The sequence below is a fragment of the Syngnathus acus genome, chromosome 19 (assembly GCF_901709675.1).
Source record: "Syngnathus acus chromosome 19, fSynAcu1.2, whole genome shotgun sequence".
In the NCBI taxonomy this organism is placed as follows: Eukaryota; Metazoa; Chordata; class Actinopteri; order Syngnathiformes; family Syngnathidae; genus Syngnathus; species Syngnathus acus.
In genome coordinates, this window is record NC_051103.1 from 8118226 (window position 1) to 8240121 (window position 121896).

The 121896-nt window shown below is 43.4% G+C and overlaps 10 protein-coding genes and 8 long non-coding RNA genes across 31 annotated transcripts; 7 read left to right on the top strand and 11 right to left on the bottom strand.

Moving 5' to 3' along the window:
- Window positions 1-2053: 2053 nt before the first annotated feature.
- LOC119138684 (germ cell-specific gene 1-like protein) lies at window positions 2054-7015 on the top strand. The gene is made up of 5 exons (XM_037278993.1): window positions 2054-2523; window positions 2625-2672; window positions 4167-4319; window positions 6430-6541; window positions 6621-7015. The coding sequence occupies exons 1-5, from the start codon at window positions 2223-2225 to the stop codon at window positions 6919-6921; spliced, it is 915 nt and encodes a 304-aa protein (XP_037134888.1). The 5' UTR covers window positions 2054-2222; the 3' UTR covers window positions 6922-7015.
- A 2544-nt stretch (window positions 7016-9559) lies between these two features.
- Window positions 9560-17743, bottom strand: hs3st3l (heparan sulfate (glucosamine) 3-O-sulfotransferase 3-like). Of its 2 annotated transcripts, XM_037278962.1 has the most exons (4): window positions 17663-17743; window positions 16943-17479; window positions 10208-10437; window positions 9560-10003 (listed from the first exon to the last, which is right to left on the bottom strand). In XM_037278962.1, exons 2-4 carry the CDS (start codon window positions 17404-17406, stop codon window positions 9615-9617), a joined length of 1083 nt encoding a protein of 360 aa, XP_037134857.1. In that variant the 5' UTR covers window positions 17407-17479; window positions 17663-17743; the 3' UTR covers window positions 9560-9614. The 2 variants fall into 2 exon arrangements, with proteins under 2 accessions (XP_037134857.1, XP_037134856.1); XM_037278961.1 differs by having other exon boundaries at window positions 16943-17725.
- A 9096-nt stretch (window positions 17744-26839) lies between these two features.
- On the bottom strand, window positions 26840-29966 carry dhrs7cb (dehydrogenase/reductase (SDR family) member 7Cb). Its single transcript, XM_037278984.1, has 7 exons — window positions 29779-29966; window positions 28963-29137; window positions 28719-28831; window positions 28020-28230; window positions 27859-27951; window positions 27540-27701; window positions 26840-27356 (listed from the first exon to the last, which is right to left on the bottom strand). Exons 2-7 carry the CDS (start codon window positions 29114-29116, stop codon window positions 27148-27150), a joined length of 942 nt encoding a protein of 313 aa, XP_037134879.1. The 5' UTR covers window positions 29117-29137; window positions 29779-29966; the 3' UTR covers window positions 26840-27147.
- A 603-nt stretch (window positions 29967-30569) lies between these two features.
- LOC119138507 (myosin phosphatase Rho interacting protein) lies at window positions 30570-51329 on the top strand. 5 transcript variants are annotated; one of them, XM_037278585.1, is made up of 25 exons: window positions 30570-31567; window positions 34355-34432; window positions 34670-34735; window positions 37059-37210; window positions 37278-37362; window positions 37442-37616; window positions 37823-38258; window positions 39055-39181; window positions 39614-39700; window positions 41452-41508; window positions 41600-41668; window positions 41755-41844; window positions 41948-42057; window positions 42175-42736; window positions 42866-43003; window positions 44068-46653; window positions 48023-48170; window positions 48243-48360; window positions 48497-48656; window positions 48722-48832; window positions 48905-48991; window positions 49105-49270; window positions 49444-49529; window positions 49819-49873; window positions 50425-51329. In XM_037278585.1, the coding sequence occupies exons 1-24, from the start codon at window positions 31445-31447 to the stop codon at window positions 49849-49851; spliced, it is 5850 nt and encodes a 1949-aa protein (XP_037134480.1). In that variant the 5' UTR covers window positions 30570-31444; the 3' UTR covers window positions 49852-49873; window positions 50425-51329. The 5 variants fall into 5 exon arrangements, with proteins under 5 accessions (XP_037134480.1, XP_037134479.1, XP_037134478.1 ...); XM_037278584.1 differs by lacking the exon at window positions 49819-49873 and having other exon boundaries at window positions 39055-39182; window positions 39621-39700; XM_037278583.1 differs by lacking the exon at window positions 49819-49873.
- On the top strand, window positions 49026-56294 carry si:dkey-94l16.4 (transcription factor 20). 3 transcript variants are annotated; one of them, XM_037278731.1, is made up of 6 exons: window positions 49026-49032; window positions 53435-55066; window positions 55268-55361; window positions 55420-55469; window positions 55532-55593; window positions 56102-56294. In XM_037278731.1, coding segments are annotated over exons 2-6 (1800 nt in total). In that variant the 5' UTR covers window positions 49026-49032; window positions 53435-53473; the 3' UTR covers window positions 56103-56294. The 3 variants fall into 3 exon arrangements, with proteins under 3 accessions (XP_037134626.1, XP_037134624.1, XP_037134625.1); XM_037278729.1 differs by lacking the exon at window positions 49026-49032 and adding an exon at window positions 51564-51724 and having other exon boundaries at window positions 52686-55066; XM_037278730.1 differs by lacking the exon at window positions 49026-49032 and adding an exon at window positions 51818-52306 and having other exon boundaries at window positions 52686-55066.
- A 1180-nt stretch (window positions 56295-57474) lies between these two features.
- Window positions 57475-64648, bottom strand: bsk146 (brain specific kinase 146). Its single transcript, XM_037278916.1, has 5 exons — window positions 64177-64648; window positions 61124-61393; window positions 60777-60979; window positions 60508-60699; window positions 57475-60433 (listed from the first exon to the last, which is right to left on the bottom strand). The coding sequence occupies exons 2-5, from the start codon at window positions 61293-61295 to the stop codon at window positions 59759-59761; spliced, it is 1242 nt and encodes a 413-aa protein (XP_037134811.1). The 5' UTR covers window positions 61296-61393; window positions 64177-64648; the 3' UTR covers window positions 57475-59758.
- A 216-nt stretch (window positions 64649-64864) lies between these two features.
- LOC119138738 lies at window positions 64865-73970 on the top strand. The gene is made up of 6 exons (XR_005101182.1): window positions 64865-65008; window positions 65267-65316; window positions 66989-67128; window positions 67378-67457; window positions 67548-68162; window positions 73832-73970. It is a non-coding gene; the product is annotated as an uncharacterized LOC119138738 (long non-coding RNA).
- LOC119138754 lies at window positions 66955-67961 on the bottom strand. The gene is made up of 4 exons (XR_005101206.1): window positions 67871-67961; window positions 67545-67642; window positions 67371-67477; window positions 66955-67294 (listed from the first exon to the last, which is right to left on the bottom strand). It is a non-coding gene; the product is annotated as an uncharacterized LOC119138754 (long non-coding RNA).
- Window positions 68193-68644, top strand: LOC119138751. Its single transcript, XR_005101203.1, has 2 exons — window positions 68193-68260; window positions 68467-68644. It is a non-coding gene; the product is annotated as an uncharacterized LOC119138751 (long non-coding RNA).
- On the bottom strand, window positions 68511-69165 carry LOC119138739. The gene is made up of 3 exons (XR_005101183.1): window positions 68813-69165; window positions 68701-68733; window positions 68511-68603 (listed from the first exon to the last, which is right to left on the bottom strand). It is a non-coding gene; the product is annotated as an uncharacterized LOC119138739 (long non-coding RNA).
- Window positions 73201-73945, bottom strand: LOC119138744. 2 transcript variants are annotated; one of them, XR_005101193.1, is made up of 5 exons: window positions 73869-73944; window positions 73734-73749; window positions 73498-73612; window positions 73322-73428; window positions 73201-73244 (listed from the first exon to the last, which is right to left on the bottom strand). It is a non-coding gene; the product is annotated as an uncharacterized LOC119138744 (long non-coding RNA). The 2 variants fall into 2 exon arrangements; XR_005101194.1 differs by having other exon boundaries at window positions 73211-73240; window positions 73869-73945.
- A 189-nt stretch (window positions 73971-74159) lies between the features above and the next one.
- LOC119138762 lies at window positions 74160-74832 on the top strand. Its single transcript, XR_005101219.1, has 2 exons — window positions 74160-74230; window positions 74434-74832. It is a non-coding gene; the product is annotated as an uncharacterized LOC119138762 (long non-coding RNA).
- Window positions 74833-79384: 4552 nt separating this feature from the next.
- Window positions 79385-98885, bottom strand: wu:fj29h11 (protein NO VEIN). 3 transcript variants are annotated; one of them, XM_037278562.1, is made up of 45 exons: window positions 98623-98885; window positions 98312-98428; window positions 98026-98223; window positions 97792-97932; window positions 97454-97711; window positions 96748-96934; window positions 96504-96670; window positions 96293-96433; window positions 95930-96108; window positions 95673-95845; window positions 95374-95598; window positions 95199-95308; window positions 94776-94997; window positions 94571-94691; window positions 94261-94480; window positions 94031-94178; window positions 93565-93742; window positions 93035-93215; window positions 92648-92774; window positions 92419-92538; window positions 91373-91523; window positions 90350-90462; window positions 90086-90236; window positions 89432-89680; window positions 88918-89124; window positions 87572-87753; window positions 87237-87420; window positions 86877-87019; window positions 86349-86530; window positions 85666-85925; window positions 85356-85593; window positions 85098-85278; window positions 84632-84758; window positions 84468-84554; window positions 84190-84375; window positions 83684-83961; window positions 83448-83596; window positions 83282-83366; window positions 82419-82533; window positions 81511-81630; window positions 81151-81432; window positions 80571-80715; window positions 80342-80501; window positions 79645-80077; window positions 79385-79610 (listed from the first exon to the last, which is right to left on the bottom strand). In XM_037278562.1, the coding sequence occupies exons 1-44, from the start codon at window positions 98755-98757 to the stop codon at window positions 79649-79651; spliced, it is 7752 nt and encodes a 2583-aa protein (XP_037134457.1). In that variant the 5' UTR covers window positions 98758-98885; the 3' UTR covers window positions 79385-79610; window positions 79645-79648. The 3 variants fall into 3 exon arrangements, with proteins under 3 accessions (XP_037134457.1, XP_037134458.1, XP_037134456.1); XM_037278563.1 differs by having other exon boundaries at window positions 94571-94688; window positions 94773-94997; XM_037278561.1 differs by having other exon boundaries at window positions 79385-80077; window positions 94571-94689; window positions 94771-94997.
- Window positions 98886-99164: 279 nt separating this feature from the next.
- LOC119138746 lies at window positions 99165-103055 on the bottom strand. 2 transcript variants are annotated; one of them, XR_005101196.1, is made up of 5 exons: window positions 102957-103055; window positions 102416-102491; window positions 100295-100409; window positions 99744-99820; window positions 99165-99440 (listed from the first exon to the last, which is right to left on the bottom strand). It is a non-coding gene; the product is annotated as an uncharacterized LOC119138746 (long non-coding RNA). The 2 variants fall into 2 exon arrangements; XR_005101197.1 differs by having other exon boundaries at window positions 102416-102495; window positions 102957-103044.
- Window positions 103056-103597: 542 nt separating this feature from the next.
- Window positions 103598-105659, top strand: LOC119138735 (sulfotransferase 2B1-like). The gene is made up of 6 exons (XM_037279062.1): window positions 103598-103951; window positions 104335-104546; window positions 104633-104775; window positions 104835-104916; window positions 104999-105179; window positions 105244-105659. Exons 1-6 carry the CDS (start codon window positions 103690-103692, stop codon window positions 105351-105353), a joined length of 990 nt encoding a protein of 329 aa, XP_037134957.1. The 5' UTR covers window positions 103598-103689; the 3' UTR covers window positions 105354-105659.
- Window positions 105660-105921: 262 nt separating this feature from the next.
- Window positions 105922-107366, bottom strand: LOC119138742. 3 transcript variants are annotated; one of them, XR_005101189.1, is made up of 3 exons: window positions 107203-107366; window positions 106433-106608; window positions 105922-106348 (listed from the first exon to the last, which is right to left on the bottom strand). It is a non-coding gene; the product is annotated as an uncharacterized LOC119138742 (long non-coding RNA). The 3 variants fall into 3 exon arrangements; XR_005101191.1 differs by lacking the exon at window positions 107203-107366 and adding an exon at window positions 106866-106883; XR_005101190.1 differs by lacking the exon at window positions 107203-107366 and adding an exon at window positions 106703-106829.
- Window positions 107367-108908: 1542 nt separating this feature from the next.
- On the bottom strand, window positions 108909-111292 carry LOC119138625 (ectonucleotide pyrophosphatase/phosphodiesterase family member 7-like). Its single transcript, XM_037278889.1, has 5 exons — window positions 110968-111292; window positions 110495-110640; window positions 109528-110160; window positions 109181-109418; window positions 108909-109102 (listed from the first exon to the last, which is right to left on the bottom strand). Exons 1-5 carry the CDS (start codon window positions 111230-111232, stop codon window positions 108999-109001), a joined length of 1386 nt encoding a protein of 461 aa, XP_037134784.1. The 5' UTR covers window positions 111233-111292; the 3' UTR covers window positions 108909-108998.
- A 730-nt stretch (window positions 111293-112022) lies between these two features.
- Window positions 112023-114896, bottom strand: LOC119138734 (ectonucleotide pyrophosphatase/phosphodiesterase family member 7-like). Its single transcript, XM_037279061.1, has 6 exons — window positions 114532-114896; window positions 114262-114407; window positions 113430-114062; window positions 113025-113259; window positions 112312-112435; window positions 112023-112230 (listed from the first exon to the last, which is right to left on the bottom strand). Exons 1-6 carry the CDS (start codon window positions 114827-114829, stop codon window positions 112173-112175), a joined length of 1494 nt encoding a protein of 497 aa, XP_037134956.1. The 5' UTR covers window positions 114830-114896; the 3' UTR covers window positions 112023-112172.
- Window positions 114897-121896: the final 7000 nt, after the last annotated feature.

A 121896-nucleotide genomic window follows, 5' to 3' on the forward strand; every position in this document is an offset into this window, starting at 1 on the left:
AATGTTCCTCCAAGTGTGATAAAACTTTCAGACAGCTTTGTAACCAGGCCAAGTACAGACTCAGCTTGCAGGTATCACAATGACAGTTGGGAAGTAAACAAAGCAAGGGACAAATTATAAATGAGAAATATTGCTTTTCCTTATTTCCCATTGCAGTATAAGGTAAGAGACGATGTGTGCAATTGCATCAAGGGAAAGAGTAGAGCAGAGTAAATTGGTTGCTCACATGATATAAAAATTCAATTACATTTTCAAATTCTATTATATCAAAATGTCCTCAAGCATTCCGCACAGTAAGCATCCTATCATTTATGTGTACCTAGATGCTCATTTTGCTTTCCATTTTCAAAATGGGATGATCCCTCACCATATACAGCACATTCCAAAACATACTGTGGATGTTTTCATGCTTCACCAGTGTCAAGACGCTTATTTGCAACTGCTGGCATCTTTTCAATGCCACCTCATTACAAGGATAGCGAAACTGCCATAGCAACTGACAATGTTTTCCAGACTGAACAACAATATTTGGTTTAAAGTTATTTTTAAGACAACACCATGTGTGCGATACAGCGCAAATTGGACTGCGATTGATTTGATATCCATTTCCAATGTCAAGGACACCAAATAGACATCTAGTGTTTGTGTTTCTGATTATGATAACAGCCAGTCAAATCTGTTCATAATCACTCTTCACAGCAGAAATCTACTTTCCACTTTAGCTATGTGAGAACAATGAGACATTGCAGATCTATTATCAGACCCCTGGCCTTGCCTTGCCTTGCCTGGCCTTGCCTGGCCTTGCCTTGCCTTGCCTCAGGTTACAACGTGTGACACAAACTGATTTGGGCACTCATCTTGGAATGTTTCTAATCTGCCCGTGAGACAGAGAAGGAGTCAAAAGGAAAGCACCTGAAGCGAGATATTCCTCTGAAAGTGATTCCAACCTCCGCTCGTGTCACGGTAGAGCTCAATCATAAGGTGACGAGGGGAAGTGCCTGCAATCAGGAAAAGCCGCTTTGGAATAGCTAATCAAACTGTGAGAATGGCTTTTGGCTTCTTGTGGATGTGGACTCTACACGTGTCTATGTGTGGCTTTGAAATGGAGACGTGGAAGTGAAAAGGGAAGAGAAGGGCAAGAATGATGACTTTTAATCTCGTGCAGTTTGTGAAGAAAAAAAAACTTCATTGAAAGTACATATAAGCCCAGTTGCCCAACACATTGTTTTCCATTTGATGGTGTCATTAATAATGAAGATGATAGACAATATAGAGCAATTGTTTTTTTTCTTTCTGTCTCGGCCAGTCTAAAACATAAAGCTGTTGGCAGTTATGAGTGAACACCCTGATGATGCAAAGATGTGATGACATTCCAGTAAGGCAGCTTCCAGACAATGGCTTTTGTTCAATGTGGCTTTTAGGTCCAATGACCTTGAAGAAGTTGCTGGATTAGGGCCCAGATGGGACGGTGACATTTTTACAGGCGCTTTACCGTGCGGTGGTGCGAATCACATCATCTATATATATAAAAATATATATATTTAAATAAGTTTTGGAATCAAATGTTTGTGCAATTTTTCTAATAGGCAATAAAGGGCTTTGCAAAATGAGCTCTGCCAAGATCTGTCTGGCTGGAAGTGCATAGGTGGGTGTGTCAATCAATTTTGCCGCTCCGTCATTTGCCAGTAATGTAACAAGATGCTCACCTCTACTTATTTCTTTATACTATCTTGTAGAGAAAAGGAAAAAGATTGAAAGCCAAAACTTCTCATCAGTCTGTTATGCGACTTTTGGTTTTGACCATTTCATATTGATTTGAAGTTTTCATGCCTGCAGCTAGTGATGGGGAAATGAAGCCTTGAACAAATGTCTGTTTATATGCCATCATACTGACTGTGCTCGATCTGAGCTTGCGATGCAGGCTGAAAGTATTCACGCATATGATTATTGACTGCGTGGTGCGCACGTCATCATCGTCGCTCCTTGGGTGAGTGCGTATTTCAAAGGGTGGGGGCTGAGGAGCGCACCATACAAAATGATCCTGTGGGCTTCAGAGGAGAAGCAGATGCGAGAGGCGTGTGGAAGATCCACACAGCAATTAGCCGCGGATACGTATAGCAACAGGGATAGATCTTCGATTGGATTGTGTGTGTGAGCATTGGAGGAGGAGGAGAAGAAATCACTGGGATTAAATCAGTCCTGGGCTTTGTTTTGCTGGCGCTATGGGAATAGACCGGCGGCGGAGAGCGTCGCTGGCTCTTACCTTGAACTTTCTGGCCTTGTTCCTCGCTGTGTCAGCTCTGGGAACGAGCCACTGGTGCGCTGGCACGCGCAAGGTCGTCAAGCCGTTCTGCAGCGGTCCCGTGACCACCAAGCAGTCTTTCTGCATCAGGTTCAACAGCTCCAATTTGAACGACACGCGGCTGGTGCAGTACATCTGGGAGACCGGCGAGGACAAATATGTCATGAGGAAGTTTCACACCGGCATCTGGTTCTCCTGTGAACAGAACATCAACATGACTGGTAACTTTTGCTTCTCTTGCCATTTGAAACCTCTGCTACTGTGAAGAACACAGACTATCAATGTTAGCAGTAGAAAACAATTCACTCTTTTTCTTTTGCAGGTGAAAACTGCAGGAATTTCATCTATGTTGCACCTGCCAATGAAAGAGGTAAGTTGAGAAGGAATATTTCTTCTCATTAACATCAAAGTCCATCTTGACAATTATTTTAGGAAGAGACTTTTTTTTTTCCTTTTACTCAGAATGAGTTTTACCTCTCCTTGTTTCGTTCGACATCATCCGCCGCTTCTTGGAGAGCTTAAAAAGTCCTCTTCGTCTTCTAAATACTTGAATTCATGCGGTCACATTGTATGGTAGCAACAATGATGCAAGACTGAGATCCACTCAGTCCCAGGTGTTGATTGGAAATCACTCCCAAGCGTGTTCTTCCTTGCTCTCTGGAAACCGCAACATAACCGTGAGAAACAAAACACAAATCAGACACAACATAATAAATCAGAAACAGGACATTTATTTTGAACAATTTGGAACCTGGAGGTGGCATGTTGGACCACCTTTGGCCATTTAGCTCTCTGATCCAATAAGAGCAAACTTTCTTTTGTGAAGCTATGCTGTCTCAATGATATTTTTGATAGCGTTTATCACAAATCATTGAAACACAAGCAAGTCATTAAGTCACTGCTTATTTAACCCCAAAGCAAAGCAATGCAACACAGTTAGCACTTAGCGCTGATTTATCTGCGGCAAGGTAGGAGGTGCAAATCCATCTCCTCCATCGATTGGTTCTCTCTCGTCTTATCTGTTCCCTCAGCTGTGCCGCCTGGAATCAATCTTTTCTGTTAGTGTGAACACTCATAAACTGCTTTTTGGCATTCCCATATTCCCTTGAGTGGTGTGAGGACGGTAAGCGATACTGTACTTTTCTAAAATACAAACTCACTTCGATTTACTTGCATAAAAAAAAGGTTCGAATGTCCCAAAGAGGTAAATGCACAAGTTAAGCATATGTGGGCATGTTCAGGGTCCCTTCTTGCAGCAGTGAGGAAACAATCTGCAACATTTTAGGAGAGAGCGACACTAGAAAAACACCAGATGGCTGCACGTGGCTTTCCAGGGAACACTTAATGCTCTCCGTCTATTCTTTGGCCAGCAATCTGTTTTGACCAGACAACATTCATTGTCTGGCACACTAATGTCAGCTGGCTTTAGTTGATGAGGTAAATGAGGTACGCTACATCCACATTGGCCCTCTTTTTCCATTGCATCGCTCCCTGGTCCACCTTATGATAAATGACTTCATAAACGCTTCATGCTGTTCTATGATGTACATAAGTGCACCATACATGAATGATGAATGGGTGACATGGTTTTTATGCCGAGATGTGCAGGATGTCTCTCTGCGGGTCATACATCCTTTCGATGACTGTGAAGGTTAATCATATGGGGTTACTCAACCACCCCAGCCGCTTCTTTGCATGTCCTCTCCAATTGCCCTTGCTTAGCATATTTGTCTTGGCTTTCCCATTTCCCATTTGACTGCTTTCGCCATCTCCATGAGTCACTGGGCCATACCTTTCTACGCTCCAACAAGTTGAATTTGCCTTCCCCGCTGAAATGATTGGTTCTTCTGGTGCTGTCTTGAAGGGGTGCTGTGGCTGTGCATCGTCGCAGAGTGCCTGTATATCATGCTCTTGGCCACCGGAGGCATCCTCATGTGGATAGAAGTGTGCCAGTTTGGCAACGTCATCGACGGCCTGAAACTCAATGCCTTCGCTGCCATATTCACCGTGCTTTCAGGTAAGTCAAAGCGTGTATTCCTTTCTGTCGTTTTATTTTATGAACTCCAATTTGTATTTCTTGAAGCCTAAGAAAAAACTCCAAAGTAACTTTTCAAGACAACCATTTTTACATCCATGCTTAATACTGAAACCAGTTAAAGTCCTCTGGGATTTCGTCCCACTTTCCAAGCCTTCCTTTCTTCCTTGATGAAGGAATTCATGATGTGGGAAAATATAGCGACCACCGGCGCAGTGTTTAGCCAAAACAAAAGACTTTCTGCGTGTGATTGACTTGTCCGCTTCTTAAGAACTATTGGCGAAATAATCGAGTTCCTGCTCACCCTTCAGTCCACATTGAAGAACTGTAATTGGATGTACATACACTTTGCGTCTGTTTCATTACAGCCATCCTATAGTGCTTTCAAGGTTGAAAGTTCAACTTCATTCCAGTGGGGGTTGAGTCAATAAGTTGTTGGGAAGGAGAATCTTTCACGTATGAACGACCTTAGAATATAAAGCAAAGGGCACATGGACAGTACACACCTACCGACTGTTCTATTGATTGATTTCACCTTGTCGTCTTTTTTGAAGAAGCCTTTTTGTTTTCTGCATCTATTGCGTATTATTAAAGGCTATTATTCAATCCCCTCTGAGCTCAATTTTCATCAGCTAAAAGCCCGAATGTCGCAGTGGATGGCACATCCATTACCTTGAAGAAACATAAGGCCATTTATTTTGTACCTATTTCACACAAACGATCCCACTGCTGGAGCACACGCGCTCACATAACAGGCAATAATTGCGCCTAATAGACTTCGCTCCCTTACAAATTTGCTGTTTTGTCAACACCAGAGTGTTTACGACGCATTGGAATCGATTCCACTCAAAATTGCTTTTAATATTGACATCCAAAAAACAAAAACATCTTTTTTCATCCATTATGCAATACGTTCTGGGACTTCAGCTGCAACTACAGTACGTCCCCGATCAAAACAGAGGAGGTATCCCAATCGACTTATTTAATATTGTTATTGTCAGTTTGGTTCAGCTGGAATGACCTCCGGGGATGGTTGAACTTCAGCAAATTATTTTGTTTTGAATAATACATCTAATAAATGCACAAGTAAATAAATACATTCTTGGTGTCTGTGGTTTTTATAGCTAAGTGGAGAAAAATCAAAATGTAAGTTGAGCTCCCTTTTATGGCTTCTCCAAGCATAGCATCAAATCTGCTTATAAAATGTTTCAACATGGAAGTTAAGCTATTAAATGCTTTTTTAATGGAATGAATAGATTGGTGGCGGGAATGATAGTCAAGAGGAACTCCAGTACACATGATTACTTTTACACTGGCTGTTAATCATCCATGCGAGCGTGTGCAAGGACAATACAGAGACCTGTTTTTACTGCCTTGTGGTTCGGCTGACCAGCTTTACTGTCACTATAAAAACTTTCTTTGGGGTTTAACTGTCTGTGCTGCGAGTGTGGAGAAGAAACATAAAAGTTACACCATATGAACATAAAAAAACTAGAGAATGTTGAAGTGATGCCAGATTCTGGCTCACAGTCTCTGTTATTTGAGATCAGGTCTGTGTCAATTAGTTCCATGTGAGTGTGAATAATTGTCCCTACATGTGTCATTTGAACATGAAATAGTTGATTGATTTATCCCTGGAAGGGAGTTCATTTTGATTGGCTTAAGTAAGGATCAGCTGCCAACCAGTGCAGAAATCAGATGGAATAAGTAGCATGAAAGATTAATAGAGGGATACTCAAAAGAAATGTAATCATTTATTGAATTCATTTTCAGCTGTAGATATTCTTACAGAAGTAGAGAAATGCCTTAGAGATTCTTTTTAACTAGGACAACCTCAATCAAGACAAAAGCTGCTTTATTTTTATATATACGTATATATTTTTTTTTTTCTTTTTAAGTTGAACAAACTGACTGCTGCTGTAAAGGGAGATCCCCAAACCACATCCATCCTTAATTCTGACAACCTTTAGGTGCTGTGTTCTCGTCATGACTGAATGAGCGCGGCTCGCTGACTCCACTCTTTCATGTAATGTGATACTGACACGAAGTGGTGATGCCGGAGAAGTGCATCATTTCTTTGTGTGTGCATCAGGCCTGCTGGGGATGGTGGCCCACATGATGTTCACCACAGCCTTCCAGCTCACAGTCAGTCTGGGACCAGAAGACTGGAAACCCCAGACGTGGGATTACAGTTGGTCGTACATGTGAGTCGACAAATTGATGGATGGATGGATGGATTGAAATGCTCCATGTTAGTAACGTTGAAATCGTACCCCTCTTTAGATTAGCATGGAGTTCATTCACGGCGTGCATGGCATCTTCCGTCACCATTATCAATGGCTACACCAAAACCATCCTTGAATTCAAGCACAAGCGAAGGAACATTGAGAAGAACTTGAAAATCAAGCAGAAGCTGTTGGAGTTGGACCCTCCTGAGCAGGTGTGGGACATGTACATCAGCTCCATGCCAAGTACTGCAGAGGAACTGCTGGACCTTTCGTCCAATGACCGCAAACTCTCCAATACCTCCATCTTCTTGGACCTCAACGACCTGCCGGACCAGCATGGGGAAGAGTATTGCTAGAAAGGGCTAGGTAGAAATCAACTCATTCACTGTCAAACGTGACTTTGCAGTGAATGAGTTAAACGTCATCACGTTGTGTTTTTTTGAATTATACTTTGGATTATTTGGTCGCAAAAAAACAACAACCTGGGAAGCATAATGTAGCTGTGTGATAAAAAATCTGCACTTATCTGAAAAGCAAAACAAGACTTGGCCATTTATAACATCACTGACAACATGGCTAACTGGTCTAATACAGCAATTAGGAATAATCTGTTTGTTTATTGTTAAATGTGGATGTATTCTTGCAGATGAATCATACAAAAATATCCAAATCCATATATCTGACTACAAAAATAGGCATTTGTCTTGCAAAAATCTAGTTAGATGATTACTTTGCATCTGGCAGAAACTGTGAAATTTTACACAAAGCGGACAAAAATAGAATACTTCTCGAGCATCTGTTGCACAATTCCAAATTAAAAGTTAAATACATGTAAAAAACGTTACTTTTTTATCCAAGCAGTTTACTCTTTCCCGAGCATGCATTTGTGGATGTAGTGTATACTGAGTTGCTAACCATATTAACAGACTCAACATGCCTCAACATCAAATTTCACATGTTCAATAGGCCCGTTGATAAACAAATTCTGTAAAAAAATGTGTTAAGGATGAATTGGGCTTGGAATGTACAGCAATAGCTAATTATTTCTTGATATGGTCTTACATTGCTTTGCTTATTGGCTATCATGACTCGATTACTTAAAATAATTATAATAGTAATAGTTAAAATCATAATAAACTAAAATAATAATAATAATAATCACTGCCCTGTAAATTGTTATATATATACCCTTGCTCAGTTTAATCCAATTTATATACCGTATCAAAATGTCTTAGAATGATTACTTTTGATGTTCATTACCTCCACCAAGGAAACTTTCATCATAATTGATGTGCATTTCAATTCTTAATGTCTTTTTTTTTGCATTGGATCTTTTACAGTTATTGGTGTATCCGATGCCATCCGGCATAGGTGAGTATGCACTTATGTAGGCACACGAAAAAAAACTCGATTGCTTTTTATTGAATCAAAAAGTGCAGAACTGCTGTGAGTGCATCAAAATGTGCTTGTCTACTAATGGATTTAGTTACTGTACAGCCTTCGTAACCGTATAAATGTGTATAAAAGACGGAAGGAGGGAGTCTCTACAGGCTGTGTGTGCTGAGTGCCCAGCAGGATGCTTTCCATGATAAAAATAAAATAAAGTCTTAGAACTCATATGAATGAGGGCAACGCTGTTTGGTGAACTAGTATACAAGAAAACATGTAGCAAATGCACAAGCTGCCAAATGTGAAGGGTTACAATGTATCTGGCTGCTGTGTTACTATATCAATGTACAACACAACCAAGTCATTTCAAATCATATGTGAAAATAGCTTTCTGATGTTCAAGTCTGAATTATATTTTATTAGACTGAGTACTGAGCATGTTGTGTCCTTGGGAAATACGTATTTTGTGGATTATTTATTTGTAATTTATGTTCCATTACAGATTAAAATGGAGGTTTTTACAACGTTGGCCACTAGATGACAGTCCTGTCTTAGCAGTTGTGTTTCATTTTCAATCAAGTTCAAGTCCTGGAATACAGAGCTCATAAAAAAAACAATTCTTCTTATGCATGAAAATACAATTGAAAATAATGTTTTACGGATTTATTTTCATTTTGAAAGAAGTCAACATACAGTGCAACACAGCAACCTATTTCTGCAACTAACTGAAAATGATTCACATTGCTGCCGGGACCCCCAGAAAAAGTCACCTTGAAAAATATTTGCAAAGCAATCAAACGCTATAGGCTCAGCGAGACTTTGGGAACAATAGATTGCGAGATTTATTCTTTTCTTTTTTGCTTTAAAAATACTTTTATATTTCTTTTCAAACTAGTGCAAATACATGCAAAAATAAAACCCTGTAATTAGGTATCACAAAGCCTTCCAACCCCCCCAAAATAAATGGACTTGGCTTGAGCCTGCATGATTCTGAACTTGTCTGGTATGGGTTTGTCATCTTTTAAAGAGCATTTGGCCTTCTCACCCACCCAAATGTGTTGACCCAAGAAACTGCGCGCACACACACAGGGGCCAAGTGATCCACATCACTTCCACCACCTCCATCCATTTAGCCACATTCATTATTCAAGAATACAAAACCACTCAGTCAAACGTGAGCTCATTTAAAGATTCTCTCACTCAACCTTCTCCGTCGTTTGCCGCATCAAATATTCATTGCTTTTTCGGGAACAGGACTTGGATGATGTCACTTGATGAAGATTAAGAACTAATATGTAAAAAGGAACTATGTGCATCATTAGCCACATTTGAGCAGAACATCCACCATAGACATAGATGAACTGGGAAAATGGCTAGCTGAGAATTTCTTTATTTTTCTGTGTGGCTGAATGTGACAAAAAAATGAGCAGCAACAGGATAACCCAAGTGTGTATTTATTTTTGTCATTTCTACTGCTCCCTCTGCTTGGAACCACAGATAGGCATTACAAATACTGTACAGCCTTTTATTACTTAAAAGTGTCAATATTGTGGAGAGGTGAGTAAGTAGCATTCAGTGGAAAAGGAGCATTGGTATGGGTTTTCCTTTTGCATCTGAATGAATGAATGATTTGTGCGCGAACAATTTTCAATTGCCATTTTCACTGCCATCCAAAGTCCTGCCCCGCCATCTGATAAAAACGCTGGTTATGGGGCTTGTAAAAATCTCTCAGTTTCTGCATCACTTCCGTGTCGATGGAGGCATGCGTCCTCCCTTTGGTCTTCCCCAAGCAGTGGGGTTTACTGCTCCCCTCGGGCTTCTTCAGGCAAGGAAAGCCTTTTGTTTTGTTGAAGTAGAAGTGTTTGTCCGTGACGATCCTCTGGAGACCCAGAAAGTCCTGGACTTTCCCAACTTCCCCAGCTGGATCGGAGATGAGCCTTTCACCGCTGACCAGATGGACCTGACCCCGGGGGAACCAGGCAAGCCATCGCTCCAAGTGTTGGGCGTATAGACCGATCCATAGAGGGCTCCACTGAGCATCAATCTGACCTGGAACAAATACAGTCAAGCGCTGGAAAACCAATTCTAATCATATCACACATCCACTCCGATTGAATGGCATCATTAGACAAGTCTGATTCTTTTCTTTGCCTTTTGGTTTCTATTTTGGTGACTTTTGTTCATTTCATATTTTCTGCCATTACGTGAATGAAGATGTCAGTCGGCTGCATCGTACGAGAGCCAATCTAGTACCTGTGGTACGGTTCTTAAAGGCGAGGCTCTCAAAGGGAGGGATGTCGTGTGTCTTGGAGATGATCTGCGTGTAGTCAGATATAGCTCGGGTCACCGGGTCCCGCACGACCACGATCAGTTTCACCTCCTGTGACATGGCGTGGACTCTTGCTGGCGTTTCCACTGTCACAAAGTAGCGCGGCGTCTTCTCCATTACAATCTGGCCATCCAGTGCTTTAGGCATCATACTCCTGCAAAGAAAATTCAAATGTGTCACAAATGATTGAAGCAAAAGCCAAATAAGCTATTTCCCCCTCATCCTTGATGTATTTAGACAGGCATGTTTAACTGACAATGTTACTTAGCTAACATTTGGGCAGGCACAGGAACAATATAAACGCGGCTGGCAAATTTGAGCGGATGTTAAACTATGCGCTTGTCTGGACTCCAGCGAAAGCCTCTGCAGATGGGACTCATTTCGAGATAAATGACTCAAGAGGCCCCACAGGACCTGATGGTGACATCTGCTGCTACATCTGCCACACACCTGACCGACTGACCAAACAGCACTGAATCAGCATCTCATATTGTGTGATGTATCGCATAGATCTCAAAAGTCTATAATTATTCTGAGATTGACTCGACATGATGGAGTGTATTTGACTTTTTGCCCGTGGTGTTATTGGATTCCTTTTATTGAGCTAGAAGACACAAGTGAAAAATGCAAGGAAGTCATTTATGCAGGATTTGTCATCAATGGGGAGAGAGTGACCAAATATTCCTCCCTTCCACATAGTAAGTAAATATTAAATATGTGATGGAGAAAATCCCATTTTATTTTATTCAATAAACTATTACCAACATATATATTACATGTATCCCAAAAATGGGGAGATATGGATGCGCCACTCTTATCGGCAAAGGTTTCATATGTGCCGGTAACTAAAGAAGCCATCAATACAGTCACCTCCCAAAGCTGTTTATGAATCTGACACACACACACACACACACACACACATTTAATGGGATCAGTCCGAGACTTGCAGTCTGCAGCCTTCCTTTGTCCTTCCAATAGCGTGAGCAGCAGGAGCCTTACAGTCTGCATGCATGCATGCATGCACAGATATGGAGACAGATTTTCAAATCACTTAGTCAGCTATTTCTCAAGCATCCTTTTCAGTTCTTTTCTTGTCCATGGAGATATTCATGACTGGCTATAGACACTCGAGTGACGGATGAGCGAGTAATGATAGCAAATACACCCCCTTTAGCAATCTGTCTGTGAATAGCCAGGAGCCACCATGTCATTACCTTAACACAAAGAACTAATTAGTGCCCTCAACATAAAAGATGATGATGTGTTCATTTATGAGGTTTGGCCAGACAGACTAAACGACTGACAAAACCAAAAAAGAATCTATTCATTTATACGTTCATTCAATATTAGAGGTGTCAAAATGAATGAATCAATTGATTATCACATGAATCGCCTTGTGTTTCAAATATTGAGTAATCATTTCGAGACTTTTGAATGAAAGATTGTACGGATGATTTTAGGCTCTAAAAAGTTAGAATTCTTTGATTTCTATCGTGCTTAATGAGAGCAGACTGATTTATCTTTTGCGTTTAATCAAACAAGACATTTGCAAAGATCTGACCATCAAGCTATTCTTGTGTGATATTGCTGAACTGTTTTGTTGTCTTATTAATAAACAAAGAAAATGGTTTGAATCAACAGTAATCGGTGAAAAAAATTAGATTTTTCAATTAATCGATTCTAAAAATGTGACGGAATGTTGTGTGAAAAAATCCAACAGGTGGAACATTTACGATTGCCTACCCAAACTAGTTTGGGAAGGAGGAAAAAGATCATTTCAACACACCCCACACCACACCACAGTTGTTCAGTGTTTGGGAACATTCTATTCATGCTTTGGGTTCCCTGAGAAGGAAGCATGAACTATTGCCCCGCTCATTTATTTCAATGGGACCACTGTGGCGTTGTGATGCTCAGTGAGACATGCTGTTAGTTCCAGTCCTCTTCCAATCATAAGAATGAATGCAAGCCATGATTACCCAGTTTAATTATTGATTGTTGGGACCAAATACAAAGTGATGGCAGCCATTATATAAGAGTTCAGTGTGACTGGATTTTCATCCATTTGGCATCAGTGGAGACAGAGAGGTCTTGGGAGATAGATACATAGTTGCAGGTCCCTCGGCCCTCATTATGTGGAGAGAAAAGAGGCAAAAGTGAAGTCTGGGCCGGGAAGATTTATTTTGTAATTCATGAGAAAGTTTTTCAACAACATTTGGAGTTCTTTTTCTGCTTCTGAAACTTTGCCATCCATGTTTAAATCTGTCTGCTTCATGAAAAGCACGTCTATGGCTTCGATTTCAAACATCCTTTATGGAGGCGCAGGAAGGGACTTCAGCAATGCTCAATTCAGGTTTTCACAATATTAGTCATTTCTGTCGATTCGATTCTTTATAGCGTCTTTGGGTTTTTGAAAAGCGCTATACAATTATTATAGGGAGATAATAACACATCATGTCATGTGCAAAGTGAGGCAGTCACATTCAGGGAGCTGGTGGTACAAAGCCCTGGACAGGAATTTGATTTTGCAGTATGACCAAAAATATTCCCCTCAATTCACCAATTCTCTCAACTTTGAAAACCAGCTCGTAACATGAGCATGAAATCTGACTTTTGACTGAATGAATTGGCACTTTGAGTAAAAGATCAAACATCCAATAGGATAAACACAGGGATTAGCTAGCAGTTTATCATAAGCCTGTGTTTGCCTTTGAGGAAGCTCTCTTTAGTTTGCCATTCTCAATATTCCATCTCCACTCCCTTGTGACTCGCCAAAGCCGCTGGCAATTGATCTTCATGGGGGCTTAGGGTAACTATGCATAAGTCCACCCGAAAACACTGTCCACCAGTGTGATTGACACGTGGACAGAGAATTATACTGAAGGTTTTAATGCAGGACGACTGAAAACAAGAGCGGCAGGTGCAAAATGGGGAAGTCAGGACCCTCTAGAGCCCCATCAGTAGCATGCTGAGTGTTGGAAAATATCAAATCTTCATCCGCATTGGATTGTGGTATTATAGGCTTTCCTGGATCAAAAAGAACATTGTGTTATTGATGAGACAAGTCCAAAATGGAGTGCATAAATATGAGTCTGTATGCATGAGTGTGTTATTAGGAGGCCTCTCGTTGCCTCTGTATGGGGGACCGTGAAGGGGTGGCTCTATTGTGGCTGCGCCCTGTCCACTTCCAAGAGACATCTATCATAGGGTCTCCGGGGAAGGCCTTAATGAGAGCCGCCGCTCCACCCATCTGGGCCTCGTGACCGTCGCTTCCGAAACAGGATGTGGACCGACGACACCTGAACCCCATTTAATCACGCTATAAACAACATCACAATTTTCAAATTTGAAGAACGACAAGCGTGTCGAAGTTCTTGAAAACATGTTTTCTACTGCTGTTTAGAAAAAAAAAGCATTTTGTTTTGTAGCCGCCCACTGAATGGTGCAGAAGATCCAATGTTGTGGCAGGCATTCTTCTTTGATTTGTATGCCAATTATATGCCATTGTAAAGACACAAAAAACATACGCTGTGTCATGGTGGCACAAAGCCACAAACGGCCTCCCTTAATGAGTGCATTATGAATTGCAGATGGAGCCGAGTCAACGGAGCAGATGATTTTCAAAAGAATGACTCCGTTTTTGTGCCTTTCCTTTTGTCATTGGACGATCTCGACTTTTCAGAGTCTCAGAGATAGATAGGATATCATACAAAGGCTTGCCACCTGACTCAAGGCAGCTTTATGACTTGCATGCATGCAGCATAAGAGCCAAATGCTGCTTCACCGTGTTTGCTTTGAGCACTGGTCTGCAAACCACAAAGTCCACAAAGGTTTTTCAGAACCCTAGCTGAAGCATTCTGAATGAGTTGCAGCTGTTTGATGCTCTTTTGCGCGAGTCCAGTCGGTGGACAATCACAACAATCGGGTTTACTGGAGAATAGTTCTGAGGACTTGAGATGGTAAAGATGATTGTGGGCTTCAGGAAACATCCTTGGTCACACTTGCCCCTCATTTTGTCCAACTGGATAGCTTCTTTCCTCTTTCCATTAACTCTGAACAGTTGACTTAGGCTTGATGAAATATTATGTAACAGTAATCAGTATTAGTGTCCTCATCGTATTAGCAAAAATGAACAAAATAAAGCAAGCTCACAGTGTTCTAAACCCTTTTTTGCTCCTTTGTTCCGTTTCATTTGGCTTGACATTGAGACTACACGGAAATAACCTGGCAAGCTTTGCCATTAAGCCACGGTCAAGAACATTGATAAATCTGAGTGTACCTCAAGAACAAAATACAAGCAGACCCGCTGTCTGGAGGGCACAACGGCTCTGTGACAGAATGTGAAGGTTTCCACACGAAAGCACCTGATCCGAGCGAGCTCTTATCACATTCCCCGCCCGGGGTTGAAGCAGAGGTTAGCCCAGATGTGCAAAATTGCGTCACCCTTCAACCTTAAATCCAGCCTAGCTTGATTCTACCTCTCCTCCCTGCAATTTCACTTCTGCCCTCCATCCACTAAACATCAAATGTTTCAAGCCAGCACTTTTAATGGAACTCCGAGGGTTGGGAGAGCTGCGTGTAACACGAGCGCTTGTGTTTGAGATAATCCCGCCCGCTGCAGGATAAAGCTTCCTGCTAATTGTAAGAGAAGCTGAGCTGACCAATGTATAGCGCTCTAATGCTGGAGTCAAGCCAAGGTCAGCGAGAGGAGATAGAGCTATCGATCCCATACAGTACACAGTAGGCAGTAAACTTCCAGGCCATCTCAGGGTTTATCACAGGGATTCAATCTCCCTTTAAACACCATGAATGCATCTTTGTTTGGGGCTGTGATCTCAAACGCTGCTTCGGGGAGGCTCAGATGAAGATCCCACTCCATTTGCATTGGGATTGGAGTCTGGGGGACTAACTGCGAGCTCAACCTGTTTTATTTGAGCACTTCCATTCAAAATGTAAAACTGGTTTTGTAGACATTCATCATTTAGACAATTAGAATTTAGAGATAGCAAAGAAATCATTTCTTATTAGTGCTATTCTTTCCATTAGCCATTACTTTTGTCCATGTGAATGTTATTTCTGACACAAGGATGATTATCAATTTAGATTTTTGTAATTCTATCATGGCTATAATGCTATGGATTTTAATGCCACTGCAAGCTGCTGGACAAGTCAAATATTTTTAAATAGTAAACATTCACGTGACAGACATTCTGTTGCTGATATATGCACGGGGAAATCAGCTTTGGCTATTTGTCCAACATAAAAAGCTAAACCTGCAAAGCTGGAGCAGGAGCTCATCCCAACTGACTTCATGCCATCCTGGACGTAAATGGAATCTGACCACTGACACAAACAGCAACAAGATTGGACCAGCTCTCTTACAAACCATCTGAGTTTCAAAATACCATCAAATAACCTTTGTAGTACATGTCTGGCCCCTAAAAAAAAAATAGATTTGCCTTGTTCTGTGTGTACTTTTGGTGTGTAGTGTTTGTTAATGAAGTGGTATGAGCACATCATTAAGTCTCATTGTATGGTGACCTCAAATCAGAGGTCAATTGACAGAGCTGACAGCGATGTCAAGTGGCTCGACATGCCGTGAGCTCCATCTGGCCCGCAGGGATAGGTGACACTCACATCACCTGCTGTGACATGAACCCCGAAACGCAAACACACACTTTTCCAACGCAATCCAGCAAAACTCTCAATGTCTTTTGTACAAACGCATTTTCAGAAATATATATATTTGGAAGAATATTTTTAAAAAATATATACGTCTCAGTTAGATCATTTGGACAGTTGGTGGAAAAATTTGACTCGCCTCACATTGCGTGTGTGTGTGTGTGTGTGTAGCAGGTTAGGCTGGCACTGACATCATTGAGCCAGAGCCAATATTGGGCCTCAGCAATATACAGTAAGCTGGTTAGCATTTCATGACACAGTTCAGATTAGGGTACAATTTTAATCTGCCATATTGGGATCATATTTAGGGGGCTTTATATCATTGCAAAATATGCACCATTTTTAAGAAGCAGAATGCATCCATATAGGATTTGACTTGTGAGTAGAGGCAATATTGAGTTTCCTCCAGATATTGTAAGAAGTGACAGCTCGACTCCTCCCCTTGTTTTAGTGCGTGTTGGACGTTTGGATGAAGCAGGCTGAGAACAGAGCCACATGACAACAGTAACATCTGGCTGGAGCACCAGAGATGATTACTCTGCAGCTCTGCGAGGACTCATCTTGCAGGCCTTGCTCTCACCCCGGTTTACACAAACACGCACAGATTGCTGTAGCCAGATGGCACCGTCCGTCTCTTTGACTGGCACCTCAGCAGAATAGTTGTAGCGATATGTTTTGGTATGCAAACACAACATTGAAAAACTTGAAGGCTGTTAATTGCTCCCTAAAGCTACAGTCAAAGATGATGATAGAAACCACACACAAACTTTATGGGCAGTTTAGCATTTCACCATTGATAACTTCACTTAAATATATGAGATCCGCAGTCATAAATCAATAAGCAACGGCACAAACGGTGCATCAGAACATATAGACAGACAAAAGCACATATTCTTTGTCCTTTGAGAAAAGTGGCTGCTAACATTTACTGACTAAGTAGTTCTAAATGATTGAAGTTGAAGAGTTGCGACTCATACCTGTACCAGTCCAGTCCTCGTGCGTAATGCCTGTCAAAGAAGTGCGGTTCGGATCCAAGAGCGCGGATGTCAGGATGGAGCCGCAGAAACTCCAGCAGAGCTCTTGTTCCTCCCTTCTTAACCCCGATGATGAGGGCTTGGGGTAACCTCCGCGTGGCCGTCCATTCTTTCCCGGAGCTGTTCGCCTCCAGCCCTCCCTGAGCCTGAGCCTGAGCCTGAGCCTGATCCTGAGCCGCAAACGCACCGTCCCCCGCTGACGCGTTCCTCTCGTACGGCGTGAGCAACCCGTGCGTGGTTGGCTTGTTGTCTGAGTTTTCGACGATCCCAGACTGACAGCATCCGGTGAGGAGGTAAACCAGTGAGAAGCAAAGGATGCTCAGAGACGACGCGAGAGTGAGCCGGTGGAACAGTCTCCGCAGGTCCACGTTTGGAAGATGGTGATGATGAGTGTAAAAAGATGCCATCCCTCAGAGATCCATGGGAGATGAGAGGCCATTCTACCTCGCGTTCGGCTCGCATCCCGTCATATTAACCCTCCTATAAAAAAGAAAAAAAAAGAAAAGAAAACTTGCAGAGAGTTCCGTCTTGTGCGCCACGAGCGCCCGCGCGTCACCAAATCCGTCGCTTTCTCAAACTTGATTTACTTTTCTACGATTTGACCTCCCCGTCGTGCACAGTAAATGTCAATCTTGAATTGGAATCGTGCAGAGTGTTTCTCACCCTTTCCCCTCCACGGAATTACTTTGCAACTCTCCAGCATGCTTTATCTCAAGGGGATAACTCCCTGCCTATCTCTCTCTCTCTCTCTCTCTCTCTCGCTCCCTCTCTCGCTCTCTCTCTCTCGTATATGTAATTTGGCAGGTCGAACATATTCCAATGCAGTTAAGTCATAATTGCAGGTCAAACATATTCTAATGCAGTTAAGTCATAATTGCAATAAATAGGAAAGGTTCTTGTAAATCCATAAATACAGAACAACAAACATCATAACTTGAACTATCATAATTGCAGAAAATCTTCATGTCTATATTGTACCCTGCAAGTGACGAGCTGCTACCCAGGTGGCCTCTAGCTTGAAGTCAGGGTGGATAAGCTCCAGCTTAACTAAAAGCCTAATTATATATCTTGTCTAGAAAATAGGTTAGATATGTGCATCAGGAAATTTGCTGTTATGTTGACATGAAAAATGTACTGCACTTGTGTTAACTCATTGACTGCCAACCCGGTTCAAATGGATATTTGACATCTCTTGCCGTAAATGGCAGTGAATGAGTCGAGTTGTTTAGAATTATAGAGCAGGTAGACAAATAGAGGTCATTCATGTCAGTGGGACCTGCGTTGTAAAACGGATAACCTAATTAGCTTAGTGGTCAGACAGCATGTAGTAAAGCTGCCGTGCAGTCAGTTGATCCTCACCGACAGGATAGTCTGTGTCTGGGACCTTTTTTGTTTTATGTCGAAACTTGAATGAGAAATGTTATTAAAAACCTGCCGCATTGTTCTTGGTCCAAAAATAACAAAGTGTACGGTTGATTGCATCCATCAGCAGAGGCGTGTTGTTGTTGTTGTTGTTATTGTTGTTAGGGACCGCTGCCGCCTTGCATTATTGCAGAGTGGGGCTAAGGTACAGATAATAGCTCATAGGAGACTCATTAATTCCCGCACGGCTCAAGCATATGCACCCCCCCCCCCCCCACTCCACCCTCACACATTGACTAGCACATGCATGCTTCATGTTCCATTTGGCTTCCCCCTGTCATTATCCCATGGCAGATGTGACCCGTGCCATAAAACCACTGCATCGTCCTCCAGTGACTAAAAAAGAGCCGCCATCCATTTTTGATTTACCATTAACACAAAACTTTGTGCTAATCTGCCTTCCTTTTTTGTTCTGACAAAGTATAACTTAAGAAACATAATGAGAGCGGCATACAAATATTAGTGTGTCGCGATGCACATTGAGTTGGAGCTAATGACATTATCAAAACTTCAAATGAAATGGTATGGGTTGATTCATGAATTATGTTAATTATATTTATGATGATTATTATTGATAATATTATTAGATATATAATTCTTTATAATTATTATCATTATTGTATGCCTTGCACTGAGATGTCAACCAGTGGTTTGTATACTCGTTGGTCATGACTCTAATGTGATGGTTCGGTCTTTGTTTCTTTTTTTCCTTAACCTCTGTCCATGGATGACCGGGACAAGGTCGTCAGGTGAGGCTTTTGTCTTCAGTGGCCCCGGCAGATTGTTCCGTGATGAAGTGGTCGTGGAGAAAAAGCAAGACCTCAGGGGTCAAGGCAGTGAATTATCATGGGACACAGTGACTGAGCAACCTGATTAATGCAACTCTGCATGTGGAGTTTTATGAAGTGTTTTTAACTCAACAGTGTGGGTGCGCTTCCATTGCACCTGTAGTTTACTTCCATCCATCCTTCCCTGCTGAGTGACATTCCAATTAAGTAATCAATTACAGCCATTAATCATGTACAATTTGCCAATCCAGTCGCACACTAACGAGCTTTGCACAGTGACTGTATATTTCATCATACATCATCATCATTAAGCATCATAAGGTGCATTTTTGTGACCATTACAAAAGGAAATGTGATTTGGATGAACTGACTTTTTAAAAGTGGCTCATTTCGCATATTTTTGATGATATCATTGAAGTATGAGGCTCTTTTCACTGCTTTTGCTTAACATACTGGACACACGTAGTACTAATTGCAAGTACAGCAGCGAGTCTGCACCTCCTACTATTGTTGAAAGTCAGAGTAAGTAGTTTAAAAGTGGTGATTAAAGATTTAGAATGTGCTTATGGCATCATTATTAAGAATGTATAAGCCTCATTGTAAAGTGGCGCCCAACATTCTACCAGTCGAATCATCCTCATGTGTAACCGTTGTTGTGCAATGCCGGAGGGCCTTCATGTCCTCCTGCAGCTGCGTCAACCCAGGAATGGGCCTTACATTTGGGCAATTGCACGTGGGGTGAGCAGGGATCACAGTTAGGAGACAGATCAGATCAGAACAGAACACTCCAAGAAGGGATAAGCTCTACTTATGCAGCTTTGGGCTTGTGTGTGTGTGTGTGTGCATGTATTTGTTTGGGCCAATTCCTCTGTGTGAAGACTTCTTTTCATGTGTATATATGCTTTGGCTTTTAATGAGCCCGCTAGCTCTGTGACCCCGCCTTGTCAGAGCTGCACTGAGGTTTTTGTGTTGTTGCAAAGTACAGGTCATGGTCCACTGATTGACTGAGGCTGAGGTCACGTCGTATTTGAATTTGGAGACTTTTCAAAGGTACATTGTGTTATTTCTTTCGGGGCGTATAAAAAAGCGGGAGGTGTTGAGTCAACAGAAATGTTCGACCTGCAGGATATTACTTGTGTAATTGTGACGACTTACCACCATCTAGTCTTACTCAAATCGGGTTTTAGATAACAGCTTGACCTCATATATACGTATATTGCCGGTGTCTATTAATTTCGTAACACATTTGAGACGAGTAGAGACGAAGGGTTCTCGCATGGAAGGACAAACAACATTTACAGTCTGGTTAAATATCCCCGCAGCTATTTGGCTCAACTCGTTCCTATCGACAATGCCCTAATGGAATATTAATGAATAGCAATTGCCAGACAAGCACTCGGATGCATTTTTTTTTTCGTTTTCATCAAACTGTGCAGTCAGTCGAATCATGAACACCTCAACTTTGATATTGATTCAGCTTTCGCAAGCTTTCTTTCATCATCACGATGCATTCTTATGTTTATGCCTGAATGATGGCTTTGCAGTTTGCACGCATGCATACAGTCACATCAACAGCTAGCGCTTAATGTTCTGCGCTGCGCACTCACTCAGGGACAGAACAGAATGTGCATGAGAAGGAGAGTGACAATGGCCCCCCCAAAATGAAGATAAAGATGACCTGTTGGCAAAACCTGCCCTCATTTCCCCAGGCCGCCATGCACAGCTGCTGGCATTGTTTAACATCCTGTTACAATGCGACCTGGATTATTGGTCTCTGACAGGAGGGGAGGCAATGTAACAACATGGATTTTTATCCTGGATAAATCTGTTATCCGGGACTAGTACGAATGGGATATTCACTGCAAGGGGATTAAAGCACAAGGGAGAATAAAGCAATATGGGAGTAATACTATCTAGTTTCCTGCTTCATATTTGATAAAACCGTCAGTCGCAAATATGGTGTCTTGTTGTAGGAAAATTATCTCGTTATAAATGTTATTGTAGGTTACTCTATTTGTATTGGGTCTAATTGGTCTGGTGGATATTATTATTATTATTATTATATTACAAAAAATGAGATATATATGTTATAATTAAATAAAAATTACATTAAACAGTACATATTCTTAATATTTTGGACTCAAAGCTTAAACCCCAGACATAACAGTGTTCTCATTTTCTAGATTTTAAACAATGGGACTTTTATTTGAGCTCATTGTTATCTGTTAATTTGCATTGGGTGACCCACTTTCATGCTTTTTCTGATCATATGATGTACTGAAAACAAAACCTTATTTGCATGTCTAGTCACGGATGCGGCATATGCTGGATCAAAATGTGTTATGATAGTTTGAGTGTCGAAGCTAAATGACCAAAGCCAGCCATTACGTCTATACTCTAATACTCCCAAAGAGGCTACAGTGGTTTGTTGTTATTTCCCGTTAGCAGAGAAGATCACAGCCTGCAGTCTCGGCATCGATCCTCAAGTCCCCTGAGTCCGGCGCAAAATCTACCAATGTCCCTGTGGTGACTATTGTAGCTGAGCCTCCATCACAACTGATAACAGTCCCAAATTCATCCATTTATAATTGGGTGATATAGCAATGTCAAAGGCGATAGATAATATGAGCGTGTTGTCATTGGTTCTGATTCTGATAGTTTGGAAATCAGAGAGTAGTAAGTGTCATGTCTCGTCCCCAGTTTTGTTAGGTGTTCAGGTTGCCATGGTTTCTGTTGGGGTTCTGTCATGTCTCGTCCCCCCTTTTGCTATGTGTCCCTGATCATGTCCATAGTTTGTCAGTGTGTCTGTGTGCTCGCCCCTCCCTCCCTTCCTGTGTACCCATGATCAGTGCAATCTCACTCACCTGCCTCTCGTTACCTGTGTTGTATTTAAGTTCTGTTTGTGTGTCACTCGCCGTCGGAGCATTGCATGAGACGTGGACAATGCATGTCTCACTGTCACGCGGTTTGTTTGGTTCCTGTCTTTTGTTTCACGTTTTGGTCGGTTAGTCCTGTTAGTTTGTTGTTAAGCCACGTCAGTTTGCCGAGTCCTTTGAGTTTGCTACAATAAACCCTGGTCCAAGCTGCACTTGGTCGCCTCGCTCCATTACTCCACCCCGAAGCCTGACAGTAAGTACACTGTTCAAATATTTTAAAAAGAAAAATGCTAACAAACATTGTAAGCAATATCTCTATTTTTTTTTTAAGTGAAGACAATTTGTAATTTTAGTAATGACACAAAGTCGATGCAAAATTTGGAAGTACCATTTAGAAAATGGAAAGTAATATCAGATAACAATACTGTTTTTGGGTTTTTTTACTGCAGGAAATATAATTGCCAGAAAGCCAATTTGAGGACATGTGTTTTACAGAGGCAATTATGTCCTAATGTATCTCCCTGGTGACAGTGTTTCTACGCATGTGGCTATCCAAGGCACAATAAATACAGTAGATAATATAAACATCCAGCCTCTTATTTTGTGCATGCAAAAATGTCCTCTTTCAGTGACTTTTTTTTTACCGTACAATTCATTAATTACACAGCATCATGTTTATATTCTGAGGATATGAAACATGACTCATTTTGGACCATTTCTGTGATTTCCCCCACCACAGCGAAAAGTAAATTAGCATGAATGTGCACAAGTGTGTTTTCTTCTCGACGAAAGCCCATTTGATGTTATTGCCCAGCTTGAAAAGTGTCCCACATCATTTTGTAGTTATGCTCGAGCACACATCGTGCTTGTCTTTTCATTTGAAAGCCACGCTCCTTGAATTCAACTTATTTTCCTTTCCCAAAATCCAATCAAGTTCTCGGAATATCTCTGGGCGCCTCTCGAGGTCAGGCAATGGAAGCCCGTGGAGGCGTAGAAGGTGAGGAACTGAGCTGGGGTCAAGGCATCCAGCATCGAGCAGGCTTAGAAATCTCAATTTAAAGTCAAAGTCAAAGTCAAAGTCAGCTTTATTGTCAATCCCTTCATACGTCAAGACACACAAAGAAACCGAAATTCCGTTTCCTCCATCCCACGGTGACGAGACATACAAGTAGGCGACACAAAACAAAAACAAGTAGGCACAAACCATAAATAATAAATAATAAATAAAATAAAATGAGCGATGAATAAAAACAGACCAATAACCCATTGAATATGAGGGGCAAAACCGAGCCAGTGAGCATACAGCAAGAACAGGACGCTACGCTGAAAGGGGGAGCGAGTTCAGGATCCTAACAGCCTGGAGTACGAAGCTGTTGGAAAGTCTGGTGGTGCGGGAGCGCAGGCTCCTGTACCGCCTCCCAGAGGGCAGAAGTTCAAACAAAGGGTGAGCGGGGTGACTCACATCACTCACAATCTTGGTCGCCTTGCGGGTGAGATGGGAGGTGTAAATGTCCTTCAAGGAGGGGAGAGAAGCACCAATAGTCTTACTAGCCGTTTTCACAATGCGCTGCAGGGCCTTCAAGTCTTGGTCAGTGCAGCTGCCACCCCAGACAGCAATACAGCTGGAGAGGACGCTCTCAATGGTGCCGCGGTAAAACGTAGTCATGACGGCCGGAGGAGTCCCCGCTCGCCTGAGTTTCCGAAGGAAGTACAGGCGGCGCCGGGCCTTCTTCGCCAGCGACGCGGTGTTGGTGGACCAGGAGAGATCCTCACTGATGTGCACCCCCAGGAACTTGGCGCTGCTCACTCTCTCCACCACAGCACCGTCGATGGTCAGCGGCAGGTGTTGGGCGTGACCCTTCCGGAAGTCAACGACAATCTCCTTGGTCTTGTCGACGTTCAGCAGGAGGTTGTTGTCCCTGCACCACGCGGTCAGAAGGTCAACCTCCAGCCTGTATTGAGTCTCGTCTCCCTTGGTGATGAGACCCACCAGAGTCGTGTCGTCAGCAAACTTCACTATGCGGTTGCCGCTGCAGGTGGCAGCGCAGTCATGCGTCAGGAGGGTGAAGAGCAGCGGACTGAGCACGCAGCCTTGGGGGGCCCCTGTGCTCAGCGTGATGCTGGCGGAGATCTTGTCGCCAACACGTACCACCTGTGGCCTCTGACAGAGGAAGTCCAGTAGCCAGTTGCAGAGGCCGGTACTGAGGCCCAGCTTGTCAAGTTTGCCGATGAGACGCTGCGGCACAATGGTGTTGAAGGCAGAACTGAAGTCCACAAACAGCAACCTCACATACGAGTCCTTCCCCTCCAGGTGGGTGAGGGCCGAGTGGAGGGCAGAGCAGATGGCATCCTCAGAGGACCGTTTGGCTCGGTACGCAAACTGGAAGGGGTCAATGGTGGGGGGGAGAACTGACCGGATGTGCTCCAAGACAAGCCGCTCAAAGCACTTCATGACGATGGGCGTAAGTGCCACGGGGCGGTAGTCATTGAAGCAGGATGGAGCAGGCTTCTTCGGCACAGGTACGATGGTGGCTGCTTTGAAACTCGACGGGACGATGGCCTGCTGCAGGGAAGTGTTAAAGATGTCCGTGAAGACATCCGTCAGCTCACCAGCGCAGTCCTTCAGCGCTCGACCCGGGATGTTGTCCGGGCCCGCCGCCTTACGGATGTCGATAGCGGCAAGCGTCCTCCTCACGCTGTCGGCGGAGAGGCACAGGGGCAGCTCGTGGGAAGGGGGAGTGGCCTTCAGCGGGCAAGTGCTGTTCTGAGCGTCGAAGCGAGCAAAGAAGCGGTTGAGGTCATTGAGCAGACGGACGTCGCCATCACAGCTCTGCGGCGCGGGCTTGTAGTCCCTTCTGTTTCATTAGCTCCTCCCATTATCCTGGCCCACCCAGCCCCCAGTCCTCTAATTCAGTGGCAGGGTTAAATCTTTTGAGGCTTGTTTGCCTGAATATGGGGGGTTGGATTCTTTGTGTACTCTGCTCCATCTCCCCAGCCAGGTAGGATTGCAATGATTTAAATCCCGTTAGTCAACATTTGCAGCAGACCTAATGACCTGACTGTAATTTGCTCAGTGTCAATAGTGTTGCATTTGGATTCCCATAGCTCTCGTATAATATGCACAAAGAGAGATGGCTCATCAAAAGTCAACACACTGGAGATGAGCAAATCGCCAACACTCGAATATCATGTTGCAAATTGGTACCATCGGTGTTAGTGTGCAATTTACTCGTGCAAAGTGTCAGATCAAGTTTCTCATTATTTATGTATGAATTTTGCATTAAATGCATGCAAGGCAAAGCACATTTATTTGTTTTTTTATTTAGTGATGTAGTATATTAGCTCAAACTTTAATTTGTTGCATTTGCACACAGAGATTTAATCTGACCAACTGGAAAATGTATTCCCAGAATTCTGGACTGATTTCCACATCCGCTTGTGGAATAATCATCTCCTTGGTCTCTCTTGGTGTGAGTGGCATAAAAATGGTTTTTTTTTTTTAAAAACAGTACAATAGCCTTTCCGCCCACATAGCAAGAACATGGAGGGATTATCATTACCAACATTATAAATCTTTAATCTGCGACAGGCAGCACAGTTTTACTTTCATGGAGTCCGTTGTGTGACAGAAACTGACGTGGTATGACAAGCAATGCATGCTGGGATGTTTCAAGGATTAAGGCAAACTTTCTCTAGTAGATTAAATATGTGTAATCTTTAAACCAAACAAGACTGGGAGATTAGGAGGTATTTCATGACTAACAAAGAATTTGACAACTCAATCAGAAATATAATGCCATGATTACATTTTGAATGGTAGAGTGAAATTCATTGGAGCAATAAAATCTACTATCAGCCAATCATTTCAAATAAGAGGCCATTTGGTGTGAAAGATGAAGGAATCATTTCCATGGCCTTTGTGCATGACCTCAATAAGTCACTTTTGTGTCAATAACCCGGACGTTAAAAATTGATAAGGGTGATCACCTCTTTCATGAAAAGACCATTTCGGAGCGGCACGTGTCACTATGTGGCGGTTCTCATCTATAAGTCATGACGCACATTCAGGATGCATCACTTTCATTATTGCATGAAGGCAATCATCTTTGCCACATTTTGGCTGAGTCTGATGGTTGAGAGAAACTATCAGGCTGAGATCATTCAAACAAATTACCGCACATGTGGTTTCTCTGTGTGTCTGTCTCACTTTGAAAAAAAAAAAAAAAAGTTCTTGTCAAAATCTTTCTCTCTCTCTCTCTCGCGTGACATGTGGCAGAGCAGGAAAATAAAAATGCCAATTTGGAGAGTCCAGCTGAGTGCTCTTTAGAAATCTTTCCTGTTTGACACGTGCAAATGTCATCCAACTGCATTTATTCATGTGAACATCACAGACACATTCCTGTCCGGAGGCATGGAGACAATTGGATGTTGAACTCCCTGGAGGACAGTGACCGACCGACCGACCAGGAGGAAGGACAGCATCCCGCTTGCCAGCTGGACTTCATATCCGCACACACAAGTTGCAGTCAGACTTGTATGATGGGAGGAAACATCACACACAATCAAGGACTAAACAATCATTCTAAAAAAGAACACGTCATTGCTATGAATATGCAATAATAGCAGCAACGACTGAAATTGACCAAACACTAGACTAGAGCATCATAAATACACAATTGTCATCATGAGGGAAATGTGTTGCTGCCATCTTGTGGTATGTTGAAAGTACCTCTTAGAAAATATCAATGACCAAGTCAAGGTAAATGTCTCTTTTATTAATGACATGACCAAAGCAATAAGCAAACTTTAGATTTTTAATACACAATATCATTTGTGTTATTTGAGTGATTTGAATATTATGGCAACTGTTCATGTCAAGTTTCAAATTATAATTTGGAAAAGTAGCAGAGTAGTCTCTGTCAGCATTTGACCAATTAAGCTTCATTTTGTGGGATGCTGCATTGAAGTTGGTTACTTGGCTTTCATTTTTAATATGACTTCTTATTTGTTATCCACACGTAGACACAATACTCTTGAAGATTCTTTCTGGCCTTTTCTTCTGCTATTGCATCTGCTCAGCCAAGACCGAGTCCTTCACTCCAGCACCCAGGACAGCAAAGAGGAAAGAGGGGAGGAAAGATCGGAGGTAAACTGCCACCCTAGGAATGGGATGAGCCAGCACAACTTCCTTCTTCTTCCGGTTCACCGTTCGCATAATCTCATTGGCCAGGATTGAGGGACGGATTCCGTGGGTCAACTGACTGGCAACAACTAAGAAACATTGAATTGAGAAAGAATTAATGACCACAATTTGCACGCCCATCAACTCTCTGAAAAAAAGTCTCTGAAAAATGGGAAAATATCCAAAGGACAATTATCTGGGGGGGTTGCCCCCGCAGCTCCCCCTGTAGCTCCGCCACTGTCAGTCAGTCAACAAGCAGCTTTTGTACTCACATGCAGCCAAGCTGTTTGATTTGGAGGCAGGCTCTTCAGGAGACTGCGGGGCAGTGGCGTCGATGAAAGTGTGACTGATAGTGCTCACGGTGATCCCATACTCCTCCACCTCAGCCCGAAGGCTGTCAAAGAAGGCCTGCACTGCATGCTTAGAGGCTGCATCTAATTGGTGCAGACACAGGCACACTTATTGCATTGCAAATACAAACGGACAAAGCTGTTGCTGCCAGCTACATATTGGCACACATCATTTGAACTAGGATGATGACATTCATATGAATGTCACATAGCAACAGTTGATTTGGTTATTAGAACTCACAGGAACTCCTGAATGGGACAGCCAGTCTGCCCTGGATGCTGTTGACCAAGATAATCTGTCCTGATCTTCTTGGAATCATGGTGGGAAGAATTCCTGTCGCATTATTCATTACAATGAGATAAGAAAGAGCAATGAGAAAAGCCTGCATGCATGCACCCCACCTTTTGTCAAAGTGGTTGGGCCAAAGTAGTTGATGTCCATGATGTTTCTATCAAGTTCAAGGGAAACACTCTGCACTGGAGCCTTGAGCTTCGTGCTGCTGTTACAAATCAACACGTCCACACATCCATAACAATCCACCACCTCGCTCGTCACGTCCTCCATGCTCTCCATGTCGCTAAAGTCCAGGATGACCAGTTTGGGGGCAAAGGTCTGTGAGGAGACACATTTTTGACTGTTGTGTGTGCTACCAACAATACTTCTAGTGGCAAAAAATTCATACACACCTATAAAAGTGTCAGTATCTATTCCATTTTTAATTAGGACTGAGACTACTTGTCCCCTGCTATCCTGTCTACTATATATTATTAATTTTATTCCTTGATGCTTTTTTTTTTTTTTATTATCTTTTTGTGAGCATTGTCTGTGAACATTGTCGCTTGCTCGCATCTATTGTAGTCCGTGTAAAAGATACTGAATCTAGAGGACAGCTTGCTGTCACAGAGGATGTCCTGCCATTGTCTTGCTCAGAGTAGGAAGTGGTGATTGGGGAAACGGGAGGAGAAGGATGAAAACAATCTGTTTAGCCCACATGGGCTGATATCCTTATCCCCCCAATGTCCAACATTTGACGCTTTTTATTGTATCAGCTAAGGAGTTGATCTACAAATGAATTTTATGATCAAGTGTGTTTTCTGCACCTCACTTGGGTCAGCATCATTTGTCAAAGAGTCATACAGAGACTCCAGCTTATCCCAGTTTGCTCCACATAGGATGAGCCTGGCTCCACCCTTATGGAAGAGATGAGCACACTCTGAAAGACAACAAGGACAATATTTAACGGTCGCTTAACATGGTTATGAAATAGTGTGAGTCAAGCATTGTATTTGAATTGTCTTGAAAAATCGGTGAAAACAAATTTAAATTTAAAAGCAGATCATTTACCATTTCCTACACCGGACACAGCGTCAGTGATCACCACCACTTTGTTGCGCACTAAAGACTTGGCCATGTACTGCATGAGCTCATTGTAGATGTAGTAGAGCCCTGCCGCCATGACGATCAGCAGGGGCAACACCATCACCGAAGGGAAGACCATGTTCTGGAGAGGAGGGTGACTCTGTGGGAACAAAACAATAACAACCTGCGGACAGAAGACTTTTGATCCACTTTCGAGCTCTAATGGGCTGCCACTTCCTGTATCGAATAACAGCTGAGGCACACCCAAACATCCATGAATGAAGTTGATGTCGACATATGAAAATATTTCTTTCATTCGTTTCTTTTATGACTAAAACTGTTCAAATGGTCTGTCTGTGCAGTTGATATTATAAGATTATACATATTTGTTACACATAACCAAATTTCCCACCAGGGTGAATAAAATGTTCTTTTTTTTTTAAATCTTATATTTCCAACAAAACGTTTTCATTTTCATCTCTTTCTTTTTTTTCTCGTGAGCCATTTCCAAGCAATGCTTGTGCACTCGCCATTTAAAGTGTGTTTCAGGAGAACAGCTAAATATATTCCGTCCAAGCTCCTGCCACAGAATTCCTTGCCTAGTGCCACCTCCTAAATACTGTCATTTGATATCCCAACCTCAGAATTATGAGCATTATTACATTTGTAATGCACATACTAATGTAATATTGATGATGACATTCATATTTGGACTCAGACATTATTGGATCAAGTCCTGATGGGTTATACAACTTGCAAAGCACATTTATAAACACTGCAAAAAACACAACACACACACACCTGTAATCCTTGTTATTCTTGGTTCACTCACAGCACAGCGGAAGGAGCTAATCCCTCAGCAGGACTGGCTGCAGTTTTTTCCAGCTTTAGTTAGGTAACAGCGGCCCTTCTCCTACCACCGCGTCCACCATCCATACACGCCGCCCTGCTTGACTTTTTGACCAACTGGTGTCCAGTTGAACCCGTTGCTTATAATAGCCACGGCTGGAGTCAGCCATGAATACTCACGTATGGTGCACAGTAGCTATCTGAAATATGTTCCAGTGTTGCCAGCATGACGACAGTTCCCCTCATGAATTGAGTCCCAGCTTTCAAGAGATCTAGTGATGTTATCTGGATAATGTATTGTACAAAGTAGTTACACCTCTCTGTTTGATGCAGTACTTACACAGCTCCCACTGTAATTCAAGCAACTGGAACTCAAATGAATAAATTGCACAAGAAATGTTTGCACCGTTTGCTTCAGTTAGAGCGCTGAAGATGAGAGAATTGTGGCTTCTCCATGACAGCACACCTGCTCAGAATGCCCTGAGCATCCAACACTTCCTGGCATCACCATGCTGGAGCAACCTCACCATATTTAATTTAATTTAATTTAATTTAATTTAATTTAATTTAATTTAATTTAATTTAATTTAATTTTATTTTATTTTATTTTATTTTATTTTATTTTATTTTATTTTATTTTATTTTATTTTATTTTATTTTTCACCCTGATAATACCGCCCTCGCTCGCTGGACGGCGATATTGAGCAGATCTCGCGAGGTTTCCTAGCATTCCAGGCTGTTGAGCCAAATCGCTCCTCATCAACCCCCTCGCTCCGTTTGGGAAAGAAGAAAATAAACCTACTGCAGCTAGCTAGCCAAGCTAGTTGTGGAAGCATTCGTTAAACATTTCTTTTCCGGCCAATGTTTGACTTCGTTGTGCTCTTTTTGCATGCAGACGTTTTATCTTGGGGAGAAGAGGCACCTGGAGTCATTTGGTGTTTGTGAACATTTCTTTTTCCAGGCTTAGTGAAGACACCGACCGGGACAGGATTTCTTTAGCATTAGCGTATCTGCGAGCTAGCATGCTGGCTAATAGCCTGGGTGAACTTCGCATGGACCAACGCCTGCGACTGGGATCAGAACCTGCTGTCTGACCGCACCCCCGTTTTCTTTTTTTTTTTCTTCTTTTTTTTTTTTTTTAATTCACTTCTTCACATGGAAGTTAGATGTCGCCCGTTGGACATAATCGCGTCAAAGTTTGATGGCCATACAAGTGTGCTAAGTTTGTTTTTGTGGCCACCGCGTTATTGATTTGGAGAGCCACTGGCGAGCTAACAGGATATTAGCCTCTCGCTCGCTCGCTCGCTTTGTGGTGGACTGAAAAGCGCATTCATCACCGATTGAGTGATGAGCAGGGTGGCTTGATGGCAGCTAATTATTTCTGGGGGGAAAGGAATTGGATAAAGGCAACCAGGCGGAGAATTGTATAAAAACAACCCTTCGAATAAATAGAAGCCGGTTTTGGTCATTGTTTTTGGAAAATGTATGGAAGCGGCCGGTCGTTTTCAAAGTTGGAGTAGAAGAGAAAGACAAGTAAACAGCCGCAGGATTACAATTGCACTGCTGCTTAAAAGGCACCCAGAGAACATCGGGCAGGACGTCAACAAGGTGAAAGACGATGTCTACCGCCAAAGAAAATTCCTGCAGGAAATTCCAGGCGAACTTTTTCAACAAAAGCAAATGTCAGAACTGCTTCAAACCTCGGGAGTTGCATCTTTTGACGGATCAGGATCTGACACAGGTAAGGAATTCTTTTCGGAAATTGTAGCATCTCCACCTTTTCAATAATTGTTGTTATTGTGAATAATATTTGCGGACAATTGGTGTTTACATATTACAACTCTTGTTGAGCCTCTTAAATGCATTGCTTATGTCCACGAGCCAGTTTATTAACAATGAGGTCATGTCTAATAGTCTCGATTACAGAAACAGACATCAAGCTGAGTCCACTGTCGTCATCTATGGTGCAAGGGCGGATTTGTCAAATCGTCTGAGTGATTTCATTTCTTTTTCATCTTAATCTATGTGACAATGCTTGTTTTCATTGTAGCCACATGCAGAAGATGATCAATTGTGAGATGAAGAAAGACTTGGTTGGTTGACTGATGAGCAAAGATTTGAGTTGGGCAGTCAAGGCGTGTTTTGAGTTGCTCTTTCACTCTCTGATCGTTAGTTTAGTCTCTGGTGTGTCCTGTAATTGATCCCAGATGAGGAGGCCATACAGGATGGGCCCTTGAAGAAGGTTCAAGTGCCAAAAAGCAACGTCAGCATCCTCTTCTCTCCTCGTCCGAATGTACAAGAGGAAACGTGATAATCACTTGTTCCAATCTCTTTTTAAATGTCTTGACTTGTCGCAAAGCTTGTGCCGTCCGTCTGAGATCATGCTTGTAAGACCATTTAAACTGATTGGAAAGGAAGGTTAAAGCTCAACTCAAGACAAAGGCTTTCTTGACAATAATATTCCGTGTTCCCTGGCGAGTTCAACACTGTATTACAATTAACATTTTGGAATAAGAATCAAGCATACGAATCCATTTTTGTCAATCTCGGGGACTGCTCTGGATCATGTTCATGCGTAGTTGGAAAAAAGTGCCCACATCATGATGCACAATCTCACAGACGGCCCGGTCTTGGTGAAGCTTTTATTTGTCATGTTTTCGAAAGACTACTGCCGTATAGATGTCAAGGTGAAACCGTGTCATGGGCTTACTTTGACGAAAGAAATCTCCTTTGAAACCGATAGCACATATGGAAAAGCCATGTCAAAAGATGAGCACAAAACGTGTCCAATATAAACAATCTGCCAGAATGCGAGAAGAAAGGTTGACAGTTGGGGGTGGACTCTGGAGAAGTGCTTTCATTACAGTCTGAGTATTTTAAAATGAATTATAATACCGCCACAAACCCCACCTTTGTGTCTCCCATTTCACTTTTTTTCCCCCCCTAACTTGGCAGCCCATGTTTGGTCGGGATCAATCACGCTGAGGAGATGGGAGGGAGGCTGGACAGTGATGGAGAGAGAATTCCCGCTGGCGAAAGTGGACATGTAGTATGTGGGGGAGAGGTGGGCAATGGCCTGGATGGGGGGGGGGATTGAATGAGTGGGAGTTGGAGTCACACGGAGAGAAAGGAAGTGTGGCTTTGGGAAAAGCGAGCAGAGGTCTTACAGGCTGCTTTGCAACTCTGGATAGATAGCAGGCCTGTAGATAGAATGAAAATGCTCATCTAAATGTTCAAGCCAATGCTACACGGCACAACAGTGCATCTTTTCTCCCTCCCTCGCTCGCTCCATGTAAACTGCCGATTAGTGGACCTTGGTTACCTGACGTACTCTGAATTATGCTTTAACGACTACATCCAGGAGAGCTTAGTGCTCTCCAGCATGTTATGTAATCAAGGGTTACTACACCAAAGGCACATTCAATTCAGACTTGTCTCTACTGGAAAAAAAAAAGGATAAAAAAAGAAAAGTACAGTAGCGATGAATCGCGGTATAGCAGAGTTTTCTCTTTTTACAAGATGACATTTTTGTCAATATTTCTGCTATTGTTTCATGTCATATCTGTAATTCCACAATACTCACACACTACCTTGGTCTATTGCCTATAAACAAGCTTAGACATGTGAGTGTGTAGGAAAAGGTGCCTGCTTTGCCATTATCATACCTGTCATGTACCATATGGGAAATGAAAAACTTGTATACCTCTTCTGCAATAACAAAAAAAGTTAGTCTTTATAAAAAAAAAGTGGTAAAATTGTTCTATCGGAGATTTAGACCGATATAACCCGATACTGTTGTCTTTTGTGGGCTGACGAACACAGATCGTCTGCAGAGCTTTTTATTTTTGTTTTTTTCTTAATGGTAAATTGCCTTGGGTGTTACGCTGACTGTTGGACACGTAATCACTGAAGAGAATTTTTGGGATGTCCCAGGTCTGTAGTGTGTCATCAAATGAGCAAGCTATGGCTTGGTTAATATGTAGTCCCAGCTCAGAGTTGTCTAACGGATGGGAGGGGTGTGGGGGCGACGCTTGTATAAGGCACATTTTGCAATCCATAATACCTACTATCAGAACTTGAATAGGTGCAGCATAGGTCCTTCAACTAAGCAGGTTATTAAGGCTTATTGAGCTCGGCCTACCGGAATTCTCACATCTTTTGAACTATCGGATGAAGTGAGTTTGCGGTCAAATAAGTCCAGAAGTAGAATCATGAGCATATGGCAAAATAGATTGAGTTTATTTTGAGTACGCCATCAGGCTGGCTCTCGTTTACCATGGTGAAACTGGAAAGAAAAGAAGAAGAAAAAGTGGCTCCTAAACATTTCATCAAAGAGAGTTGATTGCACTAAAAGGCCTTGCTGGTTGGTTTGTGTGGCTTTGAAATGCAATGCAAGGGCAGATGCAACATCTGGAGCCCAAAAAAGACTGCTTATATTCACACTGTCCCAACCCCCCCTTAGCTTAAGTTTTAATTATTACCTAAATGGCTCTTTTTCTCCCTCCCTCCCTCCCTCTCTCTTTTACAGGCTAAGCCCATTTATGGCGGATGGTTGTGCTTGGCTCCTGAGGGAACCGACTTTGACAATCCTATGCAACGCTCACGGGTAAGTGCGTGTGTGCACTCTATTAGATCATACAAGATAGCAAATCTTCATTAACAACAGGGTAAATCACCCAAAATACATTAAAATCACAAAAATCCCCCCCCCATTATAATTAACTCCAAGTCAGATGATCACTCTCATGAAACATTTGTTGTCCAATTTGTATATTATTAACCATGAACACATGTATGTCAACATTTCTTTAATATTCTCTTTTTTTTCCCCCTCGCCCAACAGAAATGGCAACGAAGATTTTTTGTTTTGTACGAGCATGGTTGTCTGCGCTTTGCCCTGGACGAATCAGTGAGTACTAAAACACGGATAAACGTGCTTCACAGGTTTGTTATGGTAGATTGGGAAAGAGTCATGTTGAAATGGGTTACTCGCCGCCGCCGCATACTGGCTGCCTAGGCTTTAGTGTAAACAATGGGAGTTCACAGTTCAGGTCAAATATCTGAATTGTAAATATCTGGACTTTCTCATTCTAATCCTAAACCCTTGTCAAGTGTTACGTGTTTAAAATGAAGGCCCAGCTTGTTAATAGTCAGACTAGGGCAAAGGACCACATCACATATTATTAAGTCCCATTTATGTTTCCACTGTGTTTCCAGTGACACCCAGCCTGCTGTGCAATTGTGTTTTCCTCTCATTGTAACAACGATTCCAAAACGAGCAGCCTCATTGTCCTCCGGTCTTTTCATCTCTTCCAAAAGGCAGGAAAAGTGGGTCAGGAGAATGGGCCGCTTAGTGTTCTGGACCTGTAAGATAGGAACTCTCCAAATCCACAGAGCGCATGCATATAAGGCCATGTTTAATGGTCCCTTTGTCATCGGGTTCATCCGTGTTTGCGCAATGACTCTGGCCTCCCATTTATTTCTTATTGTCATGTAGGATTTGACTTCCACTTATAAAGGGTGTTTTCTTCACATAGCCAGCCTTTGAAACATCTGTATCGTCTTGCGGACGAAAGGTCCGGGGAGTTGATGACATCATCACCTGTTGTTTTTCACCCAGTAGATAGCAGGATGTGAAGTGAAGCAATGACCTCTTTAAAAAGTGGATGGATGGAAGGAAGGAAGGAAGGAAGGAAAGATGCTCTCCTGTTGAAAGCGGCATTCCTCTCCCATTGCCCTTATTTGGTAACCGGCGTGAGCAAGAAGAAGGGAGTTCTAGCCCCTTCAAAAACCACAGAAGAAAACCTTGGATATGCCTCAGACCCAGACATTCCACACATGGCCTGCCGCAGCAAGCAGCTCAGCATGTAACACAAATGTGCATTTTAGAACACATCCAATTCAATTGACATTTTAGTCTGAAAAGAAAAGCTGAGTCAGACCACCCTTGAACGCAAATAAGTATGAGAACGTGCCATGGGAGAAGGTGACCTTTTCCTCCCATATCTGTTTCTGTCCTTAGCCATAAAAATATTTAAAAAAAACATTCTATTCGACTATTTTGATCATCTTGCGCTGTGCTGAGTTTGTTTTCGCCCAATGACAGGCATTCAGCCAGCGCACTACGTAAACTTGCAAATAAGCTGTAACGTGCATACTCAAATATTAAGTTTTTTTTTTTTTTTAAATATGTAATGATCTCAGAAGAATTTATTTATTTACTGTCCATTTAGGTTTAGACCATATGGTTAATTATTCCCATTAAAAAATGTTTATTGTGGATTTAATTTTCTGTGACGTGTGGTACGTATCTAGTGATAAGCAATAAGTCACATTACAGCCACTTGCAAGTTTGTGAAAGGGGTGGGAACTAACCCCAAAAGGTCAGCCAGCCAGCCAGCCAGCCAGAGCACACTATGCAGATCCAATATTGACCTCACTGTCCGTGTCGATTTCGTTTTACCAAGCACGCTGAAGGCTTCCGTGGACTTGACAGCTACCGCTACTTATGTTCAGGCTTGACTCTTCCTTTCAAGTGGAGGAAATTCTTTCATAGGGGCGAAGAGGCGGCGCGTAATTGCCTTATTTGGCAGCCCCCAGGGGGGTTCAGGCAGATCTTAATAAAGCTTGATCTGTGTTCAGTGGCCTTAAAAGGAGCTGAAAAGCGACCCAACACCTGTTTTACATCTGGAGCAGCCGTAAGCCAACAAAGCCTGATAACAGAGCCGTCGGATTTAGTGCAGACTTCCAGAAAGGTTGTTTATCTTAAGACATATTACAGTTATTGGTATTATGGTGTTCCACAGAACATAGATGTGTCAAAACAATTCTCCGGTTGGCTTTCTGTATCTTTGTTGGCAAGCATTCGAGACTTCAGACTGAACTGGGCTGATGATCACACTCACAAAGCAGCTTTATTTTGGCATCCCATCTCTTTTTTTTTTTTTTTTTTCTCTTCCCTCCCTATGTGTGCCGCAGTTGAAATGAATTGCGCGCTTGCCACGGTACACTGTTGATAAGAGCCACAAATGTGATTTACCACGAGCGACAACTGCTCGACGAAAGACGTTTGTGTTTCCGTTTATCTTGTTGGGACGTCAGCCCTTCCTCGCCTATTTTTTGTTTCAACTTCCATATTTGTTCATGTTTTTTTTTTTATTTGGCGGGGGCAACGAACGCTATGTTAACGTAGTTGTCATTCTTTTTGGCGACCGTTTGCTCGTTCCCTTTAGCCAAGCACACTCCCCCAGGGCACGGTGAACATGAACCTCTGCGTGGATGTCATCGACGCGGAACCGAAGACGGGCCAGAAGAACTCCTTGTGCATCATCACACCAGAGCAGGAGTACTTCATCCGAGGAGAGAATAAAGACATCATTAATGGGTATGTTGTCATTGTACCTTTGTTGAGGGGATGACGTTTAAAATGGCACTTGTCAACCTCCGTTCAGGTGGTCTGAACAACTGGTTGTGTATCCCCGCACCAATAAGCAGAACCAGAAGAAGAAACGTAAGGTGGAGCCTGCAACCTCCCAGGTAGGCCTTCTCATGCTTTCCCGGCATACCAACGACTGATCGAAGCTTTTCATAATAAACACGTCTCGCTTGGACACAGGAGCCAGGGCCAGCCAAGGTAGCGGTGACCGGCTCCGGTATCCCAGAGGCTGAGAAAGTGCCAGACTCCAGTTCCATCATTTGGCAGGAAGAGCTCAACCAAAGAGAGGCTGAAGGGGCGACAGTATGGGCCCCTGCTGAGCTGCCCTTAGGCTCTCCACCGCGTCATCCAACAGGCAAACATAACATCTTTTCAAATGTCCATGTTTTCTCTTGTACCAACCCCGGAGTGTTTTTTTGCAAACAGAACACTCTGTTTTGTAAATATGGAAGAAAGGTCATTATCAACACACAACATTTTGTCATCTTCAGTAGTGATCAAACGAGTTCCAATGTACGAGTGTTTTACCGCTGACAAGATTTGGATGTGACTGTTTTGCAGGCGAATGTACGTCTGGCAGACAGGGCTCCGATGCAGGCTCGGTGAATGGCGACGAAGTGGATCAGGGCCAGCGCGGTTCTGTGCCGCAGCCACCCGGTGGCCTCCTTTCCCCTAGCGGCTCCTGTTCCAGCCTGGGCGGTGTACCCCGCTGTCTTTCCCCCGCTCCCAGTGACCCTTTCCCGTCTGGCAGCTCGCTGCTGTCCAACGGCTCTCACATCAGCGGTTCGGTAAGCTCCCTGGACTCGGACGCCAGCGGCAGCACCGTGACCAGCACCGAGAGTCACCCAGCCACCCAGAGAGGGAACCACTCGTACAGCCACCACGACGCGCCTCGATCCCGAAGGCTGGAAGCCGAAGCCAGAAAGGCGGAGAAGAGGAGCCGCTTTCGGAGCCCTGAAAGGCACGAAAGGGAGGCTGTTCTCAGCCCAGAGAGGAGGTCCGTGTCTGAAAGTCGCTGTCTTTATACTTTGAACCATTTAACCAACATGAACATTTTGCATCACTCTGGACAACAAGCTCAATGTCCCCCGTCGTCGTCATTCTTCGACACTGAGCGAGCACTTACGTGGTCATTTACTGTAAGCGTGGAATATAAATCTACAAAGTGTACTTTCCATTGGGTCATCTGCTCGTGGAGAGGTTGAAAGTCTCACACCCACAGACAGCAGCTTTTTAAACAAACTGAGCGGGGGGTTGGGGAAGTCATCATTTTCCTCCCAGAGTCAGCTTCCTGCTCAATTTAATCGTTGCCCTCGCTTGGCGAGGTCAGCCCCAAATTCGCATTTCTCATTTCCTTTCTAACAGAGGCATTCATATCCTAAAACAAATGAGCAAAACAAGCCCTTGTTTTGCCACTTCCTCCCAATTGTTATGAACTCGTGGTTAGATGCCTTCATCTTCTCGGAATCTCGTTTTAGCTAATAGGAGACGTGAAGATTGCTTGCATCGCTATGCCCGTATTTTAAGACTACATTTTAGCTATCGCCATAGTTTCAATGTATAATTTACAATTTGCACGGAATGGGCCCTGGCGTCATAGCAACAATTTAATTCTTGTCCAACCCAGCATTTGTGGGGTGGCTGTCAACCAAGCTTAATTGACCAAAACCGTATCGTTTTCCAACTTGTGTGCACAAAATTAGGAAAATCACCCAAAATAGTTAATATTCCATCAATGATGTCAAGCATTTGTTGCTATTTTTCCTCTTTGACATGTAAATGTTGATTGACAGTCGATGTGGTGTTATTGAGAAGCTGGAGGCCCTGGAGCTTGAGAATCCAGAGAAAATGGAGGTGGACGAGTCGGGCAGGAGTGGAGCCAGACAAGGCCGCAGTGAGCACAGACGTTTCCACAGAGAGGTATTTTACTTGATGCATGTTTGAGCGAGGAGAAGTCATGATTTTTTCTTTGTATGTTTTTCCTTGACTTGCCTCCCCCCGCCCGCCATCTTTTCTTCATACTGTCCTGTCTTTTTTGTTTGTGGTTCAAAGATCAGCCGCCTGTGCTGTATTCATTTCCAGTTTCCATTCTGTGGTGGGATTCCCCTGGGGATTGTGCTTCCTTTTCCCACCATGTCCCCCCCATGCTATGACTGTTTTTGATACTGTTGAATAGATTTCGCTTGTTCTGCCAGATGGTTTCCCTTCATGCACCTAATTGTGACAAAGATGCTGGGACCGCTTGCACATACGTAGATTAGACTTCAAGTTACAGCTCAAGCAAATGCATTTGAGAACAATGTATCGATCCTATGAATGTCGTTTGGTCACGTCTGTATGTGTGGTCCTCAGGGTCAAAGTCTGGATTTCGCCTCGGCGCTGCCGCCACTGAGGAGAGCCAAGTCCCTTGACCGACGGACTACCGATTCAGTCATGACAGTGAGTGTTATCGCTTCCTGTTGTTTTTTTAAACTAGGCTTTCTAAAATGCATTTTTACACATCTTTACATAAATGATGATGAATATATATATATCATGTGATCAAATCATGTTCCCCCCCCCATTGAATTGTCCTGTGCCATTGTGATTTGTGCTGAACTTTTCTTGAGGTATTTAGGAAACTCCGCTCGGTATGAGATATGCTGTGCTGAGAAGGTAGCCTCTCACACTTTACAATGAATTCTTATTATTATTATTATGCCGATGTCTGCACTGCCACCTCAATGTCACCAGCTTCTAGCATTGGTGTGCTGCCCAAATGGGCGTGTTGGCACATTGTTGCCATATTCCTGTTGAAGTGCAGTATTTGTTTTTTCTTCTATTTAAAGCACACATTGTTAAGTTCACAAGTTGTGCCAAAACAAGCTGGTACTGTTAATAGGCTCTGATTGCACACATGAAATCAATCTCTACACGTACGTAAATGGTTATGCCTTCAGCAGAAAAGGCAAATCGAAAGCGCTAAGGACATGCTAGCCATATTCAAAATAGAGAGAGAAAGAGAAAAACAGAGAAGAGAGAGTGTTTGGATAGGCCAGTGGAGTAAATAGGAAGCTTTGATGGAAAGTCATAAAGTGATTACCTACAAGTGAAATGGGCCAATTAATTGTGGAACCCAGTGTGCTTGTGTCTCTAGACAAGGCTGCTTCTGTTCTGCTGGAAAGGATCCAAGGTTCAAATGATTTACTGGCATTGGGCTGTTCAGAATAGATCCAAGCTTTTTGGGTTTTTCAGCCCATTTTGCTTCCGTGACTTTTGGTGGAAATGAAAGCTTTGCTACACAACACAGTAACTCATAAGCATTTTTTCTTGGGATGACCTGATGGTTTTATTATTTCTATCTTTATAGTTTATTGCATTTCTCCTCAAGACTAGTGTTGCTCTGGTGTGATGGTATTGCCAAGCCTCCACCTCTCCTCTTCAGGTTACATGCTCATTCTAATTCTTCTGTTGCAGATTTTGCCTGCATTGTGTCATTCTGTGTGTGTGTGTTTGTGAGACAGGTATCACTTATTTTATGCTCAGCGGAACACAGCGTTAAAGGCAGCACATACTTTGCTCACTGATAATTGTGTTCTTTTCTTGCTTACTTCAAGCATGAAATTGACATTTTAAAATGAGTTCCAAATGAAACACGGGTTAACTTAAAAACCAAACAAAGGTGCGTTATAGTCTTCTGTTGAGCAGATTTGTCACCCTTCTCCTTTTTCAATTTGGATGTGTGTCTGTGTTGTGTTTTGAGCGTGTTCACCGCATCTGCTTTCTGTGGTCACCAGTCACATCTTTCCCACCGCGTACAACCACAGCGGTTTAATAAAAGTTGATCGAGCATTGGATTCTGCATCCCCAGCTGGATTCTCACCGAGCAAAATCTGATGAGGTGGAAGTTGTACCTGACCAGTGGTCCAGCCTTATTCTTGAAATTGTCCAAACCGTTGGTCACGTCAACTTCTCCCCCTACTTAAGTGTGATTTGACGAAGCATGTGGCTTACTTGTGCTGTTTTTTTTTTTTTATTTCCATAGTTTGAATAGGAAGTGCACATTTAAAATTGGGTTGTCCGTGAGTACATTGATCAGCTAATAATGTACTTGTAGCTCTAAGTATTTGTTAAATAAAAATGTGTTCATGTCTATATAAATTGACATCGCAGTTGTGTAATTTTTTTTTTCTTCTTCTCTTCAATTCTAGCCGGATCTACTGAACTTCAAGAAAGGATGGATGGTGAAGCTGGATGAGCAAGGACAGGTAGTTGACGCGCATATTTTCATGCACCTTTTTGAACAGGCATTTTCCGCATCAAGGCTCAACCACCATCTTTTTCTTGTATCTGCTGTAGTGGAAGAAATCCTGGTTTGTTCTGACAGATCACAGCCTGCGATATTATAAGGATTCCATCGCAGAAGAGGTGACTGTTTCTTCAGTTTTTTGATCATGCTTATTGAATTTATGGTTCCGTTTTTTTTTTTTTTTATATATACATTGATGCTTCAGGCTTCTGACCTGGATGGTGAGATTGATCTGTCGACATGCTACAATGTCACTGAATACCAGGCTCAACGGAATTATGGTTTCCAAATACAAGTAAGATGTGTTGTCTAAATTACAATTTCATCTTTATTCATGCGCAGAATGGCATTTTTAATGATGTACGTACGTCATGCCTTATGTGTTTTTAAATGTTTAGACTCAGGAAGGAGTTTACACACTGTCGGCCATGACAGCCGGTATACGAAGAAATTGGATCCAGGCAGTTCTGAAGAATGTCAGACCATCTAATGCTCCTGATGTAGCAAGGTGAGTGAAATCCCATCAGTGCCGTTTCTCCATTTTTGAGAAATCATTTGAATGGGGAGTTTTATTCTAAATGACATTCTGGTCTCATCGGTCTTAAATCTTTTCACTGTTCTCCAGCTCGACGGATGATCACGGTTCTTTTTCTCCTCTGGAGGGGCTAGTGAGGCCAGACGTGACCCAGGACTCTCCCTCATCCGAAACCTCATCTGTAGAAAGAGAATCCACTCCAGCCGTCGTAAAAAGCCGAGCACGTGAGCGTAGGCGAGAGGGCCGATCCAAGACTTTTGATTGGGCTGAGTTCAGGCCTATCGCCCAAGCACTTGCACAGCAACGGGCGCAGGAGGCCGAGAGCCTTCGGGCAGATCTAGGAGAGCTGGAGCGTAGTCGGCGAAGGGAGGAAAGGCGAAAGAGGTACGAGGCTGCCACCAGCTCGTCCACGGAGCCCTCGTCGCTCAAAGAAAGCGGGAGAACGGACATTCAAAGTGCGGACAAATTGCCGGATTCATCAGGTCATCAATTTCTAGAGAGACATCAGAAAGTAGAGGAGGTGATTGAGGAACATTGGAGACAGGTGGAGAAGACGCCCATCCGGGAAGAGCGAAGAGTAGCTCTGCCTTCAACAGGTCCCGTCAGAGAGACTGTGGAGCTCGAACACCTGCTGGAGAATTACAAGCAAGGGGTACGTTCGCCTCTTATCATCTTGTTTTTTGGGGGCCAACGCGCAACCCATTTTTACGTCCCCTAGAAATAGTGAAGGAAATGCATCGTTTAAAATGCGACTCAAATGTTTTCCTTTGTGCTTCTCCAGATGGAAGAACTTAAAGCACAATTGGAAGGCTGTCACCAGCAGCTGCTTGACTCCAACAAGCACAAGCAGGAGCTTGAATTTCAGCTGAGAACAGCTCTTGACAGAGAGCAGGACGTACGAGCAGGTTACATATCTCCGGTGAGTTGATTTTACCAGTGCATTCCACTTTTAGTCACCATTGTATTGTTGGATGTTCAGATTTTATACAGTGGTTTATTCTCTATTTTATAACATCCTTTGCATGTGTTAATATGTAAAAAATGAAAAAGAATAAACCAAAGGGGCGACCAATGTGTGCCTTTGCATGAGTTGATTGCATGTTAAGAACATTGATATCTAATGATTACATTGGCTTCTACTTGTTAATCTCTTCTCTGTTTCACACTGTAGGCTACCAAATAATTTGAACTCATGCGCTCATCGGTTCGTAAATGGGAAATGACCACCTTAGAGTTCTCCAAGTTTCTGACAGTCCATACATTGTGACTCTAGGATTTGATTGCGCTGGGGTTCTAAAGGCGTTGCCAATCTATTTGATTAACTGATGTAATTGCGTATGAATAACATCTTGGCTGTTTCTGATTATGTGCATGAATATAAAGCTGTCATTGTCTATTAACGACATCAATTCATTTGCAAATATTGCCAGCATATGGGATTGCTATTCTTGTGTGTGTACGAAAGGAGGAGTGTTGCCAGAGCAAGGCTCCTTTAGTCCGTTTATTCGATATTTTTCTATGGTCGTGGTTGAATTCCAGTTTTCTGCCACTGTGGTGGAATGTACTTGAGGAAGTTGTAGGGAAACACAGTAGGTTTACCTTGGCTGATGTCAATCCACAAAGCACTGCTTTGGTGTCTAAGGAGCTTGGACCGGAATACTGTGTCGAAAAGTCTTGGTATGCCTTTCATCCTTTAAGTAATCCATTTAACTCAAGAAAACTAATATTGCAATACTTACCACATGAAGTAACCTTGAACTATTTCAGAAGCATGCTATTGGAACTAACACCTGCCATCAAATCTTTCCTCTGAAATTGCAGTTAGCACAATTATAACCAACAATTGTTCTGTGCTTTGAATTGTACACATTTTTGATATTATTGTAATGATAAGAACGAAATGAGAGAACATATGTAATTATGAACAAATCTTTGTGTGTCCCCTGCTGTGTGTTAACCAACTCTTTGGTCCCCTTTTCCAAGCTGGAACACCATTTGGGTCTGGAGGCTGATGTGACGCCCCAGATGAAGAGGCCAGAACTGGTTAGTCCTCAAGCACAAAGTTTAACAAAGAAGTACCAGGAGACCAAAGAACTCCTGAAGCAGCAAGAGTTGAAAAAGCGCAATATGCAGGCACAGCTTGGCCTTTCACTTTCTCACCACCCTCTTAAGGAACCTTATTTTTCTGAGCCCCCAAAGATACCCGCCCTGGAAGGCACTACGCCTGAACCTGTCCAGCAAACACTTAGCCTTTTACTCCTGGACAGTACAGAAGCAGTTCAAGAAGTCAATGACTTGACAGCTGGCAAATATCTGACTGTACAGGAACTGACAAAGCTGTTAAGATGCCACACGTGTAATCGAGAAACATCAGAGAAACAACCATTCCTGAAGGTGTTGGAGACCTGGAAATGTCAACAGGAGATAGAGAACGAGATGATGAGAAAGAGTTTGGCCCGAGCCGGAGAAAGCGTTCGGGAATACGAGTCCCGTCTTTTAAACATGGAGGGTTTGGTGGGGAAGGTTCAGAAGCAAAGCCCTTTTGGTCCCCTCTCAAGAATCGATAAGCATTCAGAGAGCAAAGAGCAGACCATTGGAATTCTTGAGCAGAAGATAGACATTTTAACAAGTGAAAACTGTGCATTGAAACAGAGATGCCAAGAAATCATGAACCAACTGACCGAGGCAGACCGAGAAATAGACAGACTGAAAGCCGAGCTTATCAGCCGTCAGTGCGTCCAACAGCATCTCGTTATGGAAGAGATGAAAAGACTCAAGGCTGACCTGGCCCAAAGCCAGGCTAATGCCATCGACAGAGAGTATTTTGAGAGGGAGCTGGATGAGAAGTCACGGAGGCTCCGTGAAGCTCTGCTTACCGTAGAGCAGCTTGGCAACACCCTAAGGGACACGGAGAAAAAACTGCAGTTGAGAGAAGCCACGTTGAAAGGTCTGGGATTCCAGCCAGATTATGTGGATGAGGCACCACACCTGGAGCAGGAGCAGCTTAAAGACCTACTTGAAGCCTCACAGGCAAAGTTATTTGACACTGAGGAAGCCCTCCATAGCACACAACAACACTGTATTGAACTCGAGTCCAGGAACCGTGAATTAATCGCATTGCAGCAGAAATCAGAGGAGGTCCATCGAGAGAAGCTTAGAGAGGCCGAAAATCAAATAGCCATGCTACGAGAGAAGGTAGAAATGAGGAGAAGTGGAGGTGAAACGTCTTTAGATGTTGCCTGTGTTCAGGAAGGAGCAAAGCATGTTCATGGAGGTAGTTTAAAGCAAGTAGCAGATGAGCTGGAGAAGAGGTCAGAGGCAGCTAATCAGGTTTTAGACATGTTCTCAACCATCAAAGTGGATGTCGAGAAAATGATGAATGACTTAAAAAGCACTTTATGTGTCAAGCGACACCTTAGTTCTCAGAAAAAAGAAGACCTTTTTTGTGTCAGTCAGAAAGACATGGGCTTGATTTTAGAGGCAGAATTCCTGAGCCAGATTCTGAGTACCACTGAAATCAAACAAGAAGAAACTGGCCTTGACTGTCAAACGGCTTTGGCGCAAGAGATTGCTCGGAAGTCCTTAAAGCTTTTGACAAGTCAGATTGATACAGAAGCGGAAGCTGAACGGGGCAGAATGGCCGAGTCCGACTTTTTTTTTATGTATAACTGGCTCGATGATGAAACCAACAGCTTTATTCTTCGAGAATTAACCGACACATTGAAGGCAAAGGCCATCCGCTTGACAAAGATTGCATTGAGGGTTCAGTCGGCCCAAGATGACGACTTTGTGTCTTGCGCGCTAGCTAGCCTTACGTTTGGTCCAAAACCGAAGCGGTCTTCTGAGTATCTGCTTGATGCACTTCAAGATGCTTGTATGTCATATGTGATTATTAGGCTGCGGGTGCAGCATGAAAAAGAGATGATGGAAAAGCCCACCAAAATTGAACTTCACGAGTGTCCAAACTGCCCGGAATTGAGAAAGGTTGTTGAAGGCCTGCAGACCCAACTGGCAGATCTTCATCATCAGTTGTGTGACGACGCATCTGTAAGAAACACATCGGAGCCAGAAACTTCGATCCGCATAAAAGAGGAGCCCGCCGAGCAAACCTGTGACATGACACCACATGACATGATAGCCAGACATGAAAAGGAGCTGTGGGAGGTCAAAGACAGCTACAAGCAGGAAGCTGACAGACTGAAGAAAGAATTAGCTGAAGCCAGTGAAACTCTTTGCTTCCGCTCCGAGGAGAATGCCAGAGAGATTGATTCACTGACCAACTCCATGGAGGACCTCAAGGAGAAGCACGAGTTGGAACGGATGAACCTCATCGCGAGCTTTAACCAAGAGATAGAGGAGCTAAGGAGCATGATTGCTCCTTCAAACCCAAACAAGGCATCTACAGCTGAGGAGGGTCAGTCACATGACCGGACAGCCCATCTCAAAGCGTGCATCCAGGAGCTGCTGACGCAAGTTTCAGTTATGACCCAAGAGATGAGACGTCGCCAAGAACAGGGCGAGATAACCACTCTACGGCTGAAATACGAGAAAGACCTGGAAAATCTAAAGGTGGAAGCGTTCCTTGTCCTTACCGTTCGCCATCTGTGATGCCTTGTGTTCCTTTGTGGCATTCCCAGATCCCCCCCCCCCCCTGTGCATCCTACACTTGCTCCTTCTTCTAACCGGTTTCCTTCTGTGTTGCATGAACTATAACATCCATTGAGCTTCTTCTGTCATTGGTGCCATTTTTTTAACCCATAAACTGATTCTTCAACTTGGAATGAAACGGATGGTTTTCCCATTTTGTTGGTAGATTAGTTGATTGATGAGATCAATCATTTCAGAACTTTTTTTGGTCCAATTCCAAATTTTTGAACCAATTTTGTATGGCAACTGATAAGATACTTGAGGCATTTGGGTCAAATAAATGTTTTGGGTTTGTTTTTTGTCTTAATTTGATGACGTCATTTTTACTTTTAATTGAATAGTTCAAAATTTGTTTTTAAATAGTCGTGATAACTGAAGTTACTAGCAGCTATAAAGGGCCCTCAACACCAGAACTCGAGTTTTTGTCTTGTACTATTGTCAAACAACATGTTTTTATGTTAATGGGACAGAACATGTGTTGTTGCTTACTCGGTACATTTTCTGTTCATCCTTTTTGTTTGGGTTGACTTCTAACTTAAGCGCTTAAGTGAGTTCATGCCCACGTCATGACCGAGAACGTATTTACTTCCACCATAGAGCGTCTGGCATGCTTCTAAATAAAGCCTATGCTTGGTCTGATGTCAGAGCAGGAAGTTTACGTTTGCTATCGGGGAGGATTTTCAGCTTCTCACAGTAGGTTCCTGGAGCTTAGCTCTCAGGAGATTTTATTGTAAAAACAGACTGGAGCGCCGTTTCCCCTGCGTGGATTGAGGCACGGAGAATGGACGTGGTCTGATGTGCAGCCATGGATTGAGCTCGCAGATTAGCGTCAGTGAATAGAGCAACGGAAGCACGACGTGTGTTTGCTCGGGCTTGTCGAAACTTGCACCACCGTGACAGACTGCTTGCTGTGCAGCGCTTGTCAGTTTGTCAATGCGGTTTGGGCCCAAAAAAAGAAAGAGAGAAATAAATAAATCATGCTGGCTCGTAAGCAAAATGAGATGCTTGTTGATGACAAATGACAGCATATAGTACTTTGTCTTTCATGTCTATGCATTTCTTCATTGTGTATCCTGCCATTCCTCTTAACACAGGCTCAACTTGCTCCTGGCTAACACGCAGTAGCTTGCGAGTTCTTTGCCGGCTAATAAACGGGCCATCCGTTTCGGTCCTTGTTTTCCTGCTCGGCTCCTAAGGGCCAGAGAGCCTAGCCTGTTGGTCCTTTTGGATCTGAGCCATCCACTCACTCACTCACTCACTTCCTCTCCCTGTATTGACCTGTCTGTCCCAGGCAACTTGTGAGAGGGGCTTTGCTGCAATGGAAGAATCTCATCAGAAGGTGATCGATGAACTTCACAAGAAACACCAAAGAGAGCTCGAGAACCTGCAGGAGGAAAAAGAAAGACTGTTGGCGGAGGAAACCGCCGCCACCATTTCCGGTGAGACGTGAAAATGACAAAGCTGTGCTTACTGAACTCTGTGGTAAAACGAGACTCTTGTGTTGATGGTAGCGATCGAAGCAATGAAAAATGCCCACCGGAACGAGCTGGAGAAAGAGCTGGACAAGGCTCGGAAGGCCAACAGCAACGTAGAGAACGCTGACATGGATGAGATCCGCAGACAGCATGAGTATGAGAGCTTTGCAATATGGGGCACCAAATTCAAGAGCCTAACTAAGGATTTCACTGCTCATGGGAAGTTTGGCTGTGTGGTATAATGGCTTTGCTCTCTCTCTCTCTCTCTCTCTCACTGTGTTGCACCGCAGGGAGGAACTGTGCTCCTTTCAGCGAGAAATCGAGGTGCTGTCAGAGCAGTATTCCCAGAAGTGCCTCGAAAACGCCCACCTGGCCCAGGCGCTGGAGGCAGAGAGGCAAGCCCTCAGGCAATGTCAGCGAGAGAATCAGGAGCTCAATGCTCACAACCAGGTACTGATAAAACACAACTCTCAGGTGCCCGTCCCGTCTAAGCTGGTTGCGTGCGGTGCTTTCAGGAATTGAACAATCGTCTGGCTGCGGAGATCACCAAGATGCGTTCGATGACTTGTGAGGATGGAGCGGGAGACGCAAACGCAATTCAGGGGAAAGAGCTCTACGAATTAGAAGTACGCTTCTGATGAGTTGGATACAAATGTCATTCGAGAAGCTTTTGATTTGATCATCTGCTTGTTTTCCAGGTAATGCTAAGGGTGAAGGAATCGGAGGTCCAATACTTAAAGCAGGAAATCAACTCTTTGAAAGATGAACTCCAGGCTGCACAAAGAGTACGTCTTTATTCGCACCGTTGTTTTCGGAGGCCGTGTGTGTGTGTGTCCCTTAAAAAAAGAAAAAAAAAATCTTTGTCAGTCGCTTGAAATGCCAAACGTTGTCATTTCAGGACAAAAAATATGCGACAGATAAGTACAAAGACATCTACACCGAGCTGAGCATCGTCAAGGCCAAAGCCGAGCGGGATCTGGGCCGGCTCAGAGACCAGCTGCAGCTGGCTCACGAGGCGCTTGGTGAACCATCGCTGGAGGAAGTGGACCGAGGAGGAGGATACGGTAGCTGTCTTCATGTTGTGACATTTAAGTGGTTAGCGCCAGAAAAAGTGGAGGTCCTTCAAAAAATGAATTCACAACATGAGCTCATCGTTTCAGTCAACGCTGTACAGTAGGCGTAATTGGCAATGACAATGGTAAAAGCAGTCTTTTTTCATTCTCATTTTCCCTCGCAGACATCATGAAATCCAAAAGCAATCCTGACATTCTCAAGATGGCAGCTGTCGCGGCCAAACGTTCCGAGCGCACCATGAGGTCAAAGGTGGGTTTCCTGGTAATAGTCAAGTCAGTTCCTCATCCCGTAGTTGTTGATTTAGGATTTCTTAGAAAAGTGCCTCGTTGTCCAACAGTAAATTGCCCAAAAACAATTGACAGTGCGTGAGCTGCCAGTGTTCTACTGCCATCTACTGGCCGGAGTGGCCGCTTGCAGCATAGCCAGCCAGCCCCCCCCCCGGCCTGCTCTTGTGTGACCCCATGAAAAAAAAATGTGTGGTGCCCAGTTGACTCCAGAGCAGACTAATGCACACTTACCGGTCTGTTTTTGTCCCCAGTCTGTGAATCGCGACATGCCCTGGGACAATTAGTGTTGCTGAGGACGTCCTTTAGGTACGACGTGTGCTTTTCGTAAATCCTCTCGTCGTCCGCCTTCAAAGCACCAAACAGATCGGAGTCACCCCTGCACATTCCGCTGCACAAATAAGCACTGTCCATATGCATGGTGGTGAAGGACACTGGGATGGAGTCTGAATGTGTGATTAGAAACCTTTTGCGTGATGTGCATTTTGTGAATGACTTGCTTGCAGTGCCACTGTGAACCCTAAACTAACTGGTCTAGTCCATTTCTGGTTTTGTTTCCCTCATTGGGAGCAAACTAGTAAAACAAGCAAGGTTTTACGAGTTACAACTTTGTGGCTTTGGTAAGTTGGAGTACTGGCTTCAACCGCTTCCTCACGACAAGGTAGTTCTTCTTCTATAAAGTGCACTGGACCAAGTCTGTGAAGGAATGATGATGGGTGCTTTGAATTTGAATCCTGCTAAGCATAGCATTTTGGTCCAATTTAGAGATTTTGCGTCCTCCAATTTATAGTCTTAACTGGCAACGTTTTTTTGAAGACTTGTTTAAATTGTAACATCTGTTGTCCTTTGAATCCCAACAGAGTCTAAAGGAAGGACTGACACCTGAGCAAAGACTCCACCTATTTGAAAATAAGGACACTAAGGAGTTCTGAATGTGACCCCCCCCCCCCCCCCCCCCCCCCCTACCTTGCTGCATGCTTAAACTATTTTAGCTCTGTAATGGCGTATTTGGTAACACGACACACACTGGTCACAAAACAAACATGTATTATTAAAGGACACATGGTATGAAGTTTGGATTTCATGTTTAGAATTTGCATTCCGTGCACTTCAGTTAACTGTGACGTTTTTTGTATTTGTCCGCCCCCCACCCTTTCATTGTTTTACTGTAAATATGGTTTTTAATGGAGCATCTGCCACGCACGCACGCGTACACTAAAACTATGACTGTGTAAGCTACTGTTTTAACTCTTAGACTGTTGCGAGCCAAGAATGTCACGTCCAAAGGACCCAGCATTTTCGGCCACTAATACATGCATAATACGTAGGAACGAACGGTTGTGCCGTTCCGGTCGCTCTGTCGGCATTCCAGCACAGATGGAAGTGGGAAGAGAAGTACAGATTTGCAATATCATGTTGCTCCATCGCATGGCTTCTAAGTAACGTCATAGATGTTCTCTGCCATCCTTGGATTGATCCCCCACGGAAAGACTGCAGCTGAATGCACACGGATGAGGTTCTCTGACTAATTTATATATATTAAATTTTATATAGTCTCTCTCTCTCACTGCAATCATTGCTCCAGCTGTTTAGAAGTTGGTTGTGTTTGTAGTTTTGTTAAGTGACAGTCTGTATTTATTTAAATGGTTGGGATTTTTCTTTCACATTCCCCTTCCTCTGTACTCTAATTTTGTAAATATAGACCAAATACACATATTCACCAACTGATTACAGGTTTATTAGCAATAAATATTTTTGCACCCTTTGTGTCTGCTGTGCAGTTGTACCATTTTTAGAAAGGCACCAAATGAAATAGGCTCAACACTTGTATTTTTGTTTCTTATAGGGTGGTGGAAACTTGTATGATATTGCTCATTTGACTTGACATCCCCGTTTTACAAAATCCTGACCTCATTTCAAATTGTGTGTGTATGGGGCTGCTCAAATCCTGATTCAGTTACTGGTTTTCGCACAAACGTCTATTTTATTGTGGAGGGCGCATCAGGATATTGAAGATGTATGAGCCAACTTGACGTTGCGGTCATCAGCGTTCCAGGAAAGGTCCTAATTCTTTTTAATTTGGTCAAAATAGATGGAGTCTTGAGGGAGATGCGGGGTGGACGTGTTTTGCAGCTGGACGTTTAAAACGTGACCATCGGGGTAAGTTTGAGCAGCTTTGTCACTTGAGCGTTCCGTTCCCTCCGTCTTTGTTTCGGGCGGGCGGGCCTTGCCCAGCCATCCAGATACGTGCAATGCTCTGAAACACGTTGCTAAACTCTATGAACAATAACACGGAATCTCACCAGTAACGCGTGTCGTGGGCTTTGTATAGCTCATAGAAGTCAAATATCCGAAGTTCATACGCATTTATAGGCACTTTTTAATTGGGTCGAAGTATTTAGCAATAACTTAAGTCGTATGAGGCCAACGTTTCAAATATTTTGCCATTCCTCGTCATAATGAAGTTACCCAGCACAGTGACTTAACGTTAAACGGTTTCGTAATAAAAGTAGGCATTTGAGAAAAATGATCAAGCTCAGTCCTAGCCACGATTAGCCGAAATTATTATTGGTCACTGTGAATCGCTCTTATTGGCAAAATGGTGATTTGTACTTTGTGATATTCTGTTATTATTCCAAACAAATTAAAAGTGACGATTAGTAGCCGGGCCTAGCCAGCTAACGTTAGCGGCGGCTAAGCAGTAGCTTTCGAGTTGGAATACCTGACCTGTCAACGTTGTTGGTAAGTTGTCTGTCTGTCTGTCTGTCTGTCTGTCAGTCGCTTCTAAGCAAAGTATCATTTCAACTCGAGTCGTTCCCTATAAACATTCAGTGACGATGTCAAACGTATATCGTGTTTTTTCACTTTAAAAAACAAATCTGAAGCGATTCTCTCACGCGTCAGTTAACTGTCAATTTAACGACTCGTTAATTTTGTTCACGAGAAACATTTTGAAATCGTCTTTTGGTGACTTATTAATAAGTAGCTGTAGTGTTGAGTGAAGGTTATAGCAAAGTTCATCGAAAAAAAAACGACTGGACTTGTTTCGAAGAATCTCAATCAAATACGTTGGTGGTGAAATTGTATTGCAAAAGATGACACACCTTTGTGTGTTTTGCAGTTGCTATGGAACAACCACCATGGAGCTTTGATGATCTCCAACCTCAGGACCTTTCCACCTCAAGCATTCCCAACGTGGTTGACCTGACCAGGAACGGCAGCCTGAATGTCAAGCCCTGCCATGTCCACAGCGCTGACTGGCACCCAAATTCCGGATTAGCCTCAACACGGACCACCGCATCCTCTAATTCCTCTCAGCCATCAGCGGATCAAATTCAACCGGACAATGCCTTGTCCCACACCACAGTGACCCTATCCTATGTGAGCAGTTCTCCCATTAACTCAGCATCTCAGGCTCGAACTGGTTTGCCGCCTATCTGCAAGTTCTCCCTTCTCCCTTCTTGTGAGGCTGAGAAAGGTCTTCGCGAGACCACCTCTACACTGAACCAGCATTACTTGGAACACTGTGACACACCAGTGGACCTTGTCACTAAGGCTCCGGAGGTTGATCGACTTTGTCTACCTCAGGAGATTTGTGAACGGAATGGGACTGTAAGTTCGAGCACGACTCGCAGAGAGGAACACGGCATTCCCGAGAGTGCAGAAACCAGTGACCGCTTGGAAAATGGCCGAGATGACAGCTGGTCAAGTTTAGGTGCGGTGTCACTCGAAACTGACATGACTGTCCTAAGGACCGGAAATTCCGAGACGCTGCTACAGGTATCGAAAAAGGAGGAACCGGTCCAGAACAAAGAGGCCGCAACAGAGCTGCGCTTTCTGACCAGGGAGTGTCAAAGCCCCCTTGAAGAGCCCTCTGCTACCTCACCGTGTCATTTGGAGGATGTGTTAATGCTGCCCCAGGCCTCCGCCTCACCAAGCGGGGACAACTCTTTTCCAGCAGATGAGGCTGCATGGGATGGCTCCATCACAGAAGGGGCCAGCTTGGATTCGAGTGATGAAAACAGGCAGCCAAGGAGGCCAGAGCCCAAGCCTTTGATTGACCTGACGGACGATGTTTGTCCGTCAGGAATTTCAGGGGACAAAGCCGACGCTCTCACCACCCCGCACATGAACGGCAATGTCAGCGCGCCCCAGGAAAGGAAACTGCCTTTGCGTTCAAACAGAGGGGTTCGCTTACAATCGCTAGTTATCAATATCAATTCAAGTAGTTATAAAGTATCGGGACGCGTTAACACTAACGCCGATGCTTCCAAAACTCGGGATTCGGATGCAATTAATCCAAAGAAGAATGGCACCCTGTCGAATGGGAAAAGCAGGAGCAAAGCGAAAGCAAAACACAAAGTAGTAACCCCGCCTAGAAAAGGGCATCAATGCAAAACTATTACCTCCAATTGTGTTGTTCATTCTAAAAAGTCCAACGGTAAGTTTACAAAGGCCATGCCAGAGGAGGTACCTTACCCTGGACATTTGCCACAGGTGAGGTCAAACTGTTCAAGTCCTGTGTTGAAAAACTCCAAAAAAGAGCCAGATCTCGTGCACTCTGATCCCCCCTCATTGGAAAAAAAGCAAGCAAGATGCTCCCCACCACCACCAGCAGCAGCTAAAGAATCTCCAAAGAAAAGCCCGTGTTCACCAAAAGATCCGCCCAAATCCTCAGCTGCAAAGAAAAAGGTGGCGCGCACTCCCAAGAAGCGACGGAAGAAGCGTCAACCCGCACCATTTTTTCCCATCTTCGCTCCCAGGGAGCCCGAAATCAAATTGAGATATGTCCACTACAAAGAAGAAAAAAAGGACTCCAGGTACCTGCATTTCTCCCCCTTCATCCGGCTGCATGGCCAGCAGTCGTCCACGTCACAATGCAGCGTCGTCAACTACCCGGAAGAAGTGGCAACGCAGGCCAAAAAGGGCCCAAGAGAGCAGGAGGATCACCACCACCACCACCACAGCAGCTTTCTTTCTGGAACGCTACCCAACACTTCCTGTCTCCAGCTGGGTCGGGCGTCCACTCAGGGTCAGCGGCGGGGCGCCCTCATCTGTTGCCTGTGTGCTCTCTCTGCCAATGCCATGGACTTGGGGGATCTCCATGGTCCCTACTACCCTGAAGGACAGCGGGTATCCAGACCCGAGACGTCAACACTTAGGTCCGATCTTAAAGACCGCAAGAATGACTACAGCGATTCCGATTCTTCGTCCTGTAGCGTCGGGGGCAGGGGGAAGAAACGGGCCGCCAACCAGTGGTGGCAGAAGGGCCTCCCGCCGACTGCCGCCGCCGACGACCCCGGCAGCCCGGCGGCGGCGAAACGCGCTCGTTCGCAAATGTGGCCAGCAGATGTGGAGGACTGGTACAGCGCCCCTGTGCTGCCCATGGAGCCCCGTGAGTACTGGCTTCACGAAGACTGCGCCATCTGGTCGGCCGGCGTCTTCTTGGTGAAGGGCAGAGTCTACGGCCTGGAGGAAACTGTCAAAGTGGCCCGGCAGACGGTAAAGCAAACAATTCCTGTGTAGAATCATCACTTGGAATCCTTTTGGATTTACTTGGGTTGAATGCATGATTTTGTTTCATAGGCAGGAAATTAGAAATTGGGCAGTGTCAAATGTTAGGTCTGCTTTTCTGCCGTAATTCTATGTGAACACAGCCCGTTTCCAAAGTGAATGGATCCAGATTTTTGTTTGTACCTGCAGATGTGCTCGGCCTGCTCTGGCCCAGGTGCAACGCTCGGCTGTTTCTTCAAAGGTTGTCCGAACAAATACCACTACAGATGTGCTCTGGAGGCAGGTAAGGTCACAGCCGCGCTTGCTTTAGGCCGACTCACCTTCTCTTCTTGTCCTCGCAGACTGCGTCCTCGTCGAAGAAAACTTTTCCATGAAGTGTAAAAAGCACAAGGTGAGTGGCAAATGCTTCCTGTCTGCAATTGATTGAACATTGCTCATTCCATCCTCCCCTAGAACAAGACACTCAAAGCCCCAGTGGGGATGCACAGCGATCCCAGGAGAAAGAGACCCTCTTGGTAAAACATTTCCCCATGTGCTCTCCATAACCTCTTCAAATTTGGATACATTCAGCCATGGGTGGGATTTAAAATATTCCACAAAAATCTCATTTTTGTTATCAAAGGTATTTTGTTGAAGTGTAAAAAGTTGTTCAGCTTTCAGCAATGACTTGAGTGCTTTTTACTGATGTTTTTGCGGTGGTACCGTACCATTTCCCTTTTGGCGTCTTTTAAAGTTCCCAAAAAGTCTTGCCCTGTTTTGTCAGCTGCTGCTTGTTCCAAACCAATTTTGCAAGTAGTCATTGTGAAATGAACGACATCCAAATGAAATGATACAGTATGCCAAATGAGACAACTTGATTAGCAAATGCCAAAAAAGGGTGCGACCAAATCCCGTCGCTCCCCGTGCAAAAGTTCCTTTCATAGATGTCCGATCATTGAGATTTTGCTGACTTTTATATAAAACATGATCATTTTGGTTTGATGATGCAACTTCTTTTTTTGTCATTGTTTCTCTTTGATGCAGATATCCATTCACCTGGCAAATTGCCCTCTGGACTATGTGAAGTGGACATCTAGCACCCATAAACCTTAACTCCTCCTTTTTGCTTGGACTCACCACTTGGTCAAAATGATTTGGTTTTTCCCCCCAAAACAACAATCAATATCTGTAATTTAAACAAAAATTGTACATAGTTGATTATATTTGGTTCTATTTATTCATGAAGCATGTCAATGTTGCTCCTTTAGACAAAGAGACTTTTTAAGTTATTGGTAAAACCGGTTCATAACAAAAGTAGCTGCAGCAGAGGAAATGGTGAGCAGAGCCACCGCCCACGTAAGGTACCATTTCTTTCAAGAAATAGATGCATTGGATTTCTTTGAAGCAACGGAATTGTAGAAAAGTTGTGTTTGAATGTATCCTGGTTGGCAAGAAGCACTTTGCGGTGGCTGCAGTATTACTTGACCCACACCCCTTTTGCAAAGCACTTTGGAAGTGTGTCAAGGCTTCTTGGATCATTAAGGATTGGAAATCCCATTGAGGTGGAGGGGAAGGACAAAAGTCACCAATTCCCCACATCCAGTGAAAAAAAGTCAGTTTACATTGATTACATTTCAAGACTGATTTACAAGATGACGTACGTGTGGTACCTCATAAGCCTTATCTGACGTACGGGACACGCGCACACACACACACACACACACACACATGCTGTTTGCAGTGCAGAGCCAAATGGGATCTGCTTGGGGCAGTATTGTGCTGTGTTTAAAGAACTCACTATTTGCAACCATAGAAAAAGACGTCTTTCATTCGTGCCATGCTTGCATACATTGATTTTATTTTTTACTGTATTGTACGCTACAATACAGTGTTTAATGATGTGTGTTTGTGTCTTAGCTGTTGCGTGTGTGTGTTTATCTCAGGGCTGAATTGATTTATTATTGTGGGGTTCATGGACAGGAATTACAAAGGCCTTTTAGTTCTTGTCCAGACATTCCATCATCTTGTATCGATCGTTTGGGTTTAACGATGGACTTTAAGTCGTGCAATTGTATTTTTTTTCCCCAGTAACTTTTTTTTTTTTACCTCCCTGCTCTCCTCTTGTAGCATTGGAGACCACTTGAGTGTCCAAAATAAATGTTTTGTTGAACAATCATCATGTGTGTTTGGGTGCAGTGAACAGTTGATTTTATTTATTTATTTTTTTTGCTAAACTCCCAAACATTTTGATTCAACATTTTGTATCAAATTCAGTCATGGTAATTGGCTGATTTTAAGGGTGACATTTTGGAATTCTTATTTTGATTGACCTTATGCTTTGTACTTTGGGGCTAAAGTAACAGGCAAATGAATTGCATCATTCATCTGAAAAACAAAAGGCAAAAAGAGTCCAAAGATGAGTTCAAGAAGAATTCTCAATTTTATTGACTAAATCGGATTCAACAGGAAGACAGTTGTATTGCAGGGACAGAAACAAGTTGGAGTGTTTGTGGCAATCTACTCACAAAAAGTCACCAAAATGAGAATGCTGGGAAATATCCCACTGGACACAAACATCGAAGCTCAACTACTACACGTGATAAGAATGAAAAGATGAAGAAAATAGGAGGATGCTCGCTCACCAGCAAACTGTTTACTTCCAGTTTGGTGTGAATCATTTCTCCTCCCACCACTAATCCTAAATGGGGAAAAAAATGGACACTATTGCATCTAATCATGCCACACATAAGCACTAAAATGATTGTTTATCTTTCAGCCAATAATAATGGATTCAAATGTTTAGTCACGTCAGGATTGTTTCCACCTGTTATTCCCAACCGGTGAGCCTTGAGGGATTATCCAATTGACCTGAATTGGTCAGAAATGTTTATTTATTCATACTCTCTGGAAAAACCTTAATGTCACCAAATCTACTACTTATGCTCACTTCAACCTGTGAAACTGTAATATTTGAGGGATTTTATAGTTCTTAAGCGTAGGTGTTAATTATAAAGAAAAAAAACCCGTATCAGAAAAGCATCCTTATTCATTTCTTCCCGAAATGAATGTGAACAATCTCTGCAATTATTCAAACAATATTTTTGGACATTTCTTATGAAGCTTCTGTACTGTCTATAGAGAGGAAGATGTTTAACGTTGATCAAATCCAAAATATTTGCAGCCAATGAAATCAGTATGAGATGGAAGGAAAAGGCTTCAAGTCCTCAAATACTCAGTGACGGCCTATCACAAATGTCAGACATATATATATAATAATCAACTCTTTTCATGAATGTGACACTTTTGTTTGATTCTTTTTTTCCGAGGGTAGCGTATGCTCCTTGGCTCGGTAACCACTTCCACATATGTCATGACCTTGGTCATGACCTTGGTCTTGCTCCGGTTTTGGTGATGACCAATCAATATTGATTTGAAGTCACTGTCCCGAAATCAAACATCAGGCTTGCTACAGTTAGCGAACGGTGCTGGTTGAAGATGATGAGGTAATGCTTTTCTTAATGTCAGTGGAAAGTGCTGCAGCGGCCGGCCGGCCGGCAGTAAACAAGGGAGCAGCTGCATGATGGGTGAAAAGAGCACAGCCGCAGTGTCTTTTGTTCTTTTGTTCCCAGTCCGATGAGGTCAGAGATTGTCACAAAACGGACTTTTTTGCATACTCGCTGGTTGATTGGGGAGCAGCTGGGATGATGACCAAAATCCAAGCACGTGGTCAAATACACAACCTTGTTAGCGTCAGCGTTTAGCATGCAGATTGATGGGGAAAGACACTAAAGATTCACTCCAAATGTAGGATCCAGTTTTTTTGTTTTCTTCTTTCAAATGGTTGGACCTTTTTTGCGGGGCAACTTCCATGCCACTGTTTGATGTGAACCATGTGACCATTTCGAAGCTCCTAAAATCCTTTTTGAGTGCTTGCTAGTCATGCTTTACGTTTTTTTTGTTCCAGTTCCTGAAAGTGGTGACGTGAATACGAGACATAAATACAAACACACGAAAACACACTGAATAGAAAGTCATTTTGTTTTTTGTTGGTTTTTTTTTTCATTTTAGCCCTAAAACATCAAGAGATCTTACAACAGGATGTAATGCGAAAATTGTGCTACGTCAAAAGATTCCACGACAATATGTTGTTTTTTTTTGTCTTTGTAAAGTTGCTGAGCTACTCATCATGCATTATTAACGTGAAATGTGTTTTTTTTTTTGCGGGGGCCGAGTTGAAAGTAAAGATGTCTATTTTGGGGAACGCAAGAGTGAGTAGAAAATAGTCAATATGTTAAATGATTGTAAACCATCAAACAACAGCCAGTTGAATTTGAGCCCGAACCTTCTGACTGAAAATCACCTCCTGAATGTGTTACAAAAAAAACAGCCAGTTGATGAAACGTCATCACTTTTTCTTTCTTGGTTCTGGAGTCCAATGTACAACACTCTTCAAGTTGTTCTTTCCACTTGGGGAAAGCCCAGACGTCATGTTCCATCCTGACTTTTTTTTTTTTTGCTTTTTTTGGAACTATTGCTTTAGGAACGACGTTTTGGTCTTCTGTTGTCGACACGTGTGTACTTCCAGCACCAGCACGACAACAACGGCGTCTCGTTCTCCGTGCATGCACATCGACTGTTGATGAGTGGTTGGTAGAAGAAGAGCACACCGGTGAGACGAGCTTAACGTGGAAAATGTTGAGCTCAAACGCAAATCTCGATGGGTGTGGCCACGAGCATTCGGCCTCCCGGCGAGCCGTTCTCCCGCGGCATACGCTCGTAGCTATTGGTGGATGACACCGAGCTGTTGGTGGACACGGAAACAAAATGGTGGCCCCCGCCCAGTTCCATTGTGGCTGCGCCCTTGGCCGCGCCACGCTCGCCGGGCACGGGGGGCGACAATTGGGACAGAGTCTGCTGCTTCATCCGCTCCACAAGGAGTTCCTCGTCTTCCTCCCCGGATGAAGACGAAGACATGTTATGGTTGAGCTCTCCTCGTCCGTTAGCGCCGCCGCCGCCGTTGTTGTTGTTATTCTCGCCGTCCAGCATCCACGAGTGGCTGAAGTATCCAAAGACCTCTTTGACAGAGCAGCGTCGCTCCTGCTCCACCGAGAGCAAGCGGCGAAACATGCGTAGGGCCTGCTCGGTGAAGCGTCTCCACTGGGAAGGCACCGTGTTGGTCCTCCTCCTCTGCCAGCGGATGAACTCTTGGTAGAAGGAGTCCGAGGCCAGCGCCTTCTCCCATGGGAAGTTTCCCGTCAGCATGCAGAAGAGAAGCACGCCGAAAGCCCACACGTCAGTGCTGTAGTCCACGCAGAAACCCTCGTGGCGGGATACGTCGCACAACTCTGGGGCTGTGTAAGGGATGGTGCCGCTGACCTAAAGACACAAGGGATCATTCAACGCAAACACCCCCCCCCCCCGTCAAAGCTCCGTCCCGATCGGCTACTCACTCGTTTCACTGGCGATCCGGCGCGACGGGTCATGCCGAAGTCCGACAGCTTGACTTTGCGGCACTCCCGGTCAAAGATGAGAATGTTTTCAGGTTTGATGTCCCTGTGGACCAGCTTCTTACAGTGCATGTAGTCCAAAGCAATGGCTACTTGGTGGACACAGCGCTTTGCCACTGCTTCGGGGAGACCAACCTCAAGGAGTGGAAAAGGGCAAAATCAGTGAGGTCAAGGACAACCATCGATCGCTCGCTTCTCATTTGATGTGGTACCTGCGGAGGAATGATGTCAAAGAGGTCCCCTGCCAGCGCATATTCCTGCGCAAACACGTAGTACTCGTCCGTCTCAAATGCGATGCCAAACATGTTGATGATAAAAGGGCAAGGAGACAAGTAGAGCGAGATGCTGTACTCCCGCAGGAACGACTTCAGCTTGGTCGTCTTCTTCTTCAAGAACTTCAGTGCCATTTTGGTTCCTTGGAGGCCAGAAAACCATCATTTGATATTAGAGTCAATATTTTGATGATGACCATAATGTTCTATTATTACCGGTCTTCCAGTTTGGAATGTACTGTAGGTATATTTGTGTCATTCTGTGTGAAACCAACTGGGTTCCTCACCTCTGATCTTGTGGATGACCAGGTCCACCTTGCCATAGGTGCCCTTGCCCAACTCTCGGATGATTTCGTAGTACTTATTGACTTCCAACTTTTCTAGGTTCTGGGCTGCGATCAGCTGCAGCTCATCCAGGATGTCCATGTTCGCTCGTGATGTCAACGGAGAAGAACTCATGACTGCGGCTTAGGGCGATGCTGACGGAGCGAGGAACGGATGCCGAGGCGGCGGGGCGGGACAAGACAAGAGCGGCAGCAGCTACAAACTTGACGTTACTGGAGAAACATAAGCAGGGAAGAAGTCAAAAGCCCATATTGGCCGGCCAATGTGAGAGAGATTCATGGAAGATGACAGAAATCGGAGAACATTTATTTGGTGTTTTGTAAGAAATTGCTCAATTGTTTGAGTTTTATGATGGCATGCGTTGATTCTATCTGCAGCGTAACTGTCAACTAAACAAACGCAAAACATTTATTGCATAACCAGAAGCACAAGAGAACAGCTTCTCACTCCAAACAGGCACTCAGAATTCATACAACCGGCCAATTTTTCATCCACACACACACACAGTGGAAATTCTCTCATCTCTCACACTGACAAGGAGAAGAACAGCTGCAATCACACAGTAAGGTAACAATAAAGCCTTATGGTCTTTTTTTTTTTTTTTTGTGCAAGTCTGACATGATCGTTTTGTTTTGTTTTGTTTTTTTTACAAAAAAAGCCATAGTCGTTGTTGTTTTTGTTTTACTAAGTGACAGACAGCATTGCTGCTATAATAATAATATATAATATAATAATAATAATGAAAGTAAGTCATTCCAAACCAGCAATCTAATGTGAAATTACAGTAGATATATTGGATAACAATATATATATGCATACACGTTATTTAAAAACTAAAAAAAAAAAATCCCGTCATTTACTTCATGTGGTGTACCGGCACAAATGTTTGCAGTGATGAGGACATGTGGAGCCATAGAACGAAGTGATTTCCAAGCGCCGATGAATGGCCGAGCGCTTGGGCACATTGACGGCGGTGTTGGCTCGTGAGTGAACGATTCGTTCAATAGGACGGATTTCCTTTCTCTGAACGAGAGTGAACGAATCACTTCCACGAGTGATTCGTTCTTTTTTCAGTTCATATGACTTCAACCAGTAGGTGTCGGTAACGCGCATTGAAGCTGGTGCCACCCCGCCGTAAAACAAAACGAAGAAGAAAATGCCGACGTCACTTCCCGTTCACGAACTGCATTTCCCGTTCGACAACTGAATGGATCTGCGAGTGAACGAATGAGTGAGTGATTGACATTTCCAGTTCATCGCGAGAACGAATCCGTGAGGGAATAAATCGTGACTTTCGCGTTCGCGAACGAGTCAATGGGTCAACTGCCTTCCTTCCTTCCTTACTGCCTGCCTTCCTTCCTTCCTTCCTTCCTTCCTTCCTTCCGAAAGAAAGAAAGAACCACACACTTCTTTTGTGCTCGTTTTCTCCAAGCTAACGACTAACTTTATTGCACGAAAGGATGCGCCGTTATGCAACAGCGGGGAGATAGATAGATGATGCTTCTCTTTGGCTCATCTTGATTTTAGAACACTTACAGTCGTTTTTAAATAACGTGAAATGAATGGCCGCTCATATAAGAAACAATGTCATTACAATGGCAGTCAATTGTTTGTGAATCCCGTAAAGACAACATTTGAGATTTTTGTTGTATTTTTCCAGCTGTTCTCGTCAGCCTATACACACACACACACACACACACACATCTATTTCTATGCGTATGTCGTAGACGGAATAACAGACAAAGCCGTGTGGCCTCAGCTTGCTCAAACCTCTGGACCTCGAGCTCTTATGCAACCAGAGCTGATCAAATAAGCATATATTCATGGAGCCAGGTCCCTCAGCCAGCCAGCCAGCCAGCCACATCCAATCCTCGAACATTTAAAGCAACGCCATCTTTAGTCTCCTAAAGCCTTTTTCCATTACGCTGACCTTTAAGCAATGAATGTGGACACTGAAACCAGCTGTTTGTTTTATATCCTCATAGTTCTTGTGTTTTGCTGTGTGTGTGTGTGTGTGTGTGTGTTGGTCATCGAAGCGCTTATCATCACAGCTGATAAGTCCACAAAAGCACATCATGAAGACGTGTGTGTATTTTGTGAGCGCGCACTGCCAGGCAAGATGCCCGCCGGCATCGTCTTGCCTTTTGTGTTTGCGTCCCTCGATGTGAGCAATGACTCATCATGCTGGAGTCGATCCGCTTTTTAATATCCACCAAGTGTCACACTTTAATCAGTCTGATGTGTCACACACACATGTGCACGTGACCAACCCTAGATCAATGGCACCCATAAAGCATGCACATGGCTCAAATGGTCTCATTTCAATTCATTTGTGCATGCTTGGGGACATCCCAGGCTTATCAAAATAGTTGTCAATGAATCGATCGATTCATGATACGTGTGAATATTGTTGGATCTATCCACATGTGTTGCTCCACCGCTTGTGTTGAAAAGAACTGAGAGGCTGCATGCAATTCTGAGGCTTTTAAACTTGCTTAAGATTTTGATGCAAGAAAAATGCTATCCCATAACAGAAGACTTTTATTTTGTAATTAGTATTAGATTCCATTTTGCTTCTTCTCAGCATTCATTCATTCATTCACCTCCCCACCTGCAGTGTGTCCTCAGACTGCACTGACTCAGAGGAATCGCAGCTGAATGACACAGGCAGACAAACACACACACAATGAATGCTGCAGGCACCTGGCTACCCCCACATTCAGGGGGATGGATGGATGGATGGATGGATGGATGGATGGATGCATGGATGGATGGATGGATGGATGGATGGATGGATGGATGGATGGAGCGCTTGATATCAATGACGACAAAAGAAGAAAATATCTTTGTACATTCACGTCTGCTCGGCGATGCCTTTGATAGTGGGATTCAAAGAAACGCAGCCAAATACGGTCATTGTAGAATTTGTCAGCCACCTTTACAGGCCGATGCAACGTTATTGAGGATAGCGGCCAACGTAAAAATGCTCACTCACCATTGAAGAGATGCTCATAACAGGGCTGCGGAGTCCGCCCTGGATGTGCGTCCAAGCGGCTGCAAAGCAAACGGGACGGGCGTGAAGGCGCATACTAGAACCAAGTCAGGCGGCGAAAAGGGCAAGTCCGAGTGGATGGCGACGTCCACCGAGCAGCTGGGACCGTGAGCATCCACGGCAGCCTTCCTGTGGTGTCCTATTGTCTCCGCATCGCTCTGTCCTCCAAGAGGGGAGGGGAGGGGAGGGGAATGGTGGGATGGAGGCAGGCAGGCGGGTGGGATGGAGGCAGGCAGGCAGGCAGGCAGGCAGCCAGGCAGGCAGGAGGAGAGGCCAGCCACCTGATTGGAGAAAGGCCAGAAGAAGCCCCGCCCCTTGGTCTGAACGCCAGCGAATGCCAGCGAGGCTCCGCCGGGCAGCCGCGGCTGCTCGCTGTCTCCGTACAGAATAACGCTGCCACCATGCTATAAATCTTTTTCTTTTATTGTCAGAGCTTGTGAGTGAAGCTAGCACATTCCGCACCACAATGTTCAAGTCGTTTGACCTGACGTGTAAATGCAATCGTTATCATTGGCCACAAATGCAGGTCAGAAGCGCTGACAGATCCAAATTCCATTCATCAAATTGTATTCATGTATCCTTTTCTTCCATCTATTTGACTTCACGATCACAACTAGTGTTGTATGCATGCATGCATGCATGATGTGGGAGTGTCTTTTGTGCAGGTTGCCAAAGACGCGCTTTTTGGTGACTTGATTTGAACTTTCTCGGCTACCGTACACTTCCGCTTCAGTGAGCAGCTAGCTCTTCAGGTTGTTACCTTTTGGGCTTTCGAGTGAGTCATGTCAACTTTTTCCAAGCTCTTGTATTTGCTGTATGTATGTAAATGCGTACATGTAAACAATGACATGAAAGGAGAATCATTGTTAGTCGTTAGGTCAGTGGAACTCGCTAGCTCTCGTGAAACAAGAAGTGGAGCTTTAGCTAGCACGCCCACAAGCAGCACTCACTCGGCTGTCAATCAATGGATTATCAAGGAAAGCGTTCGACTTGGACGTTGTTTTTCTATGTTTTGCCACGTCCAAACTTGAAGACTGGAGGCTCCACGTCGGCTGCTGGTCGTCTATCTGCATATCTCGAAAGGTACCTCCCCATTTTCCATGTCGCATTATGCCTCTGGTGACTAGCAAGGTGGACCTTGTCCTGTTGATTATTTGGGCCACAGTAAAAAGAAACAAAAGAATTGCTCTACAGTCGTTAAAGTTACATGTCAATACGTAAGAAGTATAGTTTTGAAAAATGTACGTGCATTTGAACTTAAAAAGTGTATTTTTGATCATAGTTGGCACTCTTGAAAAGTGAAAGCGTACCACTTTGTTCTTCAAATAATGACTTCGTTATGTTAGTTGGTAGTGTTATGTGCTTGAGGAGCTGATGTGCGATGTCATATTGTCATGGCACACCAGGGACAAGGTGAGCACATGCAAGCAGCTGACATCTCTCACAAAACCTAAGTGCCAGGTACTGCACAATATCATCATCATCATCACACTCGTCTGGATGTGTTTTTTGATGACATTGATGCAAACCAAGTTAGTCAGAAACATATATTTAACTAACTTGGTTTGCGTCAGTGTCATGGAAAAACTTGTCCAAAAGTGAGTGGTGGTGGTGGTACTGTGCAGTACCTGGCACTTAGGTTTTGTCCCAGTGAGAGATGTTTGCGCTGTTTGCATGTGCTCACCTTCCCCCTAGGCCTAGTGCCTGCCACGAGAAGTAAGTGACATCATACCTGAGCTCATCAACCACTTAATCTGTTTCCATGCAGGCAGGGCCTTTTCAAACTGCTTTTCTATTCAATGAATTGTTCAAGTGGAATGCGAGTCTTTGTGAGTTATGAGCAAATTTGCTCATTTGAAGTCTTTCGTGCTTGGTGGTCACTGCATTGGCAAAGTACTGTTTGAAAACACAAGTTTTCAGCCTTGAGGTGAGTGTCACTGCAACAGAGCCAAGTCTTTGCTGCTTCTCTCTGTCTCCACATGAGTCAAAGTGATGCAATTGTACAGTTGCAGTCACTTTGAGTCATGTGGAGACAGAAGCAGTCAAACACGGCTCTGTTCAGTGGCTGAAGGCAAACACTCAACTCCAAGCTGAAAAGAGCCTTCCAAAACCGAAGTGCCACTTTGCCCGCCTCCTAGCTCTGCCCAAATTCAGCCTGGCCAATCACGACTCGGCTCCAAAATTGCATAGCCACGCCCCCCTTCTGACAGCCAATCAGAACGCAGCATTTGCAGGAAACCACGCCCTTTTCAAATCCAACCAATCACAGTGCCACTTTGCCCGCCTCCTAACTCTGCCCAGCCAATCACGGCTCGGCTCCAAATTTGCATAGCCACGCCCACTTTCTGACAGCCAATCAGATTGCAGCACCTTTAGGAAACCTCGCCCTTTTCAAATCCAACCAATCACAGTGCCACTTTGCCCGCCTCCAAATTTGCATAGCCACGCCCACTTTCTGACAGCCAATCAGAACGCAGCATCTGACCAATCAGATTGCTTCATTTTAGGAAACCACGCCCACTTCTAATCCAACCAATCACAGAGCCCCTCATTTGCATATCCACGCCCAGTTTTGGAGCTTTCAGCCAATCATGAAGCAGTATTCCAGTCACACTCCGCCCTCTTTTCAAAAATTGCACCGGGAAAAAAATTAACTGGAAAGAAAATTTTTTGTTTTAAAGTTTAAGATTTGATGTTTGAAAATGAAGAGTTGAAAGTATGTGTTATTTGTAATAAAGTTTTATTTCTTTTGCAGAGAAAACAATCACAACAAGTTGGATGGCAATCTGCTCATTGCCGAGCGGTGGAGTGGTCGGCCAGAGGGACGAGCGGTGGAGTGGTCGGCCAGAGGGATGAGTGTTACTCCATGCCTGGACCCGAGACAAAAAGAGATAGGTAAGTAAAAAGCTAAGTCAACGTTTTGTGCAGAAAAGGTTTTGACATGAAACATACCAGTGCACAAGTAGAGTTCATGGCACCGGGTTTTGCAAGCTGAATGACCAGGAAAGCAGATTTTATTCCTTGCTGCATGACCCAGGAAGTTGATTTTGTTTCTTACTGCCTGTCAGACAATAGGAGAAAAAAATTATTGGACTAAAGATAAGATTGTGCAATAAGGAGCATTTAAAGTGTCTCACTTTTCAGGTTGCTGAGGCAGTAACAAGGAAACTGAAGTGCTGCTGGTCTGTAGCTTTGTTCTGGTCCTCAGCTTCCGCTGCTAGCAGGTACTTGATGGTGCTCCACACTGGACACAAAAACGGATTCAAATTTTGAAACATGTTGGTAAATGTTATTTACTTTCCTTCTCTTACCAGCAGCAGGCTCTTTAGGCAGCACGGATTAGTAGTTGTGGCTGGAGACAAACTGTGGCAGGCTTTGCACTTTGTGGACCAGGATTTGTCACCTCTGCCTGGAAAGAAAAAGGAACATTGACACACCAAGTCCATTTAAGTTTACTGGTTTTATTTTTAACTGTAGACTGGAAGCAGCCGGTCGCTGGTGCACAGGCAGAGTTCCTAAAATGTTAAAACTCCAGGGTGGACACCTGCACACAACACAAACAAGGGACCCATCAAGCTGCTATTTAGTACATTTTATTTGTGCGTCAACTCTGAAATTGGAGGCAGTCTTAAAGAACCTCTGCATGGTTTTGAGGGCTTTTACCTTTGGCCAGCAGGTGGCAGATTTTCCAACTGCATCCTTACTGGAAAGTGCTCTGCAGGAAGAGGGAGGGATAAAAAAAAGCACCTAAGTGCTTTTAAACAATGCCAAGTTTGTCATAAGTTGTCACCTGTCAGCAGGCCAGACAGGAGGTTGATTCCACAGGTTAAAACCTTGTAGATCCACACCAGTAGATCCATGCTGCAGAAACTAGGTCCTTTGGCCCCACCTGGTGGACAAAAGGAAAAACAAGCTGAAATGTTTGACGTGTCAAACATTTGGACGCGTGCATGTTTTTCCACCAGTGAGGAATGGAGGGCAGCGCCGGACGTCTCTCCAACCACAGCTCGCTGGTCTGAAAGACACGGTAACGTTACGACCATTCTGCTTTTACATTTTCAGCCTAACAAGCAAATTGAGCAAGAGTAGACCTGCAAGTGTCTCATGAAGCCATGCGAGGACTGCAAGGTGGCCATTTTGGACCCTGCAGACAAAAGAAAAAGAACAAATGTATGCTTTAATCAACTTGACAAGATGCCTTGCTAATAAAAATAATTCTTTGCCATTTCGCAGTCAATCTGCTTCCTCTGTTCCAGATGCAGGCCTGTGGACAGAAATGAGAAGACCATTAGAAGCAGTCGATTGAAAGAGTTGACTTTAAAACTCACAAAGTCAGTCGGCCATGACGGGCTCGTTTTGAGGGTTTGCACCTGCAGACAGAAAGTAGAAAATTATCACGAATGCATCGAAATACCTGTTTCAGTCATTCTCTGGTGGATTCATGCAAACGCTGCTAAGTCTACTTACCTTCGGCCAAACGACGCTGTCGTCCAGACGTTGCTAAATGTTTGTGCAAAATTGTGTTAGTCATCCTTCCAGACGGTGCGTGCTTCAGTTTTCAAAATGTACATGTACTTACCCGCCGTTAAATGCTTCAATTGTTTGGTTGCACGCCAGATAAATGCGTTTTGGTGGTCGTTGGAGATGTTAACTGCTAACGCTAGCTTCTGCAAACTTTTGAGCTTGCAAGATGGAAGCACGCCCAAAGTGCAACTAGACGCTGAAAGCGAGCAAAAGCAGTTAGTTTCAAAAGGTTAACAAAAGTTGAACACCCACCTTGTCACTTTTAAACGCTGTTGTACGGCCGCCGCAGCAGGTGGACCAGAGCAACGTGGCTCTCGCTGTCAGTGGTGAGTGCAAGAATGAGCGTCGCGTTCTTGACGCTTTTTATACTCTTTTTGCGATGACGTCATTAGAAGAAGAAAAGAAAAAAAAAAAACTTTCAAACAGGTGCGCTTGCGAGTGAAAAACTGCAAAGACAAATCTTTGGAGGGTACTGGTCTCGAACCAGCACTGCAAACTTCGGAGGCAATGGTGTTATCCCCTCGAACATTGTCCGTTGAAAGACGATGAAAGAATTTATTCTATTATCCTAGATCATGAAGCTAGCTTCAGGAAAAGTTTAGAGTATCCTTCAAATACAAACACTCAACCAAGTTTTGTAAGAGCTCGAATGGCCGATTGGTTAATGCTTTTACCTTTGGTTCAGGAGAGGCGGGTTCGAATCTTACATGTCGCGCTATTTACTTTGCAAAAGCGGCAAAGAGCAAGTCTCGAACCCGAGGACTGCTGGACACCGACCCAAGTCGGGAACCATTCAGCCATTTTGGTGTTGAAATTTTCAGAGTTTTCCTTTGTATTCATAGTATATATCTCTCACGAACTAGATAAAATTACCAAATCACCGCGATAATGCAGAAGAACAATTTGTGTAGTGGTCAAAGCTTTTGCCTTATGTGCGGGAGAACCGAGTTCGAGTCTCACACTCTTCAAACTTGAGCTCAAAGACTGCTTCGTATGGGGCTCGAACCATAGTCTCCCGAACACCGGGTAAAGTTATAAACCATTCTGCCATTTTGCCGGGGAAATTCGGCATCTTTTTCTTAGGTAGTGCATTGTACATAGAGGACGTCTGGTCACGAAAAGGAAAGATTGACGTTCATTTTACGCTGGGTTACATACAAGTGAAGGGGGCACTGCCGTCTTGCGGTAGCTTGCCGTCATTACATGTACCGCTTCATAAACGAGTCAAAAAGCCCGTATGTTTCATATCGTACGACGTACGTATTTATTTAATTCTGCCCATGTGATGGTATTTTAAACTGAACAAATGTACAGTAAACTACTCATGTTCAAGTTCTAATAACCATATTGTAACTGAAGTGGAACTATATTTTCATTAAAGAAGGAGCAATGATGAAATGGAAATGGACATGTTCATTTTACGCTGGGTTACATACAAGTGAATGGGGGCACTGCCATCCTGCGGTAGCTTGCCGTTATTACATGTACCGCTTCATAAACGAGTCAAAAAGCCCGTATGTTTCATATCGTACGACGTACGTATTTATTTAATTCTGCCCATGTGATGGTATTTTAAACTGAACAAATGTACAGTAAACTACTCATGTTCAAGTTCTAATAACCATATTGTAACTGAAGTGGAACTATATTTTCATTAAAGAAGGAGCAATGATGAAATGGAAATGGACATGTTCATTTTACGCCGGGTTACATACAAGTGAATAGGGGCACTGCCGTCTTGTGGTAGGTTAGCGTCATTACATGCCCCGGTGACCAGAGCGCGTTTGCCTTCAAATGAAATCTCCATTACAAAACTGCTCCGAATAATATCAACTGCAAATGAAAACACATTTCACTCGTTCGATCTAGCAGTATCGACGTGAGGGACTCGTTAACTTGCCACGATCGCATGACAACCGAAAGCCATAATTCATCATTTAAACAGAGAATGTGTGTTTCTGCAAAAATGAAAATTGAAGTTATTGCGCTTACCAGGGTAGTGCAAGCACGGAAGGCGCAGTCCGGCACCGTAGTAGTCAGTAAGGGGCGTCCCTCGGTTCCGTTTGGCTCCCAAGTTAATGGGCAAAGTGGGCTTTGCTAGTGGCTCTATATAAATTATTGTAAATAATTTACGATCACTGTCAAACTTGATCAAAGGTACAACACAAATTTGTATGAAAGTCAAACAATACGACAGAATATTATATTTTGACAAGGCTGGTCTTTTTAACTAGGTTTTGAGCGTCTTTTATGCGTGTTTACTATTTTATCCGAACTAGTGTTGTATGCATGATGTGGGCGTGGCTTTTGTGCAAGTTGCCAAAGACGCGCTTTTTGGTGACTTGATTTGAACTTTCTCGGCTACCGTACACTTCCGCTTCAGTGAGCAGCTAGCTCTTCAGGTTGTTACCATTTGGGCTTTCGAATGAGTCATGTCAACTTTTTCCAAGCTCTTGTATTTGCTGTATGTATGTAAATGCGTACATGTAAACAATGACATGAAAGGAGAATCATTGTTAGTCGTTACGTCAGTGGAACTCGCTAGCTCTCGTGAAACAAGAGGTGGAGCGTTAGCTAGCACGCCCACAAGCAGCACTCACTCGGCTGTCAATCAATGGATTATCAAGGAAAGCGTTTGATTTGAACGTTGGTTTTTCTGTTTTGCCACGTCCAACCTTGAAGACTGGAGGCTCCACGTCGGCTGCTGGTCGTCTATCTGCATATCTCGAAAGGTACCTCCCCATTTTCCATGTCGCATTATGCCTCTGGTGACTAGCAAGGTGGACCTTGTCCTGTTGATTATTTGGGCCACAGTAAAAAGAAACAAAATAATTGCTCTACAGACGTTAAAGTTACATGTCAATGTAAGAAGTATAGTTTTGAAAAATGTACGTGCATTTTAACTTAAAAAGTATATTTTTGATCATAGTTGGCACACGTGAAAAGTGAAAGCGTACCACTTTGTTCTTCAAATAATGACTTGAAATTAAAAAAATATATAAATCTAAAAAAAAAAATTGTGTGTAAGTTATGTTAGTTGGTAGTGTTATGTGCTTGAGGAGCTGATGTGCGATGTCATATTGTCATGGCACACCAGGGAGAAGGGGAGCACATGCAAGCAGCTGACATCTCTCACAAAACCAAAGTGCCAGGTCCTGCACAATATCATCACCACACTCGTCTGGATGTGTTTTTTGATGACATTGATGCAAACCAAGTTAGTCAGAAACATATGTTTAACTAACTTGGTTTGCGTCAGTGTCATGGAAAAACTTGTCCAAAAGTCAGTGGTGGTGGTGGTACTGTGCAGTACCTGGCACTTAGGTTTTGTCCCAGTGAGAGATGTTTGCACTGTTTGCATGTGCTCACCAAGCTGAAAAGAGCCTTCCAAAACCTAAGTGCCACTTTGCCCGCCTCCTAACTCTGCCCAAATTCAGCCTGGCCAATCACGGCTCGGCTCCAAATTTGCATAGATACGCCCACTTTCTGACAGCCAATCAGAACGCAGCATTTCATCTGACCAATCAGATTGCTTCATCTTTAGGAAACCACGCCCTTTTCAAATACAACCAATCACAGCTCGGCTCCAAATTTGCATAGCCACGCCCACTTTCTGACAGCCAATCAGAACGCAGCATTTGCACATCTGACCAATCAGATTGCTTCATTTTTAGGAAACCTCGCCCTTTTCAAGTCCAACCAATCACAGTGCCACTTTGCCCGCCTCCTAACTCTGCCCAGCCAATCACGGCTCGGCTCCAAATTTGCATAGCCACGCCCACTTTCTGACAGCCAATCAGAACGCAGCATTTGCACATCTGACCAATCAGAGTGCTTCATTTTTAGGAAACCACGCCCACTTCTAATCCAACCAATCACAGAGCCCCTCATTTGCATATCCACGCCCACTTTTCAACCAACCACAGCCTTTTATTCTCCTAGCTCCACCCAGTTTTGCAGCTTTCAGCCAATCATGAAGCAGTATTCCAGTCACGCTCCGCCCTCTTTTCAAAAATTGCACCAAAAAAAAAATCTTTTGGGTTGGGGGAAAAAAAATAAACTGGAAAGAAAACTTTTTGTTTTAAAGTTTAAGATTTGATGTTTGAAAATGAAGAGTTGAAAGTATGTGTTATTTGTAATAAAGTTTTATTTCTTTTGCACAGAAAACAATCACAACAAGTTGGATGGCAATCTGCTCATTGCCGAGCGGTGGAGTGGTCGGCCAGAGGGACGAGCGGTGGAGTGGTCGGCCAGAGGGACGAGTGGTCAGCCAGTGGGATGAGTGTTACTCCATGCCTGGACCCGAGACAAAAAGAGATAGGTAAGTAAAAAGCTAAGTCAACGTTTTGTGCAGAAAAGGTTTTGACATGAAACATACCAGTGCACAAGTAGAGTTCATGGCACCGGGTTTTGCAAGCTGAATGACCAGGAGAGCAGATTTTATTCCTTGCTGCATGACCCAGGAAGTTGATTTTGTTTCTTACTGCCTGTCAGACAATAGGAGAAAAAAAATTATTGGACTAAAGATAAGATTGTGCAATAAGGAGCATTTAAAGGGTCTCACTTTTCAGGTTGCTGAGGCAGTAACAAGGAAACTGAAGTGCTGCTGGTCTGTAGCTTTGTTCTGGTCCTCAGCTTCCGCTGCTAGCAGGTACTTGATGGTGCTCCACACTGGACACAAAAACGGATTCAAATTTTGAAACATGTTGGCTAAAATGTTATTTACTTTCCTTCTCTTACCAGCAGCAGGCTCTTTAGGCAGCACGGATCCAGGTGAACGAGCTCAGAGTAGTTGTGGCTGGAGACAAACTGTGGCAGGCTTTGCACTTTGTGGACCAGGATTTGTCACCTCTGCCTGGAAAGAAAAAGGAACATTGACACACCAACTCCATTTAAGTTTACCGTTTTTATTTTTAACTGTAGACTGGAAGCAGCCGGTCGCTGGTGCACAGGCAGAGTTCCTAAAATGTTAAAACTCTCCAGGGTGGACACCTGCACACAAGACAAACAAGGGACCCATCAAGCTGCTATTTAGTACATTTTATTTGTGCGTCAACTCTGAAATTGGAGGCAGTCTTAAAGAACCTCTGCATGGTTTTGAGGGCTTTTACCTTTGGCCAGCAGGTGGCAGATTTTCCAACTGCATCCTTACTGGAAAGTGCTCTGCAGGAAGAGGGAGGGATAAAAAAAAAAAAAAAAGCACCCAAGTGCTTTTAAACAATGCCAAGTTTGTCATAAGTTGTCACCTGTCAGCAGGTCAGACAGGAGGTTGATTCCACAGGTTAAAACCTTGTAGATCCACGCTGCAGAATTTTGGTCCTTTGGCACTACCTGGTGGACAAAAGAAGGAAGAACAAGCTGAAATGTTTGACGTGTCAAACATTTGGACGCGTGCACGTTTCTTTCACCAGTGAGGAATGGAGGGCAGCGCCGGACGTCTCTCCAACCACAGCTCGCTGGTCTGAAAGACACGGTAACGTTACAACCATTCTGCTTTTACATTTTCAGCCTAACAAGCAAATTGAGCAAGAGTAGACCTGCAAGTGTCTCTGAAGCCATGCGAGGACTGCAAGGTGGCCATTTTGGACCCTGCAGACAAAAGAAAAAGAACAAATGTTTGCTTTAATCAATTTGACAAGATGCCTTGCTAATAAAAATATCTTTGCCATTTCGCAGTCAATCTGCTTCCTCTGTTCCAGATGCAGGCCTGTGGACAGAAATACGACAATTAAAAGCAGTCGATTGAACGAGTTGACTTTAAAACTCAAAGTCAGTCGGCCATGACGGGCTCGTTTTGAGGGTTTGCACCTGCAGACAGAAAGTAGAAAATTAACACGAATGCATCGAAATACCCGTTTCAGTCATTCTCTGGTGGATTTATGCCAACGCTGCTTTGGCTCCTTACCTTCGGCCAAACGACGCTGTCGTCCAGACGTTGCTAAATGTTTGTGCAAAAATTGTGTTAGTCATCCTTCCAGACGGTGCGTGCTTCAGTTTTCAAAATGTACATGTACTTACCCACCGTTAAATGCTTCAATTGTTTGGTTGCACGCCAGATAAATGCGTTTTGGTGGTCGTTGGAGATGTTAACTGCTAACGCTAGCTTCTGCAAACTTTTGAGCTTGCAAGATGGAAGCACGCCCAAAGTGCAACTAGACGCTGAAAGCGAGCAAAAGCAGTTAGTTTCAAAAGGTTAACAAAAGTTGAACACCCACCTTGTCACTTTTAAACGCTGTTGTACGGCCGCCGCAGCAGGTGGACCAGAGCAACGTGGCTCTCGCTGTCAGTGGTGAGTGCAAGAATGAGCGTCGCGTTCTTGACGCTTTTTATACTCTTTTTGCGATGACGTCATTAGAAGAAGAAAAGAAAAAAAAAAAACTTTCAAACAGGTGCGCTTGCGAGTGAAAAACTGCAAAGACAAATCTTTGGAGGGTACTGGTCTCGAACCAGCACTGCAAACTTCGGAGGCAATGGTGTTATCCCCTCGAACATTGTCCGTTGAAAGACGATGAAAGAATTTATTCTATTATCCTAGATCATGAAGCTAGCTTCAGGAAAAGTTTAGAGTATCCTTCAAATACAAACACTCAACCAAGTTTTGTAAGAGCTCGAATGGCCGATTGGTTAACGCTTTTACCTTTGGTTCAGGAGAGGCGGGTTCGAATCTTACATGTCGCGCTATTTACTTTGCAAAAGCGGCAAAGAGCAAGTCTCGAACCCGAGGACTGCTGGACACCGACCCAAGTCGGGAACCATTCAGCCATTTTGGTGTTGAAATTTTCTGAGTTTTCTTTTGTATTCATAGTATATATCTCTCACGTACTAGATAAAATTACCAAATCAGCGCGATAATGCAGAAGAACAATTGGTGTAGTGGTTAAAGCTTTTGCCTTATGTTCGGGAGAACCGAGTTCGAGTCCCACACTCTTCAAACTTTAGCGCAAAGACTGCTTCGTGTGGGGCTCGAACCATGGTCTCCCGAACACCGGGTAAAGTTATAAACCATTCTGCCGTTTTGGCGAGGAAATGCGGCCTTTTTTGTAGGTAGTGTACTGAACATAGAGGACGGGAATCAGACTCCATTAGGTACACCGCCATTTTCAAGTGGACCTAATAACAGGCCACTTTATTATCTTGGAAAACATGTTGGAATGCGCCCCCGAGGACTAGAGCTTGACATCTGTGACCATGATATTTCCCTAATAAAGTGGCCTGTTATTAGGTACACTTGAAAATGGCGGTGTACCTAATGGAGTGTTGTAAATTTTCTATGATAAAATATTTTAGGTGGCACTGAGCTTCGAACTCAGGTCGCTGGGGTGAGAGCCCAGAGCACTAACCACTAGCCTATGGATGCAAGGAACACGTATGGTTTTATGGAGCAGCTCACAAGCGAATAGATCAGTGAAGAGCACGGCAGATGTCATCACAACACATTGTGTACTGTACACGAACACCTAGCAAAGTACAATTTAAAAGGACACTTCCGAAGTACCCAAAGTTAAACTTACAAAAGAAAACCCATAAGAAATAAAACTTACACAAGAAGAGCCCTAACGTGGCACTTGACAGCTGTGTCAAATGCAAAATGTAAACAAGGACCATGTGAAAATTAGGTCAATCTCCGGTTAGAATATCTTGTTTTTTTTTCCATTTTGCGCGTAGGTATTAACAAGTAGAATAGTTTTAAATTATTCACAATTATTTAGGCAGTTAATTATGGGATATTTTGGTTAAATAAATAAATAAATAAATGAATAAATAACTAAGATAGTGTAGCGAAAGATTTGGTGAACGATTCTTTTGAACAAATATTTTGAGTGAACCGATTCTAAAGATTCAGTTCGCTTAAAAGAACTAGTACATCACTAGTACAAAATCCCAGGTGTGAGAATATACTCAAAAGAGCTTTTATTGTGCAATTAACCCTTTATTTATTTATTCTTTTTTTTTTAACCTCGGGCAGTGTGCCTATTGAAGTGTCCATGAGGTGTACCTACACATATTGCCATATAAAGCAGATGTCTGATTTTTATGTTTTAATTGGCGAATAAAGAAACAAGGAATAAAACACCATACAAGTTTGAACATAAATGTTTATTGAAAATAATATTAAAAGTAAATTTCAAACCAGCAATCTAATGTGAAATTGCAGTAGATATATTGGATAACAATATTTAGGCGTATGTATGCATACACGTTATTTAAAAACGACTGTAAGTGTTCTAAAATCAAGATGAGCCAAAGAGAAGCATCATCTATCTATCTCCCCGCTGTTGCATGACGGCGCATCCTTTCGTGCAATGAAGTTAGTCGTTAGCTTGGAGAAAACGAGCACAAAAGAAGTGTGTGGTTCTTTCTTGGCAAATCGTAAATCGACATTCTGGCTTACATAGTCCACGCCAGGAGGGAGACGACGCAACACGTCCACTGATGATGCACGGGGGGAAGGAAGGAAGGAAGGCAGGCAGTTGACCCATTGACTCGTTCGCGAACGGGAAAGTCACGATTCATTCCCTCACGGATTCGTTCTCGCGATGAACTGGAAATGCCAATCACTCATTCGTTCACTCACAGATCCATTCAGTTGTCGAACGGGAAATGCAGTTCGTGAACGGGAAGTGACGTCGGCATTTTCTTCTTCGTTTTGTTTTACGGCGAGGTGGCACCAACTTCAATGCGCGTTACCGACACCCACTGGTTGAAGTCATATGAACTGAAAAAAGAACCAATCACTCGTGGAAGTGATTCGTTCACTCTCGTTCACTGAAAGGATTCGTCCTTTTGAACGGATCGTTCACTCACGAGCCACAACTAGAAGGCAGTGCAGGGGATTGTAAAACGAGAAAAGGCCATTTGTTCCTGTCCGGGATCAAAAGTGCTTACTGTAGCATTGCAGGAAGCATGCTGCTGCACCACGTGTGTGTGTGTGCGCGTGTGTGTGTGTGTGTGTGTGTGTGTGTGTGTGTGTGTGTGTGTGTGTGTGTGTGTGTGCGTGTGTGCGTGTTTGTCTGTCTGTGTCATTCAGCTGCGATTCCTCTGAGTCAGTGCAGTCTGAGGACACACTGCAGGTGGGGAGGTGAATGAATGAATGAATGAATGCTGAGAAGAAGCAAAATGGAATCTAATACTAATTACAAAATAAAAGTCTTCTGTTATGGGATAGCATTTTTCTTGCATCAAAATCTTAAGCAAGTTTAAAAGCCTCAGAATTGCATGCAGCCTCTCAGTTCTTTTCAACACAAGCGGTGGAGCAACACATGTGGATAGATCCAACAATATTCACACGTATCATGAATCGATCGATTCATTGACAACTATTTTGAGGCTCCGCCGGGCAGGCGCGGCTGCTCGCTGTCTCCGTACAGAATAACGCTGCCACCATGCTATAAATCTTTTTCTTTTATTGTCAGAGCTTGTGAGTGAAGCTATGGATCATTCCGCACCACAATGTTCAAGTCGTTTGACCTGACGTGTAAATGCAATCGTTATCATTGGCCACAAATGCAGGTCAGAAGCGCTGACAGATCCAAATTCCATTCATCAAATTGTATTCATGTTGTCATGCTGTCAGGTTTTGTCCTGTCCTTCATATTCTGTCTTCCTGTTTTATTTTGTACATCACGTTTCAGATCACTGGTCCTTCCGCTGCACGGTCGTTCACTTGACCTCCCCGTTTGTTAACCACGTACACCTGTGTCGTCCGCCCTGATTGTCTGCACCTGTGTCCTTCCCCTTCTGTGTGTGTATTTAGCCTGCGTCTTCCCCGCGTCCTCTGCCAGTGCGTCTTGCAAGCCATGACCACCAGCCACTCCATAGCCACAGATATAGCCCTTGATTGCCTTACTCACAGAGACTTTTTTTTGTCCACGCTTGCTTTGTGGGTTGTGCGTGAGACCTTGCCTTCGTTTTTCCCTCAGTTTGAGGCGCCTTTGTTTTTGCCTTTTTTCCCCTCAGTGTGAGGCGCCTTTGTTTTTGGAGCGGTCATCCGCAGAAGAAATACAACACCTTGAACTGTCGAACTCTGCATTCGAGTCCTCTCCCTGCCTGAGCCTGACACGTGTATCCTTTTCTTCCATCTATTTGCTACACTGTGAACGGCAGTTGTAATTGAGCGTGTTGACTTCATGATCACAACTAGTGTTGTATGCATGCATGATGTGGGAGTGTCGTTTCTGCAAGTTGTCAAAGACGCGTCATTCGAAGAAAAATAAAATCACAGGTGCTCAACGGTAAAGCGAGAGGAAAAGTGCAGGCCTTGCAAACTTTGGAGGCAATGGCCCCTCAATCATTGTCTGATGCATGGTTTGTTTGTATTACCACAACTCATGAAGCTTTCATGACAGGCTCACAGTAAGCTTCAATTACAAACCTTTGACAGCAATGGGCAACATTTGGAACGGCCGAATATTTCAAGCTTTTACCTTGAGTTCAGGAGAGGCGGCTTCCTCTTACATTTGAGTCAAGCCTCATTCCCTGGACAGTGTAAATGGCGGAGAAAATGAACACCTGCAAAGAACATGTCACTTCTGTTTCCACTTGGCTTGACTCAGCAAGAATCACTTCATCTGTCAGTTAGACTCTCGTCACACTGCACAAGATGGGAAAAGGAAAAAACGGGACAGTGTAGTAACAGGGAAATGGTTTTATTCATAAAGGTGTCCAGATTAAAAGGTGACATCGGAATTGACATCAGATTATACACATTTGCTACAATGTGAAAAAAGGAATAGAAACATTCATACAATAACACATCAGATTAAAATGTCAACTACATCGATGAAAAGTGCATGTTTGAAGTTGAAATCAGTGCAGTAAGAGTAAAATTCCAAAGGCAATTCAAACAATTTTCCACTCACTCACTCACTCACTCACTCACTCACTCACTCACTCACACAAAGAGAAAGAGTTCCAGCTTCTTGGTGTGAAGATGTTGTGCCAAGTTCTGAATGCGACACAGGCGCACGTTGTGAGCATCTCCGGCGTTGTACACACGGAAGATGTGGTAGCGTTCTTTTTTGGTCAGCGCAAACTGCAGCTCGTTGGCCGAGAGCACAATGAACGCCTTCTCTTTCTTCTGGGTGGACTTCACCTCCACGTACAGCACGTCGGACGCAACGCTGTCGTCCTCCTGTCCCGCCGGCCCGAAGGTCAGCTCAAAGTCGTAGGGCTGACCGCTCTCGCCGCTCTGGTTGCACCAGACGACCCGTGTGGGACGAAGCGGGTCGGCGCTGTCTCTCCAGTGGCAAAGGAAGGAGTGGACCAGCACTTCCCCCCATTCGCCGATGGCTTTCAAGTCCCGTTCGTCAGAGATCACCACCTAGATGAGATCAGCACCATTCAATGAGAACGCGCCACATATCGAGATCTCTACAATCAACTCTTTCGGCGGTTTGGTCCGAAAATATTTCCAACGTGGCCAAACATTCCGCATAAAGGTGAATCGGCAGGTGCCGAACTGCAAATGTATTACTGGACTGTATTTTCGGTCTACATGTGTTGCTTCACCATTTGTGTTCAGATATTTGACCCATGTCGGTCGGCTTCCATCAAAATAAACACATTCCAAAAGAAAAGTACTGACAGTGGAGGGTCTCTGGCAGGTAACGTCCAAGTCTTCGAGTATGACATGTGGGGCCTGGCGTTCGTCCCACATGGGAAAAAAGAGGTTCAAAGGAGGTCTCTGGCTCTTTTCTTGTGAGTCTTTGAATACGCTGGGCAGCACTACTGCCTCTGGCACAACACTAGAGGAGAACACAAATAGAGGATCACTGGAAAGACTCAGAGGTGACTATGGACTTTTGAGGACATACAGGCTGCCGGGAGCGGATTGCTCGCCCGCCGCCTCGATGGGCTGCGCAGACGGAGCACTCGGAGCTGCTTCGGGATCGGTGAGGTTCTTCTCCTCGCCGTTCTGTGCGTGGCCAGATGTCGATGTTTTGCTCGCTTGATGACGGCCTGACAAGAAAGACCACCAAAATACAAATGATTTTTTGTTTTGATCTGCTTATAGTGACATTGATACTTCCAGCACACTTAATATTGTTAAGACGGATGTAGACTATTGTCTCCTCCCTTCCCCCTGCGTCCCTCCATCCTCAGTGTCTCTCTTGCTAGCTATTTCTATCCTCCTGTCGGTTGAGGCAGATGGCAACTCTGCACCAAATCTTTTTTTTTTCTTTTCTTCCCGAGATAGAATTTGACATTCTCTCGCTACCATTTTCATTCGTTGGCGGTTGTGTGTCCCTAAGATGTATGTCTATTAGATGACACTATTCAAATAATTACAAACATGTTTTTGAGAATAAATCGAATTCAACTGGTTTGCAGTTATTTTCAAAATGTCTGCCTTGGCTAAATCAAAGTTTGGGAAAGAATGCATGCAAGTCTAACCTGGAGGTTGTGTTTTGCCGGCAGCAGCGGCAGCAGCGGCAGCAGCAGCAGCAGCAGTAGCACAAGTATTAGGCTGGCTCGTAGTTCTCTCAGGTCCTGGTTGCTCTGCTGGTTTGCTGCTGGTGGCCCTGAATGCTTTATCACCCTCGTGGTTGCTGTTGTCACATTTCTGTGGAGGAACAACATGGTTGCTCCCCTTGGCAGAGACGTCACTGTCTTTGGGCGGGGCAGGAGGTGGCCACATCTTCAAAACGGCTTCTACTGCGGCTTCATCGGCTCGGGCTGTTGCAACAAAAAAACAAGGGAGTATGTGCTTTTCTGCAGAATTCTGGAAATGAACATGAATCCCTGCAGTCACACCTGAGTGATGGTTTCCTGTATTGACAATAGATGCGCGTGGAGGCCAGGAAATCAATGTAACTTCTCCTTCTTGTTCAGGGCGAGGTGGCGCTGATGGCAAAGTAGGGCATCTTGATATTGCTGGAAAGAAGAAAAAGATCAAATGTACTCATTTTGCTGTGTGTCCGCTCCTCTTTCAGGTCTTTGAGGACTGAAGGCAGTCACCGCAAATTTACATATGTAAGGTAGGGATGTATCTATTCATGTGTGTGGAGTGCTTTGATGCATGACTGAAAATAGGTACACAGATATGGGATGATGCTGGCGAGTGTCACGCAGAGTTGGCTGAGTGACACAAGCTCCGAAAAATGAGCCGTGCTTTCTTACAATTTGATTTCATGCTCCAGTTACCGTGCAAAAGTTACATGCAAGTCATCTCGCGCCATTCCACTGCGTCGCATCAAGAAACACATTTCCAACACCTACTAAAATGACCCCATATAATCAATTGATGCTCAGGGAAAAAGGGAAGAACAATGGTGCCTTGAGATAGAAATGAACCGGATTATAAATCGCTCAATGAAAGGGTCTATTTTTGGATTCACCATCCATCACATCAATATTTGAGAAAATGAAAGTATTTCAAGTGCACATTGAGAGTCGGGGGGAAAAAAAAAGTTTCATTTGGAATGATACAAAATGTGATATTTTAAAAACAAAGTTCTGACATATATAATGAAACCGTCTTGTCTGCATGTCTACATGTGTTGATGCAGCATTTGTGTTCAAATGTCTGTTGCTATGTTCGCAATAGCCTAGGAGGCTGTTCTTCAAGACATAGATGTGGAATTTGATTGGCAATAGACAGCTTGAGCGTATCCTGACAAGCACATCTCTAGTGCTACACAATATGAAAGGTGCAGCCTTACCTTTTTCCAGGGTCACCTCTGGCCGAGGAGGCTCTGGGACTTCCCATTGCTCCTCCTCGCTGGGCAATTCTCTGATGTCCTCTTTAATCAAGAACCTCTTCAGGGCTGCCGGATCCTATTTTGGTTGGAATATATTGATAGCGTTAGACTTGAATTAATTGTGGGATAGAAAACTGGAGGGATTAGCGTAGATGTGTTTATTGGTCATTTTGTAACAATCTTGTGTCATTTTCAATCAATACGGTTCGGAGATGGACAAATACCAGCTAGTCCGAAGAGCATCGAATGATGTGACTCATTACGACTCAAAAAGAAACTCTCGGCAATCGTAATATAGATTCTCGACGTCACCGCGGCATTTCACTTCAAAATGCGGACTTTGAAATTTCTTATGCTGGCAACATCCAGAGTCGGGGCTCAATTATTTGAATCAAACATTCAGCTGGGTCTTCGCCAGAGTGGAGTATCATTGATTATAATGCGACGACCCGATTGCGCCGCACGTCTGCAGCTGCTGCACAAACGAACCACACAAGGATAGCCAAGGTGCAACACCAATGGTTAATGGCCAATTTTCACACACAGCAAAGCCTCTTGCTACTGCATTGTTCTCATGGGAATGCGAGCAAGTCGCCATGTCATGCAAACAGGCCTCCCTCTAGGAATGCGCCCCCCCCCCCCCGAGGACTGGAGTTTGAGAGCCCTGCTCTACTCTAGGGGAATCTCCCGTTAGTTCTACTTGCAGTTGTGTGTGCCAGAGAGCGAGAGAAGATCGACAATGACAAGCAGAAAGAGTGTGAGCAGGCAAAAGTATCTGAATATGGATTAGTGGTCAATTGGTGAAGAGGTCACATATCGCTTACACTGAGGGACGCAATCAGGCCACTCAGGAAATTCATCAGCTCTTTCCTGTGGCCGCTATCTGTGCAGAACAGTTTCACCAGCTCCCTAAAACACACGATGCACAAATACAGCTATTTGAAGCATGCAACCTTTTTCTAGCTTGCCAGCCCCGCATCACACACAAACCTGCAGATGTCCAGCTGGGCTGTGAGATGGTCTTTTTGGATGCACAATTCCTTCTTATCCTTCAGCAGACAAATGACATCTGTCATCTCCACCACAGCATCCTCGTGGTCATCCAAATCCAGCTCGTAGCGGAGATACAGTTTACCCACCTGTGAATAGCAAGAAATAAAATAAATTAAAAAAAAGTCGTAACCCCCACACAAGAAAATAAAAATTCAAATATTTGTCCGACTGACTTGTGCAAATCTGAGTAGCTTGATCTTTTCTGCGATGTTGTCGTGAATCAGTTCTGAATAAACACATGCCAGATCCTCATGGTGGTAGAGGAACTTCTGGACATGGGGGATCAGTGATCGCACCATGGCCTGCATGGGTGCACAAGGCCTCCAGCTCTCAGTGAGGGACTCCATTTTGACACACTGAGATAGCAGACGGATACCGCAGATGTTCATGAATGTCAATCTGTCGTTCTCGTTGAAGATGGGAATGGCTGGCTCGCCTGGCGCTGTCCTCCCTGGCATCGTAAAAAAAACCCAAAAAAGGTCATGTTGTTGCATCATAGTTTTGGGTTTCAATCAATGGCTATCTTCCAAAAACCTTTCAAAGATTTTCTTTGGGGCTGACTTCAAGGTTAACTTTCAAGTAAACAAGCAATCCTTTTGTCCTTGTTTCATTAGTTCGTAGTTTGAAATATCAATTACTCGACAGTAGCTGAAATACTTTGTAAGAATTAGCAGCATACCAGAGAAGGCAGTATTTTTCCTTTGCGAGGTCTTCTTCTCTGCTGGCGGCAGATTGAGGAGGCACACTTCCTTACGGGATTTGAAGATCTTCTCCAGTTCCTTACTGTCAGCTATCATGGGTTTACGTGCCAGGCTCACCCAGTTCATATCTTTGGTGGGGAAGACTCTTTTGTCAGACACCATACCTAAACAAAAGAAATAGCAGCCAATCCCGTGTCAATTGACATTGCATCTTTTTTTGGATCTGCTAAGTGTCCAGAAAACAAAAGGCGCTCACCTTTCAAAGTGGAGGCGTAACTGAGATCGCGTTTGTACTGAGGCCTGTCCTCATGTTCGCCAGACACTTGGATTCTACACTTGCCAGCTGTCAGAAATGCAGAGAGACATGATTATCGATGAAAAAGCAATGCTGATCAAACGAAGACGAAATTCTGGTCTTACCAAGTGTGGCGTAGAGCACTGACACATCCTGAAGCACTTCAGCAGTTGGAATGGGAGATGATGAAGCGATGACTTCCAAAAGAGCTACATATTGCCTCATGTTGGGACTGCCATCCACATTCAGTAACTGATCAAATACAATTGACATTGTCAAATTAAAAATATCATCCCAAGTATAAGGCCGCTAATTACACTGGCACCTTTGATTGAACACCCCCAATAGCTATATGTATTTTATGTGAAATATTAACCAAAAGAAAGTGTCAGAAATATCACATAACTGTGTTCTTTCATCATTCATTTTAAGGAAAGTATAAACTTAACTTTAAAGAGTGCTACACTCAATAATATTCAATCATTTCTCATTACAATTGGAGGACAAGGAATCATGTGATAATAATGGCAATGATAGCTTTCAACTCTTTTTGGTTTCATTCCAAAGATTTGGTTCAAGTTTGTAGCTTACTCTGATAAAGAAGTCTTTCATGCCTTCCAGTTTGCTATAAAAAGGAGCCAAGACATTGGGCTCCTCAGTGTGGCTTTCCCGTCCACCACGCATCAGTGAGCTGTAGCGCTGGAACATGTGAGTGGGGTCACTCCAGCACACCTCCCTCAAGTGGTAGAAGCGTCCTGAACACCAGCCACTACTTTGCTTGCGGAAAGACAAAATTGGATGAGTGGATTCAAACAATCCACGATTCATGCTGTCAGTGACATCGAGTACCTGCGGTATTCCACTTGTAGGAATACAGCCGGGTTATGCTGGAAGAGTTCCTGTAGGCTGTTCTGGGGACAGTTGGTGTGTAGGTAGGAGTAGATGTTGTGGAGGTGCTGAGTTGTGGATGTAAAATGTGCCCCCTCTGGCACATTATCCAGGGACGCTTGTTTATCTGCCGCGCCTTTGATACACCACTCCTTCAGATAGGTAATCAGCTCATCCACTGATACGTTTTGTCTGATTCCTATAAGAGGCACAAAGGATGCAGCCACTGAATTGGGCTCAAATCTATTGTGGGAAAAATGGCAAAACTTACCCAGGGCTCTGCTGAACTCGCTGGACTTCATGTTCACATAATAGACGTGTGTCCCAAGCAGGTCGGTAATTTCAGGCGCATTCAAGTAGACTGCGTTTGGACAGAGGTACGTCAGCTCGCTCTTTTCACCTTCCTGCGGACGAAAGGCTGGCATCCATTGGAGACGACACAGGTGGTGGTAGAAGGAAGAGTTGGTTGTTCGGATTGGCCGAGCGTCGCTGTCCATCACCTGAGCGGTGAGATACTGCGAGTAGCGATGCCTGGAACAGAAATGGACAATTCAGGTCAATGTCATGTCGATTCTTATTCTTTATTTGACAGTAACTGCACACCGAGCATTTTCAAATGAATTTGTGAGGGGAAAAAATACAAAGCATTTCAACAAAGCATATTTGACAAATCCGATTGAAAATTCCAGCTCAATGATGTTGACACTGCATTGCACACCAAAGTGGCATAACTGTGTGATCACATTATTCTGGAGCTCGGGGCATCCAGAGTCAAATGTGCAACGAGATTTCTATTTATGCTTGAATGGAAAAAAAATGAGCTCATGCGCGATTGATTGATTGATCAGTGTAAGTGAATGCAAGTCATTGCATGTTTCCAGAGTCCTGCCAGATCCATTGTTTTCAAAAGTGAATGCATCTGTGGGACAATATTCCCAGGTGGCCAAACATTACCCTGTGTTCCAGTTGGTCGCCAGCAGATTTAGCAAAGCCTTTCTCTGTTCCAGGAGGCAGGGAGCAGTCAGCTGGGCTGTGGCCAGGGCATGAAACTCCTCGCACGGGTAGTCGTCAATGACACAGTTCTCTCCGGGAGTTTGCTGCCACATTGCGCTTTCCGCTGACCATGGACTGGAGCTCTGGAAGTTCAGTGCAAACGACCAACAGAAAGTGTCTCATTAAAGCTCCGATTGGAATTTGATACGTATGTATCCACCATATCCCATGCACCACGAAAGACAAATCTAGAAACAATGAGATTGTGTTTGCAGCACGAGCGAAAACAGCCATCTGGAATGACAACCTGCTGACATGTCTCTTTAGTCACCTGCTCTTTCTGCTCACTCTCAAAACAGCTGGAGTTTTAGTGTACCTCTGTCATCATGTACAAAATAGGTAAGCTAGTTATCGTGAGCATAGATTTAGATCATGACTTGAGATTGATTACGAAACTAGGAGGTGAAAGTTGAGCAATGGCATCCTCACCAGTTCTTTGGATGTGAGCGTCTGTTTCTCTTTTCGGATGATGAGACCATCACTGACACCCAGTCTGGTGAACAGTTGTCTCCAACCTGCCAGATCATTGTCTGCCTGCAAGTACTTGGGACTCAGCAGGACCCAGTCATAACCTGGTTGATGGATGGATGGATGGAAGTCATGGAAATGTTATCGCCGAGGATCAGAATAGAAAAATAAAGCAAATAGGATGCCATTAGAGCACAGATGTCAAACTCAAGTTTTCCACCCCTCTCCAACTGAATTGTTAACGTCAAGGCGATTTGTATAGCGCGTCCCAGGACTGTATATTCGAGCCATCAATGTCACTTGAGTGTCTTGAATAAGTACCCGGAAGTGTCTTTGACAGGTCCATGTTGTCATATGCTTCTGAGAAGTGTACCCTGCTCTGTGCAGGGTACAGCAGACCCTTGTTGGTGAGCACTGGTACTGCAATGTCTGCATACTCCTGGCTCGAGATGCAGTGCTGCTTGATGAAAATCAGGTAACTCACAATCACCGCCTCTGGTTTTGACTATGGGTAAAAAGTAAAAAAAAAAAAAAAGTGAGATTAAGATGAGAGAATGAGAATAATAATAAAATAAGCTTGTTTTAAAAAAAAAAAAAAAACAACAACCCATAAAATCACTCTTCTCTCAACTCTAAGAACCATATAAAAGATCTACCTTCCATTTTTCGTTTTGCAACACAGGGTAGATGTGCTGCTCGAGCAGCTCCTGCGGCTCAAGTTGATGAACTCCAAGTCTTCTCAGCAGCTCCTGCACTTGCTGACTTTCCAATGCTTCCACGCAATTCATCAGAGACGGGTGAACTATGTTGACATCCTTGTACAATTCGGACAAATATGCTGTGGGCGGTAAAAAAAAGGATGACTGTAGCTTTCAAGTATCGTGTCAGAGCATCGAGGGATGCGTTATCAGTGGTGCTGTCATTTGCTTTACCACCAAGATAATAAGAAATAAAAATGGAATGAGATTGAAGAAAATAGAAGGAAAATTAAAGAAGCCCAGGAACGGAACCTTGAGGCACTCCCGACCTGAGAGGATTGGTAAAGGACTCCACACAAATGTGACACTTTTTAATTCTAAGAATCAAAAGAATGCCTCACTCATTAATTTTGGGGTGGTGAAATATATTTGACTATGTACACCTAAATAAATTGCATTGCCCATACTCTTAGAGAACGCCTGCCTGCCAGTGGCCTACATTCCAAGACTGGCACTTTGTCTCTGTCCTGCTGAATATTTGAAAAGAGTGCACAGTGATTCATTCCGTGGTCTCTCTGCTATCACATACAACTTTGTACACTTGACTTCCCCTCAAAGCTGAAGAGTTCAACATTCGCAGTGACTCGCTCCACTCGCTGACCTGGAAACAAAACTTCACTCATATTATTCCATGCCTATTGCTTCAATGTTGAGTTTATAAATTGAGAAATAAAAAAAAAGAAAATTCAACCAACTATCTCAAAGCATGGCCTGGCAATTAAATGCTCGGTTCAAACCAAACGTGTCCCTTTACTGCAACTCCTCCGTGATGCTTGTGACTCATAAGAAATATATAAGAACGCAGGAGAGTTCGTCTGAGTCATGCTCGCCTTTCTAAACCTAATCCGCATTTAGATATGATGACGCAAAAATCAACCGGTATTCTTCACTCTTGCTATTTTGAGGGTGAGGGAAGTGATTTGAAAAACTGCACTTCCACCAGCAAAGGTTCATGTGATGTGAAATCCTCTTTACTGTCAACATAAACCTTTCAGGCAAATTGAAAATAGAAACCGGAGATGAAAACTGACCTCAATTCTGACAGGTTTTCCTTTTGTGCGAGGCATACATATATTTGATACGTGATGTCACACAATATGCAAAGTAGCTGACGGCTATCTAAGGCAGGATTTACACTTCAACGGACTCATATCTGATTTTTGTACATGTACTGTGGTAAGAAATGCTTGATGCATTAAATCAGGATCTCAATCAAGAACGTATAGCACAAATCAATCAATTACCAGTTTGGGCTTCCGTTTTCTTTGTCTTGCTTTCTTCCACTGGGAAGAAGACGCTATCTCCATCCAGTGCCACCACACGTCCATCAGCAAGAGGGATTATGGGCAGAGTCCTAAGAGTCTGCAAAATGGAGTCCCCGTCTCCATACCCATGTTCCACAGCCCTGTAGTTACAAACAAGAAGTCTGGCCAACTGCTGCAGGCCAGCATCTAGAAGAGAAAGAATGATCAGACTTTGTGCGAAGAATTACAAATTATTTGGGTAGACAGCTCTTAAAGTGCATCAGTCATTAAATTGATTGTGTTTTTGTTTTTTTAAATAATAACAAAAGGCTACAGAACAGAGCAGCCAGTGATGAGTAGGAGTAGAACAAATAAAAAATGAATTTAGGATGAACAGGCGCAAATATTTATCATCAAATCAGCAATATAGGATTCGTCAATCCAGAGTTTTGTTTGTCCATGTCCATTATTTCACACTAATTAGTAGGCCAACATAAATCTGTTGTCCATTCACCTGTGTGGATAGTCTCTTCTTTCATCAGCTCCTTGGCCATGGCTGTGGTTACCGTGGTAACATCAGAGCCCCTCAAATTGCGAACTCCCAGGTGGGTAAGAAGAGAGGCAGGTGGGGCAGGCTTTAGACTGGGATGCAGATATGAGAGCAACAGATGCTTTTCCAGCTCATCTTGGTTGATAACCTTGCGAATCACAGCATCCTTACACACCGCTATTTGGGACGGTAGCTTGTACACAACCTGACCGTCTGGAAAAGAAATCATCAGGTTACAAACAAAAATCTCAAACAAATGCTTGGTTGTTTGTAAGACATCTTCATTTGAAAGGCACAATCAGAACATGCTGTCGTTGCTCCGATATATAATTGGACCTAAATAGATGTCCAAACTACTTGATGATGGCATTGGCACTTATTATTAAGAACTTAAATAACCTAAATAACATCTGATCTTTAGATGATCAAATTAAAAGATATGTGGTTGCCATGGCAATGACAAAGATGCCATCCCCCATATTCCAGTGTACAAGCGGAAAACAAAAACTTTTTTAAATGATTATTATTTATTTATTTTTTGAAATGAATTTTTCTTCATTTTATTCTGGTCGTGTTTGTACACCATGATCTTTTAAGCCGAGCAGGTGTGAGTAATACCTGAGCTGAGTGTAGGCAGGAAGGCCTTGCCCTTGAGCAACTGGATTATCTGATTGGCGACGGGTTTAAAGAAGTCCATCACCTCATCAGGCAGGGGAATAAACTGCAGGGACTGGCAGAGACCCCCAAGGCCTGTGAACTCTGGGTGATCCTTTCAAGAATAAAAATAAAACAGCATCAAAATATGGAAGTCTGCTCATTCTTTCTCTCTCATGTGATCTATCCCAATTTTACATTCAAGTCAAAGGTCACTAGATGGCTTACATTGAAGACTTTCATGGCTTGAAGGAAGAGTTGTGGTATCTCAGATCGGAGCCACTGGTTCCATGAGCTGTCTCTGTCGACGTCCTCTCGAGAAGAAGGGATGTCAAAGTCACCTGAATGGAGAAAAAAAAACCCACATAAGGAGGGAGCATTATAATTATTCATTTGGAGCCATGATTGTAAAAAGGCAATTTCGTTTTATATTTACATCTCCAGCCTTCTATCTATTTATTATGTTTTTTGGTCCTTGATTATTTTTTCATCTAGCTCTCTCACTAGTGTATTCTACGTCAGACTTTTTTTTTGCCATGATCTAAATTTGTGTGTCTTACATAAAGTTGCATTCATGTTATTGATTAGGGATTTTAAGGTTGCAAATTTATTTCTAATGCAATTTACAATTTGAAGGTTACTGACATTTAGTCAGCAATCTTGGAGCCCATCCAGGTTTAAAAAGAAATATACTTTGTACTGTAATGATTGCCATTGCTGACCCTTGCTGGTACACTTGAGTACTGCACAAGATTTGTTTGTGTGTTTTATCACTGGGGTCAATTTGAAGCCAGATATTCACAACTTTCTTATTTACTTATTTCAAAAGATTAAAAAATGAATTACAACTTTTTTTTTCCCCAAGAGAATGCATCATGTGTTAGCCTATTGACTAGTGCTTAACATACATGCTTACATGTGTACAGGAAATTGAAAACATTTCATTTACATTTAGTCTGTCCTATGAAACACAAAGGGATGATGTCGATCTTTTCGATGATGATGTCATCATTTAGAAGAAACATTTATCATTGAATGGGACTCAAATGGACTCTAAAGATTTAATATTGTGGAAGATGAACGTATCTAACTTGTTAACTACACAAATAGAGCTGAAGTTAGTTTCGAAATTCGGTCAATTGGAACATTTCTGTCAAAGTTACACTCATATTACAAAGCCAATGAATAAAGTCGTATCAGTCATCACAACAAAGGAAGAAAAAAACAAACAAACAAACAAACAAACACAACCTTGTACGATGAAGCGGAATCCAAAGCTGCGAAGAGGCAGGTAGGCAAAGACGGGCTGTTTCGGCGGTTGGCCTATCATGTCGCTTCCAGAGTTGTCGCAGTCAAGTTGGAAGGCGAGGGCAAGCTCGGTCGTTTCCACATTCTCTTTAAGCTATAGGGGGGGGGGGGAGAAAAAAAAAAACACTCAAGGTGGGATAACAATATGCTCATTGGAAAACAGTGCACCATAAATTGAAACTGCTCATACCAAGTAAATGAACCCCAAAATAAATATTACATTTCATTTAAGTTTATATTTTTGTTCCATGAAATGAAAATGACATTTTGTTTTGAATATTACAGTATCCATCATCGAATGTGGCCTGACCAACCTCAATAAATGAAAACTTCATTTGCTGTACTCCTGTTGTAAATGATATATATTAATAATATATTATAAAAAGAAAACAACTCTGACCTACATTACGACGTGCGGTTTAAATGATCAGTCAATACATGTTACCAACGTAAACCTTATGAGGAATTATGAAAATGATGCTGTCATGCCTCGTCCCCAGTTTTGCTGTGTATAGGTTGTCATTGTGTTTGGGTGCTCGCCCCTCCCTTCCTGTGTGCCCTTGATTAGTGTAACCACACGCACCTGCCTCTCGTTACCTGTGTCTTATTTAAGTTCTGTTTGCGTGTCACTCGCTGTCGGCGCATTGCACGAGATGTGCGGACCATGCATGGCTCACGGTCACTCGGTTTGTTTGGTTCCTGTCTTTTGTTTCACGTTTTGGGCGGTTAGACCTGTTAGTTTGTTGTTTAGCCGCGTCAGCTTGCCGAGTCTGTCCTTTTGGTTTTGCTTAGTCACGTCAGTTTGCCGGGTTTGTATTTTGGTTTCCTGCAATAAACCCTGGTCCGAGCTGCATTTGGTCGCCCTCGCTCCATTACTCCACCCCGTTCCTGACAGATGCCTCCATTTCCTTCTGCATGTGAGTTTTCGAGTGTGTCTGTGCACCCACCGCATAACAAACAGGTGTGTGACAAGTGCGTGCGCGACTCACCATCTTGGGCTGCAGTGTACTTTTGACAACTAGCCAGCGCTCAGTGCCATCGGAGTGCTCCACCTCCAGGACATTATGATTCAGGTCTTTACGAGTCATTGTTACAATGCGGCTCTCGGCCTGCAGGAGAGGAGAAAGCGCGTACAAAAAAAAAAAAAAAAAAAAAAACGGGTTCGATTGAAGCACACAAGCAAAACAAATGAGATTGATCAAAATATGCCAGAGGTACCTGATTGTAGATGGTAATGGAACGTAGTCGGTGCAGAAACAGCAGCAGGGAAGGGTGCACGTCATGGAACAGGTTTCGGGTTTGATGGCACTCGGAGCGGAGAGGAAGGCGGATCTTGGTTGTCCAGCTGGTAAGAAATCAAAGAGAGGTTCATTAGCTTCATTAGTGTTTGCTTCTTTTGTCCAGTAGCTAGCTGCACCACAATTTAGAATTGCTGATCCCTCGCAGATGCTGACATTTGAATGCTATCCACTTAAGGACAATTTGAAAGGTTTGTCAAACTTCCATTTTAACTGCACTGGCTGGCAGTGAATGAGTTACTCTCTGTTTAGGTCTTGAGTAGATAAAGTAGGGTAAGAAAATCAAAAGCTGGCAAACATATCAGACCTGTGAGGAGGAAATGGCTCATTTAATTGTGGCTCCAAAGGCCTCTCATCATCAATCCAGTGAGGGAGGATGTATCCTATGGGGCCACATGTCTTGTCGAAAAACAAATGGAAGCCATTGGAGTGAATCTCTGGACGGTCTGTGACTTTGAATACTGACTTAAAGCCAATCCCCTTTTGTCCTGCACAGATCAAAAGGATTGGAAATACACACAAGATGGTAGGCTTACTTGTGCTTGCACCAGGTCTACTAATAATTGTGGATTTGCAATGATATGCATGACTAGCATATCAAGAACAAATATTTCAATTCCACTTTTGTCGTTCAAATTAGAAAAGGTGTGTTGCTATATGCCTCCCCGGTAGCGCAGGTGAAAAATGACGGCATTTCAGCTGCCTCTCCTTGAGCTACATTGTTACTAAAAATCCAGTTAGCCTTGGTTGATAGACATCTTTTATATTCAAATCACACATCTTGTTTTTTTAACAATGGGTGATCGGCCCCAAAATGGTATGAAACCTATTACATACCTATGTATCCATATTTATGTTTGCCCTTGGTACTTTGACCCACATCACATATGGCCTTTATATTTGCCTCCTGGAAGCCAGTCTCATTGTTGAGAACGGTGATGCAGTCCTTCTCAATCACAAAAGCCAGTGCTGGTATAGCATCGGGCTCTGATGCGTAACTGTTGTCATCTGCATTCTGGAAACAGGGTAATAAATAAGAATTCATTACATTTGTATAGCGCTTTTCAAAAACCCAAAGACGCTTACAATGCACATCAAATAGTGGCTTCCTCTTTAATCCCACTCAATGGCAAACAAGTCTTTTTAAATGTTCTTTTCAAGGTTCATTCAAGATCACCAATGTTTGCCAAACAGTCGGCAGATGTTAAGCAGATGTTCGCCTGTGCTCTTCTTAGCACTGGGATGCTATTGTTAGCAATAGGATTATTGGTCATTTCAAAAGTGTGTTAAAGCTTATAAATACCTGTATAAGTTCCAAAACAAAATGCGTGTCTTTGCTGTAGAGCTCGGTCGAGAGGCGGTCCAAACTTCTGCCAAGTCGGTCCTGTTGCACCTGCATTAGGTTCTGACCTTCAGCTGAGAGTTCCACACCAATACCAAATCCTTTTTTTCTGTCATAACGTAAACAAACAAGAGAAGAAAGCCATTTTAGTTTTGAGAAATTGCTACCAAAAAAAAAACATGAGCACACACCTTATCTCCTCAATGATGTTCCTGTGGACATCTAAAGCAGGTTCCGATTGACAGGTTGCCTTCTCCTCTTTGTTCAAATCCAGGATTTGTGGCTGATTGACAATAAGACCTTGGACCTCACTGCTTTTATTTGACATTTCATCATTTGACAGAGAAGCAAAAAGCTCTTCTTCAGATAATTCTTCCTCCACTGGCTCGTCTCCTTCTTGTGCTCCATTACCTAAAGCCAATTCAAATAGTATATAGTTGTATTCTATTTGCCCTATTAAATGAGTTCATATTTGTTCTTGTCAATTGTAGTTGACAGTACCTTTTCGAAGGCTGGGGTTGAGATGACTGGAGGATAGACTGCTGTCTGTCGCATTGTCTTCAAGGCTCACGTTCATCACACCTGACAGACGACTGCGCTCAGAATCCACCACATTCCACTGAAGTCACAAATAGCACATCAAATGAGAACTTTGAAAAGAAACGTGACTGACGATGATTGCATTCATAATCATAGCATTTACCCTTGTTTGGAGGTTGGGCTGATGAAAAGGTCCTGTGTAGAAGGCACCATATGGCTTTGCTGATGTCAGCTTTTTTTGGTAGTCCTTCAGCCACTCTGTGATGCCCAGGAGGATTCCCAGTCGATGCAAACAATTGATGTGCCTTGGGTTTGAATGGGCCGCAGTGATTAGGACCACTTTGGACTTGGTTTGGCCCAAGACTTTGGACAAAGGCTCTAAAAACACCTGAAGGTCAAATGATACCATTTCATCAAATGCATGTCTACAGTTCTTTTTTGTCCGTTCGTAACAAAAGAGAAAAGTGGAAGCACAGTGACCTCGTTGTTCATGCAAGCGACCAGCTGTATGTCTTAGCAAGGAAAACAAAAGTTAGCAAACAAGCCCATTAGTCCATAAAATCTTTGTTCCAGATGAAGTGCAACTAACCTGCTGCAAAACAGCCTGACAGATTCTATTTGGAATTCGAACCAAACATTCCAAAAGGAAATGAGCCACTGGGCTGTAACATGACATGTCCTCTTCAGCTCGAGAAAGATCTAGACACCAGAGCAAATGTTAGCGATAGAACATGGCTGTGTATTCCCGTTGAGGCTGAAGCTACCTTCTTTAGCCACAGCCGCGGCAAGGGAACTCTGAATATGATTAGCCAAGAGGGCAATGGGAGCATTTGGGATCCCATCAGCTACAACAATGGACACTAGGTGGCCAGCTGTTCCCACGGGGTCAAGGGTCATGGCAGCATTGGAGAAATACTTGTCTCCTGTGTCTGAGGTGACCCTGAGCAGCAGACACGGTGTCACCTCCAAAGCTGCCAAGTCTGTATTTTCTGTTATTGATCAAAATGGAAGATATCAGCATCGGTTATAGAAACAAATAATATTCCACTGTACAAACACCCACCTGCATTTCTTTCAATAAAATCTTTGAGGGAGCCATGGACAGGTTTAAATATGAGCTCCCATTGACTCCATTCATTCAAATCCTCTAACAGAGGACAGGAATGCAAACTGGCCAACGCCTGGACCTTTGACATCTCCCCAAGCCGCCCCACGGCTTCACACTCACTTTTGGCACTGCGGAGAGAAAAAGTTCGTTTGTCTGTGGCATGCACGGGGTGGTTTTGATTTCTGCCAATTGTTGACATGACAGAGACCAACCTTAAAATGCCATGCCTGGCGAACATTGTGGACTCGTAAAAGACTTGGCTCAGTCCTCCTCCGGCTAGGTCTTTCTGACGCTGGACTAGTCTGACCAGTGTCTGTAGCGAGCCGTAGCCCAAGTCCCGACTGTCCTGCACTCCGTAGTGGGATTGCAATGCCAACTCCACGTGGGACAGCTGTGAACATTCAAAGGAGAACAATATGTTTCCACTTCATCATCATTGATAGTTTAGAGTCAGTTTACAATAGCAATCTGTTCCTACGGTGGCAAAAGCCATTTGTAACCTTCAAATGTTTGGTGTCAGGACCATCGTAAAGTGTGTGCGTGGAGCTCTATTGATTTATTGGACGTCAACTCACTTCATCTTGACCACCAGAAGTATTTTGCCCACATTGTTTGATGAACTCAAATATGTCTTGTTTGGTGGGTCTGAAAAAACTTCTTTTCACATTTCCATGACTTCTCAGAATCAAAGTGGAACCAAGCACGTCCTGCAGTAGCTGCATTTGACACAAAGCACATGTTTTTCAATATTCAAGAATAATGGTTGGCATTTAAATACACACATACCTGAATGTGTTTCACCAAGAACCCCAAGAAGCTGCCTTGACCCAAGGACGGAAAGTCTTGAACCTGGAAGTGTTTGGTCAAATTCCTCTCTAAGATGGCAATATCAGCCAAATGGATGGCTGAGTTCATCGAGGATAGGCTATCTTTTAGGTACTGCTTGACTTTGGCTGAAAAAGCCATTCAGAATTGGGACTTAGTTGCCACAGTAGACGTATGGAGCAAAAAAGACATCTTGACTCGATACCTTCACTGGGATTGCTTGTGGCGCGTCTGTCTTCCATTGGATCTTTTCTTCCAGATCTTTGAGGAGTTTCCTTCTTGGCCTTCTGGTCCTGTGGGATAGCTAGCGAGGCACCGCAAATTGCCAATTGAAAGAGAGATGATGCCAGCCTGTCACCTGACACTTGCGTTAGGAATCTCCGGATATTTGTCTGTAAACAACCAAAGAGCGCACAATCACTCAAATAATTACTGAGACAGACTCAAATTTGGTCCCCAACTTTGTTTGTGTCCAGGGTACATTTGCGTATATGTTTACGCTTGATATTCCCACCCATATACGCTTGGCATCTCGACTACTAGAACTCCAAAATTCCGCAAGCTTGACTGCGTAAACATGGAGAGTGGGAAAGGTGAAGAAGGGTAAGAAGTGTTCTGGCAGCATCGGCTCCAGGAGAAGGTCCAGATAACTGTAACGGGTGTTTTGGGAACATGCCGGCAATGATATCAGTCGACCCCGAGTCCTTCTGGTGCCTCTCAGAAGGCGTCAATAAATGATCGGAACAGGGAAGATACGAACAGAAAATTGGATTTACGTTTGTTGTTTATAGCTGTCGGTTAACATTTTCAGTGAACCAAGCGAGCGTCCCCAAGTGTACTGTAAATGAAGCGAATGAACCAGAGGCGCAATGTTTCACACACTTGTGAAGAGCGCTCACCTGCCTACCTACCTTTAGCACTGGAGAACTGAAGAGCTTTTCTGCATTTGTGAAGACTTCCAGCACCACTTCTGCTGCTGTCAAGGAAGCATATTTCTTCCTGAGGTCCAGGTTCTCGGCAAAGATGGAGCATGCGCCTTTGACAGGATCCAGGACAACCTTCTTCAGCTTCATGAGACGCTCCCGGGTGTCCTCTTCTAGTTCTTTCTGAATGGTTTCTTTAATTTGATCCATTACGCTATGCTCACAACGACTGACTTTATTTAATGACTGAAGGAGACAGAGACATTTGTTTTGGATTCATTTCAAGGATCAACTCCCGAATAAAATGTCTACTACTAAAAGCTTACCGATATGGACAACCCAAGACTGGTTATCCTGATGCCCAGTTCGTAAGGAGACTCACAGTTATAATGGTCAGCTAGATACTTCATAAACTCAGCCAGGTCTACCTTGGGCTGGCTCGAATTTCTCCTGTAACTGCGAAGGTGCTGGAAAGGAGAAAAGGCGTCGAATGAGCAAAAATAAGGGCAAGTCATCAAAACGAATCTCACGATGATATCCCGTAATTGACATTACAACACCTTTAAGATGTCAACTGTCTCAATCTGGGGGATATCATCGTCCTTGGTGTTACTGTTCATCTTGAACATGCGGTGGATGATGGGGAGTTTGCAAAGGGGTCCCAGGTTCAGCTCTTCGTAGCGCTTCTTGTCCTTTAGAGCAGCCAAAGTCTGCCCCAGCTCGTACAAGGTGCAGACGGATGCCGCCGCTTCAGCCGACTGACAGACAAAGAAGAAGACGACAAAGTCAACAACAAAGGATGACGTAGGAAAGTTCTCCTTTCATTTGATAGGACTGGCTGCTAACCTGAATGTACATTGAGATCTCTTTCTCCAAGTAGTGAAGGTCGTTCAGGGCCTGAATATTTTGTGGATTGATCTTTTTGGATTTAAGTTGCATTAACATGCACGTCCTTGCCATCACCTGAGATGAGTCATAGTGATAACAATTAGTGACAGCACATTGACGATATGACACCATTTTCCCCATTCCGTCTCCTGTGTGTTTGTTTTGACAGGCTCCTGTCGACTTAGTCGCAATGTTTCATTGACACCGATTGCAAATGATTCTTTCGTCAAGCAAGTGTTGGAATGTACCTATTCTGGTTTGCATCTCACCTTCTCTTTGGTGACCAGCTCTCCTTCTGCTGCAAGTTCTCGTCTCACACCCTCCATCAGACTGCTGAGTACGTCTGGATGTAAATTGGTATACTTTTTACCTTCATCATTCTCCATAGCTTCTATGGCCCGCATATTATCTCCATGTACTTCTCTCAACTGAGCATGAAAGGCTTTTCTAAAAACAGGAGCACTGAACTCTCCCCGAGTTGCATCACTGGCTTTGCTTGTGCTGGCTCCAGCTGCTTGCTGTAACCCTGAGGACTGAGCTGATTCTGAATTGAAAGGTGTCCCCGCAGCTTCAAGTGGATCTTGAGCCTGATACATCTTGTGGATCACCCGGTCCCCAATCACAACCAGATCATTGTCTAAAGTTGCTACCAGGGCAGCAACAGAAGTGAAGCCCGAAGATTTCCATTTCAGCTTTGAGTCGTATTTCAGTCTGTAGTCTTTTGACAAATTCTCCAGAAGAAGCCCTTCTGGATATTCTCTCATCATGGCCACTACATTTTCTGCCCTCTTAACCTTCTTTCTTTCCTTCCTTAGTTCGGTGGCTTCACAAGCCGCACTTGTTCCTGCAGCTCCGTTATTGCACTTGTAGTAGTCCTTGTGAAACACAATTTGTTTCTCGACAACCAAGTCGTCTTTCAAAGCAGCTAACAGAGCAGCATTGGACTTGAAGCCCAGGTCGGATATGGCTAGGTTACAATGGTATGTCTTCTGGTAGTACAGACCAAGTTTCTTTACGGGGATCCCTGCTGGGTGCTGCTTCACCAAGGCCACAATCTTTTCAAAAACATTCTCCATCTTGATTCGTTCTGTCAAGTGGAAAAACACATTCAACAATTGACACCTTAAAGCAGTTATAAAAAAAAAAACAACATTCAGAACAAGAAAGGTTTGTAAATCTCTAATGTTTGGGTGTTATTTCACGGTAAAAGATCCACATTCACCAATTTGGAATTGACAAATCTGATCAGACTATGGACAAGGTTTTGTTTATTTACGGCTGTTACCACGGGATGACTCAGCGTTAGGGAGATACCCAAATCATGTGGCCGCCTTTGCAATTAGAGTACGACCTGCACATTCTTGTTAAGTCACAAAGAGGCAAGGCGTACCTTTAAAGCATTGTTGTCTGGAGTTTCAGGAGGGTGTGCGTTCAATGGAAACCTTTGAAAAAGGCACAGCACCTAGGCTGTAATGGAGACAACATATCCGTTTTCGGGATGTTTTGGACCCAAACCTTTGAGACAAAATATGAACTTTGCAAATACTGGTCAAGAAAGAACCCTTGCCCCGGCCGGGTCCCTAAAAAACGAAAAGACACCACAGATGTCGAATGTTGTTCTTCAAACGAAGTCATTGTTTGACAAAACTGCTCCGTAAAGAAAAGAAAACATGAGCCGGTCTTGATTTTGTGCAACACTTTGTAGCCATATTTTAGCCTCACCGTGTCACCAATTGTAACTACATTGCAAAACGAGTCGTTGCAGTAAGTTACCGACCGCGGTGTCTTGTGAAATTGTATTTCAAATCGAGAATATTTTCATAATCATCAATCCACGGACTTTGATGTTTTGAACAATGAAGTAACTACAGATACGGTACCCAAGCAAAGCTAAACAAAGAAAAGCGAAATCCCTTTGTCCTAAAGCAAACGTGTTCCTACCTTTTTTCCTCTTCTCTCTGTCCAGATCAGCTTGAAGCACTGAAAATGAGCCAGAGAGCGTCCTGGTTGGGCTTATAAATCCCTCCCTCGTCCTGTTAGGTTTCCATCTCTGCAGCTAAGGAGAAAGGAAACTGAAAGTAAGAGGCTTGCTACAGGCCTCACTTTCATTTTTCCGGAATACAGAATGTGATTACATCCGGATGACATACTCTCTACACACTGTATATGATATGATGTATATATATACATCTGAGAGAAGTTAATATAGCATTTACTAGATACAATATAAAAGTATTTTCTCAAATAAATGCTCATACTTGATAAGTAGATTTCTAAGCGATATGGAATTTCTGTCAAACAATCAATAGAAAAGACAATATTGGACATGAAAATGAATGATGATGTCATATCCATTCAGCCGTCCATTTTGATACTGTTAAATTATTGTTCAAGCACCGCTGCTTAGAATGCCGCAATATAGTTTGGTGTCTCATCATGAGTTGAGGGAATATAAAAAAAGATGACAAATGAAAGGAAGGTGAATTGGACTATGGACATCTCCATGACCTTATTTGATATTGTTTCATGTTGCCCACTCTGCATTCATTGCAGCCTGGTCATCCTGGACGAGGGATACTTCCATCTGGTTTCTTATTTTTCCCGTTTTGTGAGTTTTATATAAATAGATATAAATAAATGTAACTTAACTGGAATGACTAAACCGAGGTCATTTGTTGTTTGTCTTTCCTGCTCAACCCTTGCTGACTCATACGTCATGTGATCAGCAAGCAAAATTTATGAGAGCCAAGTGAAACGAAACAGGATTAAGTGCTGTACTGGACTGTGAACTCCCACTTTATTATGCGTGTATTTAAATACCTAAATCTCCTCTTGCAGGATCAATAAAGTCTATTTTCCTATCAAACTAACTGAGACTCCATTTCCTTTTGTCCATGTTGGGTGCTGCCAAGTTATGAATGCATCACCTTTCACTGTGTTAATACAAGATGTGGCGGCTGCAGATTTATGGTGCTAAATCCAATTGCTGCATTTTTTTAATATACATGTAAAATGAGTAAAAATATATATTTTCTATTTAGTTGATTCAAAGTTAATGTGAACAAAGCATTGAGGAGGTTAATATAGAGAAAATATAATTCCAAGAAAAGTATTTATTTCAAAAACAGACAAGTCCAAATAAAAAAAAAAAAGGTAAAATACAATTTTATTTATAGAGCACTTTTAAACAACCACAGCTGCAATAAAGGGCTGTACATGGGATCAAACATAAAACACAATAAAGAAAATAAATCAATTAACTTTTTACATCAAAAATACACAAGAAAAGCTCCCCGTCACATTGGCAATTCATTTTCATGAGATACTGGAATGGCCGTTGAGTATCAAGGCAACATGCTATGTGTTCCATAATAATAATTAGAATAATTTTTAATTTATTTATTTACATAAACTGCAAATTGTTTTGTTTGAGGGGACTTTAAACTTGTCTCTTTAACATTGCTTTCAAGGACCAAAACACACGGATTGAAAAACAGGACTAAGGCGTTGCAAATATAAATATACCTATTTGAAATCCGTCGATAGGTATGACAAATAGCCTTTTATTCATTTTATTTGCACACTGAAGAGTGTATTTATAAAGCATATAAAAAAAGAACTTGCTGCCTGGATTTAGCACCAAAAAGATGACCAACACATCTTTTTTTTTTTTTAATCGTGCTCTTGTTGAGCCACTCCATACATACAGCTCAGTGGCCTAGTGGTAGAGTGTCCGCCCTGAGACTGGAAGGTTGTGGGTTCAAACCCCGGCCGGCCGGCCGGGTCATACCAAAGACTATAAAAATGGGACCCATTGCCTCCCTGCTTGGCACTCAGCATTAAGGGTTGGAATTGGGGGGTTAGATCACCAACTGATTCCCGAGCCCGGCGGCACCGCTGCTGCTCACTGCTCCCCTCTCCCCCAGGGGATGGATTAAAATCACACGGGGATGGGTTCAATGCAGAGGACAAATTTCACCACACCCAGGTGTGTGTGTGACGATCATTGGGACTTTAATCTTAATCTTTAATCTTAATGTAGTCACCAAGAACATACAGTACCTTTCAGACATGACTTTGTTGGCTGAACTTTGGCTTCTCATAACCCGGGTCTGAGCATTCCCACATCGTGTAGGCCCTGCCTGCAAAGGGCAAAGTTGAGTCAGCATGACTTGTGTTGTCATGTGCTGCACGCACACTGCATATGCATCTGTTTGGACGCTTATTGTAAAGACGTCTTGCAAAAGATGGATGGATGGATGGATGGCCGGCCCTGGTTTTAACAGCCAACCTTCTGGACGCGTCACAGATTACGACGTGCGTTATTATTGACAGAGGAGCAGCCAACACATCATATTGGAATTGAATAGCAAATTCAATTGTATAGGATTATATTTCAATTGAATGGTATAGGACTGCGTTGATGATTGATCATGAGCAGAAGCTGCCGGAAGGGTTCGGTGATTAAGCTAACAGGGATGCTTTTGCTAGCGGAACAGCGAGGCAAGCTATCGTTGATCGCGCGCTGTATAGCTTTTGGGCGATACCCATCGCTGGTATACACAACCAAATACGTAATATTGCTGATGCGTTGGAACCTTACCATTGTCAAAATGGCGAGCTTTGAAGCGCAAAACTCACTGTTGTTTATTTTGTTTGCTAATACTTCCTGCTAACATGATGGTGCGTTCAGGTTCTCACTAAAAAGTAAGACGTATTACAACCCGCATGTTTGCGCGCTTCAACAATTCAAAATATAGACTTCAATTTTATTTTATTTTAACCACAAAAAAACTTACTATACTTATGCTAACCCTGGACGTTTTTTCAGGGCTTAAAAATGTCCGGGGGAAAAGAGGACGTCTGTTGATGCTATTTTTTGAACCCCCCCAAAAACTTACTCTGCCTGGTCATTTTTTACTAAATGAAGCCTTACTATACATGGTCAATTTTATTTAAACAAACAAACAAACAAACAAACAAACAAACAAACAAACAAACAAACAAAAAACCCTTACTTTATGTAGTCTTTTTTTTTTTTTTTTTTTTTTAACCAAAAAAGCCTTACTATATATATGGTCATACGTATGCTGCATGAACATTTCCGGTCCTGGTCATTTCTGCCACCTACTGGCTGATAAGCGGAAAACGACACACGACACAACTCGCGTCTTTGATTTCCATCGATTTATTTTTAGCTCACTGGTTCACAACAGCAAAACCATGGGAAGACGTTTTGAGAGCATAAAAGCTGAGCCAACCTGTGTTGACCAGCTAGAGTAAACAAAACAATTATTTTATTGATTGATTTTTAGGCGGTGGGCGTGGCTAAGGCAATGTTGCCTCCCCTTGACGTGCGTCTGCAAGAGAAGTCAATCCGGGGCCCGGATTCCGGGCTGGCCAAAACGGCAGCTGCTGAGATTTTCTTCTTCTTCTTGCAATTTGTGCACTTTTCCACAATGACCGAGGCAGACCTGTACATGGTGTACAAAGGGGTATTGCTCCCCACTCTTATACACCCTCCGCAGAGTTTAAAGCGGTTCGAGACATTCACGTTCCGTCCAGATGACGTTGTCATTGTGACGTACCCCAAGTCAGGTAAGTTGGGACTGTTTTGCATGAGCTCTCGAAATTGACAAGAAATCTTTCAAAGTAAACGCTCAATAATGGGAGTGAACTCGAAAACACGCGGGGAAGGTCACGTAAAAAGTGGCGCACCTTAAAGCTGCGTTGCTTCGTATGTCCAGCAGAGGGCAGACTTGCAGCACACCTTTATTTACGACACAGGTATTTCGAAATTACGAACGACGCCCACCCAACTAGTTTGCACAGGTAGCGTAAGAAGTCGTCACGCGGCAAAAAGGCGTGCTCAGTTAGACTTTGAATCTTTTGATTTATATTATGACCAGGTAACCACAGACGAGTCAATAAATGCACGCAGTCTCTTGGACATACAAAGAATTTCCCCAAATGTCCTTAAGGTACAACTTGGATGCAAGAAATCATCCCCCTGATCATGAGCGGTGGAGATCCTGCTTCAGTGGAGACCCTGCACAACTGGGATCGTGTACCCTGGCTGGAGGAGGCTCGCACTTGCAGCCTCAATCTTGATGACAGGCCATCACCACGCATGTTCACCACCCATTTCCTTCCCCATATGATGCCACCATCCTTCTTTCAAGTTAAGCCCAAGGTAAGTCACTCTTGTTTACCAGTGTGCTTTCTTTTTTTTTTTTTTAATGACATTAAAAATTGGCCGATATCTTGACCTCACTCTAGGTCATTTATGTCATGAGGAACCCCAAAGATGTTTTCACATCATCCTTCCATTATTGTTCCATGGCCTCCTTCCTGGTTGACCCTGGACCACAGAGCGAGTTTCTCCAAAGGTTCCTCAAAGGGGAAGGTGATTCATCTGCAACGTGCATAATCATAGAATCGTATTTTTGTTATGAATTCAATTGCACGATCTGTTTTCCAGTTATATTTGGCTCGATCACGTAAAGAGCTGGCTTGAATATAAAGAGCGAATATTTTACATCTGCTATGAAGAAATGATAAAGGTAAAAAACAAAACTACAATTCACAGCCATTGTTAAGTGACACTTCCAGATGTGATGTGATTTGACTTTTGTTCAATTGAAGGATCTTAAAGACTCTGTGGCCAGACTCGCTCTGTTCCTGGAGAAAACCTTGGACGATGATGTGATTGAAAAGATAGCAGAGCGATGTGTGTTCAAGAACATGAAAAAGAATAACATGTCCAACTACTCTGCAGTTCCCAATGAAATCATGGACACCACAAAGTCACAATTTCTCAGGAAAGGTGTGTTGTTAAATCCTTCAATCAAGAATTGGATGACTTTTATTGTATTTCTTTTTTGTTGCAGGAATAGCTGGAGATTGGAAAAACCAACTGACAGCAGTGGAAGTGCAAAACTTCGATGCTGTTTACAGAGAGAGCATGAAAAATGTTGATTATGAATTTGCGTGGGATTAAAGGAGCCATTTTAATTAAAGGTCATTTACAGACAAGCACTTGAACAAGAGATGGCTTGAACATGATCAGCTCATAAAATGTTAAATATGTTCAGTTATTAAAATAAAGAGGCAAAAACGTCGATGGAGTGCAGACACATAAGTGTGTGTTAAATTAGGGTGAACAGACGTCCTCTTTTTTCCAGGCTTTTGACTCGATAGTTTATGAAGCGGTTCATGTAATGACGCCAAGCTACCACAAGACGGCAGTGCCCCCATTCACATGTATGTAACCCAGCGTAAAATGAACATGTCCATTTTTCCTTTTCGACCAGTCGTCCGCTATGTACACTACACTTCCCAAAAGAAAAGCCGATTCACCCCCCCAAAAATGGCAGAATGGTTTATAACTTTAGCCGGTGATCGGGAGACAATGGTTCGAGCCCCACACGAAGCATTCTTTAAGACAAAGAGGAAGGTGATAATAAACCCCACCTATGACTTGGCTGTGTTATAGTGAATCCATATTGACAATAGAATATAATATCTATATAAATATATATATATATAGAGCAAATAGTACAATACCCTAGATTTTCATCATAGTTTATTCATAGAAAATTAGCGGGAAAAAACATGCGCTCTCTGACATGCTCTTATAAAATATAGTACAAGAATAAGTATAGCAGTTATGACATTTCTCGCATTGAGACATCATGTACACTTTAATACTGTAGTATAATACAACAAAACACAGAATAACATCAAGGATATTCGGATTGAATTTGAGTCTTGATCATTTCTGATGACGCATATGTGATGGCATTCCCGAAAGATCTCCAAAAATAGAAGAACGAATATAAAATCCTTGCTCCATGTTGGTAATTTGGGAAAGGATTTGTCCTTTTTTTGATCTTCAAATGGCCTGGTGCGGTTCCACCCTGGAGGTTTGATAATTTGACTCGGCACAACAGCAGCACTGAAGGCAAGGGACCATCATCAAGCTAACGAACGTGACTGGGAAAAGAGAAAAGCCACAATATTAAGGACACCCAGAAGTCATAGAATACATGCAGTCAGTCACACTTCAAGTTGACTTACTGACAAAGAGGAGGATCACGCAGAAGCCTCCAATTTCAAGTGAAGTGGCTTCTGACAGATGCTGAAGCTTCTCAAGCACCTTCATGATGTCTCCATCCTCCAGAGCCATCCTTGTACCCACAGAGGAGATCTGCTCAAAATGCTCTTTTGGGATGGGGAAGATCGCACTTTGCTGGCTAAAGTGAAATGGAAAAGAAACAGTAAGGGTTAGTTAGTGGCTCTAAAAGCAACATTTTATTTTCATGGACGACTCCACCCTTAACCACTCACGGTCTAACTACGTTACAATTATATCCTCCTCTGAAATGATCTTCCAAGCCTGAAAAGAACATTTGCCTTTTACCCTTTTGATAAAGACTGCTCACTTATTCATATTTGCCACCTAAACCTGTTTATCAAGACTGTATGAGAAGCCACAGAAAAGAAAACTAACCCTAACGGTGGGTGTGCATTTGGAGCTATAAACCGGATGGTCTATTTCAAGCCTGCTAGGGCAAGATAAATGCCTGTCATTATCACTGGAGCGGCTGTGTGTGTGTGTGTGTGTGTGTGTGGATTGCTAAAATGCAGCTCTTCTACCACAGAGCAAGATCTATTTTGCATATCATTTTCGGTGACAGAACGTTCAAGTTAATATGTTAAGTTAACAATGACAGTGATCATATCAATAGAAATGTGCACCAACTTTGGCTACATCTCCAAATCAAGCTCAACAAATGAGTCACTTTTCAGATCAATCAAACAGCAAAAATGACATTCAACATCCTCACTGTGCTAGTCCTCGCAAGTACTTCATGTGCTCTGCACCCGCTTCTGCACGTTTGCAAAACACTACGGGAGCGAGGGAGGGAATGTCTGTCAAACGGACATGTTGCATGCACTGTGCAGTAGTTAACGTGCTCATTGGAGTTTCAGCTTCACGTGGAACTATGCTCGAGTGACGTTTGGGACATTTGTGTGTGTTACGAATGCTTGTCGTCATCCAGCACCTACGTGCACTTGATGGCATCATTTTCATGACGAAAACACTCGGAGCGATTTTGCAAAGGCGGAATCCCATTGGCTGCCATACGTGTCAATCAAACGTACTCCTGCCTCCATGACGGAAAATGATCCGATTCAACAAACACATCAAGTCGTTTGGACATTTGGAAGTAAGTAAAAGTGGAGGAGGAGCTCCTGTGCATTGCTAAATCTCAAAATATGTTTGACAATATCCAACTTTATTCCCCCCGATTTATATTTTGTACATTTGTATATTTTGTCTTTTCACTCTTAGTTGTCAATATTGAAGATATGATTTCATCTTAAAACGGTATATTTTTCAATGAAACTACACGGCTTCATTTTGACAATATATGTCAATGACATCAATGTGCCACTTTTCAGTCCGACCTACTCCTTTGCCTCAATCAAAACGGATGGAGCAATATTTATAGATACAGAAATGGATTTAGTGTGGTTTGGAGCCTTGGCTGTCTTTCCAGCTGTGAAGCACCTGCTAAATGTAGTGAGAAGACTGTGTGACCTCTGTGCCCCTCGCATGCTGAATATGATATGTGTACCATTTAATGCGAATGAAGAAAAAAACGTTGCCACCAACACCGACATGTACACGAAGCCAATTTGACTTGTGATAAGATGAGAGAACCGTACATGCAGTGCATTTGGTAAACAGCAAGTTAGGAATTGCATACTTACTTCAGTCCAATTTGATCCTCAAATGTTTTGCAGACCTCTTCTTCAGCGCCTCTTTTTTTCCTCCAGTCGTTGATCGAATTCGCTCAAATTTCAATCAAGACTACTTGCCGGATGTCTGCAAGAGTGCTTTTCGGTCGCTAGTGTTTTCTGCGAGAACATTTGGTCCAGAGTTGTGTTCAAGTTCCTTGTACTTGTTGTGCCTCTTCTCTTCTCTTCTCTTGTTTCTCTCAAGCCTCTCCCCCTTTTAACTCCTCCACTTCTCCCCAAAGTGCGGCTTTCACTGCTGCTCTTACTCCCCCTCAGCCGAGCTCTGTCCTGTGTGTAACTCTGAGTGTTCATTCACAGTTTTTTTTTTTCCTTCCACCCCTCCCTCTTGGTTGCCAGGAACCAGCTGTGTGAGGGCCTCTTTTTTTTCTTCTGTTTTTGGTCACTGTGGAGACGAGAGGCCTTCTAAAATGACCACTGGGGTGGTATATGTATTTGAATCCATCTGGTGTCTTGAAAAAAACAAAACAATCCTTTCACGTTGTTAATTGTCAATGCCAGTAAGAGGACTGACTGGTGTGTTTTATGATGCAAAACAGGACTTCTAGTCATGCACACTTTTGCTCAGAAATGTCGCAATCATTTTATGGACAACATTTCTTGACCATAAGAGGTGTTTGGTAACCTCAGTATTAAATGTTATCTTGCAGACCTCGCAGCAATATCATTGGGCCTCTTGAGGGGAAAAAAAATCTAGCTCCACCATAAGAGGGAGGAACTGGCTTGACATTGAATCATGACCCTTTATTTGATATTTTACATGTAAGTGCTTTTGTGCTATGTCTAAAAGTGACATAGTACGTCCAGAACATTTCAGGCTTCAGGTCCTTTTGCACATGTTGTAGGAAATCATGACGATAAACACAAGGGCGAGTAGCCCAATCGCCGATGCCAAGCCAATCAGCACCTCCATTTGGGTGTCAGCTATAAGGTGAGAAAAGCTTAACATCAACAGCAGAAAGACAGCATTACTATTACGTATGTCTATTCTTGATAACCTACCACTTCCTGTGTTGTCATTGGAGATCAACATATGTTTGGTTTTGTCCAAGTGTCCATCGTTGCGCTCCGGTTGAATTCCGAGCAGATGGCACATGAGTGGGTACACGTTAACCAGGTCAAAGGGACGGACAACCAGGTTTTTTTGAAAATCAGGCCCCACGGCCCTGAAAAAGGCTTTCATATCCATGGCTTCATTATCAAAACCATGATCTCCTTTGTTGAACTGCACTGGTAAGAACTGGAGGGACACAAAAATGAAAAGTTGAATCAGAAACATGATCATGATGGACATTTAGTTGATCCACAAAAAAAAAAAGAAAAACTGGAGTAGATGTGTTGTTCCTTACCCCACTTATGACATAACCGGGGTCAGACATGAGGAAGATGGGAAGGAGTCGCGGATGTGAGCCGTAATGCAGTCTAGCCGGCACTTCTTCCTTTTTATATACATGAAGATGAGGGTGGCCTCCTTTCAGAGCCCGATAGACTGTCTCTAATCGACCTTTTTTGGGAAGCAGCATACCCCCAGGACCGTAATCCAGGAGTTGGAATTGGATATCCTGGAAGCTGAAGCCCGGGATCTTCGACAAGACGATCCTCTGGATTTGTTTATCTGGCAGGATGTTGGCCATGCCGTGGTCAGCCGTGATGATAACGTTGAGTCGCTCCGTTAGACCGTGCTGGTGGATCTTATCCCGGATGTAGCCCACGGTACGATCCACTTGCTGCACCGTCTCCCGAAGTTCCGGTGACTCTGGTCCAAATTTGTGTCCGACCAAATCTGGCTCCCCAAAATACAAGGAGACAAAGTCCAGATCTTGCCGGCGGAACCAGTCTCCAATCACTTTGTCGATATTTAGCCTCCATTCGGTTTCGTTTCCGTGGTCATAGATAGCGGGCTCGATTTGCCTCACGTTGACACGTTGTCCTTTGTAGCTTGCGGCCGTGCCGGGGAAATGCAGAGAGCCCGTTTTTAGTCCCTGCAACAAAACGAAACGCAGGGACGGGCTCAAAAAAGGGCAACATTTGATGACAGAAACATCAAAAATACTTGAGTGACACAAGAAACAACCTTGGATAAGCAGAAGTGAATTAATCAGTATTTGCAGAAGATTGAATGAAAAAAAAAAGTCTGAATATTCAAACAGCTCATTTGCAAGAACAACAGGAAAGCTGGCAGAGCTGGAATTCACCCAAAAGTACTTTCATTGTATCTAGCGCAAAAAAAGAAAACAACACAGGGTGGGATTAGTATGAGAAACATGCAAATCTCCAGACATGCAAAGAAAGAGAGAAAGAAATATCAGATTAAACCTGTCTCTGTGCTGTTATCCAGATGGGTAAGCTGCCATTGTCCCAGTAAGAATCAACAAACTGAGCTGCGTGGTATTGCTTCTTCTCCTGAGTGCTCGTGTTGAACCAAATGTTGTGGATGACTCCGTGGTTCTCCACGTAATTTCCTGAGTAGGTTAAAGACAAACAAAATAACAAGCGGCATCATAATAATGGACCGCTTTCCGTGTTCAAGCTCACAAGGAAGTTTGGAATGACTGACTACAAAAAAGAATTTACTGTTAAGAAGTTGACATAGGAGTATTTGAATGATTGATTGATTTTCAGAAGGTAAAAAACAAATCTCATCAAGATCACTCGATTATTGAAATAACTGTCAATTAATTTGATAAGCCATTCTATAACGAATCATTTTGTTTTCTGCCTTTTCTTTCTATGACCTTACTGCATCATGAAAAGAATGAATCCAAAGAAACACCGTAAATAATGACTACCTGTAAGAAGCGAGAAGTGAGCAGGGCTCGTGATAGTAAGGAAAGGTGGCGTGACATAAAGCGCCTTGACGCCATCTTTGGCCATTTGATCCAGTTTAGGAGTTTCAACGTCTCTGTCATAATCCCAGCGGAAGCCATCGAAGGAGATGAGCAGCAGCTTCTTCCCACCCGAAAGCGAGTCCCGCCGCACTGGGGCTGAAGTGCAAGGTGGGCAAAAAACACAGCAGAAGACAAAGCAGACGGACAATCTGACTACATTTGACATTTTGATCCTACAAATCTCGGCTTGCTAAATATTTAGTCTGCCACATCAAGTGGACAGCACTTATCATTCCGTTTGAGAAAAGTAGTTTGGACTAAGACCAGACAGACAGGTTTATTTGACTTCACTATATGACTGACTGACTGATAATTGGAGATAGCGATGGACCTTTAACCTGTGATGGATGTGCTAAGGAGGTACGGTTATGAAATAAGAGACACCATTTTTGTGTTTTCTTCTTAAGAATATAGCGACTTTTTTTTAAGCTTGTACAGATGTGCAACAACTGGACAATTGACTAAAGTGCAATACCAAATACAAGCACCAGAGTTCCCCAAAGCTAATCAGATACAATCATTCATATTTCATCATATACATTTATGAAACCATGGTAATAACACCCATGTCCATTTTTCCAACATAATGGTACACAGAATAGTCACAAAGATGCCCCATTCTTCATCAATATATATATATATGTGGACATTTTTACCCAAAATGTCAGAACACACACAAAAAAAATGTTCCAAATGTTCAGATCAAATATAATTTTGCATGTTTACTTTAATGAGCGATTAGGAACACAATAGAAAAGATAAAACAGCAAAATGGTCACTAAAATATAAACACCTTTCACACGTCGTGGACTCAATAAAGAATGGACTTTGTGATCTTAATGAAGCGATAGGAGGCCTGATTTTTTTTATGTGCTTGATAAGCTTTATCGAGGTAAGACATGATAGCTAAGTGGTAAATCTTGCCAACAAGTCATTGCAATCACTAAATCACTGCCAAATCTACAAACTATAATCCCGCCGCCGTGACATTCATGTGCAGGAAACACATCTTGGACGCATGCAAAAAAACAAATCTGTGCAATTCATGCAATGCAAAAAATGTACAAAAGTAAAATCAAGGAAAACACAGATGTACATGCGCTTCATCAAAAACTCGTTTGCTTGCTGTCTTCCTCCTCATCAGCAGCCATCCTCTGTTTGGAACTGAAAGAAGGCCGGTATCAATTTTACAAAATATATTAAAAAAAAGTTGCTTTTCATATTATTACCGTTTACGTCACTCACCTCTTTCTTGCCGAGTTCCTTTTATACAAGGTGCGGGAGGTAACTGCGACAAACACCAATGCCAGAAACCCAGTGGCCGCTGATAAGCCAGTGACAATTTGTGACCAAGTAGTGCGTTTTTGACCTGCAGGCAGGCAGAAAACGACACATTTTAGAAGCTTATGAATCACTTGAAAGTTCTCGATTAGCACACAGAAAGCCTCTTATCTCAACACACAGGCTGCTTGATAAGAGTTGAGCTGACAACATTTCAGCGTCCGTGTCACTATAATTGTGTCAATGTGGGAGATACAAGCATTCACAATCATATTTTACGCCTCCCACAACTATTTTTCCATTTATTTGAAACATACATTATTCCAGCAGCATTACGAAACAGATTGAAATCAAATGAAATAATGCATGAAATATGGTGGGACATTAACCTATCTACTTTTGATTTGATTTGGTCAATGTGTGCTTTTGGGGATTCCCACGTTGGAAATGAGTACGTCAAATAAAAAGAATGTCGAGATATAAAAATAACGATGGCGTAAAAAGCAACGGTGCCAGGTCGCTTCAGACTACGCTATGGTATTCTCACAGACGCGTGCATTTTGGCGCAATTGAAATGTTATGTTTCTGCGCCGTTGTGGGCGTGAACACAGCCCATTTGCTTTCTCAAGCTGATCCTCTCACTCCCTATTTCTTGTGGTGTGTCTTTGCTAACTTACCGTTGTGCTCTTCTGTCTTTTTCAGCATAGGCTTGGTATTCATTAGATGCCCATCATTGACCTCTGGCTTTATTCCCAGCAGATGACACATGAGTGGGTACACATTGACCGTCTCGAAGGGTCCAACCACCAGGTTGTCCTTGAAATCAGGCCCCACTGCCCTAAAGAAAGGCTTCATGTCCAGAACTTGATTGTCAAAGCCGTGCTCTCCTTTGTGAAACTGCACAGGAAAAAGCTACATTTGGGAAAACAAAAAAAGAAGGTTGAAGACACGAACACGATTGGATGATGGCGCTTCATGATGACTCAAAGCCATTCATTCATTCGATGTGTTATCGATCCATTGTCAAGCTATCCAAATCCAGCTATGCAGACAAAGATGGCAACTTGAGAAACGTTTCTCACCCCATTGATGACATATCCAGGATCGGCAAAAAGGATGATGGGAAGTAGTCGAGGGTGATTACTGTAATGCAACCTTTCTGGCATTTCCTCTTTCTTATACACGTGAAGACGAGGGTGACCTCCCTTTAGAGCCTGGTAAACCTTCTCCAGCTTCCCTTCTTTAGGAAGCAACATTCCAGCAGGGCCATAATCCACAAGATGGAATTTGATATCTCTGAAGCTAAAGCCCGGGATCTTGGACAGGATGATCTCCTGAACTTGCTCACCCCGCAAGACTGTGGTCATCCCGTGATCAGCAGTAATGATGATGTTGAGTCGCTCGGTTAAACCGTGCTGCTGGATCTTGTCCCGGATGTAGCCCACAGTACGATCCACTTGTTGGACCATTTCCTTCCGTTCTGGGGAATTCGGTCCATATTTGTGGCCAACCTTGTCTGGTTCCCCAAAATACAAAGAGACAAAGTCCAGATCCTGTTGGTGGAACCACTCTCCGATCACCTTGTCGATGTTCTGCCTCCATTCGGTCTCGTTTGAATAGTCATAGAAACGAGGTTCCACTTCTTTCACCTTCACAAGTTCTCCTTTGTACGTTGCAGCTGTGCCGGGAAAATGGAATGAGCCAGCTTTCAGTCCCTGGACGAGGATTAAAAGATCAAGTCAAACATTACATACCGTAGATCATTTTCCTTTTGTTATTACAAAGCAAAAACATTCTTCAGAAAAGGCTGGCAAAGAATCAACATACGTATATTCCTTCCTACAGTGCCCCTGCAGAGCCCCCTCTAGCCCCGCCTGTGAACGCAAACATGCCTGCAAGTGAGCCGCAATGCACCTGTCTCTGTGCTGTTATCCAGATGGGCAAGCTACCATTGTCCCAATAGGAATCAACAAACTGTGTCATGTAGTACTGCTTCTTCTCCTGAGTGGTCGTGTTGAACCACATGTTGTGGATCACTCCATGATTTTCGATATAACGACCTGTCGAGAAAAAAACAGTCTGAGGACAAATGGATAACTGTTGAACAAATATAGAAAAGTCAAATGTGTTTTTATGAAACACTGCCCATTTCAATCAATATACAAAAAGATCTTTTCGACGTACCTGTAAGCAGGGTGAAGTGTGTGGGGCTGGTGATGGTGAGAAACGGTGGTGTGACATACTCTGCTCTTACGCCATCCTTGGCCATTTGATCCAGATTCGGAGTGTCCACGTCTCGGTCGTAATCCCAGCGGAAGCCATCGAAAGAGATGAGTAGTAGCTTGTTCCTGCTTGATCCACTGAGGGGAGACTGCAGCCCGGAAAGAAAAACCCCTAGCGGGGCTGCGCCAGAAGGGGTGCCGACAATCAGTCCGAAGACAACCGTGCACAGCAAATGCATGATGATGTTAGGCCTGCACATTGTTTCCTGAAAAGTGGCTGAACACTGATCCAGCCCTCGCTTTAACTCGAGTGTCCAAATTCAATGGATGACGCCCGAGTCATGCTTAAATGCAACCTCATGCAAACGTCTTTAAGATAACATCAGACTTAATCTGCAGATAACATCAGACTTCATCCGCATTTACGACACTTTGAAAATCTTATCTTATCGACTCATAAAGAGAGCTATTCATATACAACCCTATGTTTTAAAGGTCCACGATTCCAGTACATGGCTGAAGAGTGAAATCATGGCTTATCATAGGCACCATCAAATCCTCTCTCAACCTGAAGCATTATCTTCAGGGACTATCCACCCCCCCCCCCCTTCTTTATTGTTTTTCATTTTTCTTTTTTTAAATTTCACTTGTTCCAATATAAAGAGGATCATATATCTTTTAGGGTCAATTCAGGATTGCTGAAGACTTCTGGATGAGTTGTTTGCATACAAGCAATTCAAACGTCCATTTAAAATGATCTCCTATTTAAACTTGTGGAAATATTGTGAGTACAGTGCACCTATGATAAAAATGTGTTGCTGCCATCTTTGCCATTTTTGAATATGTTAATGAAATGAATTGCTGGTTCTAAATAATGCGGAACTAAGAAGTGCATTTTGGCAAGCGCACATGCACCAACATGGCTGCTGCCGCCCACCTCGCAAGGAAGCAAGCGTGTCGTGCAATTGTTATCAATCATTTGGTGAAGAATGAGAATTTCAAGCACTGCCAGTGAGGTACACCATTCCATCTACCTGTTGATCAACTTTTCATGGACTTGCACATTTGAAATGGCCTGTAACCTGTTTGTAGCAATTGCAGTGAAAGAATTAGAATGACACTACTCTGCATTACCAGCAGGTTGTACCAATACTCCATTGGCCTCTCAATGATTTACATTGATTTGGATTTGCAAACAGTGATGATCAATTTAGAGTGTATTTGCACCCGGTTAGCCCAAAATAAAATATTAGGAAGAACATTTGTTAAATGTACCAAAAAAAAAAAAAAAAAGCTCTTGAGTTGGATTTCCTGACAAGGTGAATCCCACCTATCAATTTTCAATAGCGCTTGTCCTCGTTAGGATTTGGTGGAGCCAGTTGAATGTATGTGTGTAAGCCTCATTACATCATACTTCCTCTGCTGCACATTTCTTGTTATCACATGGCAAACACCGAAGCAGACAATCTGCTCTGGTCAAATACACCGAAGCAGACAATCTGCTCTGGTAAAATGCACGCGCTGCTCGTTATGGACAGTATGTAGCGTATCTGCAACAATGTGTGTTTGACATGCTTGCTCAAAAATCCACAGATTGTAATTTGACTGAGCAGACAAACCAGAGAAGTAACGACGTGGCGTGCTGAGAATCATCACCCTTGACGGCTCAGGGTTTTAACACAAACATATGCTTCTCCCACTTTGTAATCCATGAGCAGTTTAATTAGCAGCAATTAAGATTCATCTTGTTAGATGAGGAGAAACGGGGACGGACGGGCTAGGAGGAGGAGATGAGGAAATAAATGGCAGGAAAGGAAAAAGTCATGGCAGCTGGTGAGGGCTATGCTATAGTCACATTGGAGCTTCAAAAGAGTCTTCAAATTTTAATTGTTTACATTTGTGTCACTCATAGAAGCCTGCCATGGAGTTTGTTAAGTGAGGAGAGCTTTGTGTGTGCGTGCACGCTTGTGATCACAGCACTGTCACCCTCGTCTGTGCTGCCGTGACAGTGATGTATGGGTAATTTAAAAAGTTGTTCTTTTCCACAGAGCGGTCGGCGAGCAGGTCAGCCAACCGCAGCCCGTTCCTCCTCCGGCACTGGGAAAACTCATCTACATGCACGTGTGCGTATGTGCGCGCACAAACATAGCCACACACTCATTACGGATAGTGGACATGGAATTATTACAGACAACATTCTTCTTCACATTTGGTTTTTCTTGCATTTCAAAAGTTTCAAAACAAATCTATAGAAGGATACTTCTGTTAAATGCACAGTAATGATCCTTTCTGGAATGATTTGATTTCGTCATATATTTTTTCACGGCATAATAATGATCCCGCTCTACTGTAAGCAACTCTCTGTCTCATGGTTATGGGAAGGAAAGAGAGGGCTAATGACCTGAAATATGAAGACAGAACATGGTGGCGATCTGATGAGCTGCTGCTCATTAGTGTGGGGGGGGGGGGGGAAAAAAACAAATGGTACGTATATTTGCCGGTCTGTATAAAATGAGCTGTCACATGGGCTCAAAGCAAAGGCAAAAAGCTTGAATGGAAAACAATCCATTCGTAGGGATAGGGTGATACGGAAAATCTTTAATATATCACCAAAATAATGACTGGTGCAAGACATGCTGCTAGTAGTTAAGAGGTTTATTCTGTCACATTCTGAATTTGTTAACATGTAGTCTTTGGATTCCATCATGACCTACTTTTCATGAAACAAATGCAAAACAAAAATTGCAGTTCAAATTTCAGGCTTCGGGGAGTTGATTTCAACTCGCAAAGTGTGATTTTAAAATGTTGTCCTCGGATTGGTTGATCAACTTGCTTGATTAACTCTGCAGAGATGTACCGAGTTAGTTGCCATTTCAGTCCTGCTCGGTCATCACTGGGAAAGTCATTTGCACTCAAAGAAGAAACATCCCAGTATTCTTGAAAAAGGGGCCAATTGAAGCAAAGAGGCAATTTGCAGCTCGGCCCACACCTGTGTGAGGGTTGGCTTTTCTTTTTTTCTTTTTTCCCTTCCCTTCCCTTCCTTCCCCTCAGTGCATTGGCTGCAAAACAATCCTTGGTAAGTCTGACTTTTAATGTTCTAAAACAACTCGTATTTCTGACTAGTAAGCACTAAACTTGTTGAGGGAGAAAGATTTGACGCAGCAGAGAGAGAGAGAGAGAGAGACTGCGAGGTAAACGTTTGACTCGCGTATGCGTGTCAAACGCTGAGCGCCAGGTGCTGCAAGCTTAAATCCCATGAAGACTGCTCGAGTTTGAGAGAGCAGTGCAATCAAATCCTCCTGGCGATGGTGCTTGAACGAATAATAGGCTGGATGACATGGATTGATCACAAACTATTGGCAAGCTTGATCAGCGGGGCTTTACAACCTCACTCACAACACAGCTCTCCAAAAGGCTGTGGGAAAATCCAGAGCTTGGAAGAACGAGAAGGAAGCTGTTACGTGATGCAGCCAACTTATCTTTTCCCCATAGAAAAGTCAATTCATTCCTACCAGCCAGGCTGTCCCCATTGTAAATTTGATTTGAACTTGCAACGTAACATTCGGAAAAGTTAGCGGGCCCTCCCGGATGCACAATTTCTGTCGCTATGACGAACAGATCTGAGATGGGATTATTTTCAAGGTGCCTGAAGGAGAAACGAAACCTGAGATTTGAAGTTGAACCTTATTTCTAATTTTCATACAAGGAAAAGAAATGACAAGATGGATTGGATGTCTGCTCCTCTCTCTGTGGGAACAATCAAAGCGCGAGTGAGATTTCACACATGATACTCTTGTCTCTCTTACTAATCCCCTTCCCCCAGATCCTGTGCTAAACGTATTTTCGCGCACGTTGAAGCATATATTTGCTTTTCAGTTTGAAAAGTCTCCTCTTTATTTAAGCCCCTCCTGTTGGGTCAAACCAAAAGAAATGGAACTGGTAAATACAGTACATGCTCAGGAGATGGGACAGAATTGAAATCAAGATGCCAGCAGTGCTGAGCTTTTGATATCGCAAGCGATCATTAGGTATAGAATGACTGGTGACATACATACGCCATCAATCAAATGCAGTTTGGACTGCTATTGAATGAGATTTGATTGGCAGTTTGTTTTAAATCATTGCTATTGGAATAAAAAAGGTGATGATCATAAGATTCATCTGTTCATCCATCCATTTTCTTGTTTTTCTCTTGGTCTGGATGGTGGCGGCGGCAGCAGCAGCAGCCTGTGTCTGTGTTCAACCAATCAAGCATAACCAAGCCCAGACAGAATATCAAATGGGGACCTGGAATAGGGCCTTGAGGGACACCAAAGGATAGGTAGGAAAAGCTTGTCTATGGCAACAAGAATGTAAAAGTCTTTCTTTAAGATGATCTATCTGTATGCCAGCAGTCCACATTGCTGGGCTAAACACTTGAGTAGAAGGTCCAGATGCAATGGTGAACTCTGTCCTGACCTGGAGTGCCCTATAAGATATAATCAGGTTCACCTCTTCCTGGCAGTTGATAGGGTGCTGACATGTGTAATTCTCCCCGTCTCTGATCTCTCCCCTAGGACAAGACCCAAGGGGGAAAAAAATAACGAGTGCTCTACCTCAGCACATATTTTAGCATATGATTGACAGGATGGCTTGGCTGTGATCCTACCTGCCTCAATTTATCATGGAAGCCTCGTGCTGAAAATTAATCTTGGCCTGAATGTTAATTGATTCGGGTCACAAGTTGATGGAAATTGTGTCAGACATTTATTTTGGAGCTGGCACAGCATGGCAAATTGGGAAGCTCATTTCATCAGAAGGAATAGAGTTTGTATTTGCAGACATTATGCAAGACTGCAACAGCCTACACTTCCGAATCTGTTGGTATAGTCGTTGATGAAAGCCAATCGTAACGCGTAAACAACTGCAGTAGAAAAGGAACTCATTTTTCTTTCCGAGCCCTCAACTCTGGACATAGAAATGTCATAGACTCACCAGATTTGTGGAAGGCGGCGGCGGCGATATCATTCTTCTTGATTACGGCTCACAAAATGTGTGTATGGACCACTGTTCCAGAAGCAAGGCGACCTCTCCCAGAAATCTATTTTGTCAAAGTTTTGCTGCACTTTCTTTCTTCTAGCCATTTCCATTTCTCCCTTTTTAACTTGCTCTCGCCATTCCATTAATCCGCATTAGCAAACAGTGCAATTAGTTCTGAATGAAAGGAGATGCATTTTTGTGTTTCATTTCTGCATGGGATCCCTTTGAGACTGTGTGTTTCACACTATGAACCACAAGCGTGGCTTGAATCTCAATCTACCATTGTGAAAAGGGTCATATTTGAGCACAGACTGAATTTTCGGACTCAGTGCTTCAGATTCCAGCGCTATGCGTAAATGGTGAAAGGTGGAACCTGAATGTTGAATCTTCTTTTTACATGTTGTGATCCGGCCACTTTTGTGTCAAAAACACAACACCCATAACTTACATGCTGTGTGAATCAGGATTTTTATTTGAGGCCAGAGCAGGGCAGAAGGGACATATTTAATGGCGACACAGCTCATTAGAGAACAGGGGTCAGACACCTTAGCACCTCATCTTTGTAATGGACACTCGAGCATTGACGGCGTCGGTGAAGGATCGGTCCTCTTGTTAAATGACCAAGGTATAGCTGAAATATGACTCACCTTGAAGGGTTGTCGGCGTTTTGGGAAGGAAAGCGAGATTAGCGCCGAGCACTCGGAGCATCTGCTGCCATAGATCTCGCTGTTTGTCTCTCACTCTTGCCGCTCTCCTGATTGATGGCGCAGGCTTTGAGTGTTTGGAAAAAAAAATGCTCACACAAACTTTTGCTGACTTTGGATACAATCGCTGGATGCGGTCGGACCGACGACGTACCTGCACGGCGTGGTCGTTTTTTGGCATGATCAGCATTATTGACCTATTTAATAAGCACGCCGGCAATGTCTCGTGCGTGTACCGTGAAAATATTCATGACAATGAAATTCACCTGATGGTCCTTTTCCACCAGATGGTATCAGCTCTGCATGGTGCCACTCAGCATGACTATTTTTGTCTTTCTGCTATAGATATTGTTGGCTTTTTTGTGTGCGGATGCTGCTGTGTTATCTACTGGACTGCAACGGTGGCATCCTGTTGAGATAGACAGCCAAATGGAAGTAGTGATCAGACCACCTGGGATCAATTCAATCTCACTCTCTCTTTCCTTTGACCTGCAGCCCAGCTCCAGTGGGGGGAGGAGGAGGAGAGCTCCAGCACGACCTCTCAACTGTGCCTTTAATTCTCCTCCCAAATGTCGTCGGAGCATGGTTGAAGGCTTCCGACATGGACTGTCTTCCACATTTGAAACACTGGACCACTCATACCAATTGAGGTGCACGACATGAAATCAATCACCTTTTGGCGCATTTTCACCCAAACGTGGAAGAGGTGAAGAAAATCTGTATTGTTCTGCCCGCTTTCTCCAGGAACACGTTCACCTCAGATAAAGGAGATGATCCATTTCCTGTCATCATCACCTGACATTGAGAAGCGTGACGGACGCTATGCGGAGAGCATTCCTTCAGCCGTCATCACCTCAGTTAGTGAGTATCAATAACCAGTTAAGACTTTTAGTAGAGATGAAAACAACATGATCTGGGAAAATATGGAATAATCAATAGGAGATAATGCTTTCTGATTACTCGGCTTCGTGTGCGGAGAGTCGAAATGGGTGTAAGGACTTGTAACTCCCCCCCCCCCCCCCCCCCCCCCTTTTGCTCTGGCTCCTCTGGCAAGGCAAAAAATCTATAGCCAGCAAATACAATCTAATTTCTCCCTGCCCTGCCAGTTTAAATAGCCCGCATTAAATTAAGTTGGTTAAAAGAGAAATCGATCTTTTTCGGCGGCCATCTTACTGCTTCGCCTTGCACCGCTGGACTTGTAATCACTGTTGATCCCTGGGAGAAAGCGAGAGAGTTGGCTTATGAGTGTATAGATGATAAAAAGTGTTTGTTTTTTGTCAGCAATCAAACAGATCTTTAATATGTGTTAGAGTGACGAATTGCTTTTTCTAATATAAATACGAGCAGATGGAATCAACTTATTGAGTGGGAATCCACTTAGTTCCACTGAAATTCAGTTGAGTCATCTTTGTTCATCATCTCATTGGCGTCCGCATGACTCTCCCTCCCTCCCTCCCTCCCTCCCTCCCTCCATCCTTTTTAAACACTCATTAGCTCTCCACTCTATCTTTTCTCTCCAAACACTGTGTAGGATCGCAGATCAATACACGTTTGTGAAGTGATTCCCTTCTTGGAGTACTGCTCCGACTTTCTTTTCAGACCAG

Coding starts and splice junctions, on each gene's coding strand:
- dhrs7cb (XM_037278984.1), bottom strand. CDS start 29,116: ATGGTCTTCCCTTCGGTGATGGTGTTGCCCCTGCTGATCGTCATGGCG. Junction 27,702..27,858: donor TGTCCCATTCAGGAGTTCCT/GTGAGTTCTAAT, acceptor TGCACCAATTAG/ATGCAGCCTCTAAGCATGCA. Junction 27,357..27,539: donor ATCAAACAGCTTGGCTGCAT/GTGAGTACAAAA, acceptor AATGTTTCTTAG/TTGTTGCCAGTCAGTTGACC.
- LOC119138684 (XM_037278993.1), top strand. CDS start 2,223: ATGGGAATAGACCGGCGGCGGAGAGCGTCGCTGGCTCTTACCTTGAAC. Junction 2,524..2,624: donor ACAGAACATCAACATGACTG/GTAACTTTTGCT, acceptor TTTCTTTTGCAG/GTGAAAACTGCAGGAATTTC. Junction 2,673..4,166: donor TGCACCTGCCAATGAAAGAG/GTAAGTTGAGAA, acceptor GCTGTCTTGAAG/GGGTGCTGTGGCTGTGCATC.
- wu:fj29h11 (XM_037278561.1), bottom strand. CDS start 98,757: ATGCGGGCCATAGAAGCTATGGAGAATGATGAAGGTAAAAAGTATACC. Junction 87,020..87,236: donor CCTGTCAAAGACACTTCCGG/GTACTTATTCAA, acceptor TCCATCAACCAG/GTTATGACTGGGTCCTGCTG. Junction 83,962..84,189: donor GAAAAATACTGCCTTCTCTG/GTATGCTGCTAA, acceptor TTACGATGCCAG/GGAGGACAGCGCCAGGCGAG.
- si:dkey-94l16.4 (XM_037278729.1), top strand. CDS start 52,691: ATGGAACAACCACCATGGAGCTTTGATGATCTCCAACCTCAGGACCTT. Junction 55,362..55,419: donor CAGATGTGCTCTGGAGGCAG/GTAAGGTCACAG, acceptor TTGTCCTCGCAG/ACTGCGTCCTCGTCGAAGAA. Junction 55,470..55,531: donor TGAAGTGTAAAAAGCACAAG/GTGAGTGGCAAA, acceptor ATCCTCCCCTAG/AACAAGACACTCAAAGCCCC.
- bsk146 (XM_037278916.1), bottom strand. CDS start 61,295: ATGAGTTCTTCTCCGTTGACATCACGAGCGAACATGGACATCCTGGAT. Junction 60,700..60,776: donor TTGACATCATTCCTCCGCAG/GTACCACATCAA, acceptor CCACTCCTTGAG/GTTGGTCTCCCCGAAGCAGT. Junction 60,434..60,507: donor CCGGATCGCCAGTGAAACGA/GTGAGTAGCCGA, acceptor TTGTGTCTTTAG/GTCAGCGGCACCATCCCTTA.
- hs3st3l (XM_037278962.1), bottom strand. CDS start 17,406: ATGGCATCTTTTTACACTCATCATCACCATCTTCCAAACGTGGACCTG. Junction 10,438..16,942: donor CGAGGACTGGACTGGTACAG/GTATGAGTCGCA, acceptor TTTTCTTTGCAG/GAGTATGATGCCTAAAGCAC. Junction 10,004..10,207: donor CTTTAAGAACCGTACCACAG/GTACTAGATTGG, acceptor TATTTGTTCCAG/GTCAGATTGATGCTCAGTGG.
- LOC119138625 (XM_037278889.1), bottom strand. CDS start 111,232: ATGTCAAATGTAGTCAGATTGTCCGTCTGCTTTGTCTTCTGCTGTGTT. Junction 109,419..109,527: donor CCGGTTATGTCATAAGTGGG/GTAAGGAACAAC, acceptor GTGTCCCTCCAG/TTCTTACCAGTGCAGTTCAA. Junction 109,103..109,180: donor CAATGACAACACAGGAAGTG/GTAGGTTATCAA, acceptor CTCACCTTATAG/CTGACACCCAAATGGAGGTG.
- LOC119138734 (XM_037279061.1), bottom strand. CDS start 114,829: ATGTGCAGGCCTAACATCATCATGCATTTGCTGTGCACGGTTGTCTTC. Junction 114,063..114,261: donor GGATAACAGCACAGAGACAG/GTGCATTGCGGC, acceptor ATCCTCGTCCAG/GGACTGAAAGCTGGCTCATT. Junction 113,260..113,429: donor CTGGATATGTCATCAATGGG/GTGAGAAACGTT, acceptor TCCCAAATGTAG/CTTTTTCCTGTGCAGTTTCA.
- LOC119138735 (XM_037279062.1), top strand. CDS start 103,690: ATGTTGCCTCCCCTTGACGTGCGTCTGCAAGAGAAGTCAATCCGGGGC. Junction 103,952..104,334: donor TGTGACGTACCCCAAGTCAG/GTAAGTTGGGAC, acceptor AATGTCCTTAAG/GTACAACTTGGATGCAAGAA. Junction 104,917..104,998: donor GCTATGAAGAAATGATAAAG/GTAAAAAACAAA, acceptor GTTCAATTGAAG/GATCTTAAAGACTCTGTGGC.
- LOC119138507 (XM_037278583.1), top strand. CDS start 31,445: ATGTCTACCGCCAAAGAAAATTCCTGCAGGAAATTCCAGGCGAACTTT. Junction 39,701..41,451: donor CTACCGATTCAGTCATGACA/GTGAGTGTTATC, acceptor CTTCAATTCTAG/CCGGATCTACTGAACTTCAA. Junction 42,737..42,865: donor TGGAGAATTACAAGCAAGGG/GTACGTTCGCCT, acceptor GTGCTTCTCCAG/ATGGAAGAACTTAAAGCACA.